The sequence below is a fragment of the Pteronotus mesoamericanus genome, unplaced genomic scaffold, assembly GCF_021234165.1.
Source record: "Pteronotus mesoamericanus isolate MK-2021 breed Mesoamerican mustached bat unplaced genomic scaffold, CSHL_Meso_final contig_182, whole genome shotgun sequence".
In the NCBI taxonomy this organism is placed as follows: domain Eukaryota; kingdom Metazoa; phylum Chordata; class Mammalia; order Chiroptera; family Mormoopidae; genus Pteronotus; species Pteronotus mesoamericanus.
The window spans coordinates 15,898,523-16,039,474 of record NW_026555078.1 but is presented as its reverse complement, the minus strand read 5'-3'; the positions used below and the strand labels follow the sequence as shown (position 1 = coordinate 16,039,474).

At 51.4% G+C, this 140,952-nt stretch overlaps 3 protein-coding genes across 5 annotated transcripts; 2 read left to right on the top strand and 1 right to left on the bottom strand.

The window, feature by feature from the left end:
- Positions 1–11,812: 11,812 nt before the first annotated feature.
- On the top strand, positions 11,813–29,281 carry CIPC (CLOCK interacting pacemaker). Of its 2 annotated transcripts, none has more exons than XM_054567227.1 (4): positions 11,813–11,909; positions 17,970–18,142; positions 21,835–22,004; positions 25,567–29,281. In XM_054567227.1, the coding sequence occupies exons 2-4, from the start codon at positions 18,007–18,009 to the stop codon at positions 26,455–26,457; spliced, it is 1,197 nt and encodes a 398-aa protein (XP_054423202.1). In that variant the 5' UTR covers positions 11,813–11,909; positions 17,970–18,006; the 3' UTR covers positions 26,458–29,281. The 2 variants fall into 2 exon arrangements, with proteins under 2 accessions (XP_054423202.1, XP_054423203.1); XM_054567228.1 differs by lacking the exon at positions 11,813–11,909 and adding an exon at positions 17,848–17,873.
- A 14,816-nt stretch (positions 29,282–44,097) lies between these two features.
- Positions 44,098–49,635, bottom strand: ZDHHC22 (zinc finger DHHC-type palmitoyltransferase 22). Its single transcript, XM_054566991.1, has 2 exons — positions 49,110–49,635; positions 44,098–44,363 (listed from the first exon to the last, which is right to left on the bottom strand). The coding sequence occupies exons 1-2, from the start codon at positions 49,633–49,635 to the stop codon at positions 44,098–44,100; spliced, it is 792 nt and encodes a 263-aa protein (XP_054422966.1).
- A 23,992-nt stretch (positions 49,636–73,627) lies between these two features.
- TMEM63C (transmembrane protein 63C) lies at positions 73,628–138,723 on the top strand. 2 transcript variants are annotated; one of them, XM_054567225.1, is made up of 25 exons: positions 73,628–73,761; positions 84,865–85,006; positions 101,003–101,065; positions 103,279–103,441; positions 103,958–104,037; positions 104,482–104,563; positions 109,086–109,123; positions 115,130–115,272; positions 116,657–116,705; positions 118,445–118,553; positions 119,766–119,839; positions 120,440–120,520; positions 120,637–120,760; positions 121,545–121,678; positions 123,069–123,191; positions 123,641–123,794; positions 124,971–125,077; positions 126,005–126,091; positions 126,638–126,703; positions 128,477–128,639; positions 128,886–128,991; positions 129,407–129,574; positions 131,241–131,350; positions 132,751–132,819; positions 135,578–138,723. In XM_054567225.1, the coding sequence occupies exons 4-25, from the start codon at positions 103,322–103,324 to the stop codon at positions 135,776–135,778; spliced, it is 2,388 nt and encodes a 795-aa protein (XP_054423200.1). In that variant the 5' UTR covers positions 73,628–73,761; positions 84,865–85,006; positions 101,003–101,065; positions 103,279–103,321; the 3' UTR covers positions 135,779–138,723. The 2 variants fall into 2 exon arrangements, with proteins under 2 accessions (XP_054423200.1, XP_054423201.1); XM_054567226.1 differs by having other exon boundaries at positions 73,757–73,848.
- The last annotated feature ends 2,229 nt before the right edge of the window (positions 138,724–140,952 follow it).

Genomic DNA, 140,952 nt, shown 5'->3' with positions numbered 1-140,952 from the left:
GTGTTTGTTGTGTTTTGTCGGGGCAGGGGGGGCGTTGTGAGGGAATGGATTAGAGTCTTAGAGTTTACAGAGAAAATTCTTATAGAGCAAAAATGCTGTTTGACAAAACAATGGGAAGTTTTGGGCTGCAAGCATTCTGATTTCTCTTAAAATGGCATTCTCACAGACTGCTCGAGATGGGAGCTCTCTTGCATCATATCCCTCATGGGAGTAGTCTTTACTTCATTTTCAAGTTATGAATGATAGATTGGAGTTTATGAAACACTCCTCCTACTCCCAGCCCAGTATAGTATTAATATCTACTTGAATTGATGCACTTATTTTTTTGCCCTGGCTGATGTGGCTCAGTAGATTGAGTGCTGGCCTGCAAAACAAAAGGTTGCTGGTTTGATTCCCAGTCAGGGCGCAAGCCTGGGTTGTGGGCCAGGTTCCCCAGCAGGGGGCGCATGAGAGGCAACCACGCACTGATGTTTCTCATTCTCCCTCCCTTCCCCTCTCTCTAAAAGTAAATAAATATCTGTTTAAAAAGTTGACACTCTTTTCTTTTGTATTGTCATGGAATGGTTTTATTTTATTTGTTTTGTTTGCGGGCATTGTTTGTTTGGGTGCTCAGCTCCTGGGGACCAAGATTAGAGGAATGGAAGGAAATGGTGAGCTGTCGTCCCCATCCTGACTGGAGCGAGGGGACAGTAAGGGCGGCAACAGCAAGAGGAGTAGTGATGTAAGCCTTTGAGCAACTAAAGATACAAGCAGGTGTGCTTTGGGGCAAAACTGACAAAAACAGGTAACAAAGTACAGCCAATTGGTGGGAAGGTCATTTGTTTCCCACTGCTCCATCCCACCCTCCATTTTGACAAGTTGGTGGCTTAGGGTGGCCCTGAGAGAGGATGCTGTGCCCAGCAGGGCAACTTGAGTGAGTGTTATAAGAACGGTGTTCTTAGAAAGGACACATGTGCTCGTGAGACACCCCCTTTAAAGGGCTGTGAAGAGTTGGACCACCAATGGAGAGGGTGCAGTGTGGAAACATCGTGGGCCTGCCCGTGAGTCCACGGGACATACACCTCAGGGGCCTCCAGAAATAACGAAGGAAGAGTTGGTAGGGGTGGGGGATGGGCAGAGAGTTCTGCAGACCTTCGAGAAAGGCTCAGAGTTCAAGAACTTGAGTCTAGATGTGGATCTGACCTGGTGGGCACCCCAGGCTGGTGAAGTCTGGCAGTGCAGTGTTGTGAAACGCTGCACTTTATCTTCTCTTCCATGTCATTGAACTTCAGAAACCTGTCTTCAGAGAAGAGGCCGGGGAAGATGCTTATAGCACAGACCGCTTCCAAGCAGTTGTCTGGAACAGACCTCCCACTAGCCGGTAGCACCCCCTCCTCTGCCAGGGAGGCCCCCCCACCCACTCAGGAGACCCTCTCAGAGGCTGTCCCAGGGCAGCAGTTGGGGATACCTAGCTAGGGTTTGAGGGTAGGAAAAACAAATACATTTTCTCTATGGTAGGGCAAAACACCAAATATGATTTGCTAAGGGCTTCTGTGATGAGGTTATTAGGCAAAGAATTTTTACTATCTCAGCTGCTGCATAAAGGATTTAGATTAGAGCCATAAAGGATTTCCCAGTATCAAAGGGAGGCGGATCCTCTCCTCTAGGCCCTTACCTGAATTCCCTGCTCTCTGGTCCCAGTCTTCCTGGAAGCGCTTGACAAAACTGATCTGTGAACTTCTCGGAGGTAGAGACTCTTATTCTTTTCTGTGTCCTTGACCCTCATAAGGTCCATAGTTCATCGTACCTGTTGGTTGGTTGAATCATAAGTGGAAGTCTACCTTGAGACAAGAGTACCCTAATGTTAGTGTTACCAAACAAAAGGACCCGCGTGTGGGGGGGAGGGGGCGTGCCCAGATGCTATTACCGAAATAACGACACCCTCCTTCCCCGGGACCCCCTCGGTTGTGGGTCCTTTGCCCGCCGCCCTTGGAATTATGGCTGTGAATGGCAGAGTTTGGTGAAAAGGAAAGGAACTATTTATTCAAAAGCTATACAGGTTTGATTAATGGCTAAATGTCACCCTTAAACCTCAAAATCCCTTCAAAACAACCACCAGCACACACACCGTCCTGCCTTACCCCCTTTGCCCAGTTAGGCCAGTCAGGGGTACCGTCCTTCAGAAGAAAAAGAACAGAAGTCCGGGGCTCGGCTAGGCAGGCCTCTCGCGGGTCTCAGCACCATCCACTGCGTCGCCGCGATCTCCAGCTCTTACTCCATAACCATGTGGCACCTTCTCATGGCCCACTAGCAAGAGTCCTTTCTCCCCTCTTTCTTCCCGCGTGGTCTTTACACTGTTCCCCAGAGTCTATGTCCCCTCGTCTCTCCTGCAGGACCCTGTCTCTCCCCTCTCCTCTCTCTCCGTTACATTCTGTATTGTCTTTGAAACCTTTCTGATTAGCTTTCGTGATATGCAAAATAACCCTCTTTGCATTTGAGGAATGAAGCTACCCTGCTATTGACATACAAAATGACTCTCAATGGCCCTGCTCAAGACTCCCATCCCCCATGGCGGTCTGCCCTGGGGTGGGGAGAATATATTTTTCTTGGACACCCCAATCTCTGGACCCTGTTACAAATACCCTTTGGTGGGGGGCCCTGGGTGTGCCCCCTCACATTAGTACTCACCAGGGCAACACGTGTTAGCACTTTCTGAGCTTCACTGCAGAATAGGCCACGAGGAGCTAGCTGCGCTGTTGTCACCAAGGTGAAATGAAAAAGCGCAGGAAACATACCTATACAGGGGCTGGTCTCATGCAGCCTCCTTTCCCCTCTGTTCCGTTCTACCGGACCTGGGATCTGGTGCTCTAAGTGAAGACAAGAGGTCTGAATAATTTCTCAAGAACAGCAAAGGATCTGAGCAAACTGGACGGCGGAAGAAATGAGCAGAGGCAGGTCCTGCACTGGGATCTGAGAGGCAAGCCGAGAAGACAAAATGTGCTACCAAAAGGTGGCGGTGACGATTCTGGTGCCGCAGGACAGCTATGTGTAAGGGTTTCCTCTTTTCTTTGTGGATTCCCCATCTAGTCCCCTAAGGGGAGGCATCTGATGAGTGTGAGCAGGACTGTGCACCAGCGCTGTGGGGAGTAGTGACTTCACACCGGACCGGGCATCTTCCTGGTAGAAAAGATGCCAAACCAACCCGCCAGACACATCAACCCCCCCGGACTCGGTCTACCGCCTCCCCACTGGGAAAAAGCTTAGCTCAAGTGATCAAAAGATCCCTTAATTCAAGATCTGAAACGGTCCGAAGGCCCTCCCTCGGAGGAGAGAGGCCCACGGCCCTGCTGCAAAGCAGACAAAGAAAGGGAAGGGACTTTCAAACTGGAACGGGTAACGCCGAGGCGGGGAGGTGTGAGCCCCTGCGCAGCGATTACGCGGAAGGGCTGCAGCCGGTCCTGCCTCACCGCTGACGGTGTCAGGCTCCAACGGGGGCTGTTTAACAGCTGCTAATTACTGAGATTCCTACAGGAGCTACGTCTTAAAACTGATTTTGAACTGATTGCAGCTTTTTGAACTGATTGCTGCTGTAAGCTCTAAAGGAAGGAATCTAAGTAAAATTGAAAATCCTTTGATCAAACACAAAGGAACTCTTTAAAATAAAAATACCTTTATTTTATATACACATCATAGCTGTCTGTTTCACATGTGCGAACAAATGACTTCTATCCATCTATGAAATGTATAAGTTCCCTGAAACAGGGAATTTGTTTATCCTTATAACGCCTTACAGTATCCACACTGAAGATGCTTATAGAATTGAATTTAATTGATGCAATTGCTGTATTAATAATTTGATCAGATAATTCTCATTTTTTATGATAATGGGATACTATAAAATGAAAGAATAAAGCAATACAAAAGACCATTTTTTAATAGCCTCAAATCTAAGAAAAATACCTATTTTTCTAGAAGCCCAAAAGAAAATGCAAATACAGTCATTCTTGAATGCAAGCCAACCACTCTGCATTCCACAACAGAGACCATGTTGATTGCGCTGTGTGAGTTGCTAGGCAACCACTTGGTAATCCCCCGTGTAATAGAAATGAACCTGTCATCTGCTTTCTTGGCTATATGTGACATGAAGAGACAACAGGTAAAAGGACAGCCAAGAACCTGCACCTGGATGACACCACCGCTCCTGAAATGTGGTGACACTGGAGAAAATCCAGTGCCCTGTCAGGAAGTGCTGGAGGGAAATTTTCATTAAACTATTAGCATGAGACATCCTGGTGAATTTTTTTGGATTTACCCATCTTGTGGGTTTTCCTGTTATCCCTGTCTGCAAAGCGCGAGACCCAAAGTACTGTATTTCTGCATGTGGATGGCTGTCAACTCAGTAAGGGCTGCCGATCAGCACGTCCCATGATTCCAGCTGGGATGAGATTATACCAGATAAAAGCAGCCTTTTAAATCTTAAAAGGGACCCTCAACATCTCAAAGAAACCCAAGTTCTGCATGAATAAACTGCACTTTTTTATACCTGAAGAAAATGCTCCTAGTAATTTCTTTGATTGGATGTGATTTCCCAGACATTTTAGGCAAATGAGCTGCCTTGTAAAGATTCGGCTCCACTTTAGGTATTGGCATCGTTATCTCTGAAATAGACTGAAAACACGACAAAGCACTGGAGAATGAATAAAGGCTGTCTCTAAGCCTTTAAATGCCATTTCAAATTTGGGAGGCTAAGAGGATTCATCCTTTTCACATGAATTTCCAAAAGAATCATCTTCTCTAAATTTTGTTTAGTTTTACTTATTGATTTTGAAGGGAGAGAGAAACATTGATTTGTTGTTCTTGTTATTTATGCATTCATTGGTTGATTCTTGCATGTGCCCTGACCTGGAATCAAATCCACAACCTTGGTGTATTGGGACAACACGCTAACCAGCTGAGCTACCTGGCCAGGGCTCCCCTGATTTTTTTTTTTTTTAATTAAGAATATATGAGCCCTGGCCTAGTAGCACAGTTGGTTAGCATGTCGTCCAGATACACCAAGGTTGCAGGTTCAATTCCTGGTCTCCTGTTTGAGATTTAACTTTGAGATCTCGGACTCTGGGATCAGGCAGTCAATTACAGAGAAAGCAGATTCTGAATCAAGATAAAATTCACCAGGTAATTTTGATGAACAACTGGGCAAGGCTTCAACCCAACATCTGGTGCCCATTTATCCAGCCTGTTGTGATGCTGGTTTAAACAAGCTGGCCAACGCTGTGGAATGAATGAAGCCTGTGAAAAGTACCTGCCCTGCCTATTGGGTGCTGGTGTGTGAAGACCCTGGGCATGTGTCAGTCTGCAAAGTAAAGCCACTACATCTGTCACCTCTACTGACTACGAGGTTTTATAAAGTTCTTCATAGAACCCCAAATAGAGTCAGCCAGGAGTCAAATCAACTGTTAGGGAGGAGGATTCCGGGGCATTCTTGAGCAAAATGCTCTGTAAGGAAAGACCCTCCAATGACAGAGGGTGGGTTCTAGGGTATGTGTATTGTCAGGCAATTATACTTAAAGGAATTTCACGTATTGGCAAGAAGATGGAGAGCTATTGTGGGGGGAGGGTTCCATTGCTCCCAAAATCAAACCTGAGCCTGTATATTAACATCCTGACTGTAACCTGAAAGTTATCCTTTACTGTTCTTGCTCTTCCAAATACCCCCTAGGAATATGAGCCAAAAACCAACCTGGCTGGTGGGGATCTAGTCACCTGACTTCTAAGGAAAAAAAGATCATGTCTTTTGTTATCATATGCCTCCATCTCTGCCAGCTTGGGACAACATGTAGATCCCTCTGCTCAGGCACAGGCTGGTGCTCCCCGCCCCCCCCCCCCCGCCCCCCCCCGCCTCTTTTCTCACTGGCTCGGTGGTTCCGGGACTCCGGAGCACACACACACTTACCATGCCATCAAATCCTCTTAAAAATCTGTAAAGTGGTTAGCACCACTACAGTGGTTTACAGATGAGGCTACATCCAGGCTGGAAGACAACCATTTTACAGATGGCCAGCTAAGGTTCAGAAAAATTAAATAGATGGCTCTCACATGGTGGGCCAAGAACGGAGGGCGGTCCTTGTGATGGTGTTTCCTCTGGTCCTCGGCAAAATCGGAATAAAAAAATGAAATGAATTTTTCATAAAGCAGAAATTATTCCATTTTTAAATTGAGATTATGGTCCATCTTCCCTCTTGTGTATATGTGGGGGAACATGTTGAAATGCTCCTTCTTTTACAAAATGATATTGGTAAGAGTTAGGATTTGAAACTAGATCTTTTGAATACTTCCACTGCCATTACACTATTTTAATTACTTCTCAATAATTTAAAAATAACTTGTTTTAAATTCAACTTTAAATATTAAAATAGCATTTATAAATATTTTAAATTATATTGTATATGACTTTAAAATGTCTTCGAGCCCTGGCTGGTGTGGCTCTGTGGATTGAGCACTGGCCTCTGAACTGAAAGGTAGCCAGTTTGATTCCCTGTCAGGGCACAGGCCTGGGTTGCGAGCCAGGTCCCCAGTTGGTGTGTGAGAAGCAACCAACCAACATTTCTTCTCTCTCTTTCTCTCCCATTTCCCTCTCTCTAAAAATAAATAAATAAAATCTTTAAAATGTCTTCGACTAACACTCAGCACAAAGCTAACTCTTCCTGGCCTCCTATGCAGGACCGAAATCAAACCCTGACTCGGACTCGGCCGCTAGCAGTGGAAAGAAGCAGGCCAGGTGGGGGTGCAGTTTCTGACCCAGCCCGTGGCCTCCGAGACAGTGGAAAGGAAAACAAATCCCTAAATGTGGCATTGAAGGGAGCAGATCTCCCCCTGCTGGCAGTGGTGGCGGTAAAATGCGTCTCAGCCACTACTGGTACTGAAGACTTAACACTGGAAAGCATTCTATAGCAAGAAGAAATGATACTTTGAAACCCACTCTCCATTATAGGAACCTCAGCCTAAACAAGAGTGTGACAGCAAGAATTAAAGAACTCAGGGCATCAGGAAACTGTCAACAAAGAAGCTGATTTCAAACCCTGGTGAGTTAGCTAAGAAAGGAAGAATTTTTTTTACATTGGGTTGGCTATATAAACATATCCATTTTCATGAATTGCTTATTCTATATGCCCAATCATATAGAACCATGCAATAGTTCAATAAAAATCATGCCTATCAGTAAATTGGTCTGATTCAATTGGTTCCAATACCAAACTTGTCTTTGAAATTCAAGTTCTTGATATAGCATCGCTGTGTGCTCATGAGATAGGCTAAATCAGGAGACTTGGACTTAGTTGCTGCTTTGGAGGACTAAAACAATTCTCATGCTTTTGCTTATTTTATTTACTCTCTTGTGCCTGGTATGCATTATACTCTCAGTCACTTCCATTACTGTAAATCTAACTTCCATCTGTGCTGCTTAAAGCTTTACTTCCTGGTTTCTTCCTTTTTCAGCAACAAAAAAGCTGAAGATTATTTTTCACTCCCTAGATTTTATTAGATTTTGTTCAGAATCCTCTGGCATTTGTTACATTATCTGTCATAGTTTTTGTTATAGTATGTCTTTATTTCCTATATCAGACTCTAAGGTATTTGCTGCTTTAATTATGATGTGTCTTGGTGTGGACTTCTCTGGGTTCATCTCCTTTGGGACTCTCCCTGTTTCTTCTTGGACTTGTCTTTTCCTTTCACCAGGTTAGGGAAGTTGTTAGTCATCACTTCTTTAAATAGGTTCTCGATCCCATGCTCTCTCTTGCCCATCTGGTACCCCTGTGATGTGGATGATGTGGATATTTTTATGCTTCATGTAGTCCCAAAGGTCCCTTAAGTTATCCTCACTTTTAAAAAATTTTTTGCTGCTCTGATTGGGCGTTTTCTGCTACCTTGTCACTGATTCAAATCACTGATTCAGTCCTCTGCTCCATCCAACCTACTGTTTATTCCTTCTAGCGTACTCTTCATTTCGGATATTGCATTCTTCATTTTTGACTGGGATTTTTTTTTTACGGTTTCAATGTCCTTTTTCATGATGTTGTAGTTCTAAGTTCCATGAGCATCCTTATAATCACTTAACCATTTTTTAAAACTCTGTATCTAATAAATTGCTTATCTCCCTTTCACCTAGCTCTTCTCTAGCGATTTCTCCTGTTCTCTCATTTGGGGCATGTTTCCTTGTCTCCCCATTTTGGCTGCCTCTTTGTGTTTGTTTCTATGTACTAGGTAGATTTGCTATGACTCCTAGTCTTGGTAGGGAGGCCTTAGGTAGTAGGGGTCCTGTGTGACCTAGTGGCACAGTCTCCTCGACCACCTGAGCTGGATGCTCCAGGAATGTCTCTTGTGTTGGTTACACGGGCCCTCCTGTTGTAACTGAGTCTGGATTGCTATTGGCCTGTGACTGTGAGGATCAACCCCACCCACAGTGTATCAGCTGCTAGGCAGGTGGTGCTGACCACACAAAGCCGAATTCACCTCAGCAGGGTTTGGTGCCTGCCAAGATCTCCTTTTGGATATGCCACATCTGAAGCTGACTGGACCCTGCTTTAATGATGTCTGAAGCCGGCCACAGGGTGTGTTGGTTCTGGAGCCTCTTGAGAGAAACTGCGATGCAGTCCAATGTCACATTCCAACAGTGACTTGCCCTGGGCAACCTGTTTGGAGCTACAAAGCAATCCAGTTTGTGGCTGCCTCTCCTGGGCCCGAGTATGTACAGAAAGGACCAAGCTGTGGGCCAAGGCTGGCTTTTACAAGCGCCAGTCCCAGGGACGCATCAGCTAAAATCCTAAGGCACCCCGAGATCCATCTCTGCCTGCTGGCTGCCTGTTGGGCTCAGTCACTGAAAGAGCCTCTGGTTGTACTCGAGTTGTGTAAGGTATATTTTCAGTGAGTCACCAGGTCAGGGAGAGTGGTGTTCACCAGATGCATGCAGGTTCAAATTTGGGGCCAGTGCTGGGTCTGAGGCCTCAGCAAATGTCCTAGGGCATACCAAGTCTAGCTACCACCTGCTGGGTGTTTGTTCACCTTTGTGATGGGGCAGGGGGTCTCAAGGAGTCATCAGGGTGAGGCCAACAGAGTTTATTAGGCCAAAGCAGATCAAGATTTGGCCTTAGGAAGGGAGAGCTCTGCACCATCAAATATTTGAGCTACACCACTCAGACTGTCCCAGGTTGTCAGGAGCCGAATCTCAGCAGGATGGGGTCACTGAGAGTCAGGGGGATGCAGCTAGTTTATCTCCCATGAGGTGAAGGTGCCAGTCAGGCTGCGGGGGAAGGTGAGGGGCCCTGCCCCAGAGGCACACAACTCAGTCACAGGTTCTGCCCGGAGCTTGGCAGGGTGGAGCCACAAGGAGTCAGGAGGGCGGGGCCCCCAGGAGCCCAGAGAGTGGAGCTAGCAAATCTCCCATTAACAGAAGGCAGCAGTCAGGTTCACAGGAAAGTGGGAGGAATGGCCTCCTCCCCACAACCATGTCACTCAGTATCTGACACCCCCCGAGTCTGCCCAAACCTCCACATCCCAGCCCAGGCAGCTGACTCCTCAGCAGGGCACAAGCTCTGTAGGGAGGGGTGAAAGGGAGTCCAGAGAGCGGGGCTATTGCATTGCCCCAGACTGATGGCACATGGAGGGGAGTGCTCTACCCAGGAAAGATGTGGGAGAGTGACTCAGCAGAGAGACCCTGGCGGCTGTCCCTTCAGCTGTCTCCCGAGCCACAAACCCGTCTCTCCTCACGTGTTTCTAGTCTGCTCTGCCGTCCCTCTGCCGGAGCCCAGAGTGAGTGGCTGTACAAGAGATTTTGTGTGATGGCCCTTCAAGAGGGCTCCTGTGTCTCAAGCAGACTTGCTTCTCTCTGGCAAACAGAATCCCTGCTGATTTCCACAGCCAGATGTTGCGTGGGCACCTCTTCCTGGCTCTGGTGCTCTGGACTGGGGAGCCTGGCTTGGGGTTGAGACTCCCTACTCTTCTCAAGAGGAACCTTTGCAGCTGAGATACCCCTCTGGAATCTCAGCAGTGGCCGATGGGAGCGGGGTCAGCCCTTTCCGCGTCGCTGCCCTTTCTGTCTCAATGTGGCATCTTCTGTAAATCCTTGGTTAAAAGGTCTCTATTCAGGTTATTCAGGCTGATTGCTTTATATTTTAGTTGTAATTCCAGTTTGGTCCTGGGAGGAGGTAAGTGAAGTAGCTTCCACCTACTTGGCTGCCACCTAGAAAGCCCTCACACTCTAAGGTATTTGAAGGCAAAGACTTTTATTCTGCCTCAAAAAAAAAAAAAAAAAAAAAAGGCAACATGGCTTAAAAGTTAGGATCTCAGACTTAGTAGGTGTGATTTCATGGACATAAAGTTCAGTGCCTTCATCTGAATATGATAATAGCACCAACCTCATATATTTGTACAGGCATCATACAAGAACACAGGTAAAGCTGCCTGGCTCTTAATTACCTAACAGTTGTTAACTATCATTTGCACTCCCTATAGCCCCTAAACAAAAGCCTCACATACTGTAGGCTTTCAATTATTATGTTGGTAGAGCTTATTCTGATACATACATACATATCTAGTAATGTATTAGCATTATCTGTGCCTAGAGGACATAATTAACTATGACCTAGGGACACTTAGACTTGGATTACCTGCAAAATAGGGCCAGTTCCCCTGCCTCATTATCCAGATCATCGCTGTCCAACACAACTTTCTCTGATGCTGGCAATGTGCTATATAACCTGGGCTGTCCAATAAAGCAGTCATTAGCTACATGTGGTTATTGAGGACTTGATGTGGCTAGAACATCTGAGAAGCTGATTTTTTTCCCCATTTTAATTAGTTCAATACCCTCTTAATGATTAGCGCTATCCTACTGAACAGGGCAGCTGTAAAACTTGCCTTTACGGCAGCCTCTTTAAATTGTGCCCCTTTCTCACCAGTAAAAGAATATTTTCTAAACCAAGAAGTAACCCTCACTGATTCAAAGCGTCACTTCAACTGATCCCAGCCCCTTTTTTAGCGTTTGCAGGTGTCTTTATTGTGCCGCTTCACCTAGAGTAGCACGAGAACAGTATCCGTGTAAAACCCAGCATCTCGGGCAGCACCACGGGACAAAATGAGTCATACATCTAATGACATGAAATCACCCAGCAAAAATACTGATAGCGTTTCTGCCTCGTCTGGAGGAGTAGGAGGGCACGCAAACCAATCGTCTAGACAGGCGTGGCAAAAACGTGAGCGGCGAGGGCGAAGGGAGGGGGACGGTCAGGGCACGCCTCCCTCAGATCAAGCGTCAGCGAGGATGTCCGCCTGTCCTCCCACGCCGGACCCCGCTGCCACGCGCTCGCGTGCCAGTCAGCATGATCAGTCCTGGTCCCCAGCCTTAACGGTATCGTGGCGTATGAAACGAGAGCGGGTCCCCCCAGCTAATCTCCACCCCTTCCCACAAAGGAATCATGCCTCCCGTCAGATCTGCAAGAATTTTCTCCAAATCTCGTCTCGAAAGCGTTCCCCCAATTGCTCAAGGCTAAACCTCTCCCGTACAAAATGGCGACGGGGCCTGGGAAATAACCATAGAGACATCCGCCCTCCGCGGAGAGAGCGCCGGCCTCTTCGGGGCGTCCTCGCTCGCTGAGAGGCGTGCGGAGCTCGCGTTCCGGCGGAGGCGGGAACAGGGTGCGCCTCCCAGGGCCCGTCTAGGAGAACAGCGAGCAATCTCCTTGGTGCCGAATCATCCGAGCCGGGTCACGTGGCTGGAGGAAGCCGACGCGGAGGCGGAGGGAGGAGAAAGGGACGGCAGGCGGGGGGAATTGCTGGAGCCTCGGCGACTACTGGGTTGTCATGGAGCGGCGGGGCTAGACTGGCGCATGCGCCGCCTGACGTGCAGGTTGGTCGTGGAGCGGCGACCTCGGCCCTAGGTGAGAAGGGAGGACTGGGCGCACAAGAAGAGGGCTAGGGCGAGGAGCGTGGGGAAAGGAGGTGGGAGTAGGGGAAAGAGGAAGGGACGCGAGGTAGGCAACAGGGGGAACTGGGACCTTTGGGGGACAGAAAGCCAAATGGTGGGAGCAGATGCTGTCCGTCCCTCTCCCATTTGGTTGGTCGGCTTGGCGGCGAGGGGTGGGACTGCGTCGGGGAAGGAATCGCGGGTGAGGACGGGGCTGCGTCCCGAGAGGGGGCTTGTGTGAGGTGCCAGCGGGGTAGGAGCGTTACGGCAGGTTGGCCCTGGTCTGGCCCTGGGGGTAACAGCCTGCTGGGCTTCCGGGCAGGGGGAGAGCCCGGAGGCCTCCTGCCAAGTTGTGAACTGAGGGGCAGGGAGTGGGCAGATGAGTGGGGGCGGAGCTGGGAACCCGGTAAGGGTCCTGGGGCTCCAGGCTGGGTTTCGGGCTGGCTCCCCGTTCTGGGTCTGGGGCACAGGTGTGCCGTCTTTCCCAGAGAGCTCCTGTCACTCCCTCCCTTGGCTGGTTTGCTTCCCCTGGGTTGCCAGCCGGCCGGGCATGCTGCCAGGGGTTGGGGAGGTGGGGAAGACGTACCAAGTAAGGAGTTAGTGGGTGGGTTGAGGGAAGCTCGGATCCAGGCCCGGGGTGCAGCCCGAACTCGGGCTCTCCGTGTTGCCCAAGTCCTGGCAGTGCGCACTGCCTGGGCGTCCGCCCCGGGAGGCTGGTGGCACGCCAGCCACAGCGCCGTCCTAGGGTCTGCCCAGTTCTGCCCTGCCGGGCTGGCAGGCCCGCCCGCCTGAAGGGTGCCTGGCGCTGATGCAGCCTCAGCTGACGCCAGTGGGAGGGGGCGGGGTGCACACTGGCCCTGTGGACCCTCCTGGAAGCACGGGGTTTGAGGGGAGGAGAATGGAGTGAGCCATACCAGGTGCCCAACAGGCCATTGTAGGGGATCGGGGTTTGGGATCGTTCACATGAATTTTGGCAGACAAGTGGAAGAATGAAAGTGGAGGTGAAGGGGAAGATGAATATTAGAGATTTAGGTAGATGGGGTGGGATGGGCCGTGTCCTGTGTTATAGTTCACAGATGTTTCCCCAGTTATAAGACACAGACATCTCCCCCGAATGGTAGGTATCTCCAAATATGCCGACCAAGAGAAAATGACTTCAGAGAAAACCTAGTAATGTATTTATAATTCTAACTGGGATTACTCATGGTTTTCTGGGCGGGGAGGTCTTAATGTTTTATGGCCTTGTCGTTTTATTGTATGTAAGTCTCTGCTTGGGCCTTCTCCTCACAACTCTGTCCGTGCACGCGTGTTATACATGTGACACATTTTAAAGGGAACTTGAGCTCTCAGGAAAGTTGCCAAGTATCTATAAAAGGAGAGATCGGAGAGCAGCATTTCAGATCCTTTCCTTGTAAACCTTGGGTCTCCTTTTTATCATAAGCCTACATCATCATAGAGATTGTTTTGGAATTAACCAACCTTTAATTTGGTGGATGGATTTATCCCTGAGTTTTCACATGAGAGTAAGGGACAGATGAGAGATCTGCTTCCTACAGGGGACCAGAACTGGGAGCTAGATCTTGAGGTGACGGCGGTGTTTGGAAATGCAGAATGTTGACCTTCAAGCTGTTCAGGTATTTCACTGGCAGCTGAGCTGCTAGGGCTGTCAGCGAGGCTGAGCTGCTAGGGCTGTCAGCGAGGCTCAGCAGGACGGGAGATCTGTAGGAATTCATTATTTATTCTGTTGAGTACCTTGTACATATTGTTGGGGGCTGAGGTTGCAAACACACACCAAAAAAAAAAAACTGTTGATGTTGAGGAGACAAATAATTAGACTCGAGTGTTAGAAGTGCAAAAATAGAGGAGCCAAGTGCTGTGGAGCGCTTGTTAGACTTTTCTCTCATACCTGTTTATATAAGCCTCTATATTTATATTCACTTTCATTGTAAGTTTTAGCATGTACTGTTCTCTCTGTAAACTTTCAGACACCATGTTACCTATGCACTTACTATGAGACCCAATCAGAGTCAATTCTGACAGTTTGGGGAGCTGAAGTTGGAGTCCTTTTAATGCAGAGTTGGGCACATGAGGGTCTGGACTGTTTGTAAGGCAGTTCTTGTGGTTTCCAGTTGGTGTCAGGAAGCAGAGATGGCACCACGGGTCACAGCTTGGTAACCCATTTTCAATCCCTAGCCAGCTTATGAGCATCTTTGCCATATGTCTTTGTCATAAAATAATACTGAGGAGGAAGAAAACATTCTGAGGTTTTCAGACTTTGCCACTCGCGCGGCCCTGGGTTGGAGAGCAGCAGGCGTAGATGCCGTTACTCCGCTTCGGTCCTGTGGAGACCCTCCTGTGGCGCCGTGTGTGAGGGGTCGGTGATCGCTGGCTAACGGGGGTCCTCAGTGCCACTTCTGGAAAGGAAGTGTCTCTCCTCTCAGAGCAGAGAGGTCAGGGAGGGGGCTAGCCCTTCATTCTCCATCTTTTTTGGATGCCCCAGGGCATTAGGCGTTCTGCTGCATAGTGAGAACTTAGGACAGAGGCTTTCATATTTTTAGTCACCTTCACATCCAGAGTAGCTCCTTTACTATTCTAAAGTGGACTGTGTGGTTTTTACTGCCGCCAATTCCCCAGGATCTAAAATTTTAGCATCTATTTTCCTTTTCACCAGTGTGTCAGTGTTTCAGTACTTTGATTCCATAGTCAGTATCATTCTGCATATTCTTGATGGGCCAGAATAAATTCCTGCATATCTTTTGTAGCTTTACTAACTACACTTGAGTAACAGCAGCAAGACCTTGTGTCATCACAAGGATTGTAGAAGACTAAATTGGGATGCTTTACCTAAAATACCTGTAAAGTAATCTGTATTTTGTAAGGTAATGTGAAATTTTGTCAAGTTCTTTTATTTATTCATTTTTAGGAAGAGAGGAAGGGAGAGAGAGGAGGAGGAGAGGGAGAGCAACATTAGTGTGTGAGAGAAATATTGGCCTCTCGCATGCCCCCAACCAGGGACATGGCCCACAACCCAGGCATGTGCCCTGACCAGGAATCGAACCAGTGCCCGTTCGGTTTACAGTATGATGCCCAACCCACCATACCGGTCAGGGCTGTCAAGTTCTTAATAGTGGCAACTAACCTGAGCTGCTTTCCTAATCTAAATCAACAGCAGGGTCAGACCTGAATAAGTTTGATTGTCCATCCCTAAGCTGCATCTTCTATTTTGAAGAAGCCTCCTATTCATTTTTAAATAGTATTATTTCAGGGAAATGAAACCATGCGCATTTGTTGGGTTTCACATAAAAGGATTCTGACTTAATTAGAGATACGTTTTCACACGTTAGTCTGTTTTTTGAGCTGTACTGTCCATGCTGTTGAACTTCCTGGCCGTCCAACAGAGAGATGTTGCTTTTGTGTAGTGCTATACAAGACATGACAGTGCCGTCGTTTATCTTCTGTGCACACAGGACTAATCCTTTGACATGTCAAGGAATACTTAGTTTGACATGGGAAACCAGTTCCCTTAAATGAGTTCAATATGATATAAAATAATTTTTACTTGGAATTGTGTTTAAAATTCAGTCTCATTCAGATGAGTGTGTGTTCCCTTCAATCCACTTACACAGTATGCAGAAGTATGAGCAAGAGGGTTGCTCAGGGACGCTCGTAGGCATTCTTGTCTTCTATTTTATTTTGAATCCCTCCTCCGCTTCTGGAGTAGTTGATGTTCTTCATGAGATCCCGTATTAGCAGAGATGTTCAGACTTGGCATTTCAGGATGTTCCAGACAGAATGCTGTTTGGCAGGGGGCTCGTGTTTCTCTGCATTTGGGACAAATGGATGGAGCTACAAGTGGATTATGAATTAAGATGTCACCAGGCTTTGCTTACACCTTAGTCCACTTGGGCTGCTACAACAAAATATCACAGACTGGGTGGCTTATAAACAACAGGAATTTATTTCTAGTGGTTCTAGAGGCTGGAAGTCTGAGATCAGAGGGCCCGCATGGACAGTGAGGGCCCTCTTCTGGGCCATGGACTTCTCATTGTATCCTCACGTGGCAGAAGGGGCTGGGGACCTCTCTGGAGCCTCTTTTATAAGGCACTAATCCTACCAATGAGGGCTCCACCCTCATGATTTAAGCACCTCCCAAAGGCACCACCTCCTACTACTGGGGCTTAGGATTTCAACATAGGGGTTTGAGGGGTACACAAACATTCAGACCAGCACTTACCCAGTTTTATTATTATTGTCTTTCTCCTTGTCAGCCTCCTGTTATCTTTAGCCCTGTTGTATTGTTTGTGTTCTTATCTTGTTGCCCTTTCTCAGGGCCTCAAATGGCTTTGTTAAAATATCTGGAATATTTTCAGCCTCCGCCAGCCCTTTGAAGGGCCCATTTGTCTAAGTCTCTGCACTGAGCTTTGGGTCTGCTAGGGACTAGCCCTGTGTCACTGGGGCAAATGCAGGCTTCTTCCTAGGCTCCCAGCAGGCGCATGTGACAGCCTACCGAGTATCTCTACTTGGATGACCCACAGTCACTTCTCTCTGCATGGCATGAGCTGAATTAGCGCGGCCACCCCACCGTGCGTCTTCTGTGCTCTTCTTGGCACTACCCTCTACCCCCCAACATGCAGTCACTGCGCCCCAGCAAGTCAGCTTCCTAAATGTCTCCAGTCTGCCCACTTTTCTCCATGTCCACTGCCACCACCATACGTCACCTGGGCTGTGCAGTAGCATGGCAGTGTCTAGGTGATCTCGCTGCCACCCTGGCCTCTCCCTGCTTTAGTCTCAGTCCAGCGTCCAAATGCTTTAAAAATGCAGACCCGGTCTCACTCTTCTGGTTAAAATCCTTCTGTGACTTCCCATTGCTCTTAAGTTCATAGTCAAAGTCTTCACAGCACAGGTTACAGGGCACTGCCTGTCAGGCCCCGCCAACCCTTCTAGTGTGAGTGCAGGGCCGTCCACCCCTGCCCTGGGCTCTGGCCTCCCTGGCTTTTCAGCTCTTTGAATATGTCAGGCTTCTTTCTCCCTCAGGGCCTTCACACTTCCGCACCCCACCCAGGCCCCTCCCCTCCTCTGACTTTTGAACTTCTGCTAACTCCCAGTAACTGCCTCATCCCCCTGATCCCAGCTACTCATCACTTCTCTGTCCCCGGCTCCCCACCATGAGCCTCTCCCCTTCATAGCTGTTATCAAAATAGTAATTAATTTTGTGATTACCTGATTAATGTCTGTCTCTCTCTAAGAGTGTAAGCTCCAGGAAGGTAGACCATGTCTGTTCAATTCACCCTGTATCCCTAGTCCTAGCACAAGGCCTGGTTGATAGTGGGCGCTTGGTACATTTAAACATTTTTAAATGACTGAATGTAACTCCTCTGAACCTCAGCCTCCTCTGTAGCAACAGAGGAGGGAGCGAGGCTCCAGTGAGCTAACGTTGACAGCAATAATGTCATGGGCTTCAAATAACATTAACAGTCATAAGGTTATAGGCTTTTATAGAAGCAAAGCAGTATTCTATATGGCCTTATCTGTGCATAAAAGTGCTCTTTAAGCCAAAAGGCAGCATGCATGTATAAGGAGCTGTTTTACTCTGTTCAGTGAAACATCGAAAGAAATGAAAGGTTAATTTGAGAAACCACACCGTGGGAGGTGGCCCCCATACCCTGGGAAAGCAGGCCTCAGCCCAGGCGGGCATTCCCTCTGCCCTCCTCCCTCAGGGAGCAGGGCGAGTTACTGGCCCAGAAGCCCAATCAAATGGGCCTTTGTTAGCTGTTTACAAAGCCTCCACTGAACGTGGTTTGTGTGCCTTGAATTTGTAATGGAATTTGAGGGCAGGGAGAGAGGACAATGAACCTCCTTTTGGGTGGAAACCCTTCTACTGTGTAGTAAACTTGAAGCCTCTTCAGTTGAGACCCCTGAGAAAATACAGAGGAAGTGGGTGAGGCCAGCATTCTTCGCAACTAACTACTCAGCATTTTGATCACCTGTTTGGGCTCTCTAGGGATGACCGCTTATGCAATTGTGGTTTCCACAGGGCAATCCAGATGCGTTTGCTTCCTGCCCAGTAGGTCATGGAGAGGAGAAACCCACCCAGAGAGAGCCCCAGAAGACTCTCGGCCAAACTAGGCAAAGGCGCAGAGATGAAGAAGGTGGCTCGGCAGCTCGGCATGGCATCTGCCGAGTCAGACAAGGACTCCGGATTCTCAGGTTAAAAATACCTTCTTCCTTCTACATTGTAATGAGTGATTTGCCTGAAAAAGGTCCTCCCTCTAACTCATTTGTGCGATAAGGATGGCACGTTTTCACATATAGAATAAGTAAATATCTGATCTCTTAAAACAGTAATTCTGGTGCCATGTGGGAGGGTATCCAATCAGAGTCCCCGTGGGGTTAGTTCTGAAGGAATGATTTGATGTCTTTTTTTTCAACTCAGGCTTTCAGTTTTAAATCTTACATTTCTAAGTGTTGCAAATGGTTACTAGAAAAAAAAATATTTAGTACTCATAATGCTGCTGTCTTAGCTCCCTTTTCATAGGAATAGTTACATTGCAGGAAAAAATACTGTATGTTGTTACCATGTAACAAATTAAACAAAAGTGATATAATTTGTTAAGATAACTATTTTGTTAAGTAATTTTGCTGTGCTTAAAAGCCCTTCCCCTCTACAACCTACCCTCCCAGTAGCCATGTGTTTTGTATTTGGACAGTGAGCCTCCTGGCCCAATTCCAAACTTGAGCATCCTTAGAGACCAGAAAGTAGAATAATTTTCCTTACTAGCCAGGCTTAAATCTTACCTGAAAGGGCTAGCTGCACACCCAGGGAATCGTCTAATTCTGTGCTGAGGCTCTTCTTAATTTCCAGGGCTGAGGGTAGTGGCTTGACACTAGACTGTGGCTCTAGTGTCAACATTTTGGCCCAGGGGATGCAGAAAGGTTGGGGCCTTGGCTGGTTACCACCCTGAGAGGGGCCCTCTCCGAGAGGAAGCTTTGTGTCCTCCAGCCTCACAGAAGCTAGTCAGTCTATCCTGTTGATTCCTTAACTTGTGGTGAGAAATACAGCTGTTAGGAATACTGGGTCTGCCTCATCCTTAGATTGGTGTATTATATTTTATCCCAGTGGGCAGACAATTGCAAATAGACGAATAGACAGAGGGGAACAGAGCACCAGCTCACCAAGGGATTAAAATAGGAACAGCCCTGAAAAGGGAGGGCCAGTGTGGAGCCCTTTGGGTTTCTCTTCTCTGTCGCTTTGCACCCTTTCCCGAACTTGCCTCCTCATAAGGCTCATTGGAGGCATTGGTTAAAAATACTTTTCACCAGACCCCTCTCCTGGACATTGTGATATTGAGGGTCTTGCAGGGAGGGCCCAGGAGGTGGGTTTTATTTTTTGTAAGTGGCGATTCATGTAATCAGATAGGTTTGGGAAACATTGCAGGCTTAGTGCCTCTGTTTTTTCTTCTAATGTCATGTTTGTTTTCATCTGTTTTTTCATATCATGAAGGTAATACATGCTAATTGTAGAAGCTTAGAAATGTAAAGACATGCAAAGAAGAATATAAACATTATTCATCATCCCACCACCTGTTTTTCTCAGTACTATTGATATTTTTCATCTTTCCATCAGTTTCAGGCCAGTTGTTTTATAGTGTGTCCCACAGTCTAGATGGTGTTTCTGATAGCTTTCTTATTTTCCATGTAGAATTGCTTTAAGGAGTATTGTGCTGTTCAGACACAGGCACTATTAAAACTAATCAAACTAGCTAGGCTCCAAAAAGTAACCTCGGTAAATGCCTCCAGCCACATCTGGGCCAGGTGCCAGGGATTTCCTCACCGCCTGAGGTATTAGTTCAGTTACCTGAGAGTATGATGTAATCTGCAATTATTGATTAGCTGCTGTCCACATTCAGAGTTTTCCCATTGTCCTAATAGTGTCCTTTATAGCTGTAAGTCATTTTGTCTGTCTGTTGTTTATCCAGAGTCCATTGAAGACTGTACATTTCATCTAGTTGTCCTGTCTTTTTAGTCTAACTTAGTTTAGAACAGCTCTCTGGTCTTTCTTTTTCTGTCCTTTTTTTTTTCTTTTTTATGACATTTACACCTTTGAATGAGTTACACCTGTTTTGTAGAATGTCTCACACTCTGGATTTTTCTGGTACCTTCCCCATTACTAGAAACAGGACTTTTTTTTTTTTTTTTTTTTTTTTTTTACCAGACTACATTTTTTTCTGTTAATATCCTTCTCATTACACACACGAGGAAACTCTTAAATGTGTCCTATTCTTGGTGATGCTCTGGTTGATCACTTGGTTAAGGTAGTGTTTACACTTGGTTAAGGTAACATATACCAGATTTCTTGTTGTAAAAGTACCCTTTTCTCTTTGTAATTATAAGCAATTTATGAGATATTTTGAGATCATGTGACTGTCTTGTTTCCCAACAAACTCTTGACCATTGATGATCTTCACCCAAATCAATCATTGCATTTGTGGTTTAAAAATGGCGATCTGATTCTGTTAGTCCTTGTGCATTTTATGAGCTGACACCCTTTGTAAAGAAGCGCTTCTCCTCCCGCACCCCATTTTTGAATATCACTGTGGCTTATGGAATTCTCCTGTAATTCAGTTTGTCTGTTCATTATTGTTGCTCTTTCTTGTACTCAAACTGTCCCCGATTTGGCCAGGGGGAGTCCCTACTAGTTCGCTCCTGTGTCTTTTCGACATGCCTCCATTTGTGTTTGAGTACTTGTTTTGCTTTCTGGAGCAATAAGATGTCCAGGCTCACTTTGTACCTCCCCTGCCAAAGACTTGGAATCCAAGGAGCCTTGGTTTCTTTTTCATGCAGGATGGCATTTAGAAACCAAGATCCAGGCACCAGGTATGCACTCTGCTCCTGAGGTCTTTGTTTCTGGCCTAATGGTTCTTAATTAGAGGTGCCCAGTTGTGAAACTCTACCTGCCTGGGTACCAGATGAGCCAGTTCGGTAGTTCAGTAGATTGAGGGGAGAGCCCCAAAATCTGTAACTTCTAAAAAGTGTCATTGGAGATTCTGATTTAAATGCAAGTGTTGACAGTTGTATTCATGTAAATTGAAGTCACATTCGGGTCCTGCCTCATCCCGATTATTCTGAGAGTCTTGATGAGCATTTAGGGTCTCCCCAGATGCCTCAGAGCAGGGCTACTGCCGTCTCTGGGTTTGCTCCAGCAGACAGCTAAGTCGTTTGTGATGGATTACACGGAGGGCAATCTTATTTTCTTTGCCTTGGAGAGTATCTGTCACCCAAAGTGCAGGATCCCCAGGAAGCACACTCAGGTATTTAAGGCACCAGCAAAGGAGGTGCCTAACTGGGTAGAGGGAACAACAAAGGCTTTGATGAACTTATCCAGAATTTATGATTAGAAAACTTAGAAAGAAGCTATTTTAATTTCAGCATGGATGTACGTTTTGAGGTTTACAGATTGGTTTTGTTTTTATTATTATAGTTACACCTTATGATGTCCAGAGCCTCTTAAAGGCCTGAATCTTGCCCCAGGTCATGTACACACTCCTCTCCCCTCTAGCAGCACATTCTTTGAAAGTAATGAACTAAATTTGAAGGCTTTCTCCCACTTCTTCTGTAGACTGGTGGTGATTACTTTCAAAGGAGCCCAATGGATGCAGGCATGTGTCTGTAACAGAGTTAGAAAGGAGTCGTAGGGCCGTCAGTGTTTTGGGGTGGAAGTGATAATCATGGGTCCCACTGAGAATCCAATGAAAGCTTAAAGACCCTCTCATCAGAAAAATTCACAAAAACCCATCTCACAAATGTTCCCTTCAGTTTCAAGGGGTGCCGCCCACCACTCCCCAGGAGGCCTGCCCAAGAGTCCCGAGCCTGAGTGAACTGACCATTTTTCTGCCCACCAGATGGGAGTTCGGAATGTCTGAGCTCGGCCGAGCAGGTGGAGTCCGAGGACATGCTGGGCGCCCTGGGCTGGAGCCGGCAAGGCCGGCCGAGGCAGAGCTCCAAGGCTGCAAGCAGTGCCTTCCCTACACTGTCCCCCATGGTCGTCATGAAGAACGTGCTGGTGAAACAGGTGAGGGGGAATGGCATCTCCTGACAGCTTTGCAGATTAAAGTTCCCGAGCTTCCTCTGTGCAGAGGTTTTAGAAGCAGACCATCAGAGCCACAATGAGGCGCACTCTGTCCTGGGGAGAGGATATTTTCTTTCAACCACTGGCAGTGTTGTAAAAAGGACTGCAAGAATCATGACATGTGTTCTCATTTTCCAGACAGCAAGGTTATTTTATTTTTGTATCCCTAGTTCACTCAAAGGAACACTGGAATTAAGTTTGTTTGTTTTTTTTTAATAAATCTCACCCGAGGATATAGCCATTGATGAGAGAGAGAGAGACAGAGAGAGAGAGACAGAGAAACATTGATGTGAGAGAAATATCCATTAGTTGCCTCCCATATGTGCCCCATCTGGGGACTGAACCAGCAACCTAGGCATGTGCTCTGACCAGGAATCAAACCTGTGACCTTTCAGTTTAGAAGATGACACTCCAACCCACTGAGCTGCACCAGCCAGGGCAATACCAGAACTCTTTAGTCTTGTATAGAGGAACCAAGCAGAAATGTTGTAACTTTTATAGTGCAGTCTAATAAATGACAGAATTAAGGGTATAAACCAAATGAACCTCTTCTTAATTTGAAACACCCTGAGAATTTAGAAATGTAGGACATATTTATTTGTTTGAGAAGTAGAGGCAATTTCCGTATCTCTCATGTCACATTCTAAGCATTTTCTTAGCAATCAGCCAAAGACATGTCATTCATGAAAAAGCAGCTCTTTGGTTTAGGTATGGCTATCCCAGCAGCATCTACGTACGTAGCATTGCTGTGGAGCTTTAAAATACCATTTTGGGCTTTTGTTACGTAACTATGCATAATACATGATAATTATCCAGATAGGCAAGAATAGGAGGTTTAGGTGAAAATCTAAGCCCCCATATTTGAAACAGAACTTAATCATGTGAACTGGGTTAAAGAACATTTAACCTTAACCTCCTTTGCTCTAAATTATATCAGTTCTCACTTGGATACATGGGTTCATTGATGAGGCTGCCTGAAGCTAGTGACATTTGAAATCGGCTCTATACTGTTGACCTTCCTGCCTTAGGTAGAAGAACATAATGCCTGTAGCCTGACACGGCACCTTAATGCCTTAACTATTCCCCAGCTATTTCTGAGGAACACAAACTGATTTCCAACAAGGCAACCTGGTGAGTTTGGCAAAAAGAATTTGAAAATTTTTTGCTTGGCAAATCACATCTCAGTGGGAAGAACAGCTCTGCTTACTGAACAAAGAGAATAAAGACACATAATGGAGCCCAAATGAGCCTCGCTAGTCCACCCCACCAGCTCTGTGGTGCCGTTCAGGGCTTCCTTTCTCCTGGCTCTTCCTCTCTGGCTCCCTTGTTGCCTTTCTTGTGTGTCTGTGTTTATATGCCCTCTTTGTTGTAGGCGAGGCTGGCAGCTCCCGCGGGCTGAGAACAGCCCACAGTTGGGGAGTGAGTAGGCTATTCCAGCAGAGCTGCATTCTCCAGCACAAAGGCCTGTGGGGAAGGCTGCTGGGCCCGTCAGGAGATGGGAGGCTTGGGGTCAGGCTGACCTAATGGCATAATCCAGGAGTTTCATCTTGTTCTTTTCCACACATCCTAGAATCCAGCACATTCCAAGATTGAAATAGTGATATACGTTTAAAAATCTGTGTTTATCGTGTAATGTCTTGGTTTTAGACATTCCTCTTTTGAGGGTCTGATTCCAGTTCTGCCAGTTGACTGTGTGATCTTGCACACAATGACTTAACCACCCTGGTCTTCAATTTCCTCATCTTAGACATGAAGGCTTTATGTGAAATGATTCTGAGATGGTAGCCACGTCTAAAATCTTGTCCTGTATTCCCTCAGATGATTTCAGCATGAATAACACACTGTAGCCCTAGCTGATGTGGCTCAGCAGGTTGGGCATCGTCTGGCAAAGTGAAAGGTTGCTGGATGATGCCCAGTCAGGGCACATGCCTGGGGTGCAGGCCAGGTCCACGATTAGGGGCGCGCGAGAGGCAACCAATCGATATTTCCCTCACACATGGATATTTCGCTCCTCCCATTCTCCCTCTTTTCCCCTCTCTCTAAGAATAAGTAAACGGAATCTTAAAAAAAAAAAAAAAAGGTAATACATTGTAAAATCTACTAATTAGAATAAGTAAGCTAAGTATCACGGCAGTGGGCATAACAGCAACATCAGGAAGAACCCAGTGAAATCAATTTAGGAAAGCCACGAATTAGACATTTTCTGGATTCATTTGCCTTGTAGGTCTACCCTTAGGCATGAGTGACTAGGAGAGTAGCCTGATGTTTGGCTTCTGACTGAGCTGGACTATGATGTCTACTTGGAAAGACTGCTGACTTTGGATCTCCTCTGACCAGGAAGTGCGGTGCTAGGCCTTGCGTTGCTTGCTTGTGTGCATCCCAGAGCACATCTGAATACCAAGAGGGCTCCAGGATAGACTCGCCAGGGCGCTCCAGCCTTTACTCAGGAGATGAGCATAAAGTTTGTAGTCACACATCAAAGAAGCTGAAATGACTGCAAAATGGTGTGCATGTGTCACACATCAAACGGCCAACCAACAAGGATAAGACCCTCTGGCCAGCTCCCTGCCTGGCCTCGACGCTCAGATCTTTGGGACCAGGTTGGAACTGGGCTGGCTTTTAAATACTGGAAATAGATAGCCATGCCCTTCTTTATTATAGTAGATTTCCATCTGAATCAGTACTTTAATTAAAATAAAAATATGTAATCAAGGAGTAATGTAACAAAGGCAGTATATCAGAATGGTTAGGACTGGTTTCAAAGTCAGTCTGAGGATGGAATCCCATCTCTGTCATTTAGTATCTTGTTCACTTAAAGCAAGTTATTTCAACTTTCTGCACCTCAGTTTCCCATTTGTGAAGGGAAATGGTAACTACCTTATTGGGTTGTTACAGAAACAACCCATGGAAAACATTACACACAGTGCTAGTCTGGAGTAAGCACCAGCACATGATAACTGTTACTATCTTGAGTGGTTTTATGATTGTTGCTTGTAACTGCCTTAGAAAGAGGGCCCATGGACTCCTGACAATATGTAACTTTTTAATCAAAAGTTGCCTTCAGGTAAAAGGTTTCAGATGTAACTAGATGAAGATAGACTTTGGTGTAAAGTCACATTTACAATCTTGAGATTAGCACATTTTAACGCATGCCAAGAAATTGTACTATTTATATTTTTATCTCCTCAGATGTGACCCTAAATATGTCATTACTTCACCTACCTACAATTTCTTTTCTTGAGTGATAGCACTTGAATAAAAATAGGTATTTCCTCTAGTTTTCCCTTAGGAAAAGGAAAAAAGGAAAAAAAAATTATGACATTGGGCCCAAATGGAATTTTAAGCCACTTCTCCAATCATGTTCTTGAGAAAGGGCCACGCTTTATGTGAGGGAAGTTCTGTACTTGACATTGTTAGGAGTCCCCCTGCTCGGCCCCGTGACCGAAGCTCGGAGCACCCACCCTTGCAGCAGGTAACGAGCAGTGTGCCGCTCCTCTCTTTTCAGGGCGGCAGCTCCCCCCAGCTCCAGTCGTGGACCGTCCAGCCCTCCTTCGAGGTCATCTCGGCACAGCCACAGCTCTTGTTCCTCCACCCCCCCGTACCGTCTCCTGTCAGCCCCTGTCACGCTGGCGAGAAAAAGTCGGACTCCAGGAACTACTTGCCCATTCTGAATTCTTACACCAAAATCGCCCCACATCCAGGCAAAAGGGGCCTCTCCCTCAGCCCCAAAGAAAGAGAACGTGGAGTGCAGAAGAAAATCCGTACCGAGAGACCGGGGCCGAGCCTGCCTGCCCGCGAGCCCACCAAGACTGGCGCCGTGTCCTCCAGCCCCCCGCCTGCAGCACCCCCCGGCACCAAGCTGGCGGAGGACTCGGCTCTGCAGGGTGTGCCCTCCGTAGTGGCAGGTGGAAGTCCACAGACTCTTCAGCCGGTGTCCAGCAGCCACGTGGCTAAAGCTCCCAGTCTGACCTTTGCTTCCCCCGCCAGTCCTGTCTGTGCATCAGACAGTACTCCACATGGGCTAGAGAGCAACTCCCCGCTTTCACCGCTGTCAGCCAATTATAGCTCACCTTTGTGGGCCGCAGAGCACCTCTGCCGCAGCCCAGAAATCTTCTCAGAGCAGCGACAGAGCAAACACAGGCGCTTTCAGAACACCCTAGTAGTCCTGCACAAGTCCGGCTTGCTGGAGATCACTTTGAAAACCAAGGAGTTGATTCGTCAGAACCAGGCAACTCAGGTGGAGCTAGACCAACTAAAGGAGCAGACGCAGCTGTTGCTAGAGGCCATCAAGAGCAGGGCTCCTCAGGCTTGGGCCAAGCTGCAGGCGTCCTTAACATCCGGGTCTAGTCATACTGGCAGTGACCTAGAAGCATTCTCTGATCACCCAGACATGTAGCACAGAAGGCATATTTTCCTGTTACTTGAGTGGCTCTTTTTAACTCTTTTGCTGTTACCTTACTCCTGTTTCCCAAGGCTTATGTAAGAGCTTTTCCTTCTACACCTAAATCGTTCAGCGGTTCACTTATGAAGCCACCTGCCAAGACCTGGCTGCTGTCTTAACCTGTGGTCTGTGCACAGTTTACATATGTCTCTCTTCCACTGGGGGCCTCAGATTCGGGGTGTCCTTGAGTCCCTTTTCCTTAGGCTGCAGGCACTTGGGTGGATCATGGGGCAAAGCAGGAGAGATGACTGTGTGAGGTTCTTCTGACTGTCACCTCCCACCACCCCCCTCGCAAACCGTGATCAGAGGTGCAGGGACATGGATGAGTGTACAGAGTGGTGCCTGTCCAGCCAGGAGTGGGTGACATAAGGATCCCTTCACATATCTTCCCTTGAATGTCTTAGAGAAAAGTCAGAGAAAAGTGAGAGGAGGCGTGTTTGCATTCCTAAGGCATCATGACATTTGGACGAAACCTGAAATGCTTTGGGCACAGGTCGGGCCTCGGGTGCAGGCACTTAATCACTTAAAGCTTTGTTTTCTTAAACCTGAAAGTCAAGAGGAAAGCGTAGTTGCATTTCACCCTTCCACTTTCATCACAAACCTGGTCTCCCTTCATTTAAACTGGTAGGCAAAATAACTTCAGATTTTTAGAGTATGGAAAGGATTCAGCACCACCTGGAATCACAGTGGATGAATTGCTTTTCAGACTTAGAGCCTGGAGAAAGACGTCGTCAGTATCTCTGGTCAGGAGCTAGAGGATTCTGGTAATTTGTGCCTTTTTTCTTTCTCCTTTTGAAACAATGCAACAGGCTTTATGTGTGAAAAAATTTTAATTTAAGAGAATCATCTGTTTGTTGTTGCACTTATTTATGCCTTCATTGGTTGATTCTTGAATATGCCCTGACTGGGGATTGAACGCACAAGCTTGGTATGTTGGGATGATGCTCTAACCAGCTGAGCTACCTGGCCAGGGCTTATGTGTGAACATCTTAAGGATAGCTTCATGGTTCCTGAGAGTAAGTTAGTGTAAGTTAACCCTCTGCTGCCACTTCTTTTTTCTTTTGTTTTTCTAAAAGAGGAAACAAGTGATTATTAAGTTTGATAGACTTAGGATTAAAATCATCCTGAGATTATGAGCTCTACACCCACAAAATTGGGAAACATCCTTATCAGTCTTCTTTTTGCCTCCAAAGTCTTCATGTGTCCCATGTGTCGCACAGTGACCTGGCTTGGCTGGGGAGTCGCGTCTGCTGTGCTTCCACGCATTGGATGTTGGCAGCAAACCAAAAGGTGTAGTGTTACTTACATGAAGTTCATCTGGGAATGGAGGGCGTGATGAGAATTTACAGGTGATGCCCATTCTTTTAGCTTCATTGGTAAGGTAAACTAGATTTCTAATAGCAAAGTTTCAAAGTTTTTCTCATTTAAAAATTTCATCTTCTTGAAAATCTAAGTAACAACTTCTGGATGACCAGCTTTTCTGCGAGGAAAATGTTCTTGAAGTTTTACCAAGGCCAGAAAGAAGCTAAAGCTCATATTTGCTAGGTATTGGTGACTCTAACGTAGTTGAAAAGTTACTAGGTTTTGCATTGTCTACACTTTGTTCTCAAACATGCATGAGTTAGATAAAACAAGACCGATTTACAAGTAAACAACTTGATAAAATCTATACTCTCCTGATCAATGCAGAATTATTACCTGCCATTTGCTTTCTGAAAGCGTTTCAAAAAGTCAGAGCAACTGTGTCTTTAAGCAGACCCAGCTCCTTCAAATAATTTTGTCCTGACCTGCCCCCTTTTGCCTCCCCGGCATCCCTGGTACTGCAGCAGCCCTGCTCTGCCCACCATGGCAGGAGGCGTCCTTTTTGGTAGCATGTGTTTGGCAGCGAAACGATAGAGACAGGTGCATTCAGAACAGCCTAGGCACGAGTCGTGAGTCTTAGTGTCAAAAATCTGAGCATAGTTGCTGAGAACCAAATGTATTCCATCGGAAAAACCCTCTGTGGAGCTACAAGCCTCTGGTACTCTTCTTCCTAGACTAAGGTTTGCATTTCCCTACCTGTCACAGAAAAAGATGATGAAAGCCATTGTTGATCCTCACTGTGGAGTGGCAGGACGAGGCAGCCTCACCCCCAGCTCTTCTCCAGTCTTAGCGCTGGAATCCCTCTAGGCTCTTAGCATCGGTGTTCTTTCCCCAGGGGAGCTGAAGGCAAGTGAAGCCAATTAGAGAAGCTAGATCTGGGAAGGAGAACCCATTGAAACTAGCAGACACTTGGGGCGGGGAGCCAGATCTGCAAATGGAGGAACCTTGGAGTTGACCAGGAAGACCTCCATTGGTTGCACAAAGCTGTAAGTAGTAATGGTCTTAGGGGCGTCTGGTTTGATCTGGTATGACGTCCTGTGGCAGAGCCACTGTTTGCTGACAGAAGACTTTCTTAGCTCAAACCAGTCCTTAAGAGAACTTTTGGCAGATTTTGTTGGCAATATTGAAACACATCTAGAAAAAGCTGCTGATTGAATTTGTTATGGGAATGGAGTTTAATGACGTTGTAATTTATTACACTCTCATTGCTGTTTATTGATCATAGTATTGTCTGACTTTACTCTGATTCCTTCAGCGGAAAAGTAACTCTTGTGCATATACTGAAGTGTTTTTCCAGCTATGAATTCTTTAGGGTAGAGGTTTATTTACCAAATGTGAATTCTTTTGAGGAAGTATGAAGTTTTGTAGAAATTGACTGTGAATTGTCAGACAAAAATAAAAGTGACTTACTTGAAAACTATTTGGCTTTTTGCTTTGTAACTGCTTAAAATACTAGGTAAGACCCAGAGTAAATATTTGAATTGATTGAATTTTCAAACATATGTACTCATGTCATCTCGGAGCATGTTGGGATTAGATACTGAACTTGTAGAAATCCATCCTTCAGACTTTAACCAGTGTGAAGTTAAAGGAAATGCCAGCAATCTTAAGACAAATGAGCAACAGAGTGTTCCCTAGACTCTTGGAGGTTTATATAGGGTAGGTTGGGAGGAGACGAATACAGCCCAATGATTTCTTCCATCTGATCTGACACTTTCACAAACAGAATGTTTAAATGACAGAACTACTACAGTTGTCTACTGGGGTAAACTAAAGCCATGTTGAGTGAAGTTCTTTCTGCAACAGAGGGGTCCCCAGCAAGGGCCCCTCCCAGCCTTCCTCCACACTTCTCGGAGTTGATTCCTGATGCTTTTCCCCTCCTCAGGGTTCCCCTGCAAAGTCTCAGCAGGGAGATGGGTGGTGTCCACCCTGTCCCGCCCTGCCAGCCCCTCCTGGGATTTTTTAAGGCCTTGGAGAAATACAAAGCTTATCTTCACTTAAGGGCCTGCAGGGTTGCCGGAGTCTAATTCTTACAGCATTATTTCTCCCCTACGCCATTTGCTAAGTCACTTTTGCAGCCCGGACAAGCGAGAGCGCATGAAGTGGACGCTGCGAGACCGAGGCGAGCACGGTTACTGAGTGTGTGGCCCCTGGCCCCTCAGGGTGACTTCTGGACGTGAAGATAACATTTACCTAGGAGGCCTGTTTGTGGACATGTCTGTATAAGCCACATTTTTTATGGCATCGCTGCGATCATAGCCTGGTGTGCTGGGGTCTAAAGACCTGCGCGCACCTGCCACGTCTATTACTCATTAACTAGATGACTTTGTGTAAGTTGCTGACCCTCTCCAGGTGTCGCTCCTCTCAGCTGTATAGTAAAGAATTGGAACTGGTTCTCTACAGTTTTCAGCTGTAACCATTGGTAAGCTCTAGCTGTTACAGGTGAGCTGTAAGATTAATATATTAAAAAATTTTTTTAACTACAAAGTAGGTTCCTAGTGCTTTGTTAAGATGGGTATGTTACAGTACTCTATCGGGTTTTTATCTTATTACGGGTGACTCTGGAAGAACCATTTTGCCAGTCCGCATTGGTTTTGCCTTTCTTATGATCACCTGGTTGCAGCTGGCACGGATTCGGTAATTCCCCTATAAAAGACTATTCTCAAGCAAAGAGTTATTAGCCCCAAAGGAGAATAACTTGGGGTTAAATGAAATAATGGCCTTTCCTAGGCAGTCATCTGCAAACAGCTCTTTCCTCTCATCTGAGATGAAGGGTGTAACTGGTTTTATGTTTTGGAGGGTATGTCATTTAGCTTTTATTTCCTTCCTGATTTCTCTCCCCACAACCGGGAAGGATATTTCTGTGTGTCTTATAAGGAGCCTCTTAGGTTGATTTAACTATTTCTAAGGCAGTCATAGCCTATGTAGATGCGGCGGCACTTAGTGAGGACTTTTCTCTGGTCCTAGCCTTCTGGTTGTTGCCCTTCATCCACACCAGCAGGGAGAGGAGAGAGGAGAAGCAGTCAGTCTGGGTAACAGGGCAACCAGAATGGCTGGGGAGACAGAGCGCAGGCAGCGGACTTCATCCTGCTACCTCGGTTTCCTTTATCATGAGAGGAAGAGAGTAATACTTGGTTGTCCACTTGACATCCAGAGATTATGATGAAGTGCAAAAGAAGCGACTCATAAGTGTTTTAAAATTGCTCCACAGAGCAAGGCAGCCTCCTTGCCTGCAAACGCAGGGAGGGAACGGATACGAGTGATGGCTTGCCACCTCGGCAGGGCTGTCATTTGCTGGCAGTAATTAAGACTATCTTTTACCAAAATCACATTTACCACTAATGGGAAGAGCGCAGCTCTCTCAATCCACCCTCTGACTGGTTTCTTGGAAGGAGTTATTCTGTGGGTCCAACCACATTGGCTTTTTCTTCTCACAGTCCCACCGTTTTTTCTTAGAACACGTGTGCTCTCCTATGTCTGTCTTTTTCTGAAGGGTGGTTATGCAAGACATTAGAGAGTCCCTTGAAAGAACAGCCTGTATGATTCCTGCTTCAAATTACAGCAGCTGGAGGAGATGAGCAAGAAAGAGAGAAAAGCCTGTGGAGTCCGAAGTTAACACAGCGAGTGAGTGGGCGGAAGCTGTTAGGAAATGATGGGGAATGAAAACTGAAAGCGGGACCGAGGCCAGCCTGCGTGAGGGCCCCTCTCAGGCTGCGTGATTAGCGTGTAGAGTGAGGGCATCAGAGTGGCTTGAGAGCCCGAGAGTAAAAATAGCTGCCTTTAATTTTCCTAAAGACTCAGGAACCACAGTGGCTTTGGAGGAGGGCTCCGCACCTCTGGTAAATGTCTCTGTAACGGGCGGCCGGGGCTGTGCTCTCCGGGGGCACCCACGAGACTTCCCCCACTGGGCGGGCCGATGGGCGTGCTTGGGAAGGGACCTGCCCTTCGTTTGGGGCTGAGAGAGCACCTGGGAAACCAAGACCTGCTGCTACCCGTAGATGGCAAAACCGTTACACCCCTACCGAGAGCTGGGTTGAAATAGCCATTTCTGCTCACTCCTCGTACATATTAATAAACTGCCCCCAAGTCTGGAGAAGAGAAGAAGCTTAAAGATATCCACAAATAAAAACCTGCACCCTTGGCAGGCCCTGCCTCGTGTTGAGCAGATGCAGGAAGGCCTGAATGGGGGGGCGTGGTCCTCCTAGTGAATGTTTGACCCCTCCGCTCTCCAGCGAATCCTCTGGGCTGCTCAGGAAAGGCGAATGAGTGTTCCCTTAAGCAGACCACAGAAAGGAAAGGAAGGGCAGCAAACTGCCTGACCCAGCAGCCCAGGACACCCACCGCCGACAGCAAAGTTCCAAGTGCGGTCCAGGCAGCGAAATTTCACTAGAGGCCCCAGCACCGCAGCTGACCGGGCCGCGAGGAGAGCCAAGGTGCAAGACTCTTTCCAAAGCCTCCAAGTCGATGCTTGTCGCGTCAAGATGTATCTGGAAGAATGTGCTGCTTTCCCTCTTAAAGCATTTTCCCAGCCTCGGTTACACTAACCGAGCCACTAAACTAGTTACTAGTGAGCTAGTAAGTCCCTAACGCTGCTGCGTGTTAGGTTGGGCCGCCGTGGCAGGAGTGGACTGCTGGCCCCGCCAGCTGCCGGGGATTGGGAAACCATAGAGCGCGCACCAAGTGAGTGGTAAATGGCTCTGCCACGGTTTTGTTTTGTTGTTTCTTTTTAATCTCAAAAGGAAAGGGCTCTGGGGTCCACAGGGCCAGAAGTGAGCAAGCCCCTGACCATTCGTGAGCTCATGCTAGATCCAGTGGAGAGCACTTGGCCTAGAGAAGTTCACTGAATCATGAGCGCTGTGCATATGACTAGCCCAGATCTGCAAAAGAGGAAACTGGTGCTCAGAGAGGCCAAGGAAGTCGTCCAGGGACACACAGCTTGTAAGGGCTCATGCTGACACTCATATCCCAGGGGAGCTCCATTTGTGATCCCCAGTCTCTAGGACCGAGCCTCCCACTTAGTAGGTGCTCAGTGAGCATGCATCAAGTGACTGGCAGGTGCTTCCCTGTTTGTCAGAGGGGGTGTGAGTAGCTGAAATGCTCGAGGATGAGATGGGACGGTATATGTAAAACACCTGGCACTGCACTGGGCCCACCGAGAGCATCTAGTAAAAGCCGGGCTCAGTGCTTCTCAAACTTGACAGTGTGTGGGAATCACCTGCGGATCTGGTGACATGAGGACTCCCATCAGCGGGGCCTTTGAGTCTGCATTTCTAACAAGCTTCAAGGGGGTTGGGGATGCTCCTGATCGCACCTGTACTGTGTGGGCTAGTCCCCACTCAGTCCCTGTCCAATCCCAGTCCCACTGTCGGGAGCCACTGTAGCAGTGGCCGGCTTTGTCTGCACATTAGCAATCCCTGGAGGAGTATTCAAATTTACTGATGGGAGTTGGGTAGGAGGAGGTCCTACCTCCCAGAGAATCTGATAGAATTGGTCTGGGTGTGGCGTGGACGTTGGGGTTTTCAGAGGTCCCCAGAGGTGTCCACTGTGCATCCAAGGGCTAGAACTTTGGCAGCAGAGGTGCCTGAGGAGGGCAGTGACATGAGCAAGGCGGGAATTGATAAAGTTCACCAGATACAGGTGTGGAGGGCGGATGTGTGGGAGGCTGGGCCAGGTGTGAGATTAAGGATCCCGGCCGGGGTGAGGCAATCAATACCTCTGATTCTCAGCAGCTCCCCACCCCCTGGTTGTATAGCCCTGAAGAGGGGTGAGGCCTGGGACAGGCCGGGGAGAGCACGCTTGCCAAGTACTTGTGGGCGTGTTCCAAGGAGGGGCTCTGTTCTGGGTGCAGCAGGGTGTAGGACACAGGCTGGGGGCTGGGCTGCTTGGCCGCTCACTGCCTGTGAGTACACAGTGAAAGGCTGACCTTGGACCGAGGCCAGCTCAGCCAGCCGTCCTCACTCCTCAAATGGCTGCAGTAACAATCTCCTGATTACTGTTTATTGAGCACCCGCCATGTGCGGCCACTGTTCTAGACACTTTACACATTACGGCACAGTCCTCTTTGAGTAGGTAGTAACATAACAAATAAGGAAACAAGGTCCAGAGAGGTTATGCAACTTGCTAGGATCACACAGAAACCGATCCTGATCCAAAGCCATATTTTTGTCTCACCCTGATGTCTCTACTCACGTCCTTCCCTTCGACTAATGTGCTGTTCCTGTCCTCTCAGCTTACTTGAACTCCACCATCGCCAAAGCTGAGCTCGAATCCCAGCTGGCCTTGAGCTCCTTTCAAGGCTTTGGAGCGCTCCTCCGATGCTGGCCTGGAACTGGCCTTGGGCACCAGGCCACGCGACCCTGCGTTGCTACCTTCCCTGGGAGTCCTGTCTCCCGGCTCAGGTGCGAGGGCTGCCAGGCTGGGGCCACATGCCAGGGCTGCAGGTTCTGGGCCTCAGTGTTTGGTGCTGCTGGAGGCAGGATTAGGTCCTCCAGCAAAACTCAGGGACGTGCCCATGCCTGGGGTCGTGTGAATGCTCCTGCTGGCAGCAGCTGGGGGCAGGCTGGGGAAGGCAGACACAGGCGCTGGGGCAGCTGAGCGCAGAAGTCTGAAGGTGAGTCACTGAACAGGATACTACGCCTCTGAGAACTCTCTCCTAGTTTGTTTGGGTGTTGCGGTGAACTTATCAGCTAATTAATATATTGCGCCTCTATCAACACTTCTGTTCTCAACTACTAGTTTGACGTTAAGAACTCTTGCCCTAATCAACGGATGCTAAACCCAAAGATTATTAAAAACGTTAATCTTTACAATGGAAAGAGTAGGATGTAGCACTCTAACCAGGCTCGCACACCCAAATTTAGGTGTATAAGACCCAGTGAGACCGAAAGCATCAAAGGGGTGATTAGCTAATTGGTGGTCATTGCTACCCTCCTGCTAGAATATAAGCAGGGGTCATGTCTCTTTCATTTGCCATTTCATACTCTACAACTGGGGCAGCACCTGGGACATGAATGTGTTGACACCTCTGTGTACTTGTTATCCTGGAGTAACAATCACAATGACAATGTGTGGCCAGGTAAGCTTCAGGAATCATTAAAACTTCCACAAGTAGAAATGATCAGGGTGTGAGGATAATACAAATTTGAGGGGCTACGTGTGTGAAAAATGGAGTAGAGGGGGCCACATATTTGGGGATGTTTAAAGGCCTCCAGGACGGGACTTCCTGGAGTTGGGGCCTCACTCAATAAATAAAAATACTCCCAGGAGATAGGGAGGAGGTGGTGGAGGGGCGGGGGCATCGGTCCATGGAGGTGCCTGTGGAGGGGTGGCAGGGTTGAAAGTGAGGTCCTGAGCGCTCAGGGGGTGATGCACGGGGGCCAGGTAAGGGGGATCGGGGTGTGGGAAAGGCTGCTCCTTCCTCGCACTCCCTGACCCCATTTCCCAGGATCAGGCTGCTTCTCCCCACTTTTCTGAAGCATAGATTGATTAATCTAGAGTAAGACCACTATTAGCAACACGAGTCTGGGGCCCAGCTTTCACCCTTTGTCCCCCGAAGCTCTTTGTGGCTCAGAGAGGCAAGAAGCCCAGCAGCCCCTTCTGTCGAGGCTTGGTTTGCCGTAGGTCCTCCTGAGCGCCCCAACCTTTGCTGGGAGAGCGCGGGCGCAGGGACCACTGGGCGCATGGCCCGGCAGCGCCCCCCTCCGGCGAAGCGAGCCGCAGCAGCGCGGGCCCTGGAAGGTAGGCGGCTGAGCTCCAGCTCCACGCGGCCCTTGTCCCACAGGGTGGGACCTGGCCCTAGAATTGCAGCCCTGGAGCGTGCGGAGGCCTGAGGAATCGGTTTAGGAGGTTCGTGTTCCTCGGAGGGCACGATTGTTTCCTGTAATTTAATTTTCTCTCCTGAAAGCATTGCTAATTAAATCCTTTCTCCGGTGAGCTGTCGCCCCCCACGTCCTCGGTTTATTAATTATCCAGCACGTGCGAGGGACTTCTCGGCCTCAACTGCCAGGCTCGCTCAGGTGGGTGGGCCTCGCTGCCTGCTCAGCGGGCTTGGATCTCCGAGCTCTCCTGCACCTGGACCTGGCAAGCAATCCTTACAGACTGAGTAAAAGCAGGGCAGCTCTTCCCCGGTGGCTGGTGACCTCTGCTGGCTAAGAATCCATCAAAATCAAATTCACATCATTTCACCTCCTCTGCCTTTCCAGCTCTCAAATCATATCCCTGCCTGCTTTCTCTCTTAAGCTCTATTCCTGCTTTCCCTCCTACCTCCTACCGTCTACAGCACAATGCTCTCAGCAGGTTTGCCAGAGTGGGCCCAGCGGCTTGTGGAAGATCACACAGTGTATCTAGGGCGTAGCTGGGACTAGAGCTCAGATCTTCTGAAACTTAGTCTCTCAGGGATCACAAACTCAGAAGCCTCCAGGGACCATACTGGTAGGGGAAGAGGGTGAGTAGCTCTGTGCAGGACAATTGGGAACGGTGGAGTCTGTGGCAAAACAGAACAAAGTAGACCTCCCCTTTGGGGGAGGCCATTCAAACCATGTTTCCCATGGAAGGCCAAGAGCATCCAATTCTTGATAAGTCTAAGGGTGGGTTCACTATCCAAGGATGGTAGTGACTTGTCTAGGGTCACACTGGGACTCAGCAGCAAAGCCACTGGCCACTCTGGACTCACAGTACGGTGCTCTTTCCAAGATGCCACTTACAGGATGGGGATAGGTGAAACCACCCCGCCCCCGCCCCCCGCCACTCAGTTCCGCCCACCAGAGGCCTAGCTCCTGCCGGCGCTGGAGGCGTTACCCACCGCAGGCACAGGGGCCCCATTCCCCTCAGTCCCCTCAGCTGCCCCCAGCGGCGGGGCTTGGGTACCACTCCCCCCACCTCTGCATCTAAAACTTCCCATTCAGACCACTCCAGCCCAACCCTCGGCTGTCAGGCAGAAAAAGAGAGCAGCTCAAGCAGATCCCTCCCAGAATTCGAAAGGAGGAGTTGGGGGAGTGGGGAGGCAAGCAAAGCTATTTTTAAGGAGATATTAATGATGGGGATTTCAGGCAGCATAACCAAGGCAGAAAGGGGGCATTCGGGGACAGGGCCTGTGAGGAGGAGCCCACACGGCCGGCCTCCCCTCCGGAAGGCCTCACGGCGCCCCAGCGCCCGCCCTCCTCTCCGCTGCTCTCGCCCGGGTTCCAGGTCAGCGCCCTGCTCCCAGCCTGCAGAGCATTGTGCTGAGGCTGCCTTCAGTGGGGAGGACGCCAATCTGGGATCCTGCTGCACCAGCCGCTCCTCCGGCCCCTCCCGAGGCTTCTCTTTCCCTGTAGGTTCTAGAGGAGCTTTGGCAGATACTTTTCTTGTCTGACCCCACTCCATTGGAGGCTCTTCAGGGTCCCAGTCCTGGTTTCCAGGAGGTGGCTGTGCTCAGCCATCTGCCAGCGTCTGGGGCCCCACTGCAGGTGCCCTGACACTGCCTGGGCAGGGGGCAGCCCAGAAATAGCTCAGGTGTTTTGCCCTGGCGAGGCACCTTCCATGAGCCTGGGAGTAGGGTCCCCAGCCTGGACCATCCTCAGACCTCCACAATCAACCTCCGAAAGAAACTGCTTCGTGCGAGGCAACTTGCCCATTATCATCAGCCTGGGAGGGACTAGGTACACTTGGTAAACCCTGAAGCCAGCCTCTTTTCACCTGCAGAGTCACCTTAAGCAGCTCTGTGAAGGCTGCAGAGGCTGAGCCTAGTTCCTTTCTCTGTGCCCCCCAGTGCCTACGGCATAGTAGGTGCTCAATACACATGTTGAATGAATCAATCGATCAATGGCTTAATGAATGAAAACTCTAGCCCTTGGAACTTTTCAGCAGGGAATTGATTGTCTACAAGAGTCCATAGTAGAAAGGTAGTCTAGGGGCTGGGTTCAAAGGATAAAGTGAGGAGCAGGAAGCCCGGGTTTGCATCCCAGCTCTGCTGATTGCTAGCCATGAGGCTTTGGGCAAGTTATGTAACCTCTCTGTGCCTCAGTTTCTTCACCCGTAAAACTGGAGGAGTAATAAGGCATACCTCAAGGATTGCTATGAGAATCAATAATTAATACAGGTAAAAAGTGTGTACAACAAAGGCCTAGCATGGAGTGAGTTTAGTGAATGTTGGTCATTATCGCTTGTGGTAGAATTACAGCGGCAAATTGTGCCCCACACTAGGTGCTAGGCATGGGGGAAACCAGAGGACTGCGCCATCGCTGTTCCTGCCCTCCAAGGTTTGCAGGAGAGCAGAGAGGCAGAACCCTCCCCGGAGGGAGGGAGTCAGCGAAGGATGGCTGCCAGTGCGGGAAGGCTCCCCCAGTGGCTGGGCCTGGAGAAAAGGCACCGTGACGGCAAGGGCCTGGAACAGGCCGAGGCTGAAGGAAGGGGCGTGCTGGGCCACCAGGTGATGGGCTGGAGGTGTCCACCGGCTGCAGAGGGCCTCACCAGTCAGGATCGGGGGTTGTACAGCGTGAAATGCCATCGCTGTGTTTCCAAGTCTTCCGCCTTTCAACGCTAGCTCCTGGACGCCATCTTGGTAGAAAGTTTCCTTTCCAACCCCCTTTGCTGAAGCTGCATGGGAAGGAAAGACTGACGGGGAGCTCCCACAGGCCCATCTCGGGACCCAGAGAGAAGACTACGGGGTCTCGGATGTCCCCAGGCTGATTCCCTGGGGAATGAATGGGACGCCCTGCCTGTGGTCTCTGACCTGGAGGTCCCTGGTGACCGTTAGAAAAACTAAATGTTAATCTGTATTTGACTCATCCAAGAGGAACCACCTTGAACGAGGGTGAGTCAGGGTTTTGTAAGAAGTGATCAGGAGGAGAAGGCAGGGTTCACGGGAAGCGCGGCTGCAGCTCGTATACTCATGTCCCCATTACTGCTAAGTGGCAACTAACTATCCCCGAAACCACCTGCCATCCCTGCCTCTGCCCAGTCCCTGCTACCCCCATTCCCATCCATGGCCCTGCTTTGCTGCCTGGCCAACTCCTATTCATCCTGCATGACCCTGAGGGCTCCTCCTCCTCCGGGAAGTCTTCCGGCCTACCTCAGCCAAGTGAATGCTCTCCTCTGGGCTTCCATAGCACTCTGTTCTTCTCCCTCCCATCAGCCACTGAACCATACTCTCTGCTCTTGGTCCTTTTCCGCATGGGCTCCCTGAGGTCATGCAATAGGTCTCATTCATTTTTGAATTCCTGGCCCTTGGCATCATGTCTGGCATCAAGTCGGCATCGATGAACGTTTGAGGAATGAATAGAGGAGCTGGGCCAGCACCTCCCACAGAGAGAAGGATGAGGGCAGAAGCAGAGGCCACCATCAAGGCAGCGGGGCTACCCCAGACATGACCTGCCCCACCAGCAGGCTCGCCCTGGCTGGTGGCCAGGCCCAAGGTTCGGCCTCACCTGTACATCACCTCAGGCAGCACAGGACAAGGCGCCCTTGCTCCCTGCGCACCCACCCATTTTCTCCCTGGCAGGAGGGGCTGCCTCCCTGAGAGCATGCCCGGAGACAGGGCAGCAGGGGAACAAGGGAGCAATGGTCCCAGCTGGACAACTCAGGGTAGAGAGAGGAGCCGGGGCACTCAGAGGACCAAATGCATCAAGTGACAAGGACAACCATATTCTCAGAGAAAGAGACTTGCTAAAAGATGGCCCCTGGGGCCTAAGGACTGGCTTCATTATTGGGGGATGAGGCTCAGGTCCCCTCGAGTCATCTGCTTCCCAAAGCTCCTTTGGCTCCTGAACCCTAGAGTGTGGCAGCTCATATTTGGCCTAATCCGACACTAGGACCTGGGCCTAGGACAGTGCCCACTTTCAGGATGGGAATATTAAGGCACTGGGGAGCCAGGTGTTTCTCTCCATCTGACAGAGGGCGTGTGGCCAGAGGACCCATGACCTTTATGCCACATGCAGGTGGCTCCCCTCAGCTCTGGGGCCAGAGAGCTGTGCTGCAAAACACAACATGCCGATCGCCCGCAACCCCTTCCTCCTGGCAAGGCTGCAGCGTGTTGGTTAGGAATGATACCATCAACTGCCAACTAATAAACCAATGACAGAGGCCAGTGCTTTGGGTGACCCTGAATCCCAGGGTCATGGTCTTCTCTCCAGCCCAGTGCTCCCAACGGTCTGTCCTTTGAGGTCATCCTGGTCACTTTGTCTCAACATTCAGAACCATCTTGGGCCCAGTCATTCAGAACCAGTCATGCTCCCCGTCTCTGAAGGGGCTCGTCCCCTCCTGGCCGGGCCCACAGCCAGTGTCTCACCCAGACCCAGGTCGCAGCACACTCAGGTCACAGCGAATGCCTCTTACTGGGCCCTCCCATTCCAGCCTAGCTGTCAAAGCTCCACTTTCTGAAATCTAGCTCTAACCATGTAGCTCCGTTGTACACAGGCTTCAGTGGTTCCCTCTTACCTGTTGAATTCACTCCCCACCTCTTACTGGGCATTCAAAGCCCCTCTGCTCAGGTCTCAGCTCAGCCTTAACTCCCTCTTGCCTCTCTGTGGTGTCCCCTGTGTTCATTGCTCCGTGACCACTCCAAGACTCCAGACCTGTGCCTTCTGCCCGGAAAACCTGGCATGTCTGTCTCCACCTTGGAGATCTCATCCAGCCTCCAGGCCCCTGCGCGAATGGAAGCTGCATGTGCTGCCCTCTGAGTGCTCCTGGGAACCTTCCCCAGGACGTGAGCCCCTCCAGGACAGAGTTGTCTCATCCGTCTTCTAGCCCCACTATGTGCAGGGCACAATGCCGGCCACAGGAGGGGCATAAGAGATGCGGAGTGAGAATGGGTACAAAATCCGTGTATTCATCTGGTCAATATTTATTGAGCACCTACTAGATGCCTACCCCCTGCATGGCATCCAGGAGATAATGGTGAATAAGGCAGGTCTGTCTGCCCTGTGGAATGTAGGTAGACAGCCCATGTTCTAGAATGTGCTGAGCATTAGCCAGGCAGCAGAGGATTAGTCACAGCTCTATTCATCCCTCCCCACCTGCCCCTGCGTATCTGGGGACTGCTGCTCATTGGTGTGTGTCAGAGAACGCAAACCCTGGCCTCGGCTGCAGCCTCATCAACAGCCCAAGGAGAATCTGCACTTTGCAGCTGGGTCTCCATCAGCAGGCAGGCCTGCGCATCTTTGGGGTGCATTAGAGGTCACGCCCATTCACTTGCTCAGGGACCACTCCCGGCAGGGCTCAACCCCCTCTTGGCTGTCCCCAGGGCTGGGCAGCCCAAGGTCACCAGGTGTGGTAGGTAGGGGCTGAGAGGCCAGGGGGCCCTGGCTGATCCTCAGGGGTGGCCGTCTCTGGCTGTGTTGGAAGAGCAGGTAGACTCTTCATTCTCCCCCAACCTGTCCTCTGACATGGAAAGAGGTGGGAGGAGGGAGAAGTGGGAGAAGAGGAAGTAAGTCCCCAGGTTACACAGTCCATCCCTGGTCCCACGGGTTCACAGACCCCAGCACTGTAGAGGCGCTACCAACCGGGGTGGGTAGGCACACACTTCCCAACCACATGGCACAACGCTGACCCATCACAACAGGCTCTGGCTAAAAGCCTGGGGCAGAGGCCTGCGGGTCCCACACAGATGCCCTTCTAACTGCTGGATTGCGGGATGAGCCAGGGCCCCAGGGGAGGAGCAGGGGAATCTGAGGCAGCGGCAGTCTAGACAAAGATGATGTACTTACTTGAGCAGAAGTATTTTTGACACTTACCTTAAATATTTTAACAGCTAGTATGACTACATCAGTGCATTGCAGCCCTGCTACCAACCTCAGTGCCCATGTGATCACATCAAATCCAATTTAAAAACCGCATATTTTATTGATGTTTTTATCGACAATACAGGGCCACGTACACAAATGCTACTCAAGTCCTGCACCTGGCAACCTCCCCGCCCCGTTACCCCTCCCCGACACACACCGCCCAATCTGCCCGGAGCCAGCCCCCTGCAGGTCTCCCTTTGGCCCCTCCCCCAGTGTCCAGCCTCACAGGACCGAGGCTCCAGGAGGCGGCGAATGGCGGTGCTGGCTTCCAGGCTTGGGCTTTGCGGTCAACAGAGAGCCAAGGCCTGGGTCACCCAGAGCCTCTCCCCCGACCCCTCCACTCCCACCACCTAAGTATGGCCAGAACTGGGCTGAGGGTGTCTCCCAATGACTCCTCCATCCAGGCAGCCTGGGCTCTTCTCTAGCCCTTTCTGCCACGTCCTTTCCCTCCGTGTAACCTGCCCCGCTGACCACCATGATGGCAGAGTGACCATTTTTGTGGGGGTGGAAGTCAGTGCATGGGGGCAGTGATGAGACGCCCCCGATGGCGGGAGTCTCATTGTCTTGATCACCACAGCGTATCAGTGCCCAGAAGAGCACGCAGCTGGCACTAAATAAATAAGCACATGGAGGACGCATGAATGAAGGAATAGGCGAGGGAGTTTAAGTGGACGGGGACATTACTACGTTAGTCCTCTAGGGGCTGTGAAGCAGGACCAAGGTAAAGTCCTTCCCAGCTCTGCTCAGGAACTCAGGCTGTTGTGTGACAACAGCTGGGGCCACCATGGCCACCAGCTGGACACTGGAGGGTGTGGGTTTCAGCCCCCTGCCTGCATGGATGGCTGACTGACCTTGAGACCCAGTCAGGAGGGGGCGCATGTGTTGTCCCCACTCCCTCATATGTCCCAGGGGTCTGGTCATCTGGGTTCCAGAACACACAGCTGTGTCCCTGATTGGAGCCAGTCAGACAAACAGGGCTGGTCTGGTCATTGCACCCCTATATCCTGGTCTCCCCATTCCACAGCTTCAACTCACCCAATCTCGCCCTTCCAAGTTAAGCGTGACCTTCAGGCTCTGCTCTCCCCACCACTGTCCCCACCCACCCCTGGACTGCTCCGTCTCCTTGTCCTCAAATGCCAACTCCCTTAACTAGCATAAAACCCAGGTACGCGTTCCCCCTCCAGAGACTCTCTCCCCAGGCGCTGGGAGGGGTCCTAGAAGTTTGCATCATGATTTTCAGACACCTCCATGCCTGACCAATCCTCCATGAAAGCAAACAACACACAGGAACCTCTGCAGGCCTTGCCTTGGGACCTGGCAATCACAAAGAGGACTCCAGAAACTTTGGGGTGGGGGGAGAGAATCTCCCCTCCCTGACCCTGTGCAGAAAGCCTCTCCGCCGCTGCCTGCCTAGCCCCTGCTGGGAAACCTGCAGTCTGGGGGCTCTTGCTACCTCCCCAGGAAGCCATTCTAACACCGAACAGTGTTAGTTGCCAGAATGCCCTTTTTACAGGGAAGAAATGACCTCTCTCCTTTGCCTCTCTCACTCTCATTCCCCAAATATCCCAGTGCCCAGCCTCTGTGTGACCGTCTCTTCCCCTCCCCCAAGCATTCTCTCCTCTCTACCTCTCTCTTCCCCCCTCCAAACACACCCCCTTCTATATGCTTACATAGTCACGTGCCTCTATCATTTATCAGTATGTCCCCTTTTCTTCTCCCTTCTCTTTGCCTTCCTAGCATCTAGCAAAGGCTGGAAGCATGCCAGGGAAAGAAAGTATCCAGCCAGATGCTGAACGGGGCTGGGGTGGCCAGCTGGGGCAGAGCGCACAGGGGACAGCAGCTGGAAACTCAGACGATGGGCCGCTGTTTGTCCCAAAGGAAGGCCTTGCACCTTGTGGGCAGGGTGGAGTGAGCAGCAAGCTACTGAGTTCTTTTTCCTCCCACCGTCCACAATTGCAGAGGGGACAAGGGCACACGCTGCTCCTTTTCCAATCTCCCTGGGAGCTGGCAGAGCAGACTTGGTAATTTTAAACATTTTGTAATATTAAACATCTTTGCCAGCCTCCAGGTCCCAGAGAGCATCATCCTAGCAGCAAGGATTCACTCCCCACTCCCAACACAGGGCTGAGAGGAAGAGCTCTAGCAGATGGCAGCGATGGCACGAGACATGGTAGAGAGGGGACGAGTGGGCAGAGGGACAAGGCAGGGACCCCGAGGAAAAGAGACCAAAGCAGAGGCCTCCTAACAGCCACCTGGCTGTCATGTGGGGAGTATAACAATGCCTGGAGGATCTCGTTTTCCTCCTTGTCACGATCCACCAGCCAGTGTTGTTCTCTCTGTGTCCCAGATCTGGGTGGATGCTAGGACATTACCAGCCCTGGGTTGGTAGTGGGTCGTGGGCGGAGACAAGGGTGCCACGGTCGTATGTTCAGGAGGCGTGAAGACACACACACAAACATGATGGGAGTGCCCACTACTTGTCCCACTGCTTGGAGCTCTCACCTCCCACGTTGAACATGGGGACCAGCAGACCCAGCAGCCACCTCTTCCCGAACACCTCCTGCAAGTTCTTGCGCCAGGGCCGGGCCCTCACTGCCACCCCCTTCCGCACCTGGTGGCGGGTCTGACCCCGGAGGATCAACAGCAGCTGATGGCAGCAGAAGCCGGCGCAGGCCAGGCCGATGGCAAACCAGAGGTAGAGCATGAGGATGACGAACATTTCAGAACCGAGGACAGCTCCTGCAGGGGGCGGGGAAACACCAGAATCGCTTTACATCCAGGCCACGTAGGGACCTGCCACACTGCAGGCGCATTCCGCTGGGAAGGGAGGGAGATGAGATTGAAGCTGCATTTTATAGCAACCTCGGCGCCGCCGCAGCGAGGGAGAGAAAAGATAAACTAGTTGCCTTAACTTTTCATTAGCGCTGATGACTCCCGAGGCCAGAAATGGACTGGGGATGTCGGCAAGGAAGCTTCTCCGTGCAGAGCCTAGACGCTAACGTTCCCTGAGCCATACATGCCTATCTTTCTGCCTTCTCTTTCTGCTTTGGAAACAGGGACAAGGATGTTTCTCAGGAGGAGAGAGGGGTGAGCTGAGGATCCTAGAGAGGGAGCTGGCGCCTGGGCAGCTGTCTAGACTGAAGCGCCTTCCCCCTGTGGAGCTGGAAGCAGTGGCTGGGAGGACTCAGGGAAGTGACAGCGTGATGGAGAGCGGGGCCCGGTCATCAAGAAGAATCAGCCCCGAGCTCCCAGAGCAGCGCAGAACTCTGGCTTAGAGAGTATTTTACTCATTAACGTTAACAGGGGCCGCTGGGCCGCCAGAACAGGCCCTGTCAATCACAGCTTGCTGCAGCTGGAAGAGGCCCCCACGGTCATCAGTCCAGCCCCTTGTCTTGGGCAGGACCTCCTGTAAACTCCTCTAAACAGTTCTCTCTATTACTAGTGTTTAAGCAGTCATTGGGTAAGAGATTCCGCACTCTTCTTCAGAGTTGGGGTGGCCAGTCCATGCTGAGTTTGAATCTCCCAGCTCTGTGGTCTCGCACAAGTTTCTTAACCTCTCTGAGCTATAGTTTGCTCCTCTGTAAACTGGTTCCATAGGGTTGCATGATTCAGGGAGTGTGAAGTGGCCCGTTTTCTCATTCACACTCAGCGCAGCGCTCCCTGCTGAAGGTCATTCACAGACGAAGGGACTCTACCCAGGAAAGTCTCAACTTTACTCTTTAGACCATCAAGCTTTCTCTTCCTTCCCAGGGCTTGCAGTCACCTACCTGGACCTGCCCAGCAGCCAGGGCAGTGAACCCAGGAGAGAATTTGCGAGCCCTCCTCCGCCCACCACCACCTCCTCCAGCGTGATGATGTGATGCCGTACTTGTTCCAGAGGACCGCCCCTCCTTATGGCCTATTGGACCTCTGCGAATCTCAACCATACCCCTCCCTTCTCCAGCGCCTTCTGGCCCCAGTCTACATCTTCCTTGGTCTCCCAGGCTTCAATTTTCAGACCCCTGAGGGCTGGACTTTTAAAACTTGTCCGTCCTGGCCTGAGCAGCGATGGGCTCAGCCACCAGCAGGACGTGGGCTAGATCCGGGCTTGCTCATTAGCAGCCTCCTCCTGCCCTCAGCCCTCAGAGCTTTGACAGAGGTTACCATTTGCAAAGTTGGAGAAAAATAAGTCCATCTGCCCGAGGGGTGGAAAGCTCATTCCAGCTAGCATTTTGAGGGGCCCCTCAGCTGGCTGGGGGCAGCAGTGGGACGGGGCTCACATTGGGCTGTGCCAACCCTCTGATCCACTTCTTCCTGTCAGCATAGGTTAGCTCAGGCAGCCCCGTGTAAGATGAAGGATCCAGGGCCCATGGTTCCCTTTGGGCTCCAGGAACACTGACAAGCAAAGGTGGCCCTCGAGCTGGGATGTGAGAACATCAGAGCTGTCAAGCGTGGGCCTGCCTTGCAACTCAGCGTCAAGGACAAGGCTGGGCTGCTGGAAACTGTTTCCCATGAGCTTTTTTCCTAGCACTAAATCAAGGCTTGCAGAAAAGACCTTGTGGCCTTCTCCCGGCCCCTTGCGGCAGCTACCAAAGGCTCTTCTGGGGACCTGCTTTTTCTTGAAGTGTTTGAAGCTGCCTAACCTGGCTGCCTCAGCTCTTTGAACTATCTAATAATAGTTCTGTTTCTTTTAGAAAAATCACAGTTTTTCTAAAGGGCCTGAATGGTCGCACCATTTAATGTCTCCCTCCCTGCTTCCCATCAAGCACTTATAACACCTTTGACAGGTCATTGCCTAGCATCTTTAATGTACATTCAGGGACAAGAACCTCCCTGCCTCCCAACATGGCTCATTCATCAAGAAGCAGCTTCCGAAGGGCAGTGTGCTCTAGTGGAAGGAATATGAGCTCTGGAGGCCAGCAACCCGGAGCCCAAATTTTGGGTTGGAATCACACTAGCTGTGTGGCTTCGAAGCACCCTAACTTTGCTGACCCTTTGGTTCCTGGGCCTTTAAAATGGATATGATAATACCTACCTCACTGACTTATGGTGAGGATTGAATGCAATGAGACCTGCACAGTGGGTAGCACATAAGAGGTGCTCAACAAACATTAATCCCCTTTCCCTCTACTGGACCATCTACCATGCTGGTGTACCTATACAAATGCCATGACACAGTTCAGAGAGCATCATCTCCATTTCCTAGATGAAAAGAATGAGGCTCAGAAAGGTGACACAACCTGTACAGATCCCAAGAAGACAAAAAAAAAAAAAAAGAAGAAGAAGAAAAGAAAAGACAACTTCTAAAATCCACCTGGCCAGCCTCCTATCTCTTTAGCATCAGCTAAAGGCCCATGGGCAGCAGCCACCAGAAGACTGCTTCCACTTCTAGCTCACAGAGCCCATACTCCCAGCCATCCCATGCTCAGGTGACAGATATGACTCAGGGACAGTACCACAGTTGGGGACAAGTACCACAGCTGGGAAATAATAGCTCAATCTATCAAACAGCTTGGGCCTCCTGACTTCCTCCTGTCCTCCTGAGCAGCAGAGATGGGGAGCGGCCTCAACTGCCTGGGTTGAGAATCTGGAGAGAAGAGACAGGGAGGCAGGTGCTGAAGAGGTGGGGTGTGTGTGCTGGGGAGGGGAGAGAATAAGGCCTGGCAAGGGGAACGATGGAAGGGTGGCAAAGGAGGAAGCTAAGATGGGAGAGTTGGAGAGTAGAAACCTGGGCCTTCTTTTCCCAGTGGGTATGGTGAGGAGGTAAAAGATAGCGGCACTCATCCATCTTCTGAAATAGGGATCTGGGCTCCAAGGCAGACACTTACTGGCTCTGCTCTCCCATCAGATCAAAGAAACAGATCCCTCTTCCTTTCTTATCTGCCTCCCAAACCCAGCACACGTGGATAGGCCTCAAGCCCAGGCTTATCTCAAATCAAACCATTTCAAGAGCCTCCCTTTGGAACTGTCCATTTTTATGTGATAAAACTACTCGGAAAAGAAAGTGTAATTAGGTTCTCTGGCTCTCCTCATCCCTCCACCTGCCTGTGCTCACACTCCACCCCCTAGCCCGCCCACCTACCCTTCCTCCTCCTGGTTATTTCAGTCCCAGCAGCCTCGTATGCCGGCACCAGAATCCAGAAGGCCCGAGAGCTGAGTTCTGGGCTCAGCTCAGCCACCAGACCTCCAGGCAACCCCCCTGGCTGGGTCCTTCCTGGGCCTCTGTGTTCCCACTGCCAAATGGCACAACAGTTCCGAGCCTGCAAAGACTGAAATGGTGGCTCCCTCCAGAGTGGAGCAGAATTTTTATGAATGTCCAGCTCAGGCACATCAAGACAGTCTTGAGTTCTCAGTGGAAGTGGCGGCATTCTCTCTGTTTTTGTCCCTGAAACACCAATGGGTAAGGAAATATGTTGTATTTCTTGTGTTGCTGTGGAGGAGGAGGGGCAGGCAAGGGGCTGCTTTGCAGTAGTAGTGAGACCCCGGGCAAGCCATTTAATCCCATCTGAGCCTCAGTTTCTTCATCTGAGAAAGGGAGATAATGATGTCATTCACACACGTGCACACTGTCCCTTGTAAGAACCAAGTCAATTGGAGTCCAAGGCCAGGGTAGGAATAGAGAGGAAGGAAATGAGATAGGGATAAGTATCAAGGCCAGGCGAAGTGCTAAGAACTGCCACCAGGTCCCTCTGGGCCAGGTACCGGGGAGCTGTTCTTGGGGCGCACTACATACAGCCCTCACCAGGGCGCCCAGCTGAGCACCACTGGGAAGGCCCCGATGCCCGGCTCCTGAAGGTGTAAGAACCTCCTGGAGGGTCAGCTCCCACACCAGTCCCATGACTCTGTCAGTGAGGACAGAGCCATTATGCATGGCTGCATCTCCAGCCAAGGTATCCCCTGCTCTAAGGCATCTGCGGGCTTCAGCTTCCTGGGGGGTCAAACATAATGGGCAGGAGGGCAGAGCTTAGTTTCTTGCCGGGGCTGGCCTGGCACCCTGTTGACCTTCCTGAGGTAGGTTGGCAAGACCTTTGGAGGACAAAGCCCTTGGGGTGCTGTGTGAGTACCCCAAGGTGCTGTGGGGTCCAGGCAGAGGAAGGTCATAGCATGGGCATACCGCACAGGCTGCGTGGAAGGATGGCCAGCCCCCAGCCCACCTGGCACAGAGCGGGTGCACTGCCCGGTTGCCACAATTCTGTGAGCGAATGGACAGCGGTGAGCAAGGAGGACATGATGAGGATGGGGTAGGACGAGAGGCTGCCAGGTAACATAGAGCATGCCCAGTTAAACTGAATTTCAGCTAGATAACAGTGAATATTTTTAATATGTCTCATGCAGTATTAGGAGATACTTATACACTAAAAAGTTAGGTGTTGTTTATCTGAAATTATAATTTAATTGGGCATCGGGGTTGGTTGGTTGGTTGGTTTTCTAAATCCGGCAACTTTGGGGTTGGGTGGGGTGGGGGTCTTTGTATAGGACCCAACCTGCCTGTCAAGCCCCACTCACCAGAGAAGAACTGGCTGATGGAGGTGGGAAGTAGCGTGAGGAAGGCCAGGGGGTGGGCGAAGGAGATTGAAAGGACTGCCGAGATGTAGGCCACGCCCGCCACCATGGAGTAGAGGCAGGCCAGGGACGTGTAGAGGCAGAACAGAACGAAGTTGCGCATGTTCCTGCTGCCAATGCAGTTGCCGGTGAAGAAACAGTGATGGTCGTGCCTCAGGGTGACTCTGGCGCACACTCGGCAGAAATGGGTGCTGGGCGGGGGGCACGGGGCCTTCCTGGCCGAGGTCCCCTGGCCGGCGCTCAGGTCGTCGGGGGAGTTCTGGATGACCAGGACGTAATTGCCCAGGGCGTTGGTTGAGAGGAACAGGAAGAGCGCCCCGTGGAGCAACACAGGCGAGAAGAGCGGGGCGGCCGCGGGGTCCTCGCGCATGCTGGGCAGGAAGAGGAAGAGCTGCAGCACGAAGGTCACCAGAGAGATGCACAGGAAATAGGCGGGGGCCACCACGTTGAGCAGCCTCAGGGCCAGCATCTTCGATTACATTCCTAAGGGGCCCAGGGTGAGAGCAAGGCTTACTGCGGTGTCCAGGGGGCGCCCTAGGGCGCTCCTCCGGCGTTGTCTGTTGGTCCCGCTCCACGCACGTCCTCGCTCCCGGATCCCTGTTCCTCGATCGCCCCTTTTCTCTTTCCTAGCCCGGGCCCAAGCAGGCATGCGACCCCGAGACCACAACGGCCTCTGGGGGCCAGGCCGTACTTCCCGGTGCCCGCTCCCTCGGTTTTCGAGCGACCTGGGCGCCGGAGCGCCCGGGAGTCAGGCACGCGGAGAGTGAGGCTGGGCTTCTTGTGCGCAGTCTGCAAGGGATGGGGGCAGGGGGTTAGGGCTCCGCTCCTTTATGGCAGCGGAAAAGAGCCCAGGTTTGGGGTTTCTCCTCCAGACCCCCCAGGAAGAGAAAGCAAAGGATTTGGGGTGGGGACGGAGGCCAATGATGGAAGTCCTGCATCACCTGCCCTTTCTCAGCCCCTGCCCCCACCCCATCTTGGGCAATACTCAGGAACCTCACCGGTAATCTAAGACTCTTTGGAGGTATGTGTGCTTGTAGGTCCGTGATGTTTGTATTGAGGCGGGGGACGGGGGTGCGGGGGGGAGGGGGCGAAAGGTGTTCCCTGTGTGTGTGACTCTGTAAGTGTAATCTACGTGTGCCTGGGTGTCTGTGTTTGTGTATGTGTATATCTGTGTACACACAAGCAGCCGCTGCCACCTGGCTTTTAAAAAAAAAAATCAATTAAAGCAATCGATACATTCACACACGCGCTCAGGCACCGAGTGGGGTGGGGTGGGGGCAGCCAGAATACCTGTGTCAGCCGGTCTTGGTCAGCCCACTTCTCCACAGCCCTGGCAGCCCTGGCTTTTTTTTCTTGGCAAAGAGCGTTTTCATTTGAGGCGACGATATTAAAATCCCCCCTTCGCGCCCGCCTCCCACCCTCCTGGAGCTAGAACCCAAACAACGCCGATGGCGCTGAAACCCTTTCGGTACCAACAAGCCCGCCCTGGGCTCAGGAGTAGGTGCTTGGCCAGCCTTTCGGCCGATCGACCCCAGCCGCCGAGCGCAGTCCCCGCCGTACGCCCGGCCCCTCCCCCCACCCCTGGCTCCTGCCCAGCTGCGGAAGCCGCCGGGAAACAGAATTCTGGGCGCCCGAGAGAACTTTTCTAGGGGCTAAGGAGACGGGGAGCCCGAGGTGCGAGAAAAGTTCTGGGAAGGCTGCTGCACCCTGAATGGGCAAATGCCACTGGGCCTCCGTCCAGGCTGTCCCATTCGATTGGGCGACTGATCACCTTGGACTCCCCTCTGAAGGCGTCAGTGCCCCCGGAGACCCGCGGCCGCGCTGAGAACCGGGGGCCTCTCTCTGCGGCCGGGGCTCAGCGCAAGGCACGTTCGCGGGTGGTCGCTGGGGGCCCGGCCCTGCCTCTGGCCATGCCCTCCCAAGGGCTGCAGCGGCGCTGCCCACCCCAGAGAGAGCCCTCGGCCCCGGGCTCCGGGGAAGCAAGTGTCTTCCCCACGCCGGTCGCCAGGGGGGCGTAGGAGCAGCCTCCAGATGCGCCGCGGCGCCTGGAAGGCGAAGGGCTGGGGCTGGGGGAGTGAACGGCGTTCGGCGCGCGGCCGCAGCCGGGACCCCGCGCGGGAGGAGACACGGCGGAGACTGCCGGGGCGGCCCGGGGGCTAGGGGAGCTGTCCGTTCAGCACTGGCGCCGGCCTCGCCCGCGACGAGAGGCACAGCCGGAGCCCCCGGGAGGCAGGCAGCGCGGGCGGCCGCCGGCTTCTCGGTCACCGCCTCCTGGACGCCCAGGAAGCCGCCCCCTGCGCCGCCGCCGCACCGCCGCAGAGGGGTGGGGAAAGGAACTCACCCAGCTCTAGCCGCCGATCAGAGGAGCCCTGGACGCCGGTTCTCGCCCTCCCCGAGGCTGCAAAGTTGTGGGCTCGGCCCCGCTGGCTCGCAGCCTCCTCACGATTCGCTTCGGGGACTGGGCAGGTAGCGGGGGTGTGGAAAGGGAGCAGGCAGCTGTGGTCCTCCCACTGGGGCGCCGGCGAGTGGGGGCCAGGAAGCGGCGGGTATGGCAGCTGGGTACCCCCCCAGCCTCGCCACCCCTTCCTCCCCTTCTGGGGGCGGCGCTCTGGCCACCCCTCTCAGCATCGTGGACTTGCCCCCCACCCCTCCCCTACCTAGCTCCCTCGGAGCGGGCTGGGGCACCCTGCCTGACTTCAGCCACCCGTTCCACCTGGGAGCTGGACTCAGCCCTGATGTGGATGCTGGAGCCATCACCTGCTCTTGCCTTTCCACTGTGGCTGACAACTCTCCCTGCTCTCCACTCTGGGACGGAAAGAAACCCGGGGTTTTTAGAGCTCAGCCTGCCAGGAGCAACACCGACACAGATCAGCGTCACTGTCACAGAGGGGCTGAGACCCTGACTCTGTCTGGAGCCTGTCTCCGGGGTCTGAATATCCACCATTCACTACTGTGTGATCTTCAGATTCCAGTTTCCTCTTCTGTAAAACAGAGCTGTGAGGATTATTTGATAATATATGTAAAGCCCTTACACAGGGCCTGCCGTGGTAAGTACTATCTGAGTATTAGTTCATGATTATTGAAACTATTTATTGGGCCCTGAGAACCAGGCACTGCGCTAAGCCTTTATCATCAGGCAGCTTTGTTAATCTTCCCAGCAGAGGCTTGATGATCCCCACTGTATAGCCGAGGAGGCTGAGACAGAGATGCTAAGTCACATGCCTGGAGTCACACAGTGGGTAAGTGGCAGAGCCTGGATTTGAACTAATGCACCCTCTCTCCGCCTCTCCACAGCCCAAAGTCACTCTGAGACCCAGGGGGAGCTCTCCTGTGGGGGGAGGGAGGGCAACAGGGGGGGGTATCCAGACCCAGAGCTTGAACCAGGTGCACCTGCCTGGCATCCCATCCCATCTCCCTGTCCCTATTTCCTTCTCCTTCCTGCCTCCACCATTCTGAGGTGGACACTGAGGGGGCACCAAGAAGGTGGGGACACTCGGCCAGTGTGTATCATAAGGCAGTAGGGGTGAAGAAAGCCAAGGGAGCTTCAGAAATACTGCAGGCGTATTGGGGCCACCGCCAGCACCTCAGGTCCCTCGGCTGTCAGCCCCTCCCCCACCCCCACCTGCCCTGTTCCGTGTCTCTGGGGGAAGGCACACATAATAAATAAATAAATAAATGTCCATTGCTTTTTCAAGTGGTTGATTAAAGCAAGAGTAATCCCTTAAAATGAGGGCCATATGCTTATCAGCTCAGCCTATATTTTTGAACCATCAGATACTGTTTTCTCTATATTTTAGCACTGCACATCACAATAAAAAAGGGGGCCAGGAAACCTCATTCTCTGAAAAGCTCTTACATATAGGCAAAAAAAAAAAAAATTCCAGCTTGCCAGGTGTTGGCTTCTGAGAACCTGGTAACCCTGTGAGTTCCAGTGGCCCCAGGGCAGCCACAGGAAAGCACAAGTGGCCTTGTATCCTTTAGAGCCACTTTGTGTCAAGGTCATGGCTGTCTGACCCCTGTTCACAGGCTCAGCCGGCCTCTTACCCTGGCTTGGGAGACAGGGGGCCCGGAGGGCTTGGTTTGGGCTGTATTGATTAAAGATCTCTGTTCCCTAAATACCTTGAAATTCCTGTGTATTTCTAATTTTATTTTGCATACGGGTGTGTGGTGGGAAGGTATGTGTCTGAATCTGTGTGTGTATGTGTCGGGAGGGGGAGAAAGAAAAGCTAAATGAATGTGGGAAGATGTTGGTGGGGGAAGGGAGAATTCAGCCAGGAAAGAGCCAGAGATCTGGCTGTGGAACAGGCAAGAACAATTATTTATTTAGAGTTATAGTTGATCAACAGGAAGGCACATTACAGTTCCAGATCTAGAGTTAGTATTTCCTCAGCCACTTCCCTTTAAGTGAATTGAGTAAGAGGAAGTACAGCTGAATGTTATTTGGTTTTCAAAAATAGGTGCTTACCCCTGACAAAATCAATAGGGAGGTCAACTTAAAAATCTCACTTTGATTCTGGCCCCATCAGAATGAAGGACTAAGAATGAACACTTTTTTAAAAAAAAGTTTATTTGAGAGAAACTGATGACGTGCTGGGAAACAAGATCTCAAATGCTCCCAAGAACAAACACTTTATTGCCACTTACCAGTTGTGAGACCTGGAGCAAGTTACTTAATCTCTCCATCCTCAGTATTCTCATCCATAGAATGGGGTGAAGATGTTACCTTGTGGTGATAATGATCAGATGCGATTATGTAATTTAAGTACCTCAGTCCCAGCAGGGGATTGGATAGGTATCTTCTTCCTCCTCCTGTCTCCCTTCTGGGCCCTTATCTTTACCCACAAGAAAGTCTTATTTTTCCAACTAAAATGGGAGCTCTTGGTCTAGGCAGGAAATATTTGGGGGGTCTCCGTCACATTTCCTAAGATGATGATTTGCCCAGAAGAGACACTGAGTTAGTGTACAGACTGATGAGTTGATACCGGTCCCTTTCCGGGAGGAAAAGTGGTGTTTCAAGATCTTTCAAACATCTGGTGAGGACACATTTGCCACTGATCTTGCATCAGAAGATAATTTGTAAACCACTCTCTCCATTGCCTTTGTCATGTGTTCTTAGAGTGGAGCGATGACTACACCTGCAGGCTGTCCCGAGCGGCTGGGAGCACCAGCAGGCATCTGATTGCTGCTGAGCGCTGTCCCAGAAATACGTGCCGTAAGTCTTGCGACTTGGTGGCATTATGTGAATAAAATGAGTTCCCTCCCAATTGGCAATCATTGCACTTTGGCTCAAAACGTGTACGAAGAGAGGAGCTGTATGCAGCAAGCCACCTCTCCCTTGGGGGTGGGGAACCCCGCACATGTCTGTCTGGCCTTGTAACGTCCCAAGTGTTTGGGGTGAAGAACATTCCAAAAGCACGGGGCCACATCTAAGGAGGCTCTAGGGGTTCCCTTCATTCTCATGCTCTTATTTCAGATTGATCGGAAGGATTGAGGGAGATAGGCTGGGGTCTCAAAGTTAACTGGTGCCCTGAAATTAAGATTTTAATATACATTCTTGGACAGGATACTCTTTACGGCTGATAGCAAGTCAGAGGCAACCACCAAGTGCTCCCCAAGTCTCAGAAGGCTTAGTGAGAAGCCATCTGGCCTGCCTGGATTTGGAAAACATACAATACAAGTGTAATCTTCATCTCAGCCAGCTGAATACATGAAAATTGGGTTATCACAGAATTTCTTTTTGGAGGTGGTAATTTCCTTGGCTAACTACATCTTGGTTTTAATAACAGCATTACTTTGATGTAATAAAGTGCTTTGTAACCTTACAAAGTACACTCACAAAATTAAAATTTCATTCTGTACTCTCTCAACACCCCTGCAAGCTAGCTGGGGCATAAATGATTAAGCCCATTTTTCATATGAGGAAACTGAGGTTCAGAGATGTGCTGCACAGTCATTTGCAAGCCTTGCCTATGTTCGAATTAAAATGTGATTTAACATGCAAACATCTCACTGATACCTAGGTTTTCTAGAACATGTCACTTGCGTGAAGGAAGCAGGTATATAACCTACTCCCTCAGAATAAAAGACTGCTTAATCTCTCTTTATGTAAGATACTTATGCAAAATTACGCAAATTAAGTAAGCCTGCAGCACATTAATCAAATGCTCTTAAGTGCTGTGCAGTTTGTGGTGCTAAAGAGTGTGTATGTTATCAGGGGCGGCGATGCTTTCTCATCACCCAAACTCACGTGTCAAGGTAGAAACAGCAGGTCTGAAGGTCAGCCTCTGGGTGACAGGTGACCCCAGCCATCTCCCTGGCGACTGATGCCTTGGAGTGTAAACCTTGGCTTGGCAGAGCCTCCTTCCATGCATTCAAACTGTGGGAGAATGAATGTGATCTTTTACCAATTAGCCCTGGTTTCCAGGGAGCACTCAGGCTGTCCTAGAAGGAAGGCCTGTGCCTGTGGACCAGTGTGCAGCCTAGCAGCAATGGTGGCGGCAAGGTTAATCAGCCCTTTCGTCTCAAAGCATGCAGGAGGGAGAGAGGAAAAAGGGGGGGGGGCAGAGGGTAGGAGAGGGAAATGAAGGGAGGAAAGAAAGGATGGCTGAGAGAAAGAGTGCACGCTCATCAGAGACAACCTCGGGTTATGTCTTTGTGATGGAAACGTGAGGTCAGGAGGCACAGGCGGAGGTCCGCTGTCTTCACTGTCTCTGCTGAACACCTCTTGCGATGCCTGGTGTCCAGGATGGGGGGTACTGAGACACAAGGTTGACATCCCACTAAGAGGAGGAGGGAGGTGCGGCCAGGAGTGTGAGGCCACTGCAGTGCCCTTGGCTGTTTATAGGACTCTTAAATACGTCGTTGTGATCGTAGAATAGCAGGTAACGCAGACCTCCCAGCCCTGCCTCCATCTCCCGCCCTGTTCCAGCAGAAACGGCTCAGGCTCCGGACAGAAGCGGTGTGGTGTGACGAGAAGGAGCAGGAGCATTTGGCCTGAGGTTTGGAATCTGCTGACCTGTTTTTTCCTCCATTAGCTGTGTGACCTTGAGCAATGTCCTTAACCTCTCTGAGCTTCAAATTCCCTGTCCATTCAATGGGAATTTTAGCTACAACTTGTAGACTTTGTCATGAATTTTAAAGGACAAAGATACCAACTCAAGAGCACTTGCCCTTCCTACTGAAATAGTCCCCCAGCCACCAGCTACCAAGTAACCCTGCTTGTCACAGAGCACTTACTGCCTCTACGATGATTTTGTTTGTTGGTATATTTACTGACCTCTTTATTGTCTCTTTGTATTGGATAGACTGCAAACCTCCAAGGGCATGGATTTACCTGTCGCTTTTGTCTCTGTAGCCTACGCCCAGCTGAGAGCTTGGCATCTAGTGAGTGCTCAGTAAATCTCAGAATAAATAAGAAATAATCTTGGGGGACAAAGGGGCACAAGGGAACTCTTTGGAAATCTATACCTTGATTGTGACGGCGGTTACATGACTACGTTTGTTAAAATTATAGAATTGTACCTCTCAGAAGAGTGAATGTTACTGTATGTAAATTATACTTCACTATATGACCTTTAAAAACGTAGGCCAGAGGGTGCAGTGGGTAAAGGAAATCAACTGAACAAAGATTCATGTTTATTGACACCCGTTATGTGCCAGGCTCATAGAGCGCCAGGTGCCTTAGCATTGGGTATTTTCTTTAAGCTTACCACAGCCCTTCCTAAGGAAAGCCTGCCTCTCCCTGTTTTATGGAGGGGGAAATGGAGGCCCAGGGTGGTTACAAGATTGGCCAAGGCCGTAAAGCTTACTGACAGTAGAAATAAAATCCAGGTCACTTGATCTCAGTGCTCAAGCCTCACCCCATGCTTCTCCTTCTGTGTCTCTCACGTGTCCACCCTCATACTGGCATAGAAATAAAGAGCCTGTTTTCCTTATGGAGAGGTAACGTGTTATGCGCTTGTTGACCTTTTGCACTTTAGCATGATTTAGCCGGTCAGAGGCTTTTCTCAGTGAAGCTGGGTAAAGAGGGAATGAACTTCTTGCTGGAGACCGGGAGTGGGGTAGGATAGGGGGTGGACGTAGCATAAACAGGCCTGCAGAAGGTGGGACCAGAGGGTAAAAAGGAGCAGAAGGGGCGGGGGGCCACAAGAGCAGTCAGAAGACAGGTTCTGGAGTCAGGTGACCTGGGTTCCAATTTCAGCTCTGCCAGTCACCCGCCGTGCAACCTCGAGCAAGTCAGCCAGCCTGTGTGTCTCAGGTTCCGGATTTGTAAAGCAAGGTTAATTATAGTCTCTACCTCATAGCGTTGTCACATAGATTAACAAGATAATATCTGTAAAGCACTTAAAATAGTGGCTGGCATAGTGAGTGTTAAATAAGTGATATCTATTGTAATTAATTAAGATTAGGTTCTAGGCATGTGACAGAAACTCCAAGAAAACACTGGTGTAAACTAAGATGGGAGCTTGCTTCACTCTCACATTAAAGAAGCTTAAAGGCACCCGTCCAGGACTAGTGTAGAAGCACCACACTCCTTCTGTCTTGTTGCTCCATCATCCTGAGCTTGTCGCCTCATTGTCCAGAATAGCTGCTCCTGTCCCAGCCGTCATGTCCACATGGCAGCCAGCAAAAAGACCAAAGAAGACAGAACATGACACTCTTTTTAAGGACTTTTCCTGGAAGTTGCACACAACACATCCAATTACCTCTCATTCGCCTGAACTTTGTCCCATGGCCATGCTTAGCTACAGGGGGCTAAAGTTTGTGAGTTGAATTGATGAAGAGAAAGAGGAAAATTAGTTCGGGGGACAATCCTGGAGTTAAGTCTTTTACTATGGAAGAGTTTAGACATTCCAGTGTCATCCTCCAGGCCTTAGGCCAAAGCAGGACTTTCCCGGCCCTTCCCGGTCTTCATTGGTCACATGGGGCTACTACCCCTTGCTCTATCCCACCTTCCTACTAACCCTCCTTCCAGGGGTGTCCAAACTTTTGGCGTCCCTGGGCCACAGTGGAAGAATAAGAGTTGTCTTGGGCCACACATTAAATACACAAACACTAACAAAAACAAACAAAACAAAAATCTCATAATGTTTTAAGTAAATTTACGATTTCGTGTTGGGCCGCATTCATAGCCATCCTGGGCCGCTTGTGGCCCCCGCGCCGGGGATCGGACACCCCTGTAAGCACTTCGCTTCACAGACACAGGCCGAGGAAAGGCAACTCCCTCCTGCCAAAGCCTTGGCCTCGAGCGACCACGGACAGCGAGCATTCCACGCAGCTGTGGTCCGCGTCCCGGACCATCTGGCCAGCCCGGCAGCTCGAAGCCTGGCCCAGGACGAAAGGGAAAGGGGGCACAGAAGGGCTGCACTTTAAATATTTTTATTTTTAAAAACCATATGAATGACATGTTTTGTAAAATACAAAAAAAAAAGTTAATTAAAAATAAGGCAGAAATCTTTTCATCCTAAACCCAGAGATAATCATCATTAACATTTTGTATGTGTCTTTCAGACTTGTATTTATCCAGATTTCCCCGCTTAATTACAAATTTGGGATCGCATCTGCATCTGCTGTTATAACCAGTGTTTAAATTTCACAACAGTAAAACAATCCTTCTACGTCGATAAATATATTTTGTCAACATTGTTTTTTAATGAACAGCTTGTATGCCTCTCCTGCAGAAGGGACACAGTTAAGTAAGGATGTACCAAAATTTGTCTTTGACCTGAGTATCTGGTCAAAATATGCTCTTTGGCTTCATCTTCAGTCTTGGTCTGTGAAAGGCTGAATAGCCAAGTTCAGACTTCGGCATCATTTCTGGGTTCCCTGGACTTGTGTATGACCCATGACCCTGTGACCATGTTACATAACCTTTGCATCCAAGAAGCAAAATAATCTGTTATACACACATAGCCTGTCATCCGGATTTACTGTTCATAATCACTTTCAAATACATATAACCTTACAGATGTAATCTGTAATGAATATCTTCTTTCTTGCTCTATTTGTTGAAATCCTACCAAAGAGTAAATGTATATAATTGCAAAAGTAAAATTCTGTATCTCATGATAGTTATAAACTTTGCATCTTATTGTACAGAAATAATTTTTAAGAGATTTTGAGCATTTAAATACAGAAGGACACATTGTTAGCTAATACAAATATTGAGAAAGCATGTCAGCCAGATGCTTTTAGAAGATACTTTTTGAGGCAACAACAATAAAACATTAAAATAATAATAGGAAGCAGAATAATAGAGATTAGAGTATATCATATGCATACTAGCATTAATAACAATAAACAAAATAATTTTTTAAATGTAATCAATTTTGGTTACTTTATTCTATTTAGGCTTTGGGGTTTTAAAAAAAGCTCTATTTGTAATTCTTTGCAACTTGTAAAAATAAACTAAGAACAATGTCAACCAACCTCCCAATTTCATAAGAAAGAAAACCTCTCTAACCAGGTGCATAGCAATATTCATGATAAATCATGTAAGGAATGTAAAGAATATTAAGAAATAAGAAATCATTAAAAAAAGTGAGGATCACACACCTGCACCTTATCAGTCGAAAGTCAGCACTGATTTACTAACACAAATGGGTGTGATATACAACACAGAGGCAAGCTAGCTACTGCTGGTACTAGGAAAGTTGCTTGTTCTTGTACTATAATGTTAAACTGTTAAGTATGGACAATGAAATGTATTACCAATGAAGTTATCATCACAAATAATCTCTGATAAAATTTTAGATGTACCTTTCTATCAAAGACATTTGCTCCATAAGGTGTTATCAGGCACAGGCCTAGATTTCAGCTGAACACTGATCTTAACATTTTGGCATCCAGCCAAAGTGAGTATTGAGTGTATCTCCAACTTTAGATTATTTCCAGCTTCTCACTATTATTAGCAACATTGAATGTCCTAGCACAAACAACTCTATGGCACTCTATGATTATTTCCTTGGCTGAATTCCTAGAAACGGAGTCGCTGGGTCAAAAGGATCCCTATTACCTCTGTATCCTCCAGAAAGTTTGCACCAGCTTCCCTCGCATAAGAGGAGCGGAGTAAGGCAAGCTGGCATCCTGGCTCCTCATCAGCTACCGCCTGCACCTTCAACCTCCCACAGTGGCTGGCCTCGGAATGGCTGAGTAGCCTCCTTCAGACAGCACCACCCACCCTGGATCCCATCATTGTGATCAAAACTTTACTCTATTTTGTGTTTATCTTGTTTCTGGCATTGCTGTAGGCCCTTTAGGTACTTCTTGCATTTTTAATCCTCACAATGATGCTACAAAGTAAATATTACTGGCCTCATTTTATAGATGAGAAAATAAACTCAAGGATTGGGTGGCCCTGCTCCAAGCCCTGAGGGAAGCCCCAGAGGTCTGGCCAAGCAACAGCTTGCGAGCCTTTTCCTGCAGGTGAATGAAACCTATAAGGTCCAATCCCCATGACACCAACTGTTCTGCCTCCTGGGGGCGGGGGTAACGGGGCCCCGAGCCTTCCTAGCTTGCATCTCTTTCCAGCCAGGGTGTAAGGAAGGTGAAAGGCAGTGCCTGCTGAACCCACTCTGCCTGGGCCTGCCTCTGAGCTGGGCATTTAACGTGCATTCCTATTTATCACTTTTTGGTCATTTCTGAAGGAAAGTGCACCGGAGCCTCTGTCTTTTCCAAGGGAGCTGTCCCTCTGCCTGGCGTGTGTGCGTGCGTGCGTGCGTGCATGTGTGTGTGTGTGTGTGTCTCAGACTCTAGCAGTGCCAGGAGTAGGTCAAGACTGTTGGCCACTGAGTCCCTCACCATAGCAAGTTGACAACTGACCACTTGTGGGGAAGGCGTGGATGACCACATTCTAGGGATTTTATATTCCTTATCTCATGTAGGTCTCAAATTTTCAGGTGAGACTTTAGCCACATCTTACTGGAGAGGAGCCATAGGCTTAGGAAAATGGATAAGAGCTGACAGCTAGTAAGCAGAGAAGGACCCGAATCATCCAGGACAGACAGACAGACATGCTTTCTTTGATCCAGACAGGCAAATACGTCCTAATTTATTTCCATAATCTTTGACGTCCATTGGACTCTGAGGGCAGGAAGGGCAGGGACTATGTTCTGTCCACGTGGTAACCACAGTGTCCTGCATGTAACCTGGCCCAGAGTAGATGCTCAGGACATGTGCAGGGGCCTGGGTGACAAAACTGGCTACAGACTCCCTGTGTGACCCATGGACTCACAGACAAAAAACACGAGGGCAGCACTTGAGCTGACACGGGGACAGGGACTCTGTTATTTTTTTTATTCTCTCTAGGAAGAGAAGAGGCATCTAGGGCTGCCCTGCATAGTTGGTCAGGCTCTGCGCTCGGCAATTCCAGGGGGCATCCTTTTCAAAATTCTGTCATCACAAATTTGTATGGTCCTTGTGACAATTTTCCAGTAGATGGCAGTAAAGCATCTTGGGTTGGGGCACCGTTTTCCGTGCAAATGCACTGTTCAGGCGCTCGGCCATGCTGGGCACCTCTGCTTGCCAGCCCTCCCGTCTGTTGACAAGCTGCCTGATGCCCTTTACCAGCCTTGTCCCACCTCCTCTTCATTTCAAGACTTTCCAAAATGACACTGAGGGCCTTAGCGTTGACCTGGGAACTTCCAGGGAAAGAGTCACTAGAGCCGGAAGTCACCAACTGCATCCTTTGTTCCAGAGAAGGTAATATTTGTGATCAGAATCCCTGGGTTCGGGTCCTGGCTGCTGCATTTCCTAGCGAGTGCTCTTGGGCAAATGACCTTGCAATTCTGGAACATAGCTTTCTCTTCTGGAAAGAGCGCAGCAATAATCCCTGCCCTGAAGTGACCGGGCATGCTAGGTGTGAAGCACCGCTGCCCAGGAGTCTCCTGCAATGATAAAATGCAGGACTTTCCCAGGTAACCCCGGGAGGATGTTCTGCACTATTGGGGCAACTGTGCTGCAGACCAGGTGACTCCCGTTTTGTCATCTGCCACCTTCAGTCATCTCTCTCCTGGTCTCCATTACCACTCCATCCTCAGGGGTTGCTTTGGCCCCCTTCTATCTCTGCCCCAAATTCCTTAGTACATTGCAGACAGGCAGCCAGTCAACAAATAATTCATTGAGCATCTACTATGTGCTGGGGCTGAGCCAGCATCATCTGGTTGCTTATAGGGCGTGCCTCTACCTCATAGTCTCCTTGGCATAAATTAACCTGGGTAATTGACCTAATAACCATAAGATCACAGAACAAGAATTATGCAGAGACAGTAATGAGGCAATTTGCTCTCTGAGTATAAATGACATTTACATTTGGCTGTGACTGTCACCACTTCCAACATTCAGTACTGTAAACCCCGACGCTTTCAGCTGCCCGCAGCCCTGGCCCTGCCGGTCCAGCTATAGCATCCCCGTCCCCAACCCCATCACTCCTGACAAAAGCCTCCTATGCATCCAACACTGTCCCCTCGTCCCTTTCTAGGATGGAATCTGGCTGGAGTGACTGCCAGGGGAACAGTGAGGGGGAGGCCCTGAGAGAGCGGCTGCTGCACAGCGGGAGCAGGAGGCGGTTGCCTTGGTGAGTTGGACGAAGAGGCTTCTCCGATGCTGCTAAATGTGTGTTTCTGACCCGCCTTCTCTTTCTTGCTCAGGAGACACCTCTTGCGGGCTGAGTCCTCTCAGTCCCCCCTTCTCTCTCCTCCCCCACTTTCAAAATACTCATTTCTCTGATCATTACCTATTCCTGCAAGAAGGGGATCTCAAGCCCTCAGGCACCCTAGGGAGTAGGAGTGGGATCACACATTACACTGTTTGCCAGTGCACCCTCACGCCAGCCCTGTGCCTTGGGTACTTCATTCCCACTTGACAGATGAAGCTGCTGAGTCTGAGAGCTGCTAGCCCATCGGCCCTGGTCACCTGGCTCTTAGGTGGCAGCTCTGCAACAACTAATAGCCCTCTGACTCTAAAGCCTACAACACCTTGATGAGCCCTCTGTCCCAGGTAAGATTCTGATGGCAGACCTTTAAGCAGGCTGCCAGATGGCAGAGGGGATGTTTGGGGCAAGAAAATGTTGGCAGCACTGACTGTCCTGCCTTCTCCTCACTTTTCGGGGTAAGCTGGGAGCAGGGAGAGAAAACAGGACCTTGCTGGTAACGTTAGCAATAAGCCAGGTAACTGGCCTGTGGTTTGGGTGGACACGAGAAAAAAAGCTGTAGGCACCGCTGGCAGCCCCCCCACCCCGTCGGCCCCAGGCTCCTTGGGAAGCTTCCCCTCACCCCCACCCCGATCTCCAGGAACACTGGCTCTGCCCTCTCTCCTGCCTCTCCAAACACCCCAAAATCCCTCACACCCCTCCCCTCAGTTCCCCCATTCTTCCCCTTGCCCCTCCCTCCCTGTTCCTCAGTCCCAGGGTAGTGCTGGGGACTTCCCAGAGGGTCCTAAAGGCGAGGGGCGCCTTCTCCCCTCTGCAGGGCCAGTTCCCCAGAGAGCCCTGCACCCGGAGGCCTGTCTGCGCAGCATGCAGTCCTCTCCACGCAGCTCCAGCCATCAGCCCAGGGGAGGGGGGTAGAGGGCTGGGCGGCGGTCAGGGGTGAAGGCCTGCTCAGCCCAGGAGCTGCATGTTCTGAAAGCTTATATGCGTACATCTGCTCCTACACACCAACACACACACACACACGCCAGCATGCTTATACTCGCACACTCAAACATCCACAGACACACACGTATACACACATGCACACACGCACACACACATATACGCTTTACTCCAAATTTTCTCAGGCAATCGGCCCTTATGGTTCAGAGTCTGAGCTCTGGAGTCAGACGGATGCTTTTCCACACTGCAGGGTCATTTTTAAACAATGGTTTCTCATTTCAGAAGGCAGCATGTGAGATCTGAACCACGCGGGGGTGCAATAACTGCGGCGCCAGTGTCCTAGCCCCTTGGTCCCAGTCTCTTGCTCCCTCCCCTGTTGTCACCACGTCACTGTGTCTTCTTCCAGAGCTGGTCTGCAGATGACAGCCTCTATCACAGCACCTGCTTGTGCACATACGTGTATACGGACACACACATGCACGCTGCTCTGCACTCTGCTTTCGTTGCTGTTGGTGCGAGTGCGCCCTGCAGGCCTCCTGCGGCGCGGGCGCGTGTCTGCCAGGCTCTGGGCTACAGGGAGGCTGCCCGAAACCCTTTCCCAGCCTGATGGCTGTCCCTGGCGCCTGCTGAGTTCCTGTGCACACAGGGCGCCTCCGCCTTGTTAACGGCGGCCTGGTGTCCCATCGTGCAGACGCACCGTGACTTATTTAACGTGCCCAACTGGCTGAGCACAGATCGTCTCAGCTGCTTGTTTTGCTTTATTTGCTGTTACTGCTTTTCTGTAGTGAGCACCTGTGTGTGCACGTTAGCCCATGTGGGCGTGCACATCTGTGGGTATGAAGGAGTGACCCAGCCCAGGAATTTGGGCTCTCGCGCCTCACTTTCTGAATCTGTAGATGATGACAATCAGAATGTAGACCTCAAAGGGGAAGAGGATATGAAATCCTGCACGCTGAATGCCTAGCATGGTGCCCATAAATGTTAGACCCTGAGGGGAGGAGCTGGGGATGGGGTGAGCGAGGGAAGGCCCGTGCTGCCGCTGCTCAAGGCCACTGAGTTAGGTCACAGCAGGGTGCGCTCAGCCTGGGAAGTCCCCTGCCCTTGTGACTGGGGTCAGAGAGATTCTATCCTCTGGCCAGCCCTTGCGGGTGCCTCGATGGGGAGGCCAGGGCAGTGAGTTAAGGGGGTGTTAGGGGGCCCGGCAGCTGCTCTGGAGCCACAGTGAGGAGCAGGCCTGGTTTTTCTGCTGAGTCATTCCCACTGGGGCTTTGAAGGAGGGGCAGGCCTGCCGTGTGAGAGACACAGAGACGGAGAGACAGAGAGAGGCTTACTTGGACCACACATACACGCACGCACACGCACACATGCGCACGCACACCCCACACCCCTCTCAGTTTAAGGAAAAGGAGCCCCCCCACCAGAGTGAGGCTTTATTCTCGGTAAAACGTAAAAGCCTCGGAAACTAAGGCTGCACCCACTGCCCCCTCTCCCAGTAGCCATTTCTCCACCCCTTTCTGTCCAGTCCTGTCCCTGTCCCTAGGACCACCATCTTGGATGGCCCAGGATCACAGACAGTCCCAGGAACAAGTCAGTCACCCTACTTGTCCTTCTCCATTCTTCTCCTCACCCTGCACCGGCTCCCTGGTCTGGTTCCCCTGCCAGACACCCCAACCTGACCCCTCTTGGGAGCTTCCTGGCTCCAAGATGATGCTTCAGTGTAACAGATTTTTATGAGACTGATCTCATGCTGAGGGCACAGAGATGAGGGAGGCTGGGTCCCTGTGCCCAGAGGGGTTCATACCCCGGGGAGCAGGGGATGGAGAGGCCAAGGATGAAGTTGTCCCCCAGAGCTGGGTAGGTGCTGGGCCCTGCGGGGGCAGGGCAGCCTGTAAATGACAAGGGTCTGGATGGGCTAGGGACCCGGAGGGCAGGCTGCATGGAGGACAATGCTTCCTTCCATAAAAAGTCACTTTTTGGCTTTTCCAAGTCTGCTGCAGCCATCAGAGGCCTTAAAAGGCTCCGTTAAATGATTTCCAGAAAACAGGTAGCAGATTCATAAAACCTCTTAAGACCTAAATTCCTTCCCACTCAGAAATATTAAACCATCTATTTTGTGTGCAGAAGATGGTCAGCTAAAGGAATGAATGTCTGTTACACTAAAAAAAAAAAAAAAAAAAAGGTCTTTTTTTTTTTTTTTTTTTACTTAGAAAAAAATCCCAGCACCCGACTGTTGTCTAACATTCGACTTTACACCTCCTGGACATATTTCTGTTACTGTGGACCTGGTTCATGGAAAAGTCTGAATATGACAGGATTCAAACAGGAAATGTTTTTGCTTTGTCTCTGATCACAGACTTCAACCAAGCTTGGTTAATCTCTTCTTCTGGCCCTGACCAACATTCCTGACAAATTCTTAGTTTGTTCAGATTTTAGGTTGGTTTTGTTTTTCATTTATCAAGAATCCAGATTCGTCTCGTCCAATTTAAAAGTTAAACATCAAGAAAGAAGCTAAGCGCCCTTTGTGAATACTGGGCGATTCCCCTCCTCTCCCAGGGCCAAGCAAGGCCAGGAAGGGGGCGCCATTCCTTTCCCCTCGCGCCCCCATCAGTGTTTTCCCTTCCAGGGTTGCAGCTGGGGTGTGAGGAGAATGAGAGCTGGAAGGCAGAACTACAGGCCAGGCCTCTTGACAACCACTTCCTGTGATCCAGTGTCTTGCTGGGGGGCAGATCTCCAAGTGGGGTGAGCCGTCAGGTTCTCAGGCTAGACTTTTCCTAACACACCTTGGCCACGTGATCCCAGAGGCCCACCGCTGTAACCCCCCACCCCCAGCGACCTCTCCAGTGTTTACCTGAGCCACAGGAAACTCCTCCACCCTTGCCTGGGTAAAGGGAGGCATGTAGGTCACCTTTGTTCCGCCCATTCCCCTTCCCATTGCCACTCCTAGAGGACACGGGACAGGTTGGCCTGTCATCAAGCCCCCAACTGAGGAATGGGATGCCAGTCCCGTCCCTCACAGGCACCCCACTCTCTTTGAATGAGTTTCTAGTAGCCCCCCCGCACTTGCAGAAATTGGAGGAGAAACCAGAGCACCCCCGTCCTAGCCTGGGCACGTGACCCGTGGAGTCAGTTGTGTGGGGCCCCATGCCCAGAAGCACCCCACGCTAACGGTCTAATGCTCTGCTGGCTTGAAATTCTTCATAATTTTTGGACAAGGGATCACTCATTTTCATTTTTCACAGGCACCCCCAAATTATGTCTCACCTGGGACCGACTGCCCTGACCATCCTCACCTACTTGTAGAAGGAGGGCGGTGCTGGTTCTGGAAGCGCCCCGGGAAGTGCCACCCTCCCCGAAGATCCCCACCTCGCTTTAGGCTGAGGGACACTTGACACCCCGTGCTCCTCCAGTTCTGCTACTCAACGCTCTAGTGAAATTTTACTTTCAGTTATTGTACCTTTCAACTTCAGAATTTCTGTTTGTTTTTTAAAATAATTTCTCTCTTTATTGCTGTTCTCTCTGTGGTGGGACACCATTCCGATGGTTTTCTTTAGCTCTTTGAGCATATTTAAAATGGTTGACTTAAAATTTTATGAGGGAAGTCCAATGTGTGGGCTTCCTCAGGAACGATTTTTTAAAAATATGTATATGTTTATTTTTACAGAGAAAGGAAAGGAGGGAGAGTGAGCGGGACAGAACATCAATTGGTTGCCTCTCATAGGTGCCCCAACCTGGGACTGAACCTGGGACAGACCAGCAAGTCTGCTTTACCGTTCACTCTCTGCGCAGAGATGGCAGGCCGGCCATGGCGGGAGCTCAGGGCGTACCACACAGCAACAGCGCTGAGTAAACTACAGCTGCGCTGCAGCGGGACTGGTCTTTAAAACACAATGTTGAGTAAAAGCCCAGCGTGAAGCATGTATAGAATCTGATTCCATGAATGTCCACTGAAAAAAACAGACCAAACCAAACTGTATTGATTACGGATGATAAAATGATAAAGATGAGGAAGGGAAATTCCGTTCAGGTCAAGAGAGGGTTATCTCTGGGTGGGGGATGGGTGGAGGAGAAGGGGTGTGATTGGGAAACAAGGAAAAGCCTGCCAATAACGTTGTGTTTCTTGAGCTGGATTGTGGTTACACAAGTGCTTGCTTCAGGAGAATTCATTGTGGTGTTCATTGGTGTCTTACACATGCTCCTCCGTATGTGTATTATGTTTCACTATGTGTTAAGCAAATAGTTTATAAAACAAGGATTTACTATTGAAAACAGATGCTGACACCCAGGGGAATGCGCACGGCAGAGCTGCCTTCAAAAGCCTGGCTGGAGAGAGGGGATCTTCACTCTGTAGCCCAGAGGAAACCCAACAGGAAAGCCTTATTTCTCTCCCCTGAGGATCCACTGTGGGGCGGGAGTAGGGGGTGGGATTAACCTCGACAAAATGTCAACACAGGAGCCTAAGCGTTAGTCAATGACCTAACCCTGCAGGGCAGCAGCCAGGCTCGGGATAGAAGGGATAGAATCGAGGTGAGCCGAGCAGGCCTGAAACCCACAGATCTGTCTGACAGAGCCGTTGAGTGAGCTCTGCACGGGGAAACACTCCCTCTCAAATGTCTTCAGAATTCCAGCCCAACAGTGGGGCTTCCTTTGTGATGTCATTGACATTTGCCTCTGACCTGGCCTGTCAGAATTCCCTCTATTGATAGATAACTGGTGGTGGCTGTTGGTGGCGGATGACAATGACCTCTCACCAGTCATGGCTTTCCCCTCTCCTAGGAGAGACATACTAGTCAGAGGCTTCTGCTAGCTGCGAGCGTCCGAGTGCCGGGGTCTTGATGAGTGGGGCCCGAGCCTGAGGCCGGAGGTAAGGGGGCCAGGGAGGCCAGGGCTGGGCCAGCGGAGGGGAGGCCCAGACTCTCTGCCAGGGAGGACCCTGACTTCTCCATCCCCACCCCACTGACCCGGTTAAGGGGCGGGGGGATGCCAGCGAGGAATCTGTTGTGTTCTGGACCTCAGCGTGAGGTCTGTCCTCTATTGAAACCCACCGCCCAAGGTCTGGTTAAACAGAGGAGACTGGAAAAATAGTTTCCCATTCTGATACATTGCTCCCCTACCTCCTGTACAGGAAATCAAGCTCCCTTCCTTTTGGAAAGACAGATTAGAGTGTGTGACGGAAGCCCAAGTCCCTAAATGGACCCATTTCCTTGGAGAGTCTCGACTGGGTTCTTGAGGGCAGGGGACAGCCTAGAGTATCTGGATTGTCCCTTAGTGTGTGAACAGTGATGTGGTTCTGCTTTTAAAATACTGTTCCTGTCAGGGGCATAAGTTTGCATTCTGAACGCTACAGCAAACTCTGCTGAGTCCCACGCCCATCCTCCCGGGACCCCTACCCCGCCCCACTTACTCCCCACCCAGCAGCATGGGACACTGGTGTAACTGTCCTGGCTCAAAGCCTAAAATCCTTGGAGTTGGACTGATGAGAAACAGACACCTAGCTGACTCTTTCCTGAGCTTCCCACCTTTCCCCTCCCATCTTGAGTTTTCCTGAACATCGCATCTGGGCAGAGCAGGAAGGTCATGTACGGTTGTAGAGATTGCATGCAGCGTGTTTATTTTAAGCAATTGCAATCAGTTCTGCAGTGAATATCCTTGTGCACGTAGGTCTTTCTGAACCCACGGGAGAGTTCCTGATGAAATGATTTCTAGACGACAAGGGTGAGGTCCCAGGGCCACAGTGGGCTCGTCACTCTCATGGCATCTAGGGCCATACCTCTGTGGCCCTTCACTGGAATGATCTAGGACCTCAGGCAATTTCACTGATCAATATTTCAGATCAGCTAGTGGGCCCCTGCTAAGCTCTGGCATCCAAGGTTACACAGACTTCACTCCTATAACCATTAAAAAATGCCTATGGAGTTGGGGCACTGTGCTGGATACGAGGAATAAAAAGAAAAAGAAGGTACGATCTGAATTTAACAGGATTTATAATCTAGTGGAGGAGAAGGTAAATAACAATGAATCAAAATCTCTGCTTTCTGGCCTTTGGGTAAAGGTATCATTCTGGATGGCTGAGTTTTGGGGGATGCTAAAGGTTTTTACCGTTAGGCATTCATTTTATTTTATTTTTAATCATTTTTTATTGTTATTCTTTTATAGTTGTCCTAACTTTTCCCCCCTTTCTCTCCTCCACCCATCCCATCTCCCGCTCCCACAGGCTATTCCCATACAGTTGTCCATATCTGTGGGTCATTCATATATGTTCTTTGTCTAGTCCCTTCCCCTTCTTTCCACCATTATCCTGCCCCCCTCTCTGGTCACTTTCAGTCTGCTCCATGTTTTCATGCCTGTGGTTCTATTAGTTTATTTTTTTCTTTAGGTTCCTCTTATAGATGAAATCATATGGTATTTGTCTTTCACCAATTGGCTTATTTCACTTAGCATAATATTCTCCAGTTCCATCCACACTGTTGCAAAAGGTAGGAGTTTCTTCATTCTTTCTGCTGCGTAGTATTCCATTGTGAAAATGTACCAGTTTTTTGATCCACGTGCTTACTGATAGACACTTAGGCTGTTTCCAGCGCTTGGCTATTGTAAATAGCGCCGCTATGAACATAGAGGTGCATAGGTTCTTTTGAATTGGTGATTTGGGATTCTTAGGGTATATTCCCAGCAGCAGAATCACTGAGTCAAAAGGCAGTTCCATTTTTAGTTTTTGAGGAAATTCCAGATTGTTTTCCACAGTGGCTGCACCAGTCTGCATTTGCACCAACAGTGCACTAAGGTTCCCCTTTCTCCACATCCTCGCCAGCACATGTTGTTTGTTGACTTATTAATAATGGCCGTTCTGACAGGTGTGAGGTGGTATTTCATTGTGGTTTTAGTTTGCATCTCTCTGATGGCTAGTGATGCTGAGCATCCTTTCATGTGTCTATGGGCCTTTGATATGTCTGTATGTCCTCCTTTGAGAAGCGTCTATTCAGGTCCTTTGTCCATTTTTTAATTGGATTGTTTGTCTTTACGGTGTTGAGTCTTGTGAGTGCTTTATATTTTTTGGAGATCAAACCTTTGTCCAATGTATCATGGACAACTATGCTCTCTCATGCGGTCTGTTCCCTTTTCATTTTGATGGTGGTTTCTTTAGCTGTGCAGAAGCTTTTTAGTTTGATGTAGTCCCATTTGTTTATCTTTTCCTTTATTTCCCTTGCCCTAGGAGATATAGTGGCAAAAATATTGCTAAGTGGGATATCTGAAATTTTCCTGCTTATGTTTTCCTCTAGGACTTTTATGGTGTCATGACTTCTGTTGAAGTCTTTTATCCACTTTGAGGCATATGTTTTATTTTATGTTAACCATTTTTGATCAAAAATATTTTCTAAATATATCATATAATTGCTATCCTTTTAAAATAAAATTTCAATCAGAAGATTATATTTCTCATAGTGATTTGGAATTGTTGTCATTAGCATATTTTCAACATTACCCTGTAATACACTGATGTCCCCAAAGCCTCTTAGAGTGACTCTGAACCAAATGGTCCCAAACTTCTGAGTTTTTGTAGCTTTTCTATTGTCTGTTGCTCTTGACTTTTGCTGATTTCATTGCTCTTGCTTTTTTAATGTTCTTTCTCCTCCCAGTGAGCCCCTACTCATCTCCTGTGGGCTCGAAGAACAGAAAACCAGGTTTATCAGTGAGGTTGTTAGTTCAGCTGTGGTCATAGAAAGCACGGTGGTCAGCAGTCCAGGGTGCTTCTCCTCCAGGTCAGCATGAAACTTGGGTTCTTAACGTCTTGTTGATTGGCCGACCCTGGCGTGTTGCCCTTTCCAGTGCCATCAGAACTGCCCCTCACCTCCCTCCCCATGTCCACAGTTTGCACAAAGGGACGTGGACAGTGTGCAGCTACTTTTTAAGAATGTGGTCCAGAAGTAAAACAGATCCCTTCTACTCACATCCCATTGGCTAGAATTTAGTCTCCTTAGTCACAGCCACTCTGTGAGGTAGGTACTATTATTGGACTCCTCTCATTTGCAAATGATACCCATTTTCCAGATGTGAAAATTAATCTCAGTGGTTAACTAGTAAATAGTACAAGGTCACACAGCTAGTAAGAGGCGGAGCCCTGATTTAAACTGAGGTTCAGCTGGACCCAAAGACCATGCTCTTTCCATTTAACCCCGGGCCTTTCTAAAGGACCAGCAATTACCCTCCACCCCATGCACAGAACCTTCGGTCCTTCCTCACTGGGTTCAGCTACTACTTCTATGATGAGGGAGCTGAGAGAGGAGAAACTACTCTGTCCCGCTGCTGTTCTCTCCCCTCAGTACCGTAACAGCAGCAGCAACAACAGCTAGTATTTACAGAGCATCTGCTTTGTATTCAATATCTCATTTCATCCTCACAACCAGCCTTTACAACTGTTGTTATTATTGCCCCCATTTTACATATGCAAAGAATGAAGCTCAAAGAGGTCAAGTCCCGTGTTTAGGTGGCCCCGCTGTGATTCGAATCAAGGCAGCTGGAGTTCTTAAACACTACTCTCATATTTACCTGGCTTATTTTTGTTCCCACCGGGCCTTATCCTAGAAGAGAGTAATAGAAATGTCAGGGCCAGAGGGGCCTTAGACCCCATCTCGCCCAGTGCTTTCTGTATTACAGTTGAGAGGGAAAACAGAGAGACCCAGCCAGTTACCCAAGCTTGCGCAGCATACTGCTAACAGCGGAGCCAGAGCTATAACCCAGGCCCCCGATGCCCTCTTGCCCCTACACAATAGACATTCAAAAGTCTTCCCGCCCCAGGAAAGGATATGTAAACTAACGAATGGGCGCGTAAGAGAAGAAATGAACAAATCTTGACAGAATGTGTCAAGCAGCTCACTTTGGGTTTTCATAGAGTGGCTGGATCAGAAGAACCAGAGGGTGGGGGTCAGGGGTGGGAGGCAGGTGCACTGCAGGGAGAGACATAAGCGGGGGTGCCCACCTGGAGGTGGTGTTCAGCTGGCTATGGGGAACCACCCCGTGAAGCCATAGCTACCCTTTGACCTGCCCCCCCACCCGCCTCTCTTGACCTTGTATTCACACTGCTTCCTCTATCACCTCCTTATTATACTGCTAACAACTCTGACAATTTCTTCCTGTTATTAAACTACGAGTCACTTTCACCGTTCTGTGTAGCAGTCCTGCTCTCCCACTAGCTTTTGTACAGCAAGGACTGGATAATGACTATTAAACGAATGTGCCCAGGCCCCTGCCTGGGAGACAGTGAGAATGGCTGTTACCACTGCCCCTTACTCTTCATTCTGATCTGTGGGGGTTCAAACACCGGCACCCACCTCCAAACGAGTCCTTTCTAGCAGAGTAGCCAAGACTTGGATGAAACTGAAGACCTGCAGGACTGTGCCCCACAGCAAACTGAAAGTGACCCAGCCCACTCCGTTGGACTTCCTGAGTGGGGCTGTGGCCAACTTGTGGGCCTTTCTTTTGCTGGGGAGGAAGGAGGCAGAACTAGGTACCAGCCACTGGGCCAGTGCAAGGAACAGGTCCCTGGGTGGGGCAGAGTGCTGTTACCTTTGTGTGTTTTTGATGTTTTGTTTTGTTTTTATGCTTTGGCTGGCAGGGTCAGGCAGGTTTGTAAGGAACGCGATTCCGTGGACAGCTTGGGGTGGCGTGAGAACTGTAGGGCAGGCAGAGAGGAGGAAGGCAGCAGGCGAGGCCGGGAGCTTCAGGGACCGGCAGCCTTGTGCGTTTGCGGTGGTAATTTGCAGATGGTTCCTGGCCAAGGTCTCTGGGGCGGAGCCTGGGCCTCTGTATAAGATAGTCCCGCCCGGGTTCCCCGGCGGCGGCGGCGGCGGGGTCGGAGCAGCTTTGGGGCGGGGCCAAGGTTGGCTCCTGCCTGGGAGGAGCCGGGATGCCGCTCCCGCGATGATGCAGGGGGGAATTTGCTGACAGTCCCTTGGCAGGTGGGGCTGGCATCACCCAGCCGGCGACGAGGACCGGTTGGCAGTCTCCTCCCAGGTAGGGAGCGTGTGGTCTGTCATCGCATCTTAGCGGCGTGAGCACCTAGCCTGGGGCTGGGGCCGTGGCGCGGAGGACGCAGAAGTGGTGAGCACGCGGGTGGCGTGAGCCAGGACTGATCTGGCCGGAGAAGGAGCGCAGAATCCGGGTCCTCGACCGGGGAGGGGGTGGGGCAGGGCTGCATGCTCTGTGCTTTCAGGGACCTCGGAGTGGGAGCGGTGGGGGTAGGGGAGGCTGCGCCACACTCCTTTGCCACGCTGGCTATGGCCCGGCCTTGGACCCAGGAGAGGGTGGACTGAGCAGGCGACTAGGGAGGGCCGCGTCTCCGTCAGGCCGTCTTCACTAGGCGGTGAGAGAGGACGGTGGGCGGGAGGCTTGCCTGGGGTCCCCGCCGCCTGCCTGCCAACCAGCTGGGAGTTGCCTCCTTGGACCACCCCACCCAGGGATTCCCCCGGGCTGTGCCGCCCACTCTGTGGGCTGGGCTGGGAGGGGTGCGCTCAGCCTCTGCAGTCTACTCCGCCGGGGGATGAGTTATGACAGCGTCACTGCCGCGCTGCTGCTGGCCGGGGTCGCATTCTCTGCTGGGTGGGCTGGGCCGCAGGGGGGAAAGATGCCACCTTTTCTCCTACGCTTTCACAGAAGGCTTCTTGCCTACATCCTCACCTTTGCCCACAGAGAGAAAGTTTGGATTTGTGTGGCGGAGCTGGGCAAACAGGTCTGAGGATGCTGGGGCTTCACCAAGATCACTTAGCAGGTCCCACAGAGCGGGCCTCCCAGGCACGGCCTTGGCCCGATGCTCTCCGGAGGGCCAGGGGCCAACCTTGCTCTCTAGACCCCTCGCCCAGTCTGGAGTGGACTCCCCAACCCCTTGCCCCCTTTCTTCATCCCTGAGAATGGACAGAGCTGCATCCTGGAGGGTGTCATGGGTGTGAACACAGTAGGGATCATAGTTTTCTGGGGACAAGACAAAACTGCTCCGGAAAAATGCTCATCTGAGCAGAGGGGGCCGATATCCTTTGGTTCAGGGAGATAGTCAGCCCAGGCCCAGGCTTCCGTCTCCTGACCAGCCTTGAAGGAAGCCACGTGCAAGTTCCCAGGCCACTGGGGGAACGACGGGGGACAAGGAGATGGACTTTCTTTCTCCTTTAACAACCCACGCCTGGAGAGGAGGCAGGAGGGCCAGGTTGGCAAGGCCACCGTCTCTCAGTGTCACCCTCATGGTTTATCACCTTATCCTTGCCCTCTCCCCACCTCCTGTCCCCAGGAGAAATGATGACATCGGAGCTGTTGCCCTTGGAGGTGAACTTTTCCTGAGTTCACCTTGTCCTTCTTTTCCTCAGGACAGAGGCCTTTTGGGGAGGAACACTGAGGCAAGGATAAAATGATATTTTAGAGCTGGAGCTGGCCAGCATCCCTGTGTGGTTGAGGAAACGGAGGCACAGAGGGTGCGGCGAGTTGCTCCAGGTCTCTTAACCTACATACGGGCCCACCACAGGGCAGGCTGGATGAGTGAGGCCCCTGCTCTCTTCTTTTCTCCCCGCACGGTCCCCAGCCCTGGTAAGAGGAGGCTCTGAGCACCTCCTGTGGCTGGACCAGGTGTCAGTGAACACTCCAGCCTTTTGCAGGGGAGTCCAGCCTGTGGCCCACAGGCTGCATGCGGCCCAGGATGGCTGTGAATGTGGCCCAACACAAAATCATAAATTTACTTAAAGCATTATGATACCTTTTTGTGATTATGTGTCACAATGTATTAAACGTGTGGCCCAAGACAACTCTTCTTCCAGTGAGGCCCAGAGACGCCAAAAGGTTGGACACCCCTGCTAACAACATATGTTTCAAAGTTACTTGGGAAAGGAGCAACTTTCAGAGGGCCAACGTCACTTGGCTACCTTCTCATTGTGTCCCCCACAGGGGACACACGATTTCTATGGGCTTCTCAGAGCCAAGAGCAGCTACCCCTCCTGATGGATGCCAGCAGCTGTGACCGCAGCCAGGAGGGGCCCATGGCAGAAGGACTTCAGTTACCTCTCTGACAGAGTTGCGGGATGGCAGGTTCTGCCCAGCCAGTGACTCTGAGCGGAGGGGAGTGTCTGTCACATAAGCCGCCTCTTTGAGACACACCTGCCGAGTGCAGAGGCCCTGAGGGTGGCTCGGGGTGATCGCGGCCGGCCCTGGCTGCGTGATGACCCCCATTAATCACTGCGGTGACCTGTGGGAGGGGATGGCTTCCCTGTGAAAGCAGATCAGACCTGGCTGCCTGTGGGGTGACGGTACAGTGCCAGAGAGGGGGGAGGCCCCACCCTGTGTCGGGCTCCCCTGCTGGGGTGCCACTAGCTCTTCTCCAGGAGGAAGGCCAGTGCCTCAGAGTCCCAGAAAAACGGCGGTGTGTCCCTCCCAGCTCACAGAGGCAGAGGCAGGCCTTGGAGAGGCCCCCGGGTCGTGGGAAGGGAACCCCTGGCAGAACACAGCACCTAGTTCTGGGCCACAGCCCCCATAGGCTGGCAGCCTGCCCTCAGTATTTCCACCTGACAGCTAGGCACGCAAACACCTTCCCCAGATGGATGGGAGGGCTTTGGAAACATGTCAAGTGTTTATTATAGATGGGAAGTGTTATTCCTGGACTCTGGTCTCATGTGAAGCCATCTGTCCCTGGCCTCCGTGGGGGAATCATGGCTGTTCCCTCTACCTCCATGGCCAGTCCAGGGTGCCCTTTTAGGCTTGAAGGGCTGGCCGACCCTCCCCAACCCACTTCAAGTTGTGTTTTAGCCCTGAGGGCTTCCTTTCCCTCCTCCTCGCTGCCTGTGATATTTCATAGGATTTCCATAAAATGCTGGTGACTGGCAGCACAGTGGACCGTCCTATAGTCCTGTATCCTCCCCACTGATTTGAATCCCATGGACTCGCTTCTGTGGTTCTTCCTGAAAAGCAGTGGGTGGAAGAATCATAGAGATAATGGGCATAAAGTGCTGGGAGCTCTTTGCATAGATTGCTCATGGTGGGGGGAGTCCACGGGGCGTTCAGGGCCTTGGGCAGGCTCGCTCTGGAAAAGGCTGTAGCCAAAGTGCTTAGGGGAAGTGCTCAGCTTCAAGTGAGATCAGCTGCTTTTAGCGCACTGTTTTGCCCACGGTGGGCCTTGCATTCGTGCCTCTTCCCTGTTCTGGGAGAGGTGGTTTTTGCAGCTTATACATCAGCATGAGCGGTGTCAGCCAGACTCCTGTTCTTGCTCCTGAGTTGGCTGGTGCAACTTGTGCCAAATAGGATCATCAAGGGACCATTGAGAGGAGAATGTCGGCAGCTCTGGGCCAACTGAGGGTGGCTCTTTAGAAGAGCACCTGTGGCCGGAACTCTGTGTCCTGTGTTTCTAGGGCAGGGTAGGGGCCCGAGTTGCTGTGTTACTTCCCAGAAGCCCTGGGGCCAGTACTGAAACATGAAGAGGTGAGGCGAGAGAGGAAGGGAGGCCTCCTTGCCACCTCTTGCCTCCTCCTGGTGCTTAGTAATGTTCCAAAAGGGAATGAAGCCTGGATCCACTTAGAAAACCAGGATCCCAGTGTCCTGGGCTCCCACCTTCTGCTTTTGCCACCCTTCCACCCCGCTGTTTTGCACAAGCACTGCCAAGATGAGATCTGAAGGGCTGGGCAGGGGGTGGCTGAGATACAGCGCCGCCCTGTGCCTACAGACCCTTGTCCGTGCCAAGTCAGGGCCTCTGTCGTCCTCAGAGGATCAGAGGCAAAGGGGCCAGACCAGCTTCCGGTGGGAAGCCAAGCCTTCCCTCCCCGCCACTGAGTGGTCTCACCAAGGAAGGTGGCCCTGGGGTCAGGAGACTTTTCCCCAGTCTGGCTGAGTCTTCTCACAACTGTGTCCAATCTGAGAGACACTGGCCTCAGGCCACAGGGCCCTGGCAAGGAGCAAGGAATCCTGGGGCGTTTGGAGAGAGACATATGGCCCAGTGGCCTGGGATAGGGCTGTGTGTTGGGATTTTGATGTGGAGGCTTCATCGCCTTGGGTGTCTTCAGTGGCAGTGATTTGTCCATTGGCTGGAAATGCCACTGAGGGTAACTAGATGCTTACCCGGGCTTCATGGGGGAATCAACAGTGCTTTTGGCAGCGGGGAGTGGGAGCAGCAGTCATGGGGGCAGGGAGGGCAATATACACACACACAAACAACCTGGGAGGCACTGAGGAGCTGGGTTCCCACCTGCTCACTTCTCCTCTACGAGTCTTCTGCTCACACATGGTGAAATAATCCCCAGCACAGGGCCAGCTGGAGGATGAACGGGAGGGAGCAGGAAGGTGCCCAGCACGTGCTTAGTGACTGGGAGCCCCCTTCTCTCTATTTCCTTGTCCCTTTACCTGCTCAGTGGCAGTCTGCCCAGGGGTCTCTGGACTGTTTATGGCTGGCCAACAATGTCGATTGCTCCAGGCATGGTTTGAATTGAGCTTTTCCCTTTAAAAGCATTTCAGATCCCTCAAGACCTGGCAGAGAGAAATGTCTTGTGTTCGGGGTCGGGGCATTGGCAAGCATCAGGGTGCAGCACACAGGTGTTGCTGGGTTTGGGATCCCTCCTGGGCTGCGACTCAGTGTGCCCAAGCCTGTGAGTTAGGCCAGGCTTTGGGGAGACCCTCTCAGGGACAAGAACAACAGCCTGAACAGTGTTATTGGCTTGAGACCTGGTGCCGCTCAGCCACCTCACATTCCTTATCCCTACTTTTTAACCCTCTGTACGCCCCAGGGAAGGACAGAGCGGGTATAAGTAGCCCACTTGATAGATGAAAAAGCTGAGGCTCAGAGAGGTAGTAATAGCCACAACCTCACATGTGCACAAAAGTGGCGGAACCCACACTGGCCCCAGGCAGTCTGATCCCGGAGGCCTGTTCTTCTCCCCTGGAACCCAGCTGACACAATCTCAGCTCACCTGCTATTGCATTGGTGGTAGTTTTGCTGAAGTTGCTTAAGACAAAAGGACTTGGAAGTGAAGGTCGTGCATTTCTCCCCTTTCCCTCCACTCTGGGCAGGGTGCCCAGAGCCGGGTTCTGTTGAAGGTCAGCAGGGAAGGGAAGGATAGGGTTCATCCCACCCCCACACCCTGGGACACGCTGAAGGTGTGTTTAGGGGGCTGAGCCTGAGCAGAGGCAGGGGAGGAAATGCGGAGCAGCCAGGCCCTGGCCCCACTCTCCATGGAGGGAGCTCCTTGGGGCCCTGGCCCAGGCACCTGCATGGAGCAGTGGGGATGGAGGGGGCAGGAAGCAATGTGCAAGAGCCTGACCGCGGGCTCACAAAGCTGCAAAGCAGAGGTGCAGGAGGACCCGGGTCCGGGGCTGTCCTGTGGGCCCAGGGAGGAAGGAGACCCAAGGCCAGGCAGCTCAGCTCTTTTCCCAAGACAGAGGAGGGAAAGAGACGGGGAGGAGCAGGCTCTCGATCTAGGCCTTATTCCAGGGCCTGCTATCTCTTCTGTCTGCCTGCTTGTCGGATGAATCATCTCTGCGCCCAGCTCTGACCCAGCCACTTCTCACTAGCTCCCTGGAGCCTGCCAGTGAAGTCTCATCTGGGATTCAGCCCCAACTATCTTTTCTAGTCTGTCTTCCTGCTTCCTTCATCCTTCCCTTGCACTCTGCGCTGGCTCAGAGGCTCTGCCAGGGTAGGCAGGGGATGAATCAGATCCCCAGGAAGTTTTTACAAAGTAATACACACCTGGCTTTTCTACCCCGCCCACTCCCAGCGCTTGGAACCACTACTCTGGCAAATCAAACAAGCTGAAACTCATCCCCCTCCCCCTCCCAGCCCAGTCCTTGTCCTTTCCATATCCTCCTCTGTTCAGTCTCCCTGCCCTTCAAAACCCAAGTCAAATGCCACCTCCTTCATGAAGCCTTCCCTGGATGCCAGCCAGAGGAGGTGTTATAGCCTTCAATGCACTTGTCCCATCTGAGTCTGTCTCCTCTGCTAGACAGTGAGCTCATCCTTTCATTTATCAAGTGTTCGTTGAGTGCCAGTCACATGTCCCCGGTAATTCATGGGGAAGGGGCAGGTGGGCAAGTCAACATATGATGGTAACAGCTTCAGGAATGCTACAGTAAGGCAGCACACAGCACCAGGGGACATTTTCACAGTAGCAATTAAAGCTGAAAACGTACACACTTCATGACCAACAGTTTCAAATCTAGGCGTATGCTTACCTAGAGAAACTCCTGCGTGTGCACAAGGAGGTGGTTCTGGGGGTATCTAGGGCAGCGACGTCGGAAACATAGAAAAGCGGTCTCAACCTCAAAACCTTCAGTATCTACCTTAATGGGGTAGACAAGTAAAAGTGTGATGTTATACAGCAGTTAAAATATATATAATTGGAGGGTTTTATCTTTTGTAAATTATACCTCAATAAAGCTGGTATATACATGTATACACATATCCTGTAGTGACATGAATAAATCTCAAAAATAATATTGCAAAAAAAAAAAAGAGAGAGAAATGCAGAATTATACCATTAGCAAAAGCTTAATGTTATTAACAACCACAAAACAGTACTATCCATGATTTATAGATACAAACATGGCGTGACGTTGCCGTCCGACCACGTTTCCGCTTGCAGGGGTCCTCAGAGACAGGGAGCAGGAACTGAGCCACAGGGGAAAAGAAGGCTTCTAACTAGGCAGTAACGTGTCTTGTAACAAAAAAGATAAGAAGCACAAATGACAGGAGGTTACCACTGTCAATTCCGCTGGTTTTATACTTTTAATGATTTTATGTTGAAATTATTTCACAATTAAACAAAAAGGTAATCTGGGATGTCAGAGGAAAGGCCCTGACTTTTCCCTGGGAAGTTGGCAAAGGTTCCAAAAGAGGTGACAGCTGGTGTGGAAGGCAGGGTGGCAGCTGGTGGCTTCCCTGGCGGGGGGCCTTTGGGAAAGGGGAGGCAGGGGTTCCAGGCCAGGGAATGCGCACGAGCAGGCCCTTCGCACCTTTTAATGTTTGAGGAATGACTTGTGTCTGTCAAGCTGCCCCTCCCTTGCTGCGCTCCTCATCCTCGTCCCTGATTCCAGCTCCCCTCTTTCTGGGCTGCGAACATAGTAAATAGGCTCCTAGGGGAAAAAATCAGGGGTCATTTGATGATTTTTTTAAGTCTACATAATCTAATAGCCAAATATATAAAATTGAACATTAAAATGGGAAACAGCCACTGATACAGGGAAAACAGAATTCTTAGAGGATACTGTGTTTGACCATGTGCAAATTTTGAAAACCAGCTGAAACTGATAGTTTTCTGAGAAAAGATACATGATCAGTTTGGACCCAGAAAAACTAGAAAAACCTAGCAGACCAATAATCATGGAAGAAGCTGTTTTCATAAAACTCCACTCCAAGAATACCCAGGTTTTGACAGGTCTTAATTTCTATCAAACCTTCAAGGAGGAGATGATTCCAATGTTATTTAAACTGTACCAGCTGTACCAAGTCATAGATAAAGCAAGATTCCAAATTATTCTGTGAAGCCAGCACAACACTTACAAAGTTAGCACACAAAAAAAGAGAAAAATTACTTTCAAAAATTTTATTTATAAATATTGTTGCAAATTTCATGAATTAATAAGAACGAATAGACTCACAGCATTATGCTAAAAAAATGAACACACCACAAGCAAGTGAAGCTATATTCTAGAAATATGTATTCAATATTAGGAGAATTATCAATATAATTAAACAAAGTAATGCTTAAAAAGAGGTGAAAAATCATATAAACAGCTCCATAAATGTTGAAACCATCTGAAAGGCATTTGAAAAATATATGTCTCTAATTTTAACTCTTATTTAGTAGGAATAAACAAATACTGCTGACTATGATTTTATGCATGTGTGTATGTGTATATATACATTTTTAACACTTCTCTAGAAGTACAAATCAATACAAATTTTGAAATAGAAATTATAAAAAGAGGCCAATTTATCAATTAAAATTGCAGATAATATTGATCCCCTGGAATAAAAAAGAACAAAACAGTCCACTGAAAAAAACTGTTATAAAAATATACTAAGATGACTGCTAATAAATATTTTAAGTGTATAGCTTTTCTATACATAAATGTTAACCTCTTTTAAAATATAATTTTACAATAATTTTTCTGATATTTACAATATCAGTGAAAGTGCTCAGCGTAACCAGAAGTAAGGCTAACCAGAGTTGGCAAGAAAACTCTTTTCTTGCCATTCACTCCTGGTTCCCCGCAGGTAATAATAATACACATAATAATACACAGCGGGGCAAAAGTAGGGTTATAGCTGTGAGTACATGAAACACAGAGCTTATTTTTGTATTGTTATTTATTAATTATTGTATTATTTTCTATATGAACAACTGTTTTCATTCCAATCTGTCTATGTGTTGAATATATTTCAGGCCTCTGTTTCCTTATTAATCTTTTGTTTGGTATTCTACCCATTATTTGAAGTGGCTTATTGAAATCTCCTATTATTGTGTTACCATTTCTTCCTTCACCTCTTTCAATGTTTGCTTCATATATTGGGGTACTCTGCTTTTAGGTGCATGTATATTTATAATCGTTATATCTTCCTGGAGAATTGACCTTTTTATAATTACATAATACCCTTTGTATTATACAAAAAAAAGTCTGCCTTGTGTGGCAGACTATTTGACTTATAGTCTATTTTGTAATATAAATATGGCCACCCCTGCTCTCTTTTTGTTACCATTTGCACGGAATATCTTTTCCCATCCTCCCCCTTGCAGCCCATACGTGTCTCTACAGCTAAGGTGGGTCTCTTGCAGCCTGCACATAGTTGCACCTTTCACCATCCTTTACCTGAAATAACTCGTTGCCTCCTCACGGTAACTCTATGCAGATGGTGCTATCGTTGTTCCCATTTTTAGATAAGGAAGCTGAGGCACAGGAAGGTTAGGTAGCTTCTAGATCCAGGGAAACTGGACTTTGAACTAGCAGTTGACTTGGAGGTCATGCTCTTTGTATCCATCCCACAACATAGTTAAATTGAGATTTTTGAATCTGGCGGCGGGGGGGGGGGGGGGGGGGGGGCGGGTGGCGGGGGAAGGAAATGGATTGTTCAAACATGATTTGGGACAACTCTCTAGGCCCTTGGGGGGAAAGTAAAGCTAAACCCTACCACACTCCTTGTACCACAGTAAATTCTAGAAAGAAAAGATTAAAAAGAAGGAAAGATTAGAAAGAAAGAAAGAGAGAGAGAGAAAGAAAGAAAGAAAAGCCTAACCATACTATTGAAAACCACAAGAAATATTTTTAGGATCCTCTCATAGGAAATACTTTTGACTACAGAAAAATCTGAAATTTCTTCAAGTAAAAGATGGCATAAATAACATTTAAAAAGAGACAAAATGACATTTTGTGATACACATGATAAAAAGTCAGCTGCCTTAATGTAGGGAGGAAAAAAAGCCTCTTAGCAATCAATAAGATAAATTAGAAAAGATATACCCAGAAAAATAAATGCAAAGGCCAATCAATCTGTAAACATGAAAATAATGTCTTCCCTTTCTGATTATTAAGAATTACACACTGAAACATGGTATCACTCTCCATCTCTCATATTGCCAACATTTAAAAATCAGACAGTGCACCGTGCATCAGGCGGGGAGGCAACAGGCACGGCCTGCAGGGCTGGCCGCGCAAACTGGCTCATCCTCTTCAGAAGGCCATTTGGCAGTATCTGTCAGGCAGTATTAGGTGCCCCTAACCCTTAACTCGCCACCCGGAGTTCATTCTACAGCTAACCTCACACCTCGCACCAAGACATGTAATCAGAGGTGATCCTCGCGGCTTTTTTTGTGCAGCAAAAATGTAGAGACAGCCAAAACATCCATAAAGACCCATTCATGTACATTACAGTGCCTCCTTCAGTGGAACACAGTGGAACATAGAGTGGAACACTCTATGAATGATGTGTGTTGCTCTGCACGGATGTGTGATGTCTATTAACTAACAAAACAAAGATAAAGCACCAGGAGTCTATTCCTGGTTGGGTTTAAAATAAAAATGCAGGCATAGATCTGTATTTGCTGATATTTGTGGAAAAGTTTCTGAAGAAAACTGAAACAAGAAGCTTGCCAGCGTGCATGTCCGGGGGCGGGACAGAAGTCCAGGAGAGCAGGCAGGCTTCTCACTGTGTATTGTTTTGAATGGTTTGATATTTTTCCCCATAAGCATGTTATTTTCAGAATTTAAAAGAAATATTTAAGAAGAAACCAATTATAAAGGCAAATACTCTTTAAAATGCCTCACCATGAACTTTCTTTTCAAATTCTTGACGCCGTGGTTCACCAGTTCTCATATTAAAAGTTTACATCTGGAGAGTCCCAAGAGATGGCATCCAATCTTCATTTTGTCCATGAGAAAAATGAGACCAGGCTCCTACAATGCTGCTTGCCAGAGAGGGGCAAATGACCTCTTTATATACATGATCAAAACTTCTCCTTGAACTTGACCTTTCCCCAGCACTTAGTCCTGCACATCTTTTCCATGTGCATCCATCCAGGTGGGGAACCTGTTAAAATGCGGATTCCCAGGCACTTTCCTGAAGAGTCTGATTTAGTGGGCCAGGTAGGGCCCTTAGACCTGCATTTTAGCAGTGCCCCCCTCAAATGATTCTGATGTCCTACTTGAAGTCACCTGACGGTTCTGGCCCCCTCTGATCTCCCAAGCTCAGTCCTGCTGGCAGAGTCTGTGAATCTAGGCTGAAGTCCCCCACCCCAGCGAGGGAAAGTGGGGTGCTCCAGTGGAAGAGGCAGAGAGACCCAGGTGCTTGGACTCCCAAGGCAGAGCTCCATCCCTGGTCCCCCTCCCCTCGGGCCCCTGCTCAGCTGAGATGAAGGATGGCCCCCTGCTCACTCACCCCTAGGGTGAGTGGCTGGATGTGGAGGTGGGAGGAAGACTGGGAATCATAGCTGCATCTGGGGTGCCCCTCACCCCACTAGAGCCCCCTGAGGCCTTGGGGGAAGATGCTGACCAGCACATTGGGCCTGGGCCGGGACTGGGCCTGGCCTGTTGGGCGGGGGAGGAGCCGCGGGGAGGCCTGGGATCCCTGCCCGCCTGCACTGACAGTGCTTCATCGTCCCTGTGCCACAGAGCCTTGGACCAGCCACCTTTGTGGTCAGGAGTCCAGCGGGGCTGTGGCTGGGCTGCTCGGAAGCACCTGACAACGGATCGAGAGGAGGGACGGCCAGTGACAGCTCATCTGCCTGAGCCCCAGACCTCACCTGCTGCCCAGGTAGGTGCTCTTGCCATCCTCCCACTCGGCAGGGCTCAGCTCCCCACACCAGCTGCTTCCTCAAGCCTGCGGCTCTCCAATCAGTGCTTGGGCAAGGGCCCTCCCTAAGCCCCTTAAACCCACAACCGGATGGGAGCGCAGGAAGGGCCCAGACCCATCTCCAAAGGATACTATCCCAGATGACCTGGCTCTCGAGGCCTGAGAAGGGGGCCAAGGCTCTCTGGCTCTGGGTAAGAGGCTCCGTACTCCACAGAAACACCCCCTGGCTGGGCTGCTCGCTGGGCCCCCTGAGTGGCTCTTGCCCAACTGACCCCGTTTTGGTCTGGAGCCCAGCCAGACATGGCCGCTCTGAGAGTTTCCTGCCTCTCAACACTTTTTTCTTTGAGAAAGGGTTATGACAAATGGTATCTTCATAGGCTGTTAGAGCTGGGAGAGATCTTAGCAATACAGTCCGACCTCGATCTCATTTTACTTCTCAAGCAATACTTACATCAATAGTGTCATTTAAAATGTAACGGAACAGCTCAGAGGAATCAGGTGTAATCTCATCAGAACGGCACAGGAGGCCCCTGGGTCTCAGACAGCCCTTCCCGGTTCAGCTGCCTCCTCCCTGCCCAGCTGCGAGTAGCCTCTGCTCCCCGACCCCCAGCTTCTACCCCCAAACCCCCAGCTTCTGCTAATGAGGAGAAGCTCTAACTGTGATAAGATTTCTTTATCTGAGACTCTCTAAAATCTAAAGAAGTTATCCCGTGTGGGCTGTTGGCCAAGAACATTGCAAGTGTTGTTATTATCAATAAAAGTAATCTTAGATTTAGTTCTTTTCTATGCGGATCAGAGAACTTGATGTTCGCATCTCCCTTGTAATTTCTTGGTCCAGAGTTGTGAAAGCTCTCCTGGCCAAGGAGTCTCAGCCTCAGGGAGTATAGCAACCACTTTCGTCCCTCTGGCCCTGCCCACTGCCCAGCCCTGTGCTGGACCCTGCCCCCTCCAGCCTAGATTACTGCCGGAGGCAGCACCAAATAGTGGGGAAGAGCCCAGGCTCAGGAGTCAGGTGGGTGCCGTTCCCAGTTCCACCACCGAGTGGCTGTGTCGTCTCTACGTGTGTCAGTCTTTCCATCTGTAACATGGGGTTAATAACTGTACCCCCAGGGGATTGTGAAGGTTAAAGTAATTATCTGCAAAGTGCTCGAAACCACATCTAAGTGCTTTCTGAGTGCTTCACGTGCTAGTTCTATCCTTATAGAAGCCTCTTCCCTTGTCCACACCCTGCTACCCAGCTCACCTCCCTAAAGCACAGGGCAGTCACCTCCCCTGCTCTAAAGCCATCCATGGCTCCCTACTGCATATTGAGGGACTCTTCTCTCACCTGCCCTTCAAGGGTCTCAAAGACAGAAACTCTCATTTTCCTTGCACATAAGAGGGAATAATTAACATTTGCTGAGAGGGTTTCCACCCTCAAGGCAGGAAAGCCAAGACTCTCAGGAACACAGGAGTGGAAGTACAGCCACCTGCAGCCCTGCAGCTGGGAGCTTGATCCGAGCTCTTCTGCCTCCCGACTTGGGCCCAGCTGTGGCAGCCCTGGAGGTCAGGCGCCGTCTCTGCCCCCGAGGGGAGGTTTGGTGTCCCTTGCGTCTGCTGGGGCTTCAGATTCAGGGAGCCCTGTTTTGGACTCCAACCCTCGTGGCTCACATCAGAGTGAGGACAGGATGCCCGGGCCCAGGCCAAACAGGCGGTGACCACAGCTATAACTCACATTCTCTGATGAGTTCAGGCCAGGTGGCGGATGTGACATCATTGTCCTTACCCATCCCTTGGCAGTGGCCAAAGCCTCAGCCCCCATAGCTCAGGTGGGAATCCTGTGGCCCGCAGAGACCCCTGCAATCTGGCACCTTGGACAGAGAACACAGTGAGCCTCATGCCCTGTATCTCAGCTGCTTCTCTGGCAGAAGGGAGGCCACGTGCCACAGAGGAAGGAGCGCTGGGTTGGGGTAGGAAGGCCCGTGTTCCAAACAGGACTCCTCACCTGGCGAGAACTTGGCCGCATCAGTTACCTTCTCTGAGCCTCTATTTTTTCATCTGTGGAATGGGAGGGTAATCCCCACTTTTGTAGGAATGAAGCGAATGCCCAGAGCACCCGTATAGTGCCTGCGTGGGGTGGGCACTCAGTAACCTGCAGGATCGCTGGTCGGTCCAGGCTGCTGGGTGGAGCTGCCAGCCCCTTGCTTTACTTAGCTGAAATTTTCCTCGCCTGGCCTCCACTCTGAGACAAAGGAAAGTGGTGGTGTTTTGGCAGAAGAGGGGCGGAGGAACACTCTGAATCTTCCCAGACTCCTGGCAAGCGTGAGCGGCGCTGCAGGGGAGAAGCGGAGTTCTGTCTAATTTTCTCAGAGATTTTTCCACTCGGGTGATGCCAAGCTCAAGAAGCCAAAAGTAGAGCGACAGACCCTGCTGGTTCAGGCAGGGTGGTATTTTTCTCTTGATTCATTCAACAAATGAGTGAATTTGTGGAGATACCAGGCACCGTGCTAGGCACTGGAACATTCAGCAGCAAGTGAAACAGACAGGGACCCTGCCCTCAGGGGGCCTGCATTCTAATGAGGGTGGAGGCGCTGATACAGCATCAACTATGGATGAAGCGTGTTAGAAGGCGGCATGGGCAACGGAACTGAAGGAAAAGGGGTCGGGAGTGCCAGGGGAGACAGGGCCGTCAGCACAGGCCTCCCAGAAAGGCAACGTTTGAGACGCCAGTCGCCTGCTCCCTGAGGGACCCCTACAAAGCCCGTAGGCTCACAGTCAGGGCCAGGGGCCTTTTATGAGATCCCAGGAAAGGAGCAAAGCCTAGAAGCTTGTCTAGTTCCAGCCCAGGTGTCACTCCCTTCCTCCAAAACCTTACAAATTAGGTGCAAATCATCCAGCCTGAGATTCAGGACCTCATGGTCTGGCCCCATCCATCTGTTGTCTCCCCAGATCCTTCTCCCCCTACCTCTGCAGCCAAGCCAGTCAACCTGCCACTTCTGGAATATTCCACCCTATGCCTCCCTCCTCCATTCCTTGTCCCCTTTGCCTGCTCCCACTGGTTTCTGTCAGCCCAGAAATAACCACCTGCCACCTCTCTGAAGTCTTCCCTGGCCCCCGGGGCTGCGGTCCCTGAGCCCCGTCGCCTGGGCCTGCACCTTTCTCACTGCGTGGCCCTTCCTGTGCCTTGGGTGTAGGCATGGGCTTCCCTCATTTCTCCGCTGGGCGGAGTGCCCTGGGCAGGGCCTGGAGGTCTTCCTCCTTCAGCAGGTGGAGTGCTCAGCAAGCACTGGCTTAATTGAGGGCGCCCAAGCTCAGAGGCCCCCAGTAACAGTGGGGCAAGGGACTGGCAGGAGCCTCTGGTCCACTGGAAGAAGTAGAAGTGGGAGGCCAGCAGGAAAGGAGAGAGGGAACTAAAATGGAGGTGAGATTCGATGAGGGAGCTAGTGAAGGAAGGGGAGGGAGAAACCCCCACCAAATTTCCTCCCGAGAGGCAGACCGTCGGAGATAGAAGGATAGCTCTCCCCCAGAAGTAGCTACTACTCCCTTCAGCACCTCAGGCCAGTGCCTCCTTGTGTCTAACTAGAATCCCTCTTGCAGCCGCTGGAACTCATTTCCTCAGGTTCCATCCTCTGGATTCAGGTCTCTCTCTGAGTCCTCATTCAGCATGAATCAGAGTGGTTTTCTGACCCTCCCCAACCCAAGGGGCAGGAGCAAGCTCATCGCGAGGCTAGCCCCTGGCCTGGAGACTTGTGCTTTAGTTGAGGTGACCAGCGACCCCTAGAGCTACAGACGCCGCCTGGAGGGCCAAAGCTGGGGGCCGCTGTAGGTCACAGAGCTTGTGCCAGCCAGTCAGCCCTCAGCCTCTCTTCAGAGCGAAGCTCCAGACAAGCAAATCCACAAACAGAGAGCCCCCACCACAGGAGCCCTGCGATTCCCAGCCCCTCGTGTTCCGGGCTTTCTGCCTTGCAGGCCCTGGGAAGCCTGTAAGCCAGACTGGCAGCCTCTGCCATCTGGCTCCCACCCATCGCTGAAGCAGCTGAGCTCACAGGGAGGGCCCCCTCCGCCTCTCTCCATTTCCCCCCACCCCCATGCTTGGCAGCCAGTGAGTCCTGCCCAATTTAGACAGATGGGACCATAGCCTGGTGTCCCTCCCATCTCTGCTGAGGGACCTGAACTCTCTCAGGGAAAAGCCTTAACACTCCCCCTCCCCCTCCACTTTGGTGCACGCGTGTCTCCCCCTGCAGTGCCCTCCCCCTGGCCTCCATGTGGTGGCTTCTCTTCACGGGGAAGCCCCACATGTGCTCAGAGCTGGGAATGTGGTTGCTTGGAAGCAGACTGTCTGGGCTTAAGTCTCTCCTCAGCCACAGTAGTTCCTATCTTGGGATTTTTTGTGAGGATTGAAAGAGCGCGTACTTGCAGAGTCTGAGCACAGTGCCTAGCAGGAAGCCTTCAATTAATGTGACTACTGCTATTCATTCTTTAAGAGTTGCCTTGGCTGGAGCCTTCTCCAGGTAGCCTTCCTGGATTGCCCAGGGCTCAGTCAAGTGCTCCTCCTCTGTGCTCCCTGCACTTCTTCACCAGGCCCCCGGAGGGCACTGATGCAGGTCAGTTGCGGTTTCTTTGGGGGTCTGTGTACCCACGAAAATCTTGTGCCTACATTGTAAGCATCTTGAGTGCAGAAAACAGAGCCTAGCCCACTATTTTGCTGAATAAATGATTTTGTGAGTGTCCTGTGGGCGGCTGGGAGGTACAGGCTGAGAGAATGGGACAGCCTGCCGGGACTGACTTCCCCAGGGCCTGTCCTGAAAGACCAGAGGCCCACAACTGAGCAATGTCGGAACCACCCAGACACTTGTTAGAGGTGCACGTTCTCAGGCCCCACCCCAGACCTGCTGTGTCATAGACTCTGGGGTGGGGCAGCCACCTGTTTAACAAGCCCTCCAGTAACTCGTTTCATGGGAGGTAGAGGCCCTCAGGGGTCTCTGCTGTGCTGAAGGCTTCCAAGAAGGCTGTCTGCCAGACCCCCAGGGTGTGGCTCCTGCTCGACCCACAATCCTGGGCTTGAGGCCCTTTTGCTGACAGGGCAGGTGTAGTTCTCCCCCAAGACCTCCCCTTTCTCAGGAGGCCTTAGATCCCAGAGGTGGCTGCTCCAACCTGGGTGTGGTGCTGGCCCTGCCCCGCCCCTGCCATAGGCCGGCACTCCTCGAGGCCAAGCCCTGCAGCAAGAGCCCCAGGGCAGACAGCTGGAATGTTAGGGACAAGAGCGACCTGAGAGACCTTTGTCTACATACATATATGCTCACACACACACCAAAACACACAAATATATAGACGCACACAAATGCATACACAGATCCAACTCAACATGCACATACATGAACACACAAGTATGCATGCACCCCACAACACACATAAGCACCCCAAACCCAAATTGTAGTCACAAACACATTCCCAAGCACAAACCCAAGTATACCCCAACATACACAGGCAAAACACGTTGATGCACACACCTCAGAGTACACAAAGCACAAGTGCACAGACCCATTGTGTTCATCTCCCTGTCAGCTGTAACAAATTACCATAAGCTGGGCGACTCAAAACAACAGAAACCTATTCTCTTGGAGTTCTGGAAGCCAGAAGCCTGACATGAAGTTGTTGGCAGGGCCGCGCTCCCTCTGCAAGTGCTACGGAGGCGCCCTTGTCTGCTTCTTCCAGCCCCTGGTGGCTGCCGGCAGCCCTCAGAGTTCCTGGGGGTGTGGGTGCATCACTCTGTGCTCTGCCTCTGTCTTCAGCAGCTTCTCTCTCTGTGTCTCTATGTGTCCTTCTTATAAGGACACCCACCATTGGATTTAGGGCCTGCCCTAATCTAGTATGACTTCTTTTTAAGTAATTGTATCTGCAGAGAACCCATTGCTAAATAAGGTTGTATATATATTAATTGAGGTGTAACTGACATAATGTAATATTTAGTTTCAGGTGTACAACATAATGATTTGATATATTGCAAAGTGATCACCACAGTAGATCCATCACCATACACAGCGACATCAATAAGGTCATATTCTGTGGTTCCAGATGGACATGAACTCTGGAGGAACACTATTCAATCTGATACATCTACACATCCCAAGTCGCACAGGTACAGAGATGGAAGGACAGACACACACAGGACCCTGGCAGATGAGAGTTTGCAGATCTTGAGGGGGGGAGAGTCCCCCAATGTCAGAGCTGCTCTTTCCTCCTCTGGGCCCAGCACAAAGTAGGTCACCCCCTACCGTAGTACCGGTCACATGCTGCTGCTTCTCACCTTGCTTTTGCTTTTTTGTTTGGTTTGGTTCGGTTCGATATGCACACAGTACAAAATTCAAAAAGTAAAGAAAAGAATAGAATGAAAGTCAGTCACCCTCACCCTGCCTCAGCCCTCACCCAGTTTCTCGGCCAGGAGGCACCCACGGTCAGGAGTTTCTTGGGTCTCTTTCCAGAGAAAACCCAGACGCAGTAGCTCACAGGAGGCGGCATTCTCAGTGTGCCGCCCGCCCGCCCGCCCGCCCGCTTCTTGCTGGCTTCACCGGGCAGGCATCTGTTACTCTTTATTCTGATTGGCTGCTCTCGCATTGTTCGGGTCTCCCCCCACCCAACTGTGCTCTCACCAAGGGCAGATCTGTCTGCTCTTCATCTTTCCTCTCTACATCCTGGCCCACTGCGGACACACAGCGAGTGTTCGCTGAAGGCTGGTTCCGTCTGCGAGGACTGAATCACCAACAGCTGGTTGGGTCTGTGTGAACTAAGGCTGAATGTTCTGGCTCAAGAGCCTGGGTCTCTCTGACTCCGCCAACTCGTGGCACCATCCACCCGAACCCATCCTAGCAGCAGGACGGGGTGTTACTGGGGTGGCATGGCACCCAACAGCATCCTGCCTGTTTGCCGCCGCTGCTGGGCGCCTTGACCCTGGCTCTCACTGGGGCCAGCTCTGCGCTCCACGGGGCCTCGGCCAAGGCTGCGTCTCCTCTCCCCTGGCCTCCCCTCTCGGTGCACTGGGGACTCTCGCAGAGGAATTGGCAGGGGAGAGGCAGGGGAGAGAACAGCTCTGTGGGGGCCGGGGAAGCGGGGGAGCGCTGCTGCTGACGAGCCCTTTGCCCAGTCTTTGCTGGCTGAAGGCTTAGTCCAGACTTGTTACCACGGAGACAGGAATTACCACAATAATTCAGGGTCGAGCTGGAGCCTGCAGCTTCACCTGGTTCCGGTGGGAATGCATTTGCTCCACAACACTCAGTTATGAGAGGTGCCACATTTTTTTTTTCTAAATCAAGACAGAAATTGCTGGCTCTGTAAAAGATTGTCCTCAATGTACTGATTGAGCAGAGAATCCCAGTGGGGGATGGAGATAGAGGCGGGCAGGGCTGCCTAGCCCTATGTGATTGGAGGCAAGGAAGTGGTAGCCAGCAGCAACCTTTGCTCATCTGCGGGAGGGGCTCCGGTTAAAGGATTTGTATGAGCCCCTCCAGCCCTGGGTGTGAGCTCCTGGGAGCCAAACGAGTTCCACCCACCCCACTGCCAATCATGCCCTTTTTTCAACAAATATTTCTAAAGCAGGAAGCTCTGCCCAGCACAGCAGAACAAGGAGCAAGCACAGCTATGGGCTCTGTCATCAAGGAGCTTTCCATCCACAGGGGAGTCAGCCTTTTGCTCCGTCATCCCATAAGTAAACTTCAAAGTTCTAGGTACTAACAAGGAAAATAATACTTAACTGCACTGAGCCAGCTATGTGCTAGGCACTGTTCTAAGTGTCTCATGTGAATTGGTTCATGTTGTCCTCACATTCACCCAATAAGGGTACACGCTATTAACATCTCCGTTTTACAGATAGGGAAACTGAGGCGCGGGTTAAGAAACTTGCCCAAAGACATGTGACTAGTAAATAGCAGAGGCGGGATTTAGACCCAAGGAGTCTAGCTCTTCCTGGGGACCCATATTTAAATGTTACACCATGGCAGGCTGGCCCCCCACTTGGCCAACTGAGAGCTGTGCTGGGGCCCCACCCCTACCCTGATCACTGCATCTGGATCTTGATGCTGTGGTTAGCACCAAACTACATGTGCCAGGAGGTCTGGTGGTTACCTTGGCCCACAAGATGCAAGTTCAAGCCTTGACCTTCCTGCATCTGGCCCAGCCAGACCCTGTGGCGGGGAGAGGGGGCGGGGGGTGAGGAGGTGGCATCAGATTCAGGCCCTGAATCTTTCTGAGGAAGCAGCCTCTACAGAAACCACAGGGCCCCTCCACTCCCTCCGCCCCACTGACAAGCTTGAGTGGGAGCTGATCAAAATGAGGGCACTTGAAGAGGCAAGAAAGACTTGATGCAAAAGGGCGAAGGAAAGATGATCATATGCATGCCTAGAAATATCAAGCCTTCCTTTCTAAATATAACATTTTCTCATTATAAACAATAATGCATGCTCATACTAAATTGTTTTTCAAATTCCCCCCGAAATTTTAAAAGACCATAGTCCCACCACTCAGAGATAAATGGTCTTTTTTTCTACAGGTATAATTCTGTGTTTTATTCTTTCTTTCCCTTTTTTAATTTTTAGAATTGAGATCATCTAGTTTAATAGCATTATATCCTGCTGTTCTGACTTTTTGTCTTTTTAGCACAAGCAGGGGGTCACCCCTTCTCCCCCAGGTGTCTCTGAGGCACGGGCCAGCTCCCCGGGGGCCTGGATGTCGATCACATCCCCACCGCTGCCTCTCCGTCCTGACCCCAGCCCCATTTGGGCAATATTATGGCAATTTGCTGGCTCGGGGCCATGGGTGGAAAGGCACGGTCCCCTAGGTGGGGATGCAGGGTCTTAAGGGCAAGAAAAGGAAGCTTCTTGGCAAGGAGAGGGTTCCCAGAGTGAGCATGGTGAGGGAGAAGCCTTCCCTCCCAGCTCCCATCCTGGGGCCAGATGGCCACCTTCTCCTCGGGCTGCACTCCAGTTTCCGCTGCCCCCCACAGCCTTTCCTCCCGTTAGTGGAGAGTCCCTAGTTAGTGTAGTGCGGATCTGTTGAGGCTGTCTGCCTGCGCCCCAGAGATACAGCCTCCTGGAATGGGCAAAGCAGCTCTGTCCCAAACTGTGCCACAGAGACCCCGTGGTATCGTGGAGCCAGGCACTTAAATTCCAGCCCTACCTCTGTCTCTCTCCAGTTGCATGACTTTAGGCCAGTTAATTAACTTCTACGAGCCTCAGTTTCTCTATCTGTAAAGTGGAGATACTGATACCCATCTCTTAGGCTGCTACCTCTTAGCTTGCTTGTGAGGCATCAATGGTGATCAGTGTGAAGGTACCATGTGAAGGTACCCGGTACCATGCCTGGCCCATGACCATGCCACGTCCTCTCTTCCTCCTTCTGAGGCCTCCTCAGGGGCTGTGCCCACTCTGGTCTGGAGTGTGTTCCCAGAATGTCCTCCATGGCTCTTCTCCATTTAGCTTCTGTCTTCAGTGTGGGGGCATAATGCCTGGAGGGGGTTGGAGAGTCAGTTGTTCTGGGTTCAGGTCCCACTGTTCACTGACTGCCTGACCTGGACTAGTAACTTAACCTCTTGATGCCCAAGACTCCTCATCTATAAGATAGGGTAATAACAGAACCTCTCTATTCTTTTAGAGGAAGCAAAAGCCACTCTAAGAACTTTAAACAAAACAGAGTTTAATACAGGGAATTGTGTGCTCAAAAAATCATTGGAAGGGTTAACATCTGGGTCTTCAAAACAGCAGAACTGACCCACCAGACACACCGCCCCTCAGCCACAGCCAGGACAGGACTGTTGGAGCCTCACCTGCAAGCCAGGGGTCAGAGGGCCTCTGCAGCCCACACCACTACTGCCCCTCGCTCCTCTCCCCCATTCCTCACCCTCCCGGAACCAGAGGCTGGGCATTGATCTGCTGCACAGGACTTCTTCCTCTCCTCAGCATTGCTTGTCAGCTGAACGCGGCCCAAGCAACAGGAAGGTGGCTTCCTCCTCCCTTCCCCTTTATAAGTCTATCTCCATTACATCTGATTGGTGGGACCTGATCTGTATTCAGAACCCCTGCTGCAAGGAAATGTTGGAAATGCAGTTTTTAGCTTTCTAGCTTGGGCAATATAGGAGGGCACACTAGAAAGAAGTGGGAATGGATGCTAAAGCCTATTGACTAGATCCAACATGTAACCTGATAGGTGCATTAAGAAAGTTGGCACAGTGCCTGAAACAGTGTTAGCAGTTATTGAGCCAGGGGCATCAACGGGTACTGCGGGGCCCTGCCCGCAGAGCCCTGGCAAAGAGAAGCAGCAGCAGCAGCAGCTGCTGCAGCAGTAATGTGGTGCTGTCCATGGTGCTGAAAATCCTTCTGCAGGTCCCAGCTGTGGGCCAGCTGCCTTATTACCATCGGGGGCCAGATGCAAGGTGGAGCTCCAATCCGCTCACCCTACGCTGGGCCTTCAGGGGAGCCTGAGGGGGCCATCTGGGGCTTCTGAAAGAAGGCTGACCTCAGTCCTGGGAAGAAGATAGCAAAGGCAACAATCAACGTTTGTCTTACTCCTAAGTTTACAAAAACGCCTCCATATATCATTTCCTTTAACTCTCACAACCACCCCAGTGCAGGCAGGATGAACACAATTACACCTATTTCATAGAAGAGAAAACGGAGCAGCAAGAGGTTAAGTCACAGTTAATAAACAAGAGCTCCAGATTTACACCCAATCTCCTGACCACAAATCACATGTTCCTTCCACGCCATGCTGTGACCTAGGGAGCAAGACTTGACAACCAACGATGTGCTGTGGGGAGGCAAAAAAGGGCATGTGCAAATGTATGCAGATCACCCAGATTTTATTATTTCCTGCTCCTGAGTGTAGCCCTGGATAAAGGACCATCTATCTTTCATCGAGGCCTACTGCATGCTGGTCATTGTGGGAGAACCTCAATGGCATGGGCTCTGCCATCAAGGAGTCCAGAGATTTGCTGGGGAACTGGTTGTTCATGTGCATGGAAAAAAACCAAAACAAAACAAAAACAAAAACGAGAGAATAGTGCTAGGCAGTGATAGCAAAGACCAGCTGTGTAAAGAGCGTGGGGACAAGAAACAGACTGGGCTGCTTATTGGAGGAAGGCTTCAGAGAGTAGGATTTGAGCTGATGTATAGGGTGTAAATACTGAAGCGGCCAAGGTCTCAGCCTAGACCAAGAAGAAGTAGCTCCAGCTCAGTGAGGGCAGAACAAGCAGCTCTGAGACATGAGGACAGAACAGAGGGAAGGCGTGGTACCCCAAGTAAAGGGGCCATGTCAGTGACCCTTGGCAAAGGGAGAAATGCAAGAGTTTGGGGTAAAGCGAAGGGGTGGTGTAGGCCTCCATAGACCTCCAGCCAACTCTCCACACACTCAGAATGACCTGGGACAGGGGACAGGAGATGTCCTGAGAGGAGACTATAAGGGCAGGTCTCATGAGCTGCCCCATTGTAACATGATTTAAGGGGCACCGTGCTACCATCCCTTATCCCCAAATATCCTCATTCTCCCTTTCTCCCTCCTCATTTAGGGGGAATCAGAAAACATTTGATATCTGCAAGAATTCCTTAGTTAGATGCAAATAACCCTGAAAATTCTAAGATGATGTTTCTCTGTGTTGTTGGCTGCACATAAGAATTGACTAGAGATTCTCATTCTTAGAGTCTGGAGTGGGGAGATTCTGGTTGGAGCAGAGGGTTCATGCATAAGAATGGCCTGAGACAGGACTGGACGGGTCTGAGGGCCTTAACCCCTGCTAGACCTTATCATGGAGGTCATAGGCAACCTGGAAGGGACTCGGAGCAAACAAGGACATAGGGCACTGGAGGGGTGGGAGTGGGGGGATAACTAGATGAGGCAGCTAACTAACCATATCAAAGGGAGAAAAGAACAAAGGCATGAGAGGAGTGGAGCAGGACAGAGGTGAAGGTAAGAGTATCTGGATCTACTAAACACCTTCCAGATGATTCCAGTGCCCTCACTCCCACCCTGGGCTGAGGAGTCACTGATCCAAGCCCGAGAGCACTGAATAGGGAGCTGTAAAACCCTAGTTCTGATCCCAGATCCACCACTTTTCCTCAGCCTTCGGCAAATCTCTTAGCCTACTAGCAACCCAGTTTCTTCACATGTTAAGTTGGGCAAACCATTCTTTGCTGTGAAGATATGAGGAGATGGAGGCTTGAGGGCAGTTTAGAGTGAGGAGGGGCTTACTGACACCTGAGAAGGTGCAAGGCCAGCTGGCATGGGGGCAGGGGAGCACATTAACGGGAACCCTCATTACAGTACATCTCCTCCCCCGCTCCACTCCTCCAAAGGACCTGGCCTCCTAGCAGTGACAATGAACCTGGGCCACTGAGCTGATGTCCTGGAAATGGGGGTGGGGCAGATCTGAGAGCAAAGAACATGGAAACGGATATGCGGAAAGTCCCAGAGCAGAAGGGGAGATGGGAAGACGTGCCCACGGACAGAAACTCCAGTTTATTTCCTCAAGGTCCAGATCCATGGGAAATAACCTTTTCTGATGTTAACAAAAAGGTGATGAATTATTGAAGAGACTGAGAAGGTCAGATGGTGGAGGGGAGGGGAAGGGCGGGTGGAAGTGCTCTGGCTTTGTGCACTCTGGTGGGGACAGGGTTAAGGGAGAAGGCAGGGTGCCCTCCCCACAGCTTCTTCTCCAAGGACATAGCTTCTGGCTACAGTGACTTGCTTCTCCAAATCAAAATGCAATGCCTATGGACCAGCTCCTGAGAACTCATGGGGACAGCGGAGCAAGTGAGCTCTGGGCAGTGCCAAGGAATGTAGGTTGTGTGGCTGCAAACTGTGTCTCTGAAGCATCAGAAACCCTACTCCAGCCTGGCCCTCGACCTGCTGCCAAAACCCCTCACCTTACAGACAGGAGACCCAGTGATGAGAAGGCACCTGCTCAAGCACACAGGTGGCCCAGAGCCCGGATCTCCTGGGATCCCTCAGTCCACAGCACTTTCCACTGCAACACCCTGAAAGGCTGGAAAAGGTTCTATCTCTAGACCAGAGTTGGAGCGAGGTCATCCCCTTCCTCTGCCCCTGCCCAGCACTGTGAGCCCAGCAGAAGCCCATGAGGGCCAGAAGGTAGCAGAGCAAAGGCTTGCGAACTGCCCCTGTTCAAGAGCCAGCTGTGCTACTTACAAGTACCATGTCCTTGGGCAAGTTATTTAACCTCTCTGGGCCTTAATTCTCTTTCATCTAGGGATGATTCTAGTACCCTAGAGTACTTGTGAAGATTACATGAGCTAGTATTTAAATGGGAAGTATTTATTCTACAGTAAGTGCTCAATAAATGCCAGCTCTTAATAAGATTTCCCCCTCCTTAAGGCTTCCTCAACCACCCTAGCTCTGGGATTTGGGCTCCCCACGCAGAGGACTTGGCCTTGAGATGGGGAGTGGGGAGCAAAGCGCTGGCTGGCCTGGCTAGTTAGGACGACAGTAGCTGAAATCAGGCCACGCCTGCAAGGACAGGTGTGAGTGATGGGCCAGAGGAGTAATGGAGACAAAGCAGATTCTTTGCAAAGTCCTTGCCCAGTTGCCAAGGAAAACTTTGCCAAAGCCTAGGACTGGTAAGCCTCCAGCTTTTGCCACTAGAGGCTGGGATGGAGGAGAAATGGGAAGGGAGGAAGGCCAGGCACTCCCCCTATCAGATAAGATGTGCTGCTGAGGAAGGGACCCAAGAATCCTGACTCACCAGCCAGCATTAACACCCTCTCTCACTGCCCCTTTCTGGCCCCCAAAGCAAGGCTGACATTTGCTTTCAAGCACAGCAAGAACAGAGGCAGCCACCACCTACAGGCTGCAGTCTGTGGGGTGCTGGGCAAGCCTTCCCATGCTCCATGTCTTTCCTCTTGCCTGTTCCAGGACAGTCGGTGGGAGAAGCCTAGGAATGGCCTAGTCTGGGCTAATATTGAGCACATGTAGTTCTCAAGGACGGTGCAAAGGGCTTTATTACGAATTATCTCATTTCACGTTCGCAATGACCCTGCAAGGCAGTACTGTCATCGTCTCCACTTTCCAGAGGTGGAGGCTGAGGCTCAGAAAGGTGGTCACTGATGGTCCGTGGTCACCCAGAGCCAGCAAGGGTGGATCTGGGGTTGAAGCCCAGCCTGCTGCAGAGAGCCCACGCCTCTCTGGTACCCTGAACAGCCCCCCTGTGCTCTGATGAGAAAGTCATGGCCAAAGAGAGGAGGCCCCGGGCACTCCCTGCACCAGGCACATTGGTGCCTCTGTGCCGCATTCCTTGAACCTACTCAGATTTCGAGTTTCTTCCTTTCCAGTGCCGGGGCTTTCGTCTCTGGAAAGCTTTCTGTCCATCTTCTTCGTACCCAAGAGCTAGCCTTCCCTCCAGTCAGGGGAGGAAGGTCCAGGCATAGTTTAGGGGTGAAGAGAAAAGGTGGGGTGCTGTTCTAGGTTTCCATAGCAACAGTTTCCCTCCTAACTGCCTCTGCTTGCTGCTAGGAAGCTGAGGAGGGGGGTGAGGTAGGCGTGAGGCTCTCTTCTCTCTCCTTCTTCGCCTCCCCTTCAGGCTGGGCAGCCAGGCGAGCTGAAAGCCGGTGCTGACCCAACCCTGCTGGGTGGATTCCACCCCACAGCAAGTGTAGTTGCTGGGACCTTGTAGCTCGGGGCCTTCCCAGGCAGAACAGGAACCAGGGCCTGGCCTCCCAGCAGCAATCTCTTCCCAGATCCCAAAGGCTGCTCATGTTTCTATCTCCAGGGTCTATGCAGGGCCTGGCAAGAGTAGATGCTCAGTGAATTCTTGTTGCAGGGATGAATGAAGGAATGAGCAAATGAAAGAACAAGCCAGGGATGCATCCCACACGCTAGCCATGGGTACCCACCTCCACTCTCCCCCCACCGCCACGCTCAGTCTCCCCTCTGGGTCTCTGTCAGGATGGTCCCCTCTGTCCACGCTTCCCCACCTCCCTGTGCTGATTGCAGCTCAGGTTGGAGGCCCCTTCCTTGCAGAAGGTTTCTCTGACTCCTCCCTGTGACTCCCTTAACCCCGACTATCTATCAGAATGTGTGGTGGCCTGTGCCTGTGTGCTTGCATGTCGCCCCGGTGTATCTGGGAGCCTCGTGTGGGCAGGAACCAGTCTTCCAGGCCTCCAGAGTCTGGCAGGATGCCTGGCTTGGGGTAGGTACTCAACCCTTCTTTGTGAAAGGAATGAAGGAAGGGAGGGAGAGAGGGAGCTTTCGGAATGAGGGAGAATGAGGGAGTGGGAGTTGAGTGGAAAAGAGCAACATCCAGAACTCAAATCTCCGTCTTGGAGCCAGATGGATGCTGAGAGCTGCTCACAGCCCAGGACCCCTCCCCTTCCCTCCTCATGCATAGTATTAACCAAATGATAACAACAGTCCCATGATCCTCATGGTCCTGTAGCAGTTCACCAAGCACACTCACATCCTGAGCCTGGCTCCGGTCCCCAGACAGACCTGAGGGGCTCATAAGCTGTTTGCTTTGTGTTAAAGGAGAGGACTTAACAAATGATACTGGGTCAATTGGATAGCCGCATGCCAGCAGATGCACTTGGACTGTTCTCTCACAGCAGCCGTAAAACTTAACTTAAAATGGGTCGTAGCCTTCAACGCAGCTAAAATTATAAGGTTTCAAGGAGAAAAATCTTTAAGACCTTCAGTCAAGCAAAGACGTCTTGGATATGATACCGAAAGTATGGTTCATAAAAGAAAATTTGATAAATTGGGCTTTGTCAAAATTCAAAACTTTGTTGCTTCAAAGACACCACACTGAAAATGAAAAGACAAGCAACAGATGGGGGAGGGGGAGGCGCTGTTTGTGAGATGGACATGTGATGAAGGACTAGCTCCCAGAGCACAAGGTGAAGAAAGGGGCCCTGAGGGATGTTGCCGCCAGAGAAGTCGGCCTGGGTGACTAAGTTTTATGGTCTCCCCACTGTATTTGTTCTTTTGTAGCAGCCAGGTAGCTGAGCGGAGCCTGCAGGCCTGAGCGGGACCTTCCCTGGAGAACTGACTCAGGTAGGAAGTCTCACCAAGGCCTTCAGACCAGCCAGGTGCACCTCCCTCCCCAATTCCCCACCGGCTTTCTCCACACGGGCTCCCCCAAGTGACCACCAGCAGAACTGTAGCTTCCTGCCACAGGTGACCGACTTCCTCGGAGGGTTGGATGCCTGCCCCATTCACCAAGAGACGCTAGAATTGCCATCCCTGCACCTCTGGTCCTCTGGCAGAAGGCTGTTAAAACATACTGTGTCCCCTGTGAACACTGTATATTTGCATTTTACTTACGGTGTTTCAACTGTGGCTAATTCTCGGTTGTCATCTTACCGGACCGTATTGACACAGCTGGTCCCTCCTTTTTCCTGGAAACATTTTCTTTATTTGGCTTCCAGAACCCCTCCCTCTCCTGCCTTTCCTCCTTCCTCACTGGCTGCTCTGCCCAGTCTCTTTCTGTCTCCTCCTGCTCCACAGGGGAGCTGCCCCAGGCTCAGATCTCGCACCTCTCTCTACTCGCTCTCCTCCAGGGACCCACTCTAGGCCAGAAGAGTCACCTTACGCTGGTGCCTCCCGTGTGTATGTCTCCAGTCTCTCCTCTGAACTGCAGACTCGTCGATCCAGCGGCTCCGCCGCCCCACTTAGCCTGTCCAGATCCAGCTCGGGTTCCCCCACTAGCGCTCACGTCCCAGCCTGAACTTCCTATCTTTCCTGTCCAGTAACAGCACTTGCATTTTTCCAGTTGCTCAGGTCGAAAATGGAGTCATCTGGACTCCTCTCTCACCCTCCTTCTCCAATCAATCAATGCGCCTTGTTGGCTTCACCTTCAAAATCGTTCCAATACCTGACCCCGTCTCGCCACCTGCACTGCTTCCTCCCTGGTCCAAGCCACCGTTATCTTCTGCCTGGGTTTCCATTCTATAGTCTCCTCCTAACTGACCTTTTTGCTGCTGCTTCTCTGCTTGACCCCACCCCGTTTATTCGCATACAAGGATCACAGTGAACCTTGAGTACATCACTCATTTCATGTCTCCTTGGCTCCATCTCTCCTGGCTCCTTCACCCTCCCCCGTCCAGCCACCCTGGTCGATTTGCTCTTCCTCAGCACCCGGCCACACGGCAGCCCCGGGCCCCTGCTCTGCCCAAAGTGCCCTTTCCCCCGGAGCTGTGGCTTTGCTCCCTCTCTTCAGGTCTTTGCTCCAATGTCGTCCCTTCAGTGCCGCCTTCCCCAGTCCCACTCTTTACCAGTCTCATCTCCTCCGCATCCCGCATGGCTTTTCCCCCCCTGGATCCCACAAGGGAGGGATTGTATTTGCCTTGTTCACTGATGCATCCCCAGCATTAGTTTGGCCTAGGCGTTGTTCATTAAATATTTGTCACATGAATGGATGAGCCTACTTTTCCTGAATGGAAATGAAGAGTTTTTCAGGTAAGATGAGGTCTGGAGCCAAAACAAATGATCTTTTAAAACCAGGACAACTTTGCAGATAAACACAAGCAGATACAAGTCACTTCTGTTTTTCACCCGTGCCTTCCACTCTCGTGCAAACCTGAATAACGCTGACCCAGTAACCACGAACCCTGCAACTGGGTCTCCCCAAAATGCTCAGGCTCACTGGGTTGGCTCAGGTCCATAGGCAGGTGCTGATCTCCTGGCTCAAGTTCAATATTAGTGACATTTACTGAGTCATTGCTATGAGTCAGGTACTCTCCATTCTTATCTAATATAGTCTTAGGAGCTACGGTCTCTTCTGGGACCTGGATCGGAGAAATGTAGGATGTTTGAGGTGAATGCCCGGGAGCCCTGTCTGCAGAAGGTCCCGTGGGTGCAGCGGCTTCCCCTTCCAAACCTCATATTCCCACTCCGAGACCCGACTCACCTTTGTGAAATTTGTTCATTTACGAAGAAGAACAGCTTTACAAAGGTCAAATCACGAAGACCTTTTAGATGTGGGTTTTATGATTCTTTTCGTAAAGGGATCAAGTGCTACACACTGCCAACACTCCCTGGTGATCCGGGCTATCCTGCCATCGCGGCCCAGCGTTTGAGGAAGTGCTTCCCCTTCCACACGGGGCTGCGCACCATCCGAGGGCAGCCCTCCTGCCTCAACCAGCCAGCACGGGCCCGAGGCCTCGCGTGCACACAGCGCGCCTCCCCCGGCTGCCCGGCACGCCCCTGCATTTTGCAAAGCGAGAGAGACTCCTCATGTCTGACCCAGACACCCCTATGTTCACCAGGGGGCCTCCCAGGATCACTGCCTCACCAGGCCACCTGAACGTGATGGAAAAGACACGGAACATGTCAGCGACCGACTGCTTCCAGTCTCGGAGCACCGTCCTGCGGGGGCAGCCCTTTGGGGGCATCCCCACTGTGCTGTGCCTCAACATCGTCCTGTGGGTGGTGAGTCCTGGGCTCTGCAGGACACAGACTGTGAGGTCTCCGCTGGGGAGAACAGTCGAACTTTTACAAGTGACGCAACAGGGGCCCCGGCTGTTCCCATGGGCACCAGCCACAGTGATGGGGACTCCCTGAATGATCGTCCCACCCAGGGTGGCTCTGGGAAGGTGGATGTTGGGGAAGAGAGGGCTGGAAAAGCAGGCAGTTTTCCATGCACCACTGTCTAAAGGCCCACTGGCCAGAGCCCTTGTTGATTTCTTCAAGGAGCGTCTCTCCCAATAGCTCTAAACACACCACCAGCACCTTCATTCAACAAACATCTGAACATCTGCTCTGGGCCAAGAAGCTGCTGGGTGGGCCCCGGGAATTCAGAATTGAAAAAGCATGGCCCCACCTTGGCAGAGCTGGCCACTTAGTGGGGGAGCTCCTGGGGACCTCAAGGACAGGGAAATGTGGGGGCCAGCCGAGGGGAAGGCCCCTCGAGCTCCCTTGCCCCGTATCTCCTTTCCTGGCCTGTAGCTCATCATCTTGGTTTACTCCTTCCTGCGGAAAGCTGCGTGGGACTACGGACGCCTGGCTCTGCTGATACACAATGACAGGTGAGGAGAGGCCGGGGGCAGGCTGAGAGCTGCTTTGCTCCCTTTGGGAAGGTGCTGTGACCAGGACATGGCTCTGACCAGGGCCCAAGCTGCAGCAGGCATCCCGTCCGCAGGTGACATCTCATCACCCATCCCTTCCCCTGCTTTGGTCCTCCCTACATGAAGGTGACGTGGAGGGCGGCCATCTCTGGGCACAAGGCAAATTTTTTCTGAGACCTCAGGTTTTCTGGATCCTGTGACTCCCAAGATGTGTTGGGCACCTGGCAACAGGGGTGATTACTGTTTGTCCCCAAAGCTGTGTGCTCAGCAAACGAGCTGAGGCAGGTCTGCCGCTGGGCAGGAGGCAACGGCAGACCTCGGCCGGGGAGCGGGAGAGGAGCCAGGCCAACACCTGAGGCTTCTCCTCTCCTCTCCCGCCTCCCCACCGCCTTTCCTGCCCCACAGCCTGACTTCGCTGATTTATGGGGAGCAGAGTGAGAAGACGTCTCCCTCGGATATTTCCCTGGAGATGGAACACAAGGACAAGGTGAGTGCTGGGTGGGCCCGGGCCTGGGGGGCGGGGCTGGGGCCCTGGCTCTGGGCAGCAGCCCTGCGGTGTACAGGAAGGAACACGCTCAGAGCTAGGGCTTTGCGGTCAGCCAGACCCGAGCACGTGAAGCCATGTGACCATGGACACGCTCCTCAGCCTTGCCAAGCCTCAGTTTCCCCATCAGAAATAATGGACATAGTAACCGTACCTACTTCCTAGGATGCCAAGGAAGTGTTCACTAGTTCTAATATTTTGAAGGGACTTGAAAAACTAACTTGTCTACTCTTCCCAAATCGCAAACCCTTCTCACAGCCCAAATCTGAGCCAAGGACTCACCTTCCTCTTCACACAGAAGATTTGAGAGATCAGGTAGAGACTCCCTCAACTTCCTGCCACCCAATCTGCCCAGCAAAGCCCGGTCTCCTCCTTCCTGTCAAATGCCAGTCCTCCACGGGGGCTTGTTTACGCATTCCGCCTGTGGCTGTGGAGCGCCTGTGATGTGCCAGCCACTGGTCTCGGGGCTGGGCCCTGGGCAACGCATAAAATAGACCCAGCCCTGCATTGTGGGAGACACACTCCGACAGACGCATGTGGGACCGTGGGAAGGGTGTGCAGGAAAACGGGGGCAAGGAAGGCACTCAAGAGTGACAGAACAGGGCCGAAGCATTACAGACAGTGGTCGGGGGTGGTTTGGGGCATAAGATGACATTTGAGCTGGGACGGAATGCAGAAGAGAGGGAGCCGAGCAAAGTTCCCTTGCCCACCACACCCCCCAGGACAGCCTGTCTCCCTCTGCTCTGTCACAGCCGCCTGCGCTTGCTTGTCTTTATTTTCTCACCTCCCATTCACTCCTCAGCTCCCCTGAATGTGGCTTCCACCCCCATCATTCTATATATATGGTTAATATCTGCAGAGAGCCCCCCAAGTCTCATCTCATCTGATCTCTCAGAAGCAGCTGACCCTGTAGACCATCTTTCCTTCTTGAACAGGCACTCGGTTGCTTCTGTTGACAGCACACCTCTGGGTTTTCCTTCTGCTTCTCTGTCTGTCCCTCTCCATTGGCAGGCCCCCCCTGCATACCAGGAGCTCCCTGCAGCCAAGCCCAGGCCCTCTGCTCGATCTCCGCTCCCTGTCTCTGGCCAATGTCATCCACACTCATGACTTCAATTGCCACCTCTACACTGATCCATCCTAAGTTTCTATCTCCAGCTAAACCTTCCTCTGGGCTCCTGCCCCATGTATCCAATGGAGATATTCAAAATATCTCCACATGGGTATTGTAGAGGCATTTCATGTTTAATTTGCCCAAAACATGCCATGATCTCCCTCCCTAGATCCCTGGTCTCAGGCTCTTGCCACCATCCATCAGTCGCACCGCCCTTGCTCTTGCCCAGGCCCTTGGGCATGGCCAGTTCATGACCAAGTTGCGTTGCTTTTACCGTCCTGGTTTTGTTTCTCTCCACTTCTCCCACCATCCCCCATTCAGGCCTCTGTCAGTCTCTTGCTTGGATGACTTCAGTGGGCTCTGACCGACCTCTGGGTCCACACTTGTCCCCTGCTCCATCCAGAGTGACCTGCCTGAACGGGGACACCCATTCCCCTGCCTCAACCTTCAGTGGCTTCCTAATACTCTTGGAATAAATTGCAGATGCTTTGGTCTCATGGTTTGGCCTCGTGCTCACCGGTCAGTCTATCATTCTCCTTCCAACCCCTCCACCCCTGTCCCATCGACCATCTTTTACATCTTCAAAAGTGCCACCTCCATCCCCTGCCCTTCCCTCTCCACCTTCCCCACTGGCCTCTGAGCCAACACACCACCCTCTGTTCAGACTGGCACGAGCACCACTTCCCCACCTGGTCTGGGACTTTTGTTCTACACCCGTGGAAAAAGTGTTCCTTTTCATCAACGCCCTTCGTGCAGGCTGCAATGATACACCTACCGCCTCAGGCCAGTGTGCCTGCTTCCCAGTGAGAGCCAGCGCTGACCTGGTCTTGCTCACTGCTGTCCCAGCGCCCAGTCCAGATGGCTCCAACAAAGATCTATTGGATCCAGTGAGTGAATAGAACAATTTCCTTCCATTGCTATCCCTCCAAGACGCCAAGTCCTTTAACTTGCCAGGATCTCCTGATCGGACAAGTCCTTCCTCCATAGAACAAGGACAGACACACTTACCTTGCAAGGTGGCTCTTGCGTTTCTTTGTAGAAACATCAATTTTGTTGGTTTTTAAATTTAAAATGACAAAAAAAAATCATTTTATTTAAAATGTACCTAAGAAGAGAAATCGTTATGGCAGCTAAGGGCAGCGAAACTGAAGAGAGCAGAAAGTCGACAAGGGCAGAGAGAGCTCCAGCCAGGACGGTGGATCTGAGCTGAGTGGTGTGGGAAGCAAACAGGGCTCCCAGCGTGCCCCCCCCCCCGCCAATCAGGGCAGCCGTCATTGCACCCTGTGTCAGAGTGGGGAGGATGGGGCCACCCAGATAGGTGCAGGGAACTGACCACTATCATTTGGTCTTAACACCTGAGCTGGGCCCTGGGAACCTGTGGCCATTTCCTGGATGGGTGGGGAGAGAAGGGGAGGTGGCATCTGCTTCTCAGGCCCACGGTTCAGCTGCTAAGTTTTCTGAATGGGTTATGCCTTTCAGAGCTACGATATATATGCAGGAGTGTGTGTATGTGCGTGCGCGCACGTGTGTGTGTGTGTGTGTGTGTGTGTGTGTGAGAGAGAGAGAGAGAGAGGGAGGGAGATAGGCCCACACGTGTTCACTCACGTATCTGTGTCTATGTGATTTTTCACGGGTACACAGTGAAAATCTTCTACTTACCACACTGCTACTTACCAGCTCTGCCCTTTCACGACAGTGCTGACCTGTGTGAATTCCAGGGCGGGCATGCACCCTGTGTGGTAAACACCCGTGCACCTGTCTGCAAAGGGGTGGAAGTGATGCTGGGGAAGGTGCGTCCTCCGCTGCACATAACCACGAGGGGCCGCCCGCAAACCTGCTTGTTCTCTCAGGAAATCACACCCCTGTTGCCGCAGAGGTGGGCTGTGGGGGGAGACCCTACTTGGGTCCCCCGCGGGGCGGGGCGGCGACGGGACTCTCAGCCCAGCGCCGGTCTAGCTCTTCAGCGCCTCCCTGGGGACCCTTTCAGCCATGCTGCTGTCGTCATGCTGCTGTTTACCATCGTTGCTCTGACTCATTCCCGAACATCTGACCTTATTTTAGTGCCCCAGGATGTAGCTGGGGACATGGTCGCCCCTGCGGTGGACACTCCCCAACTGGTGGTTCCCACTGTCAATCAACCCAACACAGGGAGGGGGACCTAGAAGGTGGGCCTTATGTGGAAGGCAGCAAGGAACTGCCTTCTTTTCTTGTTTGCGTGTCCCTCTTGCTTCCTTTTGGGACATACCCCTTCCCCAGTCCCTGTGGTTCCAGGGGACCATCAACCAATGGTTCTGCTTGGTTCACTGACCTGCCCTTGACCCAAATGGGGCCACTCAAGAGCTGCAGCCTTTTCTAAGGTTGTGTTACAAACCCTCTGGGGTCCCAGAAGAAAGCGTGCACCAGGGTAACAACCAGCTGCCAGATCAGGCTGCTTTTACAGCCCTGGCTCCTGGCCCGCCCTCACGCATGCTCTTCCCAGGCCGACTCCCTCCCTACTCCCTCCCCGCCCTGGCCCCAGGCTGAGACCACCTCTCCCCACCACCCAGAAACCCCAGACAGCAAGACCCCAAGAGACAGGCATCACCAACAGGGCCCTCAGGTGCAAGAGAAGAAACCCAGATCAAAAATGTGTTAACAACAAAGGGTAATGTGTGGCTCGAGTGTGGGGAAGTCCGAGAGGAGCAGCTGTGTCAGGTACAGCTCGATCCAGGAAGCCTAGTGTCGCCACCAGGATCCCCTCTCTGGTCCTCTCTCTTCCGAACTGACTTCTTCTCTCAGATGTGACCCTGCATGGGGCATCAACGGCATCAAGCCACTTCAGGCTTCATGGTATTTACCAAGGTGCAGGAACTCAGAGGCAGAGGGGCCCTCTCTCCCAACACCCGAATCAGTCCCCGTAAGAGAATTCTGATCGGCGCTACTTGGGTCACAGTCCCCTTGGTCACTTGACCATTGGTGGCAGCTGCCTACTTGATGGACAACCCACCAGACCATGTGCATGGGAAGGGGCACATCCCCAAAGGAAGCAATGAGAGGCAGGTGGAAAGCAACTGCTGTCCACCCCAGAGAGAGTCCCTTCTCTCCCTCTAGCCCAAGCACTCATTTCCTATAGCAGGGTACCAGGTGGCAGGGATGGTCACTCACTAACAGGACATCTCTCTCTGCAGTCACCACTGATGCCAGAGCAAATCAGCTTCCTCCCAGGACGGGGGCTCTTTCTTGCTGCCTCTTGCCTGAGAAGGAGACCCTGCTTGGACACTGCCTTGGGTGACGCATCCGCTGCCTGTGTTCCCACCACTGGACGGGCGGGCCCAGGCCTGGATTTTCTCACGCGTTCTCTCCTTTCTCCCCCAGGGCTTCTATTCCTGGTTCTTCAACACCATCACCATGAAGTAAGTGCCAGAGCTTTCTGAGCTTGTGACAGCAGAGTCGCCTTATCTGGGGGAGGGGGTGGGGCGGAGTCTCCAGCCCTGCACAACCAGGTCAGGGCCTGAGCCCCCACTCCTCACGGACTGCCTCAGGCCGGCTCAGAAAAGGGTACTCTCTGGGGCTGCAGCTGGGGACATGGGAACGGGACAGGGCCCGCAGCCCATTTTGTCTCTGCCCCAGCCCTCAAATAGGACCATTTTCATGTGCTTGTAAAAATGCTTTTATGAACTCCACATCAGGAAAAAGAAATCCTTCCTGCATGCTATTTGCTTTATTTCTGTGACCACCACTACTCATTATATTTGTCAAAATGGAAAAAAAATGAAAACGCTGGGCAGAAAGGTAGGCTTCCTCTCTCGGTGAATCAGCGCCTGGTGACGGAGAGACAGCCCCTCGCCCGCCTCATCTCCTGCATCTCTTTAGTGCCAGGCCCCACTTGGCAAGGAGACAGACCCCAAGTCACCTGTGTTGTCCTGATTCCCCCACACCAGCCAAACATGTCAGCCAAGCAGATACTGACCAGAGCTCTGTGGCCCACTACGTATGTGTATACGTGTGTACACACAGGCATGCACACAGCCCTGCCTCCGCCTCAGAGCCCTGTACAGTCCTGGATCTCCCTCACCATCCCCCATTCACTGTGCCCTGCGCGTCCTTCACACCCTCCCTTCAGATCCCTTGTCTTGCCTGGGGACGCCAGCCTTTGGGCGCAACCTCACTGCCTCTCAGAGGCCACCTGCTCTAGGGGGCCTGGGAGGGCCTGCTCAGCTGCGTCTTTGCAAAGGTTCATAGGACTGCTATTTCACGTGCTTCCACGCCCTCCGTTCAAGGACTTTGCTGGGAGTATTCACACATTGTCCCAAGCCCCCACCTGCATGAGCCACACCAGGGCACCTCTCTTTCCCCAGAGCTGCTGAAGGGCCAGGGGCCCTGTGGGAGCACAGGGCAGCCTGGCTGGGCCTTGGGAATCCAAGCCAGGCTCAGGACCGGCGGGCCTCTGGTGTCTGAGCTACAACTCCACTGACGGGGACCTCCCCGTGGCCTTCCTTCCGGACTCAGCCAGAGTCCCCAGAAAGCAATGTGGCTAATTCGTGTATGGTTCAGGAAGCCTAGCCACATGGTGGGGGGATCGGAGGGGAGACTTTTATTTCTTGGCAACTTCTCTAGTTTGGCTTTGTTAATTTTTGAAACATGCACAAGCTCGCAGGCATACATGTCATTAAGAGAAGCATGAAAGTCCACCTCCAGTCTCTCACGCTCCTCCTCACAAACCCTCTGGCAATCCTGTCAACAGTTTCAAGGGGACTTGATTTTCTTTTAGACAAGCATTAACTGTTTTTGTATTAAAAAAATAACCAATAATGCAACGTGAACGTTTGCAGCTGTTTACCCTGGGAAGCTGTATGCGTTAGCTCGAGGTTCCTGAGTTTAGCAAACTCATGAACGATGGGCAGGACGCAACGGCAGTTTAGCCAGCCCTTTGCATGGGAAGGAGGGAGGGGAAACGATGAACAGGCCTGCCCTTGCTGCCCACGTCCTCAGGCCTGAGGCCGACTGTCCGGATTTTCGCTGCTGTCTGCCGACACGTCAATGGACATGCACAGGGCAGGGAGACAGTGTCTGTGCTGGGAAGCAGGCGCGTACATGTAAAACATAACAATCTGTGCCGTAGGTGTCGCTGTGATGTGCATGTGAGTATGACATAGAAGAGGCAGGTGACTGCATGGGTACCAGTCTGCGTGTACCGCCGTTCGTGTGTGCACACCTGGGCCTGGAGGTCAGCAGGAGGCCACTGTGTATGGGGGGGGGTGTGTCTGTGTGAGCATCCTCTTCCCCCATCCCCACCCCACCCTGCCCAAAGGCCCCTCCATCAGGAACACGTTATCCAAGAAGGGAGGAAGGCTGGGCAGTGCGCCATGCAGCCTGCTCACTTTGCGAGCAATGCCTGGAAGACAGCTTAATACATTTACTGAGCAGGGATAAGGAGGCCAGGGTCCTAGTGCATAAAGGCCATGCAGTCTAGTTGGAGAAGCAAAGGGTTAACAAGACTCACTACATATAATTTCATAATGGGGAGGTTATAATTGCTGTGCAAAGAGCATTTAAGAGAGCAAGAAATTAATTCCAACCAGGAGGGTCAGGAGAAGCATGGTTTGAGCTAGGCCTTGAAGGGTGGGGAGAATTTTGTCTGCTGTGATGTGGAGGGCCCATCAGAAGTAAAGGGCTGGATGAACAAAGGTTTGGAGCAGAGAGGGCCAGGGAGTGTTCAGAATGGCAGTTCTGATGTGGCTAGAGGCAAGGTTACATGGCAAGAGAAGGGCTCAAAGTTTGAGCTGGAAGGATCAGCTGGGATCTTGATTACCATACTGAGGCAGTAGAGAGCAATTACTATTTTTGTTTTTAATTCTCACCCGAGGACATTTTTCCATTGCTTTTTTCTTTTTTAAGAGGGAGAGAGGAGGGAGCGAGGAAGGGAGAGAGAAAAAACATAGATTGGTTGCCTTCCGTACGCACCCAGACCAGGGATGGAACCCGCAACCTAGGCTGCCCTGACTGTGCCCTGACAGGAAATCGAACCCACAACTTTTTGTTTATGGAACAGTGCTCCAACTAACTAAGCCACACCGGCCAGGGCAGCAATTACTATTTCTGAGCAGGAAACTCAGGATGGTGTCTGTTTACAGGCAGGATTATGGGGGGCAGAGGCCGGTGAATGGCAGCTGGTAAACTTTGAAGGCAAGGTGAGCAGCTGAGGAGAGTTCCCCAGTGTCCAGGTGAAAGAGGTGGTGAGCGGGGAAACAATGGGGAGGAGGCCTAGGGGAGAGAGGTCACAGGGCTGCTGTCAGTGGGCCATGGTTTCCACCTGGCTTCCACCTGGTTAAGAAAGAGGGAGGAGAGATCAAAGTCTGGTTTCTGGGGAAAGTAGTAATGCCACTAGTTGGAAGATAATGGGATACACTGAGTTGGGAAAATAATGAGACATGGCCAGGGCAAGCATGTGAGTTGGCCAGCAAGCCATTGAAAAAAACAGGACAAGAACCTAGGAGAACGGTTGAAGCTAGCAATTTAGACAGGCGCACAGAGGCTGTAGTTGAAGTCATGGGAGCAAATGGATCACTCAAGGGGACAAGACAAAAAGAGGCCCAAGAGAGTGTAGCTGGGGCAGGGGGAAGAGGTGGCAACCTCCAGGGTATGTGTGCTCACCAGAGCCACGCAAGCGCCTGGTGGCTCCCGCAAGCACGTGGCCAGCAACCTCTATTGCAGAGTGGAAGAGGAGCTAAGGACAGGTCGTTGGCTGTGACCATTTGGGTCTCCGTGGGGAGGGCAGATCCAGGAAAAGGAGAGATCCAAGAAGTGGAGCAGAGAAGGTCACTTTTTTCAAGATGTGGGTGGGAAGAGGGAAGTGAAGACAGTGGGTAGAACTTGAGGGGCAACAGGTCAGGGAGTGGATGCTCGAGGCGGTTCTTGTTTGATTTTAGAGTAACAAATGGGCACTTGAACCTGGTTGCAGTTTAAGGGGAAGGAGTGTGGGTGGGTGTAGAGAGAGGTGGATGTTAACTTAAAGACAAGGGAGAAGGATACAGCAAGTTGCCAGAAAGAGGAAGGGACAGGGAGAGGATTAATTAAGGCAGAGATGAGGACACTTGTGAGTTGGAATGAGAGGGGTGGCTGGAATGCCATGGAGGTAGCACTTGGAAGAGTAGTGGAAAGAGGAAAGAACTGAGCCGAGGAATATAGACAGACCCAAAAATACAGGCTTCCCTTGAAACCGTAAAAGAAACTGCTGAGTATAACCTGGGCTTCTGGTGGAGGTGGAGCCTGGGGGCCACCGCAGGAAGCAGGGATTGCCAGCCGAGGAAGGAAAGTCTTGCGTTCTTGATCCATCCTGTCCAGCTCTGTCCCTCCACATGATGGGAGGCTGCCTTGGACCCACCTCATTGCAGACACACTGTTCCTGTCAAGTGACCAGGTCGTGACACCCAAGCCTGCAGCGGGACACCCCCCCACCCCGCTCTCCCTCCCTGACTTCTCACCAGTTCTCCTCCTTAGGACTGAATTCTCAAGTCCAGGGCAGGAAGTATTTTAACTGCTTGCAGTTTTAAAAAATCAAGAGCTCTCAATAATTCCCTAAATGGGGATTTTGAAAGCCTTGAAGATATACTCTCTGTGGTATTGTTTAAAAATAAATCTGAGTTCTGGACTGGGTGTTAGAAGTTGCATTCACCTACAAGCGTGCCCAGAGGGCAAGGGTGAGTAAACTCTGGCACAGCCACCAGCGGGGTGGGGAGACCAGCATGATGCTGAACATGAACCTGTGTCCATAAACGGAAGCCACTGTCACCATTACTACAGTGTGGCAGTGAAAACATTCAGACAAACAGGTAAAATGGTCAGAAAAGGCTTAAGAGTAAATGCTAAAAAAAGAAAAGAAAAAAAAAAAAAACCCAAGACGGCAAACGCTGTTTATACTACGGCCATTAAGTTAAACCTGCACAAGAAACAAGGAAATCAACCCAAAGGCTTCATAGTCATTGTCTTTGGTTGGGTGAGACTCTAGGTGAATGATTTTCTTCTGTTTTATATTTTCCAAAATGTCTATAGTAAGTATGTATTGCCTGTCAATTTCTTTTAAAGATTTTATTTATTTATTTTTAGAGAGCAGGGAAGGGAGAGAGAAAGAGTGGGAGAGAGACACCGATGTCATATGTGAGAGACACATCGATTGGTTGCCTTTTGCATACCCCCCGCTGGGGACCTGGTCTGCAACCCAGGCATGTGACCTGACCAGGAATGGAACTGGCAAACTTTTGGTTTACAGGCTGGCACTCAATCCACTGAGCCACACCAGCCAGGGCTGCTTGTCAATTTTTTATTGGAATGTAACATATGCACAGAAAAGTGCACAAAAATAAGTGTCCAGATCAGTTATCGTGGCGCAAAACCTATCCAACCATCATCCTGATCAAGAATTAGGACATTGCCAACATCACAGAAGTCCCCTCCTGCTCCCTCCCAGTTCCCTATCACCCCCCTCCAAAGGTAACCAGTATGTCAACTTCTAAATCTATGGCTCAATATTGCCTGTTTCTGAACTTTGTATTGTTTGTGCCTGGCATCTTTCATTCAACACTGTGTTTGTGAGGTTCAGCTATGGTCATTCATTTTTATCTCTGTATAGCATTTTATTTTATATCTATACAATAGATATATCACTAGATATATATCTCACAATTCCTATGTCCATTCCACCTTTAAAAAACAATGAAGTTTTTTCCAGTTTGGGACTATTATAAATAATGCATCTATGAAGTCCTTATATATGTTTTTTGATGCACATGTGAATGTATGTCTGTTGGATATAAACCTAGGAATGGAGTGGCTGGGCCATAGGGTGGGCATATATTCCATTTATGTAGGTAACACCCACTGTTATCCAAAGGGGCTGTGCCAAAGAGTGTACCCATGAGTGTGGGAGAGCTCCTAGGGCCTCCTCCCCTTCCCAACACTTGATGTTGTCCGACTTTCTTACTTTGGCCAGTCTGGCAGTCTGGAGTGATATCTCATTGTGATCTTAAATGTTTCTTTTTTGTTTTAAGAATTAAAAGAAAAAACTTTTTAAAAATAAGATGCACCCTGATATCATAGTGATTTGTCCATTGCCTGCACCATAGCCAGCACGCAAAATATTTGAAAACACAGTAGAAGACCGAATGAATGCTTGGTTTCAAGAGTGCTTCTGTGTTCTTAAGTGTGATATAGCCTCTGTCTTTGATAAGCCTGTGAAATTCAGTGAAGTACGTTCCAGGCACAGCAGAGGCTTTAAAAAGAATGGTGATATTTCTTTTAAAAATTCAAACTTGGGTTAAGCTGGTAATCTTCTCTCCCTTTCCTCTACCCCTCCCCTGCCCCTGACTTCAGCTGTGGCCACATTGGCTCCTGAGGAATGTCCTTGTCTGTGTCTCTTCCAGGAACGAAGATCTGATCAGCAAATGTGGAGACGATGCCCGCATCTACATCACGTTCCAGTACCATCTCATCGTCTTTGTGCTCATCCTCTGCATCCCCTCCTTGGGCATTGTTCTGCCCATCAACTACACGGGGAACGTGCTAGGTAGGCAGAGCCCTGGGCCTCGGTCACTAGACCTCAGAGTTGGGCTAGTAGGCGGGACAGAGCGTGGGCCCTGGGAGTCTAGACATCTACATTTTAATGCCACTTCCCATAATTACTTATGTAACTTAGGCAACCTGGGCTTCAGTTTTCTCACATGGAGAATGGAGATGATCCCTCCTTTGTCACAAGTTTAATCCAAGGCCTGGCGCCTAGCAGACACCTAGTAGTAATTCAGTCTAGAACTGAGTATTTACTTATGACCCCATGTTGCACAGACCTGGCCAGGTATTCCTGGAGGCCTTTTTATGACATGTACCTGTACCTAATTGTACCCATTCCGATGGACACAGATTGTAAATGCAGAATTTGTCTCATAAGGCATCTTCCCATGCTTGTTGTAATGGGCTAAGTCCTTTTGACAAAATAACATCGTGGGTAAGGGCTTGGGCTTCGAAAACAAACAAACAAAAATCTTGATTCCCACATCCACTTCCTAGAAACTCCCTTGCCCAGTCTAGCAAATTATGTAATCTTATATTTGGTAAATCAATCTCCCCAGGCCCTGGTTTCCTTGACTGTCATGTAGATGAAAAGATAGTATGTGGCACGGTGCCTGGTGCTGTAGGTGCTCAATGAGTAACAACCAGTGTTTCACTTAGAAATAGGAATATGGATAGAGCTGTATGAAGGCTGTACAACTAGGTGGTATAGAATTGCACCTTAAATGCCCAGGTGGCAACCAGCTTTACCTGATTGCTCCAGCTTCTACTTCTTTCTCCTTGGGCCAGAGGTAGACCTCAGTTAACTCAACACCACACGCAGTGTACATGCCACCAGACACCACTACCAGAGCAAACAACTTCTGATCTGGTCTTTCCAGATTCTCATCATAAGCTAGTGTGGCAGCAATGACAGTAGAACGCAGGATTTCTAAAAACATTTCACAAAACCTGGAGGCGTCTAAAGTGACAAGCTAGTACACTCTGCCAGAGGAGTTACTCTGTCCAAATGAGGGAGCATCCCATTTTCTGGAGTCTTGTGTTCTTGTAATTGTTGCCAGTGGTAATGGTGTTGCTAAGTCATCATTCCACGCAAGGCAGGACTTCAGGTTGTTTCAACAAGCATTTACCGGGTGTCAGTTATGTGTCGGTTAAGCACTAGGGGGGCCACACGAAGGCTGGGTTTAGCTTCCTGGTTGAGGAGCCCCAGTCAGCAGACCCAGGGAGAAGGAGAGGCCTCTGCTATATTTGTTGGATGTTGAGGACAAGCTTTGGGGAACTAGAAGGAAGAGCAACTCGTAGGTCCGGGCACTCGCTTGAGCACCTTGAATTCTGGCACCCCACAAGGAGCCAGGCTTGACGTCAGCAACTTTCTTCTCTTTCAGACTGGACTAGTCACTTCGGTCGGACCACCATCGTCAATGTCTCCACAGAGTAGGTACCTGATCCTCTTACCTCCCATTCTACTGGCTGGGGGTGTTGGTGGGCAACAGAAGGTCCAATGTGTGGGTCCATAATGTGGGTACCTCTTGGCTAATAAGAAAGGCCTGGTTTCCTTGGGAACCCAAGCACTAAGTGAGATGCCAGAAGTTGTATTCTCTTGGAGGGAACAAAACTCTTGGTGCCTCCGTGTTCCCTGTAATGAGTGTCTCTGTAATGAGTGGAACGACCTAACCCAGCCACTCCTGAAGGCTTGGAGAGAGGGCCCTATTCGCTCAGTATGTCCAGCTCCCAACAGGCGATGACCGCATAACACGTAGAGGCTTAAGGTATTGCTTCCCTGCCCTCAAAATAGTGCCAGGCAACTGAGTGAAGCACAGACCCGATTCCCACAGTGCAGAGATGGAGGAACCTGGGTTCATGCCCAGCCTCTGCCATGAGCTGGGCCTGGGCCTGGCACAGCGCCTCTGCCCCTCTGAGCTTCATTCCTAGTCTGTAGTGGTGGAAGGGCTGTTGGACATGATCTAAGCCCCCTCCAGCCCTCATGGTCCAGGAACCATGGATTTTTAACATCGACCAACCCAATAGGTGTTCAAATCACTTTGCCAGATGGAACCTTCCTGGTTCACGCTGAGAAAATGGGCCCACCAGGTGTCTTGGCCAGGCTCGGCCAACTTCCTGAGAAAGGGGAAACAGCAGTTCCAGCAGGTGTGGGTGGAGGTTCACACGCTCTTGCCTGCCCTCCCTGCCTCCGGCCCTGCTGCCTCTGCACCCCTGCAACCCATCAAACCCCCCAGTCAGCAGAATGCGGCCGTGGCCTCTTCTCACCTCCCTTTCCGCCAACTCCGCCTGGGGCGCCGCCGACCCCAGAGCAGGGCTTATCGGCTTCTCCCCAGGCCGGCCCTGGCGTGAGACACCCACACCTTCCCAACAATTTCATATAAGGCAGCAAAGCCCCTTCAACGTTCATGAATCTGTGCTGGCAGGGAGCTGGAATGTTCCTTAGAGACCCCCTCTGAGGAAATGGCATATGGAGCGTCCAGCTAGATGAGGAACGCTAGGTGAAAGGTCAGGCGCCGGCACAAGTGGCGAGGGGGTATTTTGAAGCAAGGCAGCCTTTCTATTCTCAAACCGCACCAAATAAGGTGGGCCCTATTTCTGAACAATCATCCTGGCCAGATGCCTTGGGACAGTGTCCCGTGAGCCCATAGCCCGAGCGCCACCACTCTTCCTGCCCCAAGGGAGGTGCCGCCAATCTGCTGGGTCCTCCTTCCTCCACTTCCTCCAGACCTGTGTACGACCCCAGACTTCCTCGTGCCAGAGGTCAGGTGGCTGTGTAGGTCTGAGTTGCCGCTGCTGGCAGCAGGACACAGCGGTGACATAGCAGTAAAGTCTAAGTGCTTCTGCTGCGGCTAGGAATGACCTCAGGCAAATCACCTACCACCCTGACCCTCATTTCCCTAGGAGTAAAAATAAAGATACTCACAGCGCCACCCTCACATGGCATGAGAGTCTAGTGAGAAAATGTATATAAACATCTAGTCCCACCCTGCGTCTGGCATATGGCAAGCACTCAGTAAAAGTTAACCTTTTTTAGCTACAGTGGGGCACCTTCATCACGCCACTGCCATCCCCTCCAGGTGCCTGAGTGTCTGGAAGCACCAGAGGCGGGTTGGGGGAGACTGCGTGGGTGGGAGAGGGGGTCTAACCCTCCTGTGTCTTGCTCCTGGCAGGAGTAAAGTCCTGTGGCTGCACAGCTTCTTGTCCTTCCTCTACTTCATCACCAACCTCTTGTTCATGACTCATCACTGCTCAGGGTTTGTGCCCAAGAAGAGCTCCAAGGTAAGGAAGAGAGCTCCCAGGACAGGCCCCTGGAGCTAGAGCCCCTCCCCAGTGGGACCTCCCCCTCCCAGCTTCAGAGGCTTCCCAGCTGGGTACATCCCACACACCCATGGGGAGCATTCCCCCCTTAGCCCTGTGAATCAGCACCTGGCGCCCCTGCACAGCCAACCCAGTTGGTAAACCACTGAATCACTTCTGAACTCGTTGGTAAATAGCTGCTCCTAGGTGCCTCCTACCCCTCCACCCCTGCGGCCCTGCCCCCTCTCCAAGGACCCCTGGACCTCCTCACCATCCAAAAACTCGAAAGTTAAGAACCCCCTGGACCAGCAGGGCCCTGCATCATAAAGGGCCAGAGCCCCCTGCCGAAGCACAGGCTAAATATTTTCACTAGTCTTACCTACTGCAGCCGTGCCCAAGCTTTTTGGCCTTCCAGATCTTCCTGACGTCAGAGACCCTATGTTCAGCCCCCGTGTCTCCCCACTGTCTTGGTTTGGGTTACCCCCCCCGACCCTGCCTCCGAAGCAGACCCTGAGACAGGGATTTGAGTAGCATCGGTTTATTTGGGAGGCGATCCCAGGAAAAACCCCTGGTGGGGGGGGCGGGCAGTGAGACTGGGAGAGAAGGCCTCGGATGAAAGGGGGGTGGCAAGGGGCAACTCGCCGCTGTGGGAGCTGGCGCCTAATCCGTGGGGAGCTCTGAGTACTGGAGGAGGGCGTGTGCCCCGGAGTTTCCCAGCCTGGTGGGGAGCAGCTGGGGGCATTGTCCCACCAGCTCCCTGTCCATCACTGGCTGAGGCTGCGTTTGGGCGCTTTAACTCCCCACCCCCTCCTTGCTCAGGCATCTTTGGGGTATGAGAGAGCACCTGGAGGGTGTGGGCGGGCACCGCACTGAAAGGGGCCTGCGAGCTGTCTGGCTCCGGTGGGGGAGGGAAGCCATGGAGGGGACCATCCCTGGTTCCTGCCCTCAGCCTTTCAGAGGTTCAGTGAGTGGAATCAGCTCCTTTGAGGCCACCCATCCTAATCGACTGGTTGACTTTACCTTGCCCCAGACCCCAAACCCTCATACCCCTGAATGGTTACCCCAAGTGCTTCTGCCTGCCCTGTGTGGCAAGAAGGAGGCCTGCTCCAGATGCTTCTGAGCCACCCAAAGCCCCGACATCCAGGCGTCCCGTGTATGCACAGGCTTACTTCTCCATTTACCCTCCCCACCTAGGTCTCAAGGACACTGATGATTACCTATGTCCCCAGAGACATCCAAGACCCAGAAATCATCATTAAGCACTTTCAGTAAGTGGGTTGGGTGGTCTGAGCATGGGTTGCCTCCTCCCGGTCACCCTGCCTGGATCCTTACGTGGGTAGCGAGTGAGCACAGGCGCGTAGGGTGAGAGACACCCCGGGTGGAGGCTAGCCCTGGACTGGGCTAAGGGTCAGGCTCTCAGAATGGGGGAGCCTGAAGTCAGGGCTTCTGAAGTCAGGGATTCCCTGCATGGCATGGGTGCTGCGGGGAAGCTAGTTTTCCTTTCCCGTTTTGCTCCCTGAGCCCAGGGAGGTCCTGGACCACAGCCATCTAGAATAGGTCCTCTTAACTCATCTTATGCGACCCAAGTTCCCAGCCTCAGGAGCTAGTTATCTCTCCATGAGCAGCAATTTCCAGCTCTGCCCCTTGGCCCTGTTCTGGGTCCTCTGGGGAGGATGTGGCCGCTCTCAGGTTACCAGGGATCAACCCGGAAGTTTGGTTTCAGGAGCAAGAGCTGGACTCCCCACCCGAGAACGGGGAACCACAGGCAGTGGAGCACCCAGCCCTGTGGGCTGTAGCTCTGGGTACAGGGTAGGGGGACACATCCCCAGCCCCACAGTGGGCTCAGCATCCATTGTTTGTGGCTACAGCGAGGCCTACCCAGGCTGTGTAGTGACCAGAGTCCACTTCTGCTACGATGTCAGGAACCTGATTGACTTGGATGATCAGAGGTGAGTCTCCAGTGGGGCCTATCTGGATCTGGGGTGGGGGCAGAAGTGGAGGATGTGACCCTGCTGGCCCCTGACCACAAGACCCCCCCTCACCCCCATTGCCTGCCCGCTGACAGGCGCCATGCGATGCGGGGCCGGCTCTACTACACAGCCAAGGCCAAGAAGAATGGGAAGGTGATGATCAAGACCCACCCCTGTTCCCGCCTTTGCTTTTGCAAGTGCTGGATCTGCTTCAAAGAGGTCAGTGGCGCCGGTGTCTGGGGACACAGCAAAGGAAGGGCTGGGGGGCTGGGTCTCCAGGCTCTGGCTGGGTCCCAGGCAGTGCCCCTTGCCTGCACCCTCAGGCCCCAGGCTGCATTCAGTCTGCTCTGGGGCCGCAGCACCTTCCTCCCTTTCTTCCCACCCAGCCTGCCACCGTGTTGAGAATGCAGAGGAGCTGAAGCCTTTCTGGGCCACCTCCAGAGCCATCAGGGAGGCTTGCTCTGGCCCCCTTCCCATCTTGGTTGGGAGGACCAGAGAGAATACAGTGGGCTGCTACAGCCTGCCAGGCCTCAGGCTTTCAGAGAGATAGGATAGGAACATTTGAAGATGGGAGGCTCCATCTTATCACCCGCCCCCTGTGGCTAAAAGGCAGCCTCAAGACTCGAACACCTGCCTCAGGACAGCCCTGAACTCTAGTCCAGAGAAAGCGTCATCCCCCTTTCCTGAAAATGCTGCAAACACATCCTTTCACTCCTCTGGGGTTCACCCTAAGTCAAAAGCACCCTGTAACCTCCAGCTATGCCTCACTTTTCCAAGATCTGAGAGCAGAGGGCTAATTTTGGAGTCATAGCCTCTCTTGTTCTACAGTTGGGTTCTTACAGCCCACCTGGGGTCCTGAGCCAGACTTCAGAGGGAGCTGGAGGTGGAACTGAGGCCTCGGGCCCACTGTCCCCGGGCTTCCGAGTGGAGGGAGGCCCTGTGTCTGGGTGCTGGCGTCCTGGAACTCTGCCTCACCAGCTCTGAAGGCCACATCTCACCCCAGGTGGACGCAGAGCAGTATTATAGTGAGCTGGAGGAACAGCTGACTGATGAGTTCAACGCTGAGTTCAACCGCGTTCGGCTGAAGCGTCTGGATCTGATCTTTGTCACCTTCCAGGACACCAGGATGACGAACCAGTGAGTGGAGGGCTAGTGACTTGCTATGCCCAGCCCAGCCCAGCCCTGAGAGTGGGCCTCTGCTTCTCTGAAGCCACCCTCCTTCACCCCCATTTCAGCCAAGGGAAGGAGGAGCGAGGCTCTGTCCAGTTTGCCATACCCTGACCTCCCCTCTACCGTCCACGCTCCTCACAGGCAGCTGCCATCTTGATTTCCAGAGCATGGCCACATCCCTTCCTCCCCTCCCTGCTGCCTGTCCTCAGAGACATCAGACCCTGAGCTCCTCACTCCCATACATCCTTGCTTCATCACAGAGGTGTAGCCTTTGAACTCTTGGTCCCTCTTCTGGGACAAGAATGATACCCATTTTCTCTCTCATCACACATCACCCCTCTTCTCCCCCAGGGCAGAGAAGCTCAGCTCACCACTTCTCCTCTCCTGCTGCCAGCCTCCTCTCCCCTTGCCCAGCCTCTGGTACCCCACCTTGATAGGGAATGGATCGGGTCCACTCTGGAATGTTCTAGAAGGATCCTTAGGACTGGGTCAAATAGATGAGAGCCCCTGAATCAGTCTCTTGAGGATTGTGGGGGCCTGCCTCTCCCCAAGGAGCCTGATCATGTCCAACACCTTGTCCTCGCCCACCCAGCCCTGTACAGGAAGAGTAGAACAGCCTAGAATTGAGTCACAAATAATCATGTGCAATTTAGCACATCACTGACACTCTCAAGTTTCTTATGTGTTAAATTTGGTTACTTATATCTTCCTTGTCCACCTCCCAGAAGGTTAAGAAGGGATAGATGTTCTAATTAGTGTATATGTGTTATATAAAGCAATACACCTACATAAGACGACACTGCTTGTTTTCTGAGACATTGTCACTCAGTAGAGAGGATGTGAGGTTTAATCACAGCAGAAGTGTGAATGAAAAGGTCGGAGATGGGGCTCCGGTGCCAGCACGTGCCCCTCTTTGGTTGTCTTCAGGCACCTTAATTCACATAGTAATCTGCACAATTGAGATTATGCTCATCACCAACCAGCACAGTGTTGGGCACACAGGAAGAGCTCAGTGATCGCTGGACATTGATGTTTAGATGAGGCTGAAATTAGTACCTCTCCTGTCAAGCTCAGAGAAAGAACATGTCTTTGTGTGCTCACTGCTGTTAGGGGTCTAGGACGTTAACTGGGAACCACGTGGTCCTCTCCCATCCAGGGCAGTCCCTCTCTCTAATGCCCCTGTCCTCCTGCAACTAGACCACAAGAACTGTCCACTCTAAGGTCCCGGGAGACATATCCAAGACCCCAAGAGGCCCCAGGAAGTGTATGAGCCCCACCTATGGAACCCTGGCCCGGGGCCCCTCCGAGCCTGTCATCCTCACCCCCAGGCTTCTGTCTCCTCCCCCCGTCTCCGCAGCATCCTGGAGGACTACAAGTACATCCAGTGTGGTGTGTACCCCCAACAGTCCTCGGTGACCACCATCGTCAAATCCTACAACTGGAGGGTGGCCCTTGCCCCACACCCCAAAGACATTATTTGGTAAGCCCCCCTGCCCGTCCCCTCTCCTTTGAGCTCCGCTGAGACTGAAGAAGGCAATGGCAACAGGACGGGGAAAGGAACCAGGGCCTCCCCTCCCACTCTGTTGCCCACTTACGGCCCCACTGGGCTGGGCATGCCCTCTCTTGATCACCGCAGCCTCTGCCCACCCCCAAGCCCACCATAAGTATGGAAGGCACCAGCCCTTGGGGAAAAGGTTTTTCCTGCAGAAAGATCTCAGCTATTTTTTTTTGTTTGTTTTTCATTCACCTTTGCGATATATTCAGAGCTTTTACAAATGGTGTGATTGAGGGAAGGTCTAGGTCCAAGGGGCTGAATTAGACCAGGGCAGCCAGGGTCCACTGCCGGCCTGCAAGAAACAGTGCGTGGGCTCTATCCAAGGGCTGGGACCCAGGGTCCTGAGGGCACCTCCTTCCTCCATCCCTCCCCAGGAAACACCTGTCTACCCGCCGCTTCCAGTGGTGGGCCCGCTTCATCGCAATCAACACCTTCCTCTTCTTCCTCTTCTTCTTCCTCACCACGCCTGCCATCATCATCAACACCATCGACATGTACAACGTCACTCGCCCCATCGAGAAGCTGCAGGTACCTCCTTGACACAGGCCAGGCATGGGACACCCAGTGAGGTGAAGGACAAGCTCAGGCGAGGATGGAATGGGGGGCCCACGGAGACAGCTCCGAAGCCCGTGTGCAGGAGGTGGCAGCAGTGCAAATGGCGGCATTGCGTTTCCTTTGTTCCTAAGGGGATGGTAGCAAGTGGCTGCCCATCTTAGGGACTGGGACTGGAGAGCAAAGAGAGAGTGGGGGAGCTGCAGGCAGGTTCTGGGGTGAGTTTGGGGGCAGGGGCGGTTCAGCCCAACATGGGCTCTGAGGGCTTCTTTCAATCAGCCACCCTGGCCCGCGAGTGGTGCAGAAGGGGCCGCAGAGGATGCGGCCATTGGGACAGCTCTGTTCTCTAGCGCTGGGACCCATGTTTGAGGGACGGGTTGAGGGTGGGGAAGAGTGAGGCAAGTTCCAACACAGCCCTCTGGGAGAAGCAAGACCCCAGACCTGGCTCCGGGCCCCTCACTTCCAGACACACTCCATCCAGGAAGGGAGTGCGGGGCCCTGCAGGAACCGTACTGGCCCATTCCAGATTCTACGGCCTCCAGGCTGTCGCCCTGAACCTAGAAGGCCTCTCTTTCCAGGTTATCCTCATCCCTATTCTAGCAACACACACACACACACACACACACACACACACACACTCTCTCTCTCTCTCTCTCTCTCTCTGCTGCTGCTGCTGCTGCTGCTGCTTGCTTTTGCCCTCCTTTGTCATCTTCACAATAGGCTCCAGGCAGGAGCGCCACAGCTTTCTCCCTAGGGATTCTTTATTCACATCCCTTTCCCCCTTCTCGCCACTTCTCACACAGCATCACATTAAAGACAGTGCCGTCTCCCCGAGGTACGAGACATGAGTGACAGCAGCTGGCTCTGGCCCGGGCTTCCCCTCCAGTGACCTCAGCATAGGTCTGTGCCCCTTGAGGGGGCCGCTTAACCTTGGAGTATCAGCCTCCACCCTCCCCCAGACAGGCAGACCAGTGGCCAGTAAGGCAGGTGAGGAAGGCCAGGCCTACTGTGCAGCTTCTGGGAGGCCTGGGCTGCTCTGGGACCGAGCGGGGGAGGAGGCCAGATGTGCAGGAGGAGGCAGAGGCGGTGTAGGAGGAGAGCGGGCCTTCTCACACTGATGTCTCTCTGCCCTCCTCGGCTCCACCCCTCCAGAGCCCGATCGTGACCCAGTTCTTCCCCTCCCTGCTGCTCTGGGCCTTTACAGTGACGCTGCCTCTCATTGTCTACCTCTCTGCCTTCCTCGAGGCCCACTGGACCAGGTGAGCTGGGGCCCCTTCTCCTACGCCTGCTCTTCCCAGCCCTTCCCCTGCCAGCCCCCCACTGCCTACCAGCATGATTCTTTGTCCTCCCATCTGGCCTATGGAATGAAATTAGGTACCTGAAACCATCCCAAAAGGGGAGACTGGGTGTTCTCTTGTCCTCTAGCCTCAAGGATGCTGTGACAGGGCCACCATATAAAGAATGTGGGGCCAAAACTAAGCATCCTTGGACAGCTCCCTCCGTCCCAGCCACGCACTGAGGGGAGGGAGCTGTGGGCAGAGGTGCTGGCAAAGGGCACGGGCTGAAAGGGAGAGGGCAGGGCTTGCTTGGAAAATGTCGGGAAGGCTACCAGGCCATAGCGGAGGAGCCCATGAACACAGACTGACTGTAGACCCATGTAGCCCATAGAGTGCCTGCCTTTCAAACAGTCAGGAACTATTTCCCCTTTGTTAGCCCTAATAGTTCTATAGTGACTAATTGGATAGATAGTGTTTATTATATTCTTATAGCGCAGGTGGACCTGCTTTGGCCTGAAGGCTACATGGGTCTCAAAAGCTATTTCCTGCACCAAAACTTCCTCCCATCCTACCAGGCAGCAAGCCAGGAGGTTTGTCCTAACATATCCTTACTGATCTCCCCTATAGCCAAGAATAGGGCTTATGTCAATTATTGACACTATAAAGGGATTCTGAGTATCCTCAGTCATGTCCCTTTAACAGATGTCACATACATGGCACATATGCCTCCCCTTCCAGCGCCCAGGTCAGAAGTCACTAGTTGATCATGCTAGTCTGTCCTGCTGCTATTAAATCAACTTTCTAGGCTATGTAGTGGTCTCTCTCTTTCTATTCATCCTGTAGTTTTAAGCCTTTGGCTCCTAGCATGTCTCACTCATGGATGTATCTCTTTCTTTGTTTTCCTTCCAGGTCAAGTCAGAATCTGATCATAGTGTATAAGTGCTACATCTTTCTGGTGTTCATGGTGATCATTCTGCCCTCTATGGGACTGACTAGGTACCTCCCCTCATATTGTTCCTCTTTCTGCCCGGCTCACCTCTGAGTTGGAACCTCCTCTTTCAGATACCCTAGGTCTCCCTGTGGCTGCTGCAAACCCATTCCTCAGTTGACAGTCCAGTGCCTGTCATAAGCCTAGCATGTCCCAGGTATCATGCTAACTCTAAGGTGTCAGCCATGAACTCTGCCCTCAAAGAGCTTACCATCGAGCTGCAGTGACCACCCATGCCTGGCAGCTAACTGGCCCAAGATGGGGAAAATGCCGCCAACATGCAGCAGAAATTCAGAAGATGGAGAGAGCACTGTGGGAGAAATAGCTGGAGAAATTTTGCTACAGGAGGTGGCCTTGAGCTGAAAGGCCAGAGGGTTAGGGGCAGGATGGCCCAGCATTAGAAGGAAGAGAGGTGGTGTGGCCTGGCCAGCTAGAACATTAGGGTGCAAGAGTCTTTGGGGCTTGGGCAAGAGAAGCCAGTCAAGAGGAAATGAACCCCAGGCTTTAGTTCATAAATTCATTAACTAAAGGGCCTGCCTTGTTCTTGCTTCTAGTTTGGACGTCTTTTTCCGCTGGCTCTTTGACATCTACTACCTGGAAGAGGCATCCATCAGGTTCCAGTGAGTACTCCCACGGCGCACGGGGGCTTCGGCGGGCCCCAGCTGGGCGGGCGTGCGTATCTGTCATTCGCTGAGGCAGGTGGAATGAGGGCACACGGGCACTCTCACTAGGCAGCCTCCTACCCTTCCGGTGCCATGGGCTCCTTTGGCAATCTGGTAAAGCCCTGGGACCCCTTCTGGAAGTTTTTAAGGTAAATGTAGATTCACAGGAAATTGGTCCCTAAAAGTGGCTGGTGTACCCTTCCTCCAGTGTCTCCCAATGGTAATATCTTATATAACTAGTACAGTATCATAACCAGGAAATCAAAACAATTCACAGAGCTTATTCAGATTTTGCCAGTTATACGTAGACTCTGAGTAGATATCTTTAAATACACAAAATACATGGATTACACCAATTACACTGCAATATATCAAATATTTCAAATATTTTAAAAATCAAATTTGTAACATGATCTTTGTAACACATTTAACAACAGGACAACACATTTAAATACAGGCTACCTAAACTTACCTTTTATTGTTTTAAAGGCCTCAGCGTGAAAGCTGATGTTAATTAGCTGGAAGAAGAATATTAAATTGAGGTGGGGAAGATCTTTGAGAAGGCGACAGGCAGGTCGTGTTGGACATCCAGCCAATTTCAGTTTTTTTATTTTCAGCGTTACAAAAATTGAAAATTCCAATTTTCAAAGGTGTAATGTTGCAAATGACATGCAAGCTTCCATAGCCTGCTCTGTAGAGCAAGGACCAGAACGGTCCAAGGTTTCTGCACTTCCTGCAAACTATAATTGTAATAAGTTGCGTGTCTTTTCCAAGATGAAAGAGTTCATCTTTGGCTATTTAATATCTTGAATACAGTTTCTATATGAGAAAGAAGAGCATTGTGAGTCCATGACAGCTCTGACGCCACCCAGAGGGGACAGCTTTTGAAGGAGTCCTGAAATATGTCCAGGGCTCACAGATTTCTCTGGTCAAGGAAGTCGACAGAACTATGTAGACAGGGACACTGGAAAGCAAGAGATGCCTGGGTTACCAATGTGAGAACAGGCACCTTGGCCTTTAGGTGGCTGAATGACTCCTAGTTGACACTGGCCAGTGACATCCAATACACGTCCACAGGGAGGAAAGTTTCAATCACGCGTAGTTTAGAGGCCTGTCGGGTAACTAGCATCACTGTGAAATGGTGATGAGCACAGATAATATTGTAAGATGTCAGCAATGACTGCAACATAGCATGACAGTACCTGATTTCAGTGGGTGACAGACCCACAGCCATGGCTGACATGGCTGTGGTTTTTGCCCACGATCTTAATGGAAGGAAATGCTAATTGCAGTTAGAGGTTAGTAGAAATAAAGATGTAATTTTTTCATCATTCAAGGTCACAGAGCCCTCCCATTCTACTCGTGGACACTCCAGGGTCGGTGCGTCCAGGTCAAACAGCTTGAATTATATCCAGCCCACACATGTATCTCCTAACATATCTGCCCTTTATGTAGACCATCCCCATCTATGCTTTAACGGGCCCTTGTTGAATTAAACTGGGCTGGGGGCCCATGTATATGAAATTTATTTTCCCCCTCTTGATGAGGCAACAGGCAGGTTGTGTGGGACATACAGCCAAGTCTGATTTTGTTAAGGTTACAAACATTGAAAATCTCAAATATGAAATCCCTACTCCCTTGTCTCTTTGCTCTCTCTCCTCCTCCCTCTCAATACCTCCACCCTTTCCCTCTCCCCTGGCTTCTGCTGCTGCCTGCCCCCTCCACACCCAGGTGTGTGTTCCTGCCAGACAATGGCGCCTTCTTCGTCAACTACGTGATCACGGCAGCTTTGCTTGGCACAGGCATGGAGCTGTTGCGCCTGGGGTCCCTCTTCCTCTACAGCACCCGCCTCTTCTTCTCCAGGTCGGAGCCAGAGAGAGTCCACATCAGAAAGGTGAGGTCCAAGCACTTCCCTGAGCATAGCTCTTAGAGTTTCCCTGGATGGGGGGGAGTATTCAGGAGGGGGGATCATTGGAAGCACCAAGTATGGGAGGCATGGTGAGGGGGGTGGGTGCTTCTTGGACTCCACGTTTGGAAAGCAGGCTGCTGACCAGCTCCCAGAGGGCGGGTCAGGACCCCCAGAAGCAGCCAAGCAAAGGGGACCGGGCCACCTTAGGGTGACTCCTACTTTCTGCCCTAGGACCAGGCCATAGAATTCCAGTATGGGCGAGAGTACGCATGGATGATGAACGTCTTCAGCGTCGTGATAGCATACAGTATCACCTGCCCTATCATTGTCCCTTTCGGTGAGTCATCCCTAAGGCCCACCCAAGGCCGCCCACCCTCAGACTGGAAGGAGGAGTTGAGCCCCACAACATCAGGCCACATCCTGGAGCAGGAGGAAACCCTGTTAGCAGGGCGGGAGCTCTCAGGGCCACAGCCAGGTCAGGGGGCTGAGGCTGCATGGCTATCTACATAGCTTGTTTGTTGAGTGAATGCATGAGTGGGAGACTCTTCACCAGACTGGCAGAGTAGGTTCCAGGGGTTCAAGGGAAGATGCTGGTACCAGACGTTGGCACAACGGTTGCCACAGCCTGTCCTTGGCCCTTGCTGCTCTGACAGACACCGAATCTGACTTCTCTGTTCCATGGGGACACTGGGACAGCACAGGCCCCACCTAGGGAGCAGCCACTGAGTGTGCCCCCATCTTCCGGCCCCCAGGGCTGCTGTACCTGTGCATGAAGCACATCACAGACCGCTATAACATGTACTACTCCTACGCGCCCACCAAGCTCAACGAGCAGATCCACATGGCTGCCGTCAACCAGGCCATGTTTGCGCCGCTGCTGGGTCTTTTCTGGATGCTCTTCTTCTCCATCCTCCGATTAGGTAGGTACCAGGCCTTGCCAGCCATTCCACCTCTGCCTGGCCCCACTGCTCCGTAACCCCCTCCACTACAGCTCCGTTAGAACAGAAAAGGCCGAGAGGACCAAGGCTGCTCATTGAGCACTGCCCAGCCCCATGGGTTCTCTAGGCCCCAGGGGCTCTGATTAGAGCTCTTTGAAGGTAAGGGGATGGTTTGGACCATCCAAATTGTGTACATTTTGGGTACCACCCTCAGGGCCAGAAGCATCATATTCCTTCATTCTAACTCTGGGCTGGCAGGAAGTAAGATGTTAGCTCTCAGGCTCAATTCCCATGACATTCCCTCTGGGATCCTACAGGACTCCTGGTCTCATGAGTTGCCAAAAACCTGGAGGAGGATTCAGAGTCTTCCCCAGCAGCCTGCTTTTTCCCTCCCCTTGGCAACCGCTGTCCCTGTCCCCTCGGGCCTGGCAGCAGAAATCCTCTCTGAGGCAAGAAGCTCACACTGACCTCCCCATCCTTCTCCCCTCCCCCTGCCCCGCCCCATACTGTTTTCTGCCTCCCCTGACTTTGGCCTTCTCTCAGGGACACTTGACCTTAACCTTCTTGGGTGGCACAGAGCCAGGAAAGTCCGTATTATCTTACTCTCCTTGTCACAATGGCACCTGTAAACACTCAGCCCTTGGTCACTTGTATGCATCATCCATGTACTGTCACCCCCAACTTCTTGTCCCCCAGCCTTTCCCTGCCACCACGCATATTTCATTTGTTATAATGCTTTTTTCCAAGCATAAAGAAAGTCCCATTTATTATCAAAAATAGAAAGATGAACACTTGAGTCATCGGACACCTAAGGCCGTTGTTCCCAGACCTCACTCTGTGCATACATTTTTGGCGGGGGGCGGTGGTGAGGATATGGCAAAGTGGAAGGGAGTTTATTGGTTTATTGCCACTCTTCCAAACTGTGAAGTCCATTTTATAGCATGTGTCCTGTGTGAGCGCCTTCCCTTTCCACAGCCACGTCCACCTCTCTCAGTTTTAGTCAGCTCTCTGCGGCTGGACATCAGGGTGGTTCACTTTTTCTGTTATTATAAAAACATGATTATAAGCATTGTTATGCAGTAATATGTGGACTGATTTTTAATATTTACCTTATTAGAACACTGCTCCCCGCCCCCCCCCCAAAAAAAGTTACCAAATATCACCAAGCAAAACAAAAATGACTTACATTCTGGATTGCTTTTCAGGGCCATTAGCACAGATTGTAGGCAGGGACTCTTGGAAAGGGGAGGTGCGGGCCAGAGCTTGCATTTGGGGCAGGGGCACAAATGAATAACTCAAAGATACTTTGCAGGGACTGTGACGTGGGAGGTAGCTCATGGGTGGAGAAGGACTTGTCTAATGGGCACTTAAACAGATACTTAAGTGAATTAATTTTGTTTTCATGGAATCCACAGATGCCAAATTCTAAGCTGGCCACATAGCACTAAGGGATGAGGTCATTGTATCAGGCTCCTTGATCCCTGTTGTTAGGAAGAGAATTGGGCAAGGGCCCCTCTGCCCCAGGCGTGAAGCCCCTACGGAGGTGTTGAGTGGACCCAGGCACATATCAGTCGGGGACCATCTCAGCTGGCAGACTCCCGCCCACTCCGGTCCTCAAGCTCCAAGCCCCTTCTCTTCCCCTTGGCAGGTTCATTCCACAGCATCACCATCTTTTCCCTGACCACCCTTATCATCTCCGTGCTGATTGCCTTCCTGGGCATTCTTATGGGGAAGCTCCGGAGCTCGCGTAACTATGAGGTGAGTTGCCTGCCTGCCCGCCTGCCCGTCCTCCTCTGGGTCTCCCCGGCCCCTGGGAACAGAGCCCTGCGACACCCTCCTGGCCTGGGTGCCCATAGCACCACATAGAGGAAAGGCACTTGCCTTTCTCTCTCATTACGGGGCGCACCACCTCATTGTGTGCGCCCCTTGCACTGGCCCAGGCATTGCTCCCCTCTCAGGGTGGGGATATTTAGAAGACGGCTGTCCTCTCCTCTTCTCCCCTCTGACACCTCCCACAATGGGAGCCTGTTCTGCCACTGAGCTGCGAGCACCATTCCAAGGGGCAGATGGTGGGCAGAGGGAAGGGATGGAGTAAAGGAGAAGGGTGGGGTAGTAAAGGATAGCGACCTGGGGAAGGGTGTAGTCATTGCTTTAAGAGCTCCAGGATATGTCTTGAGGCTGCCTGGAGGGGAGCCTGGCTCTCTGGGCCCCACAGTGCCTTCTGCTCTTTGCCAGTGGGGCCGAGCCTCCCCATTAGAGAAGGGAGCCAATCAGAGCTCATGGGAGCCATGCCAACAATGCTCTCTGCTAGAGACCAGTGTTTCTCAAAGTGAGGTGTCTGTATAGGCACACGGGAACGACTTCCAGTGGACCAAAGCATTGTTTTTCATGGTTACACATTGATTTTCTGTTGGTTCATATTGATTTATTTTTCTGCTTATAGCAACTGATACAAGTTTTCTGTTTTAAATGAATTTATATATAAAGAAAAGAAGTAAGTGGATTTGAAGTCTTGGCACCCAGCTTAGAGCAGCTCAGAGCAGAGCGCCTCTTGGAAGAGGACCCTCTTGCTTTAAGTGGCTACGTCGTGTCTGGGACCCTGGACACAGGCCCTCACTGCCCTCCCTATGCCCCCCGCCCCCATGCCCTGGCCTGAGTGCCTGCTAGAGAAGCAGCAGAGTGAATGACGCCTCTGGCTCTGTCTCTCCCGTGCAACAATGCCATGTGCTCTGGCTGTCCGTGTATGCACTCCAAAGGAGGAAGGTGGCAGGGGACCTAGACCACAGTGGTTCAGGACTCGTTCTTGATAGAGGAGAAATCCCAGGAGGAAAGAAGAGAGAGTTGAAGTGAAGGGATTTCCTAGCCTCAAGGAAGGATCTACTTTGAACCCCAATCCCACATCTGCTTACTTCTACCATTATGGTCCTTGAGAATAGAATATTCCGGAAGGATCACCCTAGCATCCCAGTCATCTCTCTGTCCCCTTGGGCTTCATCTCTGCCAGCTGAGCTGCCATTTTGGAAAAATATATCATTTGAGTTCAGAGGGAGCAACAGTCCCAGCTGCAGGAGCCAGCTCCTCTGGATGTGGGGGCGGGAGGGCGCAAAGGGCAGATACCCCCATTCTGTGACCATCCACCTTTCTCCCCACTGCTGCAGCCAGAGGAGGAGATGGAGACTGTGTTTGACATGGAGCCAAGCAGCACCTCCTCCACGCCCACCTCCCTTGTGAGTCAGTGCCCTCACTCTGGGGGACAGGGCGGGAAGGCGGGGGGGGGGGGGTTGCCACAGGGGGCGGGCCACTCCGCTGGCATTGTGGGGCCACCAGCATTTAGTGCCTGCCCTGGGTTTTGGGGAGGAGGCGGGACTTGGCCCAGGTCCAATTGCTGACGCAGCAGGACTTGGCCCAGGTCCAATTGCTGCCGTGGCCCTGGCTGAAGATCTGGGAAGATAGAAGATCCAAGTTTAACTCGACAGCCCCTAGAAGGAATTCAGAGAGGAATTCAGAGAGGACAAGAAAGGTCAGGGAGAACCCAGCCACAGCGAGCTCAGTCCTGTAGATGCAGGGACGTGCTGGGGCTGGGCCTCAGGACAGAAGGCTGCCTCCAAGGGACACAGGTGCGCAGACAGGGCTGCAGGAGCTGTTGGAGGTCTGGACTCAATGGAAGGCCTGCACGGCGCCAGATGAGCGAGCCCATCCGCGTGTGAAGAGACGAGGCCAGACTCAGAGATTAGGGGTCCAGCAGGCTGGGCGTTGGCTCCCACACTGTGGCTCGGCCCAGAGGGGCAGGGCGCTCACCCACGTCCCAGTCACAAGTGTGGAGGCAGGGCCACCAATGTGCGCCCTGAGCTGGGTACCAGAGGAACACTGAAGAGAGCACGCAGGGAAGGCTTCCCAGAGGAGGGAACATCTGATCCAACTCCAGGAATAGAAGCTGGGGTTGCCACGTGGAATAGTGTGTAGGGGAAGAGCATTCGAGGAAGAGGATCAGCCTGTGCCAAGGCCTGGAGGAGACAATGGGCAGCGTTTGGGGAACTGAAGACAGCCAGCCATATGGAAATGCGGAGCCGGTGGCAGGGCCCAGCGGGGAGCAGGCTCAGTAGTCCTGGCAGAGTTAGGTGCGGGTGCAGAGACCCCTGCAGGGCCGAGCTCCGCCACTCTCGCTCCTGATCTTTATGATAAACCCACACAGTAAGGGTTTTATCCTTATTTTACAGGTGGGGAAACTGAGGTTCAAAAGGTTCAGTTAGCTTAGACTCCTGGGGGCTCCTAATCAGGGAAGTGGCAGAACAAAGTTTGAATCCGGTCTGACTCTAAAGCTTGAGCTTTAAACAATAACTGGAACTGATTTTTATACTCTTTCATTATTGCAACAGTGGTATATGAATATTGTAGAAATTATTGGGGGGGGGGCAAATAGGCAAAAATAAGAAAATAAAGCCCTGACAGGTGTGACTCAGTGTGTTGAGTGCCATCCCGCAAACTGGAGGGTCACCAGTTCGATTCCCGGTCAGGGCACGTGCCTGGGTTGTGGGCCAGGACCCCAGCTGGAGGCATGCAAGAGACAGCCAGTTGATGTTCCTCTCCCTCTCTTTCTCCCTCCTTTCCCCACTCTCTAAAAATAAATGAAGTCTTTAAAAAAAATAAAAAAATAAAAAGTCCATATTTTCACCACCCAGAGATGATGAATGATACTGGTTATAGTTCATATATATATAATTTTTGCTAAAATAAAATGTTTTATAACCCGCCTTTTCATTAACAATCACCATCTTTCCATATAAATTTTTACATCTTCAAATACCCAGTCCATATTCAAATTGCTCTAAGTATTGTAACTATCTTTTACAGCTTGTCCAAAACAAAATCCAACCCAGTCTCTGTGCCCATTAATCTGGTACCTATGCACGTCCCTCTAATTCTAGCACCGTCTTTTTTTAACGCTCGTTGGAGAGACCAAGCCAGTAATCCCGCAGAATGTCCCACCTCCTGGGTTTTACTGACTGTTTCTTCATGAGCAGATTCCACTGTCTCCTGTATCTCCTACAGGCTAGAAAGTAGAACCAACGGCTTGATAGATTCAAGTTCAACACTAGGTGCTAGACCACACTACAGGTAGCACTGTGCCTCATACCAAGATATACATACTATCCCGTCTGTTCCTACTACTGATGCTAACGTGACTCCCAGCTTAAGGGGATGACAGCTGGCTTCTTCCATTGTTCAGTTACAATTTTTCCACTTATGACCAAAAGGTCCTCTATGGGGTTTGCTTTGGTGTTATGCAAACATTAGGTTCTTCTGTAGGAAAGTTGTTCCCTCACCCACAAAGGCTGTTTGGTTTTATTGAAATGAATTTAATTCTATCCAATAATCACCTGTTTTCAAAATAAGGAGTTGGTTTAAAAGCCACTCCAAAGGACGACAAACAGCGCTATCCCTAGTATTTCCTGAGTTTCTCTTTCTACTGCCCTCCCAGGTGGTCCTGGGACCATTCCTGGATTTGACAGGTCACATGACCAAGACCTCAGATAGTCATCTCAGTTTCCAATCCTGATTCACAGGCCAACCAGTGACACGGTGGAAGGAATTGTGGATGCACCTCTGAGGCTGTATTAGAAAGTGCACTGGCTCAGGAATGGGGGAGAGGGTCTCTCCAGAACCCGGCATAGTGGAGCCTTAATGTCACGTCCCCTGGGTTTAGCCTGGCCTGGAACCAAGAGTGAATGGCATAGGCGCTGAAGGAACCGTGGACTAGAAGTTAGGAGACCTGCACTAACACACCCTGGGAGCTCGTGGATGCTCATTAAATGACCAAGAGCAGCTGGGCAGGTGGGATGGCCAGGACTCGGGCTGCTGGTGAAGAAGGGTCCGTGGTTTGGAGGGGCAGATTCTCTGGAGGGTAGGGCGTAAGAGGGGAGGGTATGTCCGGGGCCTTGCCCCAAATGCGACCTCACCCCGATCTCCCCTCTTTGTCCTGAGCAGATGTATGTGGCCACCGTGCTGCAAGAGCCAGAGATGAACCTGACTCCAGCCTCTTCCCCCGCCCGGCACACCTACGGCACCATGAACAGAGAGCCCGAAGGGGGAGAAGAAGAGAGTGGTGCCAGGGGCTTTGCAAGGGAGCTGGACTCGGCCCAGTTCCAGGAAGGCCTGGAACTGCAGGGCCAGAGCCAGTACCACTGACCAGGACCCGAGGCCTCCCCCTGGCGTCTCCACTGGGAATGGCAGCCATGGGAGGGCCAGGCAGGGGCGGGCGAGAGGGGCGGCCTGGCCTCCGCTACTCCCTGCAGACTTTAGAAAGGCCAGACAAAGACGGCTGCTGACCTGGCCACCGGCCACATGGAAGCCCCGGCCTGCCGGCCAGCCAGGACAGAAGGTGCTGGGCAGTGCACAGGGACCCCCGGATGGAACAGGGGATTCCGGCAAGCACCACGTGTTGGGAGAGGTTGCTGCTCCCGGGGCACAGAGACTGGAGGCTGGGGGGCCTTCCTGGGGTCAAGACAGAGAAGTGTGTGCGTAATGGGAGAGGCAGAAAGAAGCCCACTGAAGACTCTCCGGGGCCTCTGCACCCTTCCACCAGCTGCCATGAGAAGGAGCTGCTGCTGCTGCTGCTCCTACCCCTGCCGCGCCCCTGCTCCTGGCCCATCCCTCCCCTGCAGTCTGTGGGAGCGAAGGCCTGTGTGCTGGGCCGTGTCAACACAACACAGGTGACCGCCTCATCCAGGCTACCCAGGGCAGGGAGCTGTAGAGGGAAAGTTTCTGCACCTGCCGGAGCAAGGGGCAACGGAGAGCCTAGACCTGAGAGGTAACTGAGGCCCTTCCCGTTCCTCTGCCCCTTGACAGGCATCCCCAAGAGCAGTAGGGTAGAGACTCTTCTCCTTTCCATTCCTGTAAGGGGAGCTGGGACACGATCCCTTGGGGCTCATTAAATGGGACCTGTGTGCATTTTCATGAAGGCAAACCTCGGCTGTTACTATCAGGTGGGAGGGGCAGAGACAGAATTCACGGACCGGGGGTCTTCTCCCAAAACGCTGGGTGATGGGAAATGAGACACACCTCCCCAAGCCCCAGGGCCTAAAGAGAGGAGCCCCAAGACCAAGAATGTGGCCACTGCAAGCTGCCTCTGCCTCATACCCACTGAGCGCCTGGGTCCCCCACGTGGCCAAGGCGGGCGGCAGTGTCGGGTAAGGAATCCATGCTTCCAACTGAAGGCCCCCGGCACTGCCTGCCCTCCAGGTAGGAGCCTTCCTCTACTCTTGGACTGAAGACCACTCAAGGGGTCTCCAGGGTGGCCCTGGGGATGCCCTGTGAGGGGCAGGTTTGGGCTGGGGCCGTGTCTACCACAGGGAAGTCCTTCCTGGTGGAGTACGCCCTCCCAGAGCTGCCACGTCCTGAGGCCTGGAACCGCATCCTGAGCAGGAGCAATGCTGTGGACACCCGGCACCTTTGCGCCAGGCACGGGGGGTGCAGGCCTCTGCCTCGGGGGAGACAGGTCCCTTCCAGACCACCAGGAAGTCCAGCAGAGAAGGACACACAGAAGGGCCGCTGGGGCCTCAGTGGACCAGAACAAGCCAAGTCGAATGGGGTCTGCCTGCTCTCGAGCTCTCCCGCGCTCCTTCCTCCAAAGGTCAGGGTCCCTGAAGCCAACCTGCTGAAGGTGGGCCCCAGGCGCCCCTCACCTGGGCATTTTCACTGGGTCCAGGCACACGGGTGCCCCTGAACTCAGATCACCTGGGCTTTGTCCTCGCTTCATCCTTGCCCACGTCCCAGCGCCAGCAGTTTCAAGCTTCACCCCAGAGATTCTCCTTGGGCTTGAAAGATCTTCCCGGAGAGCTTGAGCCACTAGGGAGGAGCAGTCTCTCCCCCTCCTTGTCCATCTGGGAAAAGGAGGAAATTATCCCCAGCCAGTCCCTCATAAACCGAGGGCCCACAGGCCACCTCCCCCAGCATTTCACCAGCCAACGTGGGGAAGGGTCCTCTCCCGCGCAGGGTGGTCAGGGCCCCCACAGGCAGTTCCAGGCACTGCGAGCCCCTGGAGCAGGTACTTGGTGTGTGAGGCGGGGGCGGAGGAGTCCTGGCAGAAGCTGGTCCGCTGGCTCACCTTCACCGCGCGCTCCTTGCTGGCACTGCCTCCGGTCTCTGCAGCCCCTGCTGGGCTGTTCCTGCTGCTTCTGCCGCTGTCCCGCCTCTCTCCTCCCCCTGCCCACCGGGCAGCCAGGGGAAGCTGCCTATGGCAAGGGTCCCAGCAGATGACATGGCAGCATGTCTGGGGCTTTCCCCTCTGAATCTGGGTCCAATGCAGACTGGCTCTGAGAGAAGACAGATGTCAGGAAAGTTCCAGGGTCCACTCATTTCTCTACCCTTCCTGGAGACCCAGGGCAATTGGCAGGCCCTGCCACACTACTAGGCCACCGCCGATCGCTGTGTGGGGTGTGGGCGTGCTTTGGCTCCTTGCAGCCCGCCACCAGGCACCTGCCCTCCGGCTCGCCCTCAGCCCACGCCTGCCTCACACATTGGCCTCCACCTAGCCTGCCTGCCCGCTGCCCCGCCCCTACCTGTCCACCGAAGCAACCCCTCTCAGGCTTGGTCCGTTCTGGAGGGAGCTGCCTCTGGGGTACGGGGGTCCGGTATTGCCCAGAGCCTTTGAGAATTGCCCCGCTGGGCCTAGAGCAGCTCCACGCCTGCCTGCCTCTTCCTCAGACGCTTCTGGAAGCCAAGTGCCTATCAGCAGCATTGTGTCCTCTGGGGACCAGGGTGAGGGGTATGGACTTCCCTTGGCCGCCACCACTAAAGGAATGTGCCAGAATGCCGAACCTCCTTGTTATTAATGCTATGACCGTGCCTTGAATAAACAGTCTCCCGACCTGTCCTGGCCTGTGCCTCTGCATCTGGAGCCGCCCAGCTGGGCTTCCCCTCCGCCCGGAAGGAGCCGGAGCTGTTAAGGGACGGTCCTCCCTGAGGTCACTGGGCTGGAGCACCACAGCTTCATGGTCTTGGTCCCTGGGGCCAGAGCTGCCCCTTCTGGGATCCCCTCACTCCTGAGGCGTTTGGTGGCCCCTGTCCTCACAGGGAAATGCCCGGAAATGCTGCCTGATCTGCTGGAGAGATGGGAAGTGAATTGGCCTCATTCTTCCTGCTGTTGGATCCCCTGAGAGCTCCCTGAGCAATCAAGGAGATCTTTCTGGACTGTGAGCTACCCAGGAGCCATTGCAGTAGCCTCCCCTGGACAGAGAAACCCCAGGGTGAATGCTGAGCCCTGAGAGCAAGCTGATGGCCAGACTAGAAGCCAAATTTGACCAGATGAAGATTTCCGTGGAGGCCCCCAGGCAGATGGCCAGCAGGGCCGAGGTCTGCACCAGACGCAACTGCATCAGCATCAGCATGAGGGCAGGGGGAGGCCGAGGAGAGGCTGGGCATGAAGAGGATGCATGCAGGGGGCTGGGCAGACCTGGAGTGCCCGAGGCTGGGTGGGGAGGCCGGAGTGGCTGGAGCAGAGTGGGCGAGGGCCGAGAGGGCAATGGGGCTCTGAGGTCCTGGTTAGGACTCTGCGGTTTACTCTAGGCATGTGGGAAGGTCCTGGAGGATTCTGAGCCCGGGGGTGGCATGATCCCATTAGGTGTTGAAGCGATCACTGTAGCCACTAGGTGGGGACAAGGTGGAAGGAGAAACCCCGCTGGGGCTCTGTTGGGAACATCTAGGAGGAACAAGGTGGCAGCGCGGACAGGGACAGGGTAGCGAATAAGGAAAGAGGTAGAGAAATCCTCTCTAGGGTCCGAGGATAGATTAGATGTGGAGTCTGAAAGAGAGCAAGGAAGTAAGAATGACTCCTAGTTCTTCAGCCTGAACAACTGGGGTAAAGTGGTGTACCCCAAAGGATGCTGGAAAGGACGGGTGTGGGGAAAAATAACAAGTCCTATTGGGTCATGTTCACATTTGGGATGCCTCGTGGGGATGTCCGGCAGGTAACTGGATACTAGAGTCTGAGTTTGGGGGAGAGTTAGGGAAGCAATGTACACTTCAGAGTTATCAGCACATGGGTGGTGGTTGAAGCATGGGCTGGCTGAGACCTCTGCTTGAGCAAGTGGAGGTAGGAGGAGCTCCGAGGGAGGCGGGAAGAGAATCCCCAAGGGAGACTTAGCAGGCTGAGTAGCAGCGAGAAAGGAAGAGAGCCAGGAGGGCCGGGTGTCCCTACAGCCAAGGAAAGGAAAGAATTCCAGAAGGAAGGAGGGATCCCCCAGCCCCAACACTTGACAGTAAACACAGGGCATAGAAGGATGAGTCTGAAGATGCCATGGAAAAGCATCGGCAGTTAGAATGCTGGGCATGCCATTAGGTACACAGGATGACCTCCTCCCCCAAATCAAAGGTATAGGGGACAGGAGGGAGGCTGCAGAGAACGAAAGGTTTAAGAGACACAATGAGATGCAATGTGTAGCTCTTGGTCACAGCTTGAGTGGAACAAACCAGCTGCAGAAAGACATCTTTGAGACATCAGGGGCCTTGAAATATGACCTGAGCATTAGGTGAGGTTGAGGAAATACTGTTCTTCTTGGTAGATGTGTAGATGGTGTGGGTGAAGAAGCGAAAAAAGTATCAGCTAGAAGTTACATGGAAGAGTCTACAGGTGAAGGAACAGGAAGTGTGGGATTTGCTTTAAAACTCTCCAGGAAAATGAAAGGGGCCAGCGGGGCGTTGGGGGGAGGGAGGGGGACCTCGAGTGCTCACCATTGACGCTGGGCACATGGAGATTCTCTAGGCTCTGATTTTTGTGTATGTGAACATATTTTTTGTAATAAAAGGTTTAAAAACAAAGGGAAAAGTGATCAACTCTTCCAGGTGCTGCTGAGCAGAAGAGCGAGATAAGGGCTGAGACAGGACTCTGAATGCCACCGGATAAAGGCTGTTCCTGGCCCAGACGGTAACGGGTTAGGGGCGGGCTGAAAGCCCGATGAGATAGGGTCCCATTTGCTCCTCTGAGCGAGGAAATGAAAAACTGCAGGGGAAGACAACTCTTTTGAAGAGTTTTGCTGTCAAAGGAAATAAACAGGGCAGTAGCTGGAGAGAGTAGAGGGTGTAGGGTGGGGCGGTTCTTTGTATAGGATGGGACTTGTGAACTGATAGAGTGTGGGGGGACTAAAGGAGAGAGAGGACTGCAGGGATGACGGAAGGAAGGAACTACCCCCCAACGCGCATGTCCACTCATGCACACACACATGCACGCATGCATAAGCAGAAGGGTAGCCTTCAGGAGATGTGCTTAAGACGGCTGAAGACACAGGTCAGAGAGGGTGTACAGTCTTTCCAAAGCCACGTCACCCCAGTCACCCGAGTGGGTGTCAAACATTTGAGAACTGTAG

Coding starts and splice junctions, on each gene's coding strand:
- CIPC (XM_054567227.1), top strand. CDS start 18,007: ATGGAGAGGAGAAACCCACCCAGAGAGAGCCCCAGAAGACTCTCGGCC. Junction 18,143..21,834: donor CAAGGACTCCGGATTCTCAG/GTTAAAAATACC, acceptor TCTGCCCACCAG/ATGGGAGTTCGGAATGTCTG. Junction 22,005..25,566: donor AGAACGTGCTGGTGAAACAG/GTGAGGGGGAAT, acceptor CTCTCTTTTCAG/GGCGGCAGCTCCCCCCAGCT.
- ZDHHC22 (XM_054566991.1), bottom strand. CDS start 49,635: ATGCTGGCCCTGAGGCTGCTCAACGTGGTGGCCCCCGCCTATTTCCTG. Junction 44,364..49,109: donor CATCAGCCAGTTCTTCTCTG/GTGAGTGGGGCT, acceptor CGCCCCCTGCAG/GAGCTGTCCTCGGTTCTGAA.
- TMEM63C (XM_054567225.1), top strand. CDS start 103,322: ATGGAAAAGACACGGAACATGTCAGCGACCGACTGCTTCCAGTCTCGG. Junction 115,273..116,656: donor CTACACGGGGAACGTGCTAG/GTAGGCAGAGCC, acceptor CTTCTCTTTCAG/ACTGGACTAGTCACTTCGGT. Junction 128,992..129,406: donor CCCTATCATTGTCCCTTTCG/GTGAGTCATCCC, acceptor TCCGGCCCCCAG/GGCTGCTGTACCTGTGCATG.